The sequence below is a fragment of the Lonchura striata genome, chromosome 4 (assembly GCF_050655825.1).
Source record: "Lonchura striata isolate lonStrDom1 chromosome 4, ASM5065582v1, whole genome shotgun sequence".
Taxonomy (NCBI): domain Eukaryota; kingdom Metazoa; phylum Chordata; class Aves; order Passeriformes; family Estrildidae; genus Lonchura; species Lonchura striata.
In genome coordinates, this window is record NC_140706.1 from 7,487,469 (window position 1) to 7,624,783 (window position 137,315).

The window sequence follows — 137,315 nt, forward strand, 5'->3', positions numbered from 1 at the left end:
CTGTGGAGGGAATGAGTCACAGCTTGCTGTTTGCTCTGGTTTTGGGGCCAGTCCCTTTCTGATCGTGTAGGGGCAGAGAGGTTGATGGCTCTTGCTTTGACACGCGTGAGGCCATAGCATGCTCCTCGTCTCCCACAGGATGCAGAGATTTGTCAGGTCTCTGGACAGAGAATGTGTGCTCAGCCTCATCTGTCTCATGCCCTGTCACTCTGCAAATCAAATCACTCAGCTGTCCATGGAAATTCTTCATGGCAAATCCTCCATGCCAGGAGCATTGCTTCTTAAAGTCCTTGGTGGCCCAGGGACCAGGTCTGGGTAATACAGCTAGGAACACATTTGGTGGTTGTCTTGGTTTGAAAAGACAGGTCTTTGTTAATGAAGGCAGGAGCCTCCTCTGAAATCGAAAATGCAACCCCCCTCCCTCTGATGTATTGTAGTGTTGAAATTAAGGAGCTCTCAGGCAAAGATATGGGGATAGGAATAACACTTCTTTACCAGGAAAATTCAAAATACAAATGCGATAGTACAAAAAAAAGAAAACAAACCACTGACAGAGTCAGAATATAACCTGACATCCTGTGTGTCAGGGAGGTGGCTCAGCCCCATCCCAGGGTGGCTCAGCCCTCCTGCAGTGCCAGCTGTGCTTCTGCTGGAGCAGGATCCTGCACAAGGGGGGAGTTTTCCTCTGGAGCTCCAGGGCTGGGGGAGATGGGCCTGGGCTCCTCTGGGAATGCAGGGGGAAGGAAGCTGCTCCTCTGGGAATGCAGGGGGGAGAAAGCTGCTCCTCTGGGAATGCAGGGGGAAGAAAGCTGCTCCTCTGGGAATGCAGGGGGAAGAAAGCTGCTCCCCTGGGAATGCAGGGGGAAGAAAGCTGCTCCTCTGGGAATGAAACAGGGAAGAAAGCTGCTCCTCTGGGAATGCAGTGGGGAAAAAAGCTGCTCCTCTGGGAATGCAGTGGGGAAAAAAGCTGCTCCTCTGGGAATGCAGTGGGGAGAAAGCTGCTCCTCTGGGAATGCAGGGGGCAAAGGCTGCTGTGCTGTTCCCAGGTCAGATTGTATCCAGGTAAGAATGCTTGGCTCCTCCCCTGGGTGGATCATCTCCCCATGGGATGATGGAATTTTTTCAGCCATGCAGGGACACTCACTGGCCGTGAACAGAAGATAATTAATAATTAATGGCCCATGAACAGAAGAGATTTCCTGGAGGGAGGATTAGTTTTGGAAGAGATAAAGAAAACTGCCCAATGAACAGCAGATAACTGCCCCACCTTTAACAGATGGGGATGATTTACCTGGGATTTGCCCAGGTAAATATTTCAACCTAGGACAGTGGTTGCAGGGGCTTTCTTAAGGCAGAGGAGGGTGCCAAAGGTCTTCCTCACTTACACCCTCTCTGCCAGAGTAAGCACAGCGAGAGTCTTACAAATGTGAGCTATTTGCCAGTTTCTGAGTCAGCTTTCCTAATGTAGTTGGGTGAAATGCAAAATAGAGATACAAAGCCCTACTTTGCATCGTGGTTCATGTCCTGAGATGGTGCCCAGATGGTGAAAAGCAGTGAGGAGATTGCCTAACATTAAAACAGACCTTAATTCAGGGAGTGACAGCACCTGAGCCGAAGTGGAGAGTGAACAGGCATTGCCTGATTAGTGTTCAGGGTCATGAGAGTTTCATCAATATACTCTTCAAGCTGGCAAAAGGAATCCCATGCAACCTGTAAGAAACAGGATGTTATTGCTCAGTGTGACCATCCTAGCACAGAGATCTGGACTTACTTGAAGGCATCTGTTACAGAAAAAGGTAATTTTAGCCACAGAGAATATTGGGAGCAAAGAAAAGCTTCTTCCTCTTAATGAAAACACAGAGTCCGCCTCCTTCCTCACAGCACCCAGAGACAGTCATATGAAGCTGTGTTTCTCTAGGAATAAATGAAACAGGCTAGAGCCTGCTCTGGCCCTGAGGAGAGCAGGTAGCACACAGCTCATGTCTGCAAGCCTAGCCTCCAAAATACTTATCTGTACAACTCACTGGAAGCAGGGTGTTTGGGAGCAGCTTTACTCACATTCCCCAAACTGAGGTGTGCCTAGGAATGCATCATTTGGGTAAATAGCAATGAAACAGCATTGCTGGTTTTAAGGCACTCCTCAGACTTGTGGTTTGATCCTGTGTATTTCAGTGATGCATACAGCTGCTCTGGCCCAGCTAGGCTGAAAAGTATATAAAACTGATCTCAGTGTTTGACACGGTACCTGTATAATAAAAAACATGCCAATCTCTATTATTTCTCCTGAACAAGATTCAGCACTGATATGGATCCTTCACTGTTCCTCTTTGAAGTAACCTGCCAAGTGTCAAAAGCAACCCACAGACAGGCTCTAATTGTGAATAGAGTCCACATCCCCACCAATGCCATGGTGCCTGGCTGGCTGCCAAAACCAGGCTAATGTAATTAAAAGAAAATTGCATCTCTGTGGGTTTTCACTTCCTTGGTCATAGCAGGTGCCTGTACTGGGTGGTAAAATGCATCTGCAGCTGCTACAGCTGTTATTCTGGCACCAAAGCAAGAGTCCAGCTAAAACCCAGGAAGAGTATACTATGTTCAACTTTTAAACCCTAGACAGCAGCTTGCCATCATTTCATTCCAGTGTATTTATTGATATTAGCATGTGGTGGCTGGGGGGATTTGCTGGGTTTTATGCAAGCTCTTTTTTTTTTTTTTTTTAAGGGTAGAAGGGAATAGTTTTGAGATTTCTCGTTTAAACCTCTCTCTGAGAAAATTATCCATGCCGGAGATGCTGCCAACCATTCTCCCCATAGAGATGGCTCCTGGTGCAGGGTGAGGTAATGAATGACACATGTGAGGAGCACCCGCTTAGCAGATACTGGGCCCACTGACAAGAGTCAGGCATTTGGTGTAATTAGAAACCAGCTTGCTGAGCTAAACGGATCGTCTGAGTCACCTTTAGACAGCCGAGTGCCAAAGCACTGTCTGCTGTGTAATTTGCTGGTCAATATTTTCCACAAAAGGTTCCCCCAGAGCTGCCTCCAGTGCCTTTGTTCACTGATTATAAGTGCCTGCGAGGTGCAGTAGCCTGGCAGCTTCTTTGGCATCCAGTGATTTGCTTTGAGACATTTCTAAATCCATAGCAAAGCTCCTGGTTTTCTTTCAAGTTGTCATTCACTGGGGTGATGAGGGGCAGAAACAGGGCTCTAAGGAAAGAAGCTTCTAAAGACCTTTAATGTTGTAAGTGAGATTATATAGAAAGAGAGTGAAGAAGAGAGACCTGGTCTATTGATGGTGCTGGAAAAAAGCCAGTTTTAAAGCATAATTTCCCTTTGAATAAAGAAGCTTTTGCCCTCTCCACCCTGCACTTCTACAGCCATTGAATCAACAGTTGCCATTATAGGCAGCAGGTTTTCTTCCTCCATAATCAGTGCAGGGATAGATTTTTACACTTAACATCAGAATACTATCTCACCTGAGTCGTTGTGAGGCATTGGTTCGGCTTGCCTGTGAGCTACAGCCTGGGAGATGGAGTGGAATAAAAATATAGCAATGACAGCACGGATTCTGTGCAAAAACCAACCTGAAATGAAGGAAGATCAGTCAGGAGAATAGCAACAGTAAATGAGGGCTCTGCTGCCCTCCATTCTGCTCTTGCACAGACGGAGAGCTGAAATGTCCTTCCCATCCAAATAACAAAAGACAGAATTGCTGTGCACAAGTAAAGCCAGGGGATAGAGGAGCCTTCAGCAGCTTCAACAGCTGTGTCCATCAGGAGCTGACTTCACTGACAGGTCCTTGTTTGTAATTACATGGGATGGCTTTGAGTTGGGAAGAAGATAATAAAGCTGCTCCAATGGGAGCAAGCAGCTCAGATGCTGTCACTGTGGGCAAAACACCAATTGCACTGTGTGGGTGGCCTTCACTGGAGGGAGCAGACTGTATCCTCTGAAGAGCACAGTTTTACAGGGATTTTTGCCCCACCTGTGTTTGTCAGAACAGCTCTGTAGGGGCTGCCACTGAAACCTTACACATGTTCCATGGCTCTGTTCTTCCGTGTGCTTCTTGCAGGGGCAAAGGCTCAGGTCTTGCTTTGTTCCCTCCAGAGAGTTTCTGGAGAACCACCTTTGCATCTCCAGTGAGTGATTTAGAGTTGAGCCTTTGCCTCCTTCATTTTTTCTCTAGAGACTGGAAAATGAGCATAACTCCTCTCCTAATTTTCCAGCCCTTATGAAAACATCATCATGGGGAATACTCAAGCAAGTAACTGTCCCACAGTGTGGGATTTCATATAAACCTGGTCAAAAAGATACATGCAAAACTGGTCTCCAGTATCATTATTCAACAGTATTTCAGGGCAGGGAGACCATGTTGAAATGGTTTGATCCATGCCACAAACACTGTAGATTCAACCCAGTTGCTTAAACCAAGTTTATGTCTGTCTTGTGCCATCTGAAATCTCCAAGTGCATCCAACACCACAGTTTAAGGCTGACCCAGGACTTTTGGTAAAAGCATGTAGGGAGGCACCTGGAGGTCAGACAGGACCCTTAGGACATCTTAAATGGTTTTAAGTTCCTCATGTTCATGCAATCTTTTACTAACCCTAATATTTGGGCTTAAAGCACAGAAATTAGGAGAATGACAAAAAAAAAGAAACATGTTATCAATACCTGAGGTCTCAATTAGCATTACATGTTTGAGTACTTCTTGGGATGCTATTCTTCTGGATAGTTTGGGAAATACACTGTACCAGTTGCATTTGGAAAACATTTTCTAAATAATTTAGCAGCTGAGTGGCTGGTTTTACTGCCGAGACCCATATTCTCAAACCTAAATCTCTAGATGTGGTGTTGTTTGGAATCTCCATCTCAATAAGCTTTCATCTTTTCTTTAAAACCATTAGGGCACTGCAAGTGGATCTTACATAGTGCAGAATAGAGTGTTTGCTTAATTTTGGCTTTTAGTTTTCTCAGAAACACTGGTTTTCTGAAGTGGAAAATCCTGCAATTTTTGCTCACTTACTGACAAAGACTGACATTTACTCTTTATTTACACACTGCTTGCACCATGTGCTGAGGAAAACCTGCAAAAGGACTAATCCAACAGCACAGAGACCAGGTAAAAATCTGCAGGAAAGCAGCTGAGGAACTGAAACAATCTAGAAATTTATGCTGAACTTTCTCTACTTACAACACTATTAGGAAAACCTGAAAGCAGTCAAAAATTTCTCAAACATTTGTTTTTGACATGTTGCAAGTGAAAATTCAATGACTGCTTAAACAACCTTTCACATTGGAATCTACCTGTATTTATATTTTAAAGGTATAAAATGCTTCCCAGAAAGGACTGAATGCTTAATTTCAGATTGTCTTTTTCCTTGTCTGTCATTTTCTCAATGTTTAAGTTCAAGAGTAAACAAAGAAATTGCTTGTTCAGTCACCCATGTAATTGTTCTCCAGCTTTTAAAACTCTGAGTGTTTTCAGGCTTTTCATGGCAAAATCAGAGCTTTATGTATTTTGGTTTTCATGTCTTGAAACAAATGAGAGCTGAATATAAAAGTGATCTGATTCTTCCCACTTTTGAAAAAAAAAAAAGCCAACCCAAAGTTTCTATTTTCACATGAAGAAGGTATTCAAAGATTGCATAGAGAAGTTACCTGGACAATTAGAAGATTTTTTTCCTATAAACTTTGCTGACACATGGCCTGTATAACAAAACACTAGATACAGTGATCCAAAACTTCAGCTAGCACAGATCACAGTAGCATAGAGGATATTATTTGAACTAATTCACTTTGCCCCCTTTGGAAATTTTCTTGTTCATTTTTAGTTCTTGGTCCAAGTAAGTTTGTGAATATGTCCCTTAAATATTTCAGAAGTGGGCTATAAAATTTTGGTTTGTATATTCAGAACCAGCATTGCATAGCTAATTTGTAACTTCTGCAAATTAAACAAAGTTCCTCTTTTGGGTTTTCCCAACTCTTCTCAAAGGAAGCATTTTCCTTTTACTATATGTCAGTATCAAGGGGACTTAAGTGGTATCAACTAGATTTTTGTCCTTCCGGAGCTAGATTTTTGCTTTAGGGTGTAATCAAAAGTAATGTTAAGTGATGTTATATATCTTCTATGTGCTGTGATGATATTTTTCCAGTAAAACTCCCTGTATTGTTGATTTTTATCATCTTCACAAGTGACACAGGAATCTTTGATATGAATTTATCCCATATTTTACTGGGAAGTATAATAATAGTTTTCTTCATCAACTACACACAAAGATTTTACTTGGCGACTGAAGAAAAGCTCTCCAAAATATTTTTCTACATAATATGATTCTAAAATAGACAATTAACATTTCCTTTCTTGTAAATTTTTATTTTTGATTAGCCATAGAAGTTATTTTTCTGATATGTCCAGCCAATTGTTGTAATCACCACAACAATTGTAATCACAAGTCTTGTTAGGTTATTTCCTTGAGAAAACGACTGCTCCCTTTTTTTTCCCTGTAGAATTCTTAGAATGAAAACATCATTTTACTGTCAGCAATGTGATGTGTTTCAGGGGAAGAAACTAATGACAGGTCATGACTTTTTTCAAGAAGGAAAAACAAGCCTTCTCCAAAGTATAAAAAGGCAGGTTGATTGCCTGTTCAGTGTCTGGGGATATTTTCTAAAGTCAAAGGATACACAGTGTGCTTGTCATATTCCTGCAGTCATGGAAACATAGAGTGTCTCAAAAACAGCGACCTTTGGCTCTCCAGCTCCCTCTGAAACATCCTATAAAAGGGAACAAACTGAAGTAAATCAGTGCAGAATTCTCCCTGCCTGATCACTCTCTGTAGCACTTTAAAGCTGGCTGTTCTATATTTCAACAATCAAATCTTTCAGACACCACCTTGTATTTTCTTAGCCTACTGCTAATGTTACTTTCCAAGCAAAACTTTTGCAGCAGCTCCTCTCCTGCATACACACACAAACCAAGATCAGCTGGGTGCTTAGGTTGCATGTCCAATACCTGTTGCATGATTTGATGTTAGAATCCATGAATTGTTTCAAAAATGCTACAGCACCTGCAAGGGAAAATAACTGTGTGAGGAAATATTCTTACAAAAGGCAACCTCCAGACCCATCCTTGACAAACAGATTTTGATCCAGGAAGTGATTATGGCTCTTTCGAAAGAGCTGCTACATTTCATGAGTCTTTCTGTTGTTCTTGGTCCATTCTCAGAGGATATGAATGACATTTCTGTTTAATTGTTGAATGCTATTATTTGATGAGGACATTAACTGGTTCCTACTCACTGAAGGAAATAATGGATGTCCTGGACTGTTACCACAAAAAGAGGGGGGAAAACACATAGCCCAGATGACTCTATTCCACAGCCTCACTGGCAGGGAAAAGGGTAAAATCTGATCAAAACTAAGATGAGTGGAGGCAGCTCTCTGCCAGCATGAGGTGGTGTTGCCTTACATCATGTCCAGCCTGTGCCATCTACAAGGCTGCTGGCCAAGATCCCAGGAAGGCTGGAGAAAGCCCTTGCATTTCCAGTTCTCACCTGCCTTCCCCAGGGGAGTCACAGCCACCCAGGCTCGTCACCACAGCCCTGGTGCCAGGGTCTGCAGGGCTCTCGTGGTGAGCAGCCTGCAGCTTGCAGGAAACTGCATCCCTTCCTAAAGCATCTGCAGCGCTGAATCCAGAGCTCAGAGCACCACCCCTGCTGGCATTGTGCTGAGCGTAGCAATTCCTTTCTCACACAACAGCGCAGTGGGATGGGAACACCACTGACAGCTGTTCTCAAACTTGTTCATGCTGCTCAGTTTTCCCAGTTTTTCCACTGTGTGATACAAAGACATGTGGTGTTCCCTTCTGCCCAAGTTAACTTTTCTTTCTTTTTTTTTTTCTTCTTATTTCTAGAAGTCCTGATCCCTAAAACCTAATGTCACGTGGCAGGAAATTCTTCATGCCACTTATTCATTAACTGCCCTTGTTTAATATGTATTTGGGCTTGGCTATTCCATTTTCAGCTGTTGCTAATTTTTTTACTGGAGGAGCGATCTACGTTTTTTTGTGTGGAAAAAATGCGGTTTGTCAGTGTGGTAATAATAATTTTAAAACCCCTACATGAATAAAGCTTTGTGAGACCAAAGAAGAATTGCCATGTGTCACCATAAATTGGTAAACTCTAGCTCCTGATCTAATGTCTGATTGCTCCATTATCTTAATACCCAGCAGCAAATAAAATTCAAAGGAGCAGAAGATTCAGCTCAGATGTTTTTCTGAACCTCCCAGACTAGGCAATTTTCTTACACTCTCTATCTTTACACCTATATGAGGTTCAGACCTCAGTTGATCCTAATCTGTTAATTATGCCAGATTATGTGGTGGTTGAGTAATATGTAATAGAAAAGCAAAACATTTCAACTTACTACCTTTGATCTGAACTCAAGTTTCTGGAGGGCATGCATTAGACTGGAGCTGGTCACCTGTTTCCTGAGTTATTCTTTTCCTAATTTCACTACATGTAAGGCATAATTCCATATCCATGGCTTTTTTGGCAAAAGTAGCCTTGAGAGAAAGAAAACACCCTTCTCTCAAAAAAGATTTTTTTTGTTTTTTTACTGACTTAATTTCTTCTGAACAATTCGTTTGAAGTCCCCACTAGTGAGGAAAATGCTGTGCATATTATTATGACTTTTGCAAGATTAATTTCTTCAGACTGATCAGACTGATTGACAAGAAGCCTTGCCCAAAGCTGAGCATTCCCTGTCCCACAGTTAGGTGGGAGCAGGGAGATTTGCACTGGCAAACTTGCTTTGTTTCAGGTAATCCTGACTAATTCAATTAGTCTTTCTGAATCAAAAAATCATAGAATTGGTTGGGTTGGAAGGGACCTTAAAACTCGTCCAGTCCAACCTCCTGCAATGGGCAAGGACATCTTCCATTAGACCAGGTTGCTCCAGCCTGGCCTTGAACACTTCCAGGGATGGGTCAACCATGGGTCAGCCTTTCTGGGAAATCTGTGCCAGAACCTCACCACCTTCTCATAGAACAAAATTTCTTCCTAATATTCCATCCAAATCTACTCTCTTTCAGTTTAAAGCCATTCCCCCTTGTCCTATCACTACATGCCCCTGAATTACTGGCAAATTAAACAAGTTTGTTGGGGGTTTTCTTGAGATTATGATCAGTGAAATGGGAAATTTGAGGTTTTGTGTCATCCTGGACAACATGGAGCAGTTATTTCTGAGGTGGAACTCAAGGCTCAAAACCATCTTTAATTTAACTGCAAACTCTTACCCCACATTCAAACAATTTATTATTTAACTCCACCAAACACAAAGCACTCAGATGTATATAGGGAAAAATGTCAGGAGTGTCCCAGATGCCCTTTGGAAGTGCCCCATGCTCTAGCTGTCCATCAAGCTGAAAGGTTGGCCTGGGCAATTTACTCAGAACAGAAATAACAAAAGTATTTCAGCTCCATTTATTGCAATGTCGCTCAGCCCCAGTGCATATCCATAGCCTTGGTGCACCATGTTTGAACAAGTGGTGGTGCCCAAAGAATTTTTAATAAGGTGCATAATAAAGTTTAATAGGCTATAGCAAGCAGACATGTTTGAACACATGTTTGCAGTACGTCTAAATGAAGTGTTTATATTTCTGCGTGTCCAGTATTGCTATTCCAAGTTAAATTCTATAAAGAAAAAAAAAAGGGTAAAAAGATTACCAAAATACATTGCTTAGTATTATTCTTCTTTCTAGAGGAATTACTTTGAAACTATGTTTCTTGTTATGACATCAGGTTTATATTGTACATTACAGTTTTCTGTGCCTGTCCAAGAAATGTTTAATTCTCAGGCATTTCTACAGAAGTTATGTGGATTTTTTCCTTGGTTTTAGCAGGATTTCTGGTAATATGTCCTTCCTATATTCAACATAAGGAAAAAGATCAGTTTCAAAAGTATAGAAATGGTTCCAAATCCAGAGAGAATAATGATTTCTTTTTCTAAAATTTAAGTATTTTCTAGGTCAAAGCTATTTGTGAAATTTATATATAAGAGTAAAGATGTCTCAGACTTCTAGTGGTTTTGTTTCTGCTTTTATTTCCATTTCCTTAATTTTGTATGACTGTCTCTTTGGGGCATCCTTGGGGTTTTTTTTCAGTACCTTTTTATACAAATTCTTGGTAGCATGCAAAATAACAATAATCATTGTAAATGATTCTGTTTTATAAAGCATCACCAGTCTCCGTAGAAAAAATCTTGGCTTATACTTAGAAGTGAATCGTTTGGCTCGGAAAACAACATGGGTCTTCATCTTCCATTTATTCCAAACAGAGAATTTCTCTCCGCCATTTCTATAAGAGGGACCTTATCAATGTATACAAATATCTTGAGGAAAGATGTCAAGAGGTCAGGGCTAGACCCTTCTGAGTGAATCCCAGTGACAAGACAAAGAAGGGGCACAAATAAAACCCAGGAAGTTCTACCTGAATTTGAGGAAAAACTTCTTACTGTGAGAGCGACAGAGCACTTGCTGCTCAGACAGATTGAGGAGTCTTCATCTCTGGAAATATTCAAAACCCACATGGATACAATTCTGTGCAACCTGCTGTGAGTGAACCTGTTTCAGCAGGGAGTTGGACCAGATCATCTCCAGAGGTTCCTTCCAAACAAACGGTTCTGTGATTCTGTAATTAATATTGTTATAAGCCAAAGATTTAGTTTTGTTATCTGACATGAATTTCTGCCTCCAGCTCCTCCCAGCTCCTTCTGTGTCTGGTTCAGCTCATCTGGCAGGGTCCTGAAGCAGCAGCAGCATCCTGAAGGACTCATGTGGGCTTGCTTCACTGGTGGCCTTGCCTGGCCATCAAAGGAGACATCTCTGACACCCTGACCTTGTGATGGATGTTGTATGAATGATGTTCAATCCTAGAAAGTCCTAGAAAAAAATCAGTCCATGACTATCCTCATCCAGCTGAAAACTAGAAGGATTATCCAGCTTTGAGTACAGACTGGTGAATAACTCAAAAATATTTGGCCAATCTAAGGGAAAGCAAAGCTTATCTCATCTGTAGCATGGGCTGTCCAGCTCAGTGAAAGCTCATGCTTAATGCCAAGTAATAGGTAACAATCTATTCTGCTGAGGTTTTGATAGTATACTTGAAGACCTATTATCTAGAAGATTCTGATTTAAAGCCACTTCAAAGTTGGCAAAAACTTTCCATTATTGATATTAAACATATTTTTGTTTTCTGATTTACTGCATGTTTTATTCCTTATGAAGCTTAAAAGCCCAACTAAACAGACACACTGAAAAACAAATGTTGCTAAAATGATTAAGCAGCCCACAGATGGCTTATATGTTCCTGTGTCAATGAGACAGCTTTATAAATGAAGCATGTGTGATAACCATTTATGTTTAATTTAAAAATGCCGAGTATTTTTTAAAGCAAACATATTTTCAAAGAAAAATATTGACCAACTTGATGAAGAGATTTAACAGTCAAAAAAGCTGTCTAGGCCAGATGCTTGGTAGCAGCTGTAACCTTGTGAAAATTGACCTATAACATAGCCACAGGGTTCTTGATTCTGAGAAGAATCTTCTCTTTAAGAAAATTGATTTGCTTTACAGACCTTGACCCCTCACTATTTTTCATCCTCCATCAACCCCTGGGGCCCACTGACCTCACTGCAAGAAGTCATAGGCATGAGACACCCTCCTTCAAATGAGTGGAAAGATTTCCATGTAGGGTTTGTTGGGCCAAGGTTCATAGCAACAAATCTTTCCTTGTTCTGCTGCAAGATTAAGTCAAGATGACTGACATAATTGGCCAAACAGTTTTCTAACTGGCTTTTTACTTTTGAGATGACCTCTGTTTCTCCCATTCGTCTGCTGATTACAGGTCAATAATACTGTCAAGGGGAGATAAAATAATTTTGTCACTTAGAAATATTGTAATGGGATAAAACCCCTGGCTTGTCATATCACTAAATTTGAAAAGATAATTGAGCTGTCAATTTAAATATCAAGTGAATGCCTCCATGCAAGCAGTGTTAATAAAAGCCAGGAGGAAGGTGGAGATGAGCTCAGCTGGCAGGTGAGGGGGGGTGAGTTTTGTTGTCTGGGAGACAAGTAACCCTAAACTTACTCTGAATTAATCTGAGCTTCTTGTGTCTACAAGACTACACAGAGTGCATTTATTTTATGAATATTCTTTCGTGTAATCCTTGAACCAGCCACAGGTGGGAGATGATCTTTATTGGGAATGTAATTTCAAGCTGTCAGCTTCTCCACCTGTCATGGAGACATGAAAAATCAGTTTATTGCCAACCCCTTTTTGCCTCTTTCTAGCAAATATTCCTTTCAAAGGTCACTTGCTTGTCTGAATGTCACCAAGACAGTTACCAACTTTTATTCCTTGCTGCCTACCAAAACATTCATATAAGCCAAAGTTTTCTCCCATGCCTACAGCAGTAATTACTATTAATGGGCTAAAGTGATTGAATCATTGAAGGCCTGAGGGAAAATGTTTGCACAGTGTTTCAGTTACTATTTGCTTTATGGGCTCTGTTGACTGTACTTGCCAGACTTTGCATTTATTAACAGAGCTGTGTGATGTTCTGGCCCCTTCTTTCTGCTTTTGAATCACCCTCAGTTCTCCCTGGCAGATCCCGAGTGTCATGAGTGCTGCACAAGAAGAAACAAACTTGGCTGAGGACATCAAACTGCACTGAGATCACACAGGGAGTGCTCAGCTCTCTTTGGGTTCAAACGTCCAGCCTCAACTGGGGAGATGTGCTGTCAGCATCAACCACAATCAACACTATCCAAAAATAGAATCTGTGCAGTGAGAACCAGGCCAGTGTATTTAAAGGCTTTTGTGGCTGGTTCCAAACGTTTTGTAGACAATCAGAGTTCAGGTTGGCCACAGAAGTGGTTACATGGACTGGGAAAGAGAAGCCAATGGTTTTGCCTCTGTGCAGCACTGGGAGAAGAACAAATTTACATCATGGGACAGCCAAAATTCACAAAACCAGCAAACAAGCCATGGCTCCTATGGATGACTTAGAGCCCATTTAAAGACAACATCATTCTGCAGAGGAATGAATAGAAAGGTTTTTCTTTTTGGAAAGAGAAAAAGTGTATGTGGGGGTTTACAATCATGAAAGAGAAGATGAAGTCTGCAGCATTTGTTTGGGTCTGACACTACAGGTATGAGTAAAGCTTGTTCATTTCCATGGTACAAGAGAGCTGCAGCCAAGAAGTATACCTGATCAGTCCTGAATCAAAGGCAAGTTCCCAGGAGACTTGACATTTGTGAAAATAATCTCACTGGACATTTTAGATAAATGCATCTTCTTTACTTTCTTGTTCAGCTTTTGATTTGGGGGTAGATTTTGATCAGTGGTTTTACAGCTATTTTACAGACATAGAGGCCTTTGTATCAGCTCATGGATTTTGTTACACAAAGTTTTCTTTGTACATTGGAAGGCTGGAGAATTGGCTCCAACATGAGCCTGTAGAGTTTATAAAACCTGCAAGCGCTTACCTCTCTTGGCTTTTCCTGCAAAAATAAATGTGAACTTGGAAACTTCTGGCTTGAAACAGAACCCGCAGATACATAAAATTGGTCTGAAACAGGACTGCCTCATCATACAATTTACTGGTAAATACCAAGCATTCAGAAGTCATAAATCAGCTTCCAAAACCTTGAAATTATTGGTAGTCATGTTCTCCTAAACAAGAAAATAAATCAATTTTGGGTTTCTGTGATTACTTGCTGTTTCTGGGCCATTTATGACAACACTTTCAAATTTTTCCCTTCAATGAAGACATCTAAAAACATTTTCTTTTTAAAATAATAGCTGAGTATCTTACAATCAGGTGACTCAGAGAGCTGAAGTTTTTGAAAACCATGGCATGCCGAGCCTTGTCACTCATTCAGCTTCACTTACAAAAGGTACTCAGTGTACAGGACAGAGAAAAAGCAGATCCTGACCTGCTCACTGGTGCAAACAAGTGTCTCTTCCTCTCCAGAAGAGTTAGTTGAAATAGGAGAACAAGGAACCCTGGTGTACTGAGCAGCTTTTGACCCTGAAATGGTTATTGTTATAACATGTGAAACATGTTACACAACACGAGTGGAAGTTTGGCTCCAGCATAGATGGTTTCCAACTCTTGGGCATCATCTCATTGTTTCTATATTATCACAGTTGCCTTACCTTAGAAAAGAAGCATTTTACCAAACAAGCCTCAGAGAAAATTAATTAAATCTAAATGAGGTCACCTCCTTTTTCTTCCTTCAATCCCACTCACATCTTAAAGCTGTGCAGTGAAGGAATTAAAACTATAGGAGTTGCAGCTTTTTACATGAAGATTTATTTCAACAAATACAGCAGTAATAACCATTAATAAGGTATTATCTTTCTCTGAAAGAGCAATGGGTACCAGCAACCCCTAAAAAATTAGCTTGGTCTAATACTGATGCATTTTGCAGCTGCAGGCAAATTATTTACCTTCAACACCTTAATTTTCTACTCTGTATTACAAATATTGCATATTCAGTGCTGCAATGATGGAGTTGCATTTTCTTGCCAGCTGGAAGACAGCAGGTCATAGTGTCTTGGGAAAAGGGAAATAATGAAAAAAAAAATTCTTCTAGAGTCAGTTAACTTTCTTGTGTGGGAAGTGTTTCTGTCACCCTTTCTTCTCAATGCTGCTTGTTTTTATGTAGGATCATAAGCTGGTCACACTGAGGCTGGATTCTCTTCACTTATCTTTAGCAAGCTAAAAATGAACCCTATGTACAGTCTCTCTTTAATCAAAAGAGTGAGACCACTGCAGACTACTGCCAGTTTTAAACACCTCTGGGTGAACTGCATCTGCACATCTCCATTGGAACAGATTCATATTCTAGATGGCCAAACACGAGTTCCCACTCTGAGATCCTGTTTTGGAGTTTTCCTAAAGTCTCCAAGCACTGAGCAGAATATGATGCTTTCTTGAGAATGCTAGTCTATGATCAGGGATCTCTGAATTTTTTGTTTGGATGAAATAACATTAAATCCTTCTCCCAAAAAAATCATTCAGAACTCCCATTGATTTGCTTCAGAGCAGAAAGTGTGCTTAGATTTCAAGTCAAGAATTTTTCATGTGCCACACTCTCCCCCGCCGCCATACTAAAAATGGACACTGAATATAAAAATAGCCACATTTGCCATTCTAGTGGTCAAAGTAAAGGAGGACCCAGGGTACAGGGAGAGGCTGGAGAAGCTGGTAGGGACTCATGACTCTGTATCTCCAAGTCAGCACACACAGCAAGGCTGAGAGACAGTGAAAACTCCCACCACCTGACAGCTGCTTGGCAGCTTTTGAGAACTGAGTCATCACACCCTGACCCAATTCTAGCAGACAGGTGTCCCAACCACAGAAACCACCATCACAGGTGTCCCTGTTTTGTGTAAGTTCAGCAGAGAGACCACTAAGTTATTTGTTAGCAATCAAAAAGGTCATGGGGCTTAATTTTTCTACCAAGAAATCCTCTTGGCTAGTTTTACTACCATTTGCTGTGGTCTGAAGATTTATGGGTTTTTGTTGGCATTAAACCTGTCTAGCTACATCTTCATTTGATAAATGAATTTCACAGAATCTTTGGTGTGAATGTCCTAGAATGAAAACTCAGAACTAGAGACAGAGGCATCAGGTTTCAAAATATAATCCTCACTATGGACTGCTAGAAAGACAAAGTTACTAATGACCCCAGAACCTGATGTTAGCCAGTAGGGTGATACAGTCTGAGATTAACAGTTCCCCATGGTAACTTCTATGTATTTGCCTGGGTTTTGGGAGTTAAATGCCATTTACCCATAACTCAACTGAAAATTTTGGTTAATGGGAAAACATTTATTATCACATATTTATCTTTTTTTACATGATCCTGCTTCAATTGGTGTGCAGGTCAGCACAGTCCTGTTGAAGTCAGCATCCCTAGTGTGGCCACAGGTGTGACCCCAGAATTTTTTATATTCCTGGTAGGAATCCAGCAAGGGAGCCTGAAATGCCCAGGACTTTACACGCGATCTGCACATAAACCACCTTTTCAAAGACAGGCTTTCTAATAAAACAGCCACTGTTGACACAAATAGTCCCACATTTCTGATTTGCATAACCTCTAGAAAGCTGGATAGCATAGGAAATAAGCAATAATAGCAGTGTAAATGGCTGTAAGTGAAAGCATATCAGTTACAATGCACCAGTTCACTCCATGAAGCCCAGTTTATGCTGGCGGCAAAATTAAGAGGAGACATTACGTCTTCATAAAAGCTTGACCTCAGTGCATCAGAAGACATAAGAGACTACACTCAAAGCAAAGCAGACTTTCTGTGCACAGTTATTCTTTAAAGGGCTTTGCTATGGTTCACATACACACACTCTTTGCTCATGAAATAGGAGAGGAAAGGAGCACCTAACAAATGAAGGTTGTGTAGCTCAGCAGTCCCAGCTGGCCCAGTTCCCAATATATTTTGCTTGATAAACAGCTAATCCCTGAGTATAGTGTGGCTTGCATTCCTCCAAACTTATCATTAATCATGGAAAAACCCAAGTTGTCCTTGCACTGTGTGAGTGCCTATGAACAGCCCCTTTGATAAGAGTGTTTTTACATGCCTGGAGGGATTTAGCTTTTTGGACCTCTGTCCTGTAAGCTGTAGGCAGACCTTCCTCTGCATGGGAGTCTGCTTTCATTGCTGGTTTCAAGCCACAGAGAATTAGCAGGGATGTTTGAAATGAGAAGTTGTACCACACTTATACTTCTCCATTGTATTTGTGCTGTTCCACACATATATATTATATTCACACACATTATAATGTATAGCCTTAATTATGCACTGTCAGCAGACACAGAGAAGACAGGGGGACAGAAAAAGAAGGGAACTTCTAAGAGGAAAGAGTTAAGCTTTTAAAAGACTAAATAGTTAGACACACGTTTTTGTTTCTTTTAATATGGAAGATGAATAGAGCAAAGAAATAAAATATTTGACTCCTTACCTTATAGCAGACCCAGAAATAGGAAGAACAGACACAGGTAGATATTGGACATAGACACAAATTACATTGTGAGGTTTTTTTCATAATGACAGTAGTTAAGAGTACATATTTCCATTGTGTATTAGGCACTTTCCATAGCCTGAGTTGTGAGCCAGGCTCATTTCAGCTACCTGCTCTGGCCTTGCACATTGGAAAAAAAAAATGCTGACTATGTGATGGAAGCTCCATAGCTTTCAGGTGATATATCTCATGTCTTTTACAAAAGAGAGTCAGTCCTCATTGGAAATGGGCAAATCTTCACATCTTTAACTATGCTTTTAATTAAAAAAAAACACACCAAACCCATGAAACTCATTCCTGTTTTGGATTGTTCTAATCTCAACTTTAGCCTATGATACCTATCCACTACCAAGATAAAACAGTCCTACACCAAAAAAAAAGTTTTTACTTTCTGTATCCACATCCTTTAACTTCCTTAACATTAAGCCTTGTCATTCAGGGGAGAATTTAAACTATACAACTTCAAAAGGCAGGAAGAAAAGATACTGAGGTGATACTCAAAACTACAATGGTCTTAAATAGAGGCAGACTAAAGAGACACTGTCGATGTGAGAATTTAGGCTTGCTCATTGCCAAAGCTGTTACTTGCATTGATGAACTTTTATTCAGGGAAGTTTAGCGAGGTGGCCTCTCAGCAAAAGAGGCTCCTGGCTCATCTCTTTGTGACCTTGCACAGACACAAACTTGTGCCCTTGCATGGGCCACTCACGAGCCACAGAGATGAGGGAAAAGAGCTGCAGCTCTCCAGCTGCATTCCCACAACTCAGGTGCTGTGACTTTCCCTCTCCTTGGACACTGTGTGAAGCAAATGTGACACCAGAATTCCCTGAGGTCTGACAGCTGGAGCAGCTCCTGACCAGTGTGAATACGAGGTGGCCTCTTCACATAGTCATTCTTCAAAAGCACCAGAGATTTGGCTGCAAATAGTCAGTTTAAAGAAGAAATCAGGTCTGCCAATTTTCATCTTTTAGAATAAAAGCAGAGGTAAAAAAAAAGAAAGTAAGGGAGTAAACAGAGTAAACAGTAAGCAGGGAAAAGTTATAGAGTAAAGGCAACATTCTGTATTTTGCCATTTTTCATTTCCACATACAATTATTTCAGGATTTGTTTTTTGGTGAATTTTTACTAGGAAATGAACTCTACTGGCTTGATGTTTACTACATTTGTAGATACCATCTGGTTAACTTCACTTCCTTTTAAACTTTTTTAAATATATTTTGATTTAATTTAATTTGAGGGTAGGACATGTAGGATGTTTGGTCAGGTGGTATGTGGACAGGCCTGAATGAAACTATCTTTATAAAAAGGAACACTAAAAGCAAAGCATATTCTGTGTACCAACTCTGATGGGTTTAGTCATTATGAGTGCAAAAATCAGTTCTATAGAGATGAAATTCTCCCAGGGCTCTGGTGGCAGATTCAGGGTGGCAGCTCTGAGAGCAAGAATGGGGGTGCTGAGGCACTGGACCAGGTTTCCCAGAGAAGCTGTGGGTGCCCCTCCTTGGATGTATTCAATGTCCTGTCCATGGCAAGGCATTGGAATGAGACAATCTTTAAGGTCCCTTTCAACCCAAACCATTCTGAGATTCTGTGATCAGGGAATGCAGAACTGCACACTTCTTTGCTGCACCACAGAGTAACTTAATTACTCCTTGTAATATCAATTTAACTCACAGAGCCGTGCCTTTTGCCACAAGAGCCACATGACTGTCATAAGAGAAATAATTTGGAAAAGGATTCTCAACCAGGATGAAAGGACACTTTGTGCAGAACAAGTATATGTGGGCTAATCCTTGCTCTCAGTTTCTTCATTTTTGGGCAGTATTTTCCAGCCTGTTGGAATGGAGCTGACCAGAATATATATTAGTTTCTGGGTATCTTGGAAGAAAATAAAGGCAATCGCAGAAGTATCCATTTCCTCTGGATTAATTCCTGGAGCCGGGTAGACTCCTGTCAGCCAGTTCCAGGCTGGAATTGCCATTTAACTTTCTTTTTAAATTTAGAAAGTGTCAGAATTTGGGAGCTGGAGAAAACCACGTCTTTGATTTGATGTCCAATGGGACAGCCAAGCAAGTAGGTGAACTCGTTTGGCACCAGGTATTTCATAGCCTGCTGAGGATGATTCTGGGTTTGTTTGTTCTACTGACATGTCTAGGAAATGAAAACAAATCCCCACTGTTCACAACCCCCAGACTCTTGTGACAGACCAAGAATGACAAATCAGAGCATGGAAAAGGAACTGGCAAATACACCCTCAGAGTCAGCCTCAAATTTGCTGCCAGTGAGCAACTGTCAAAAAGTCATTATAAAATACCAAAGCCCTTTACCTCAGGGTTCCTCAGGAGAGAAAAATTTCCAGCAGCGAAGAAAGGTCCTTAGGGAGGATAAAGCCCCCAAGTTATTAGAGTCTGTTGATATGCCCCTCTTCCCAAAATAGCAAAAAAAGTTTGGATATAGATTTATTGGGGTGAGTAAGAGCAATTTTATTAGTAATTTTTTTAAGTGCTTCCTTTTCCCCCATTTATGCCCACAGGTACATATTCAATTTTACATGTTTATTTCATATGTGTGTACACCTACGTTTGCACATACATGTGCATTAGTTTATAGACATTATACCCATGTGCATGTGAACATCTTCAGTTTGGCTTTTTTCCTAAATAAAATCCATTACAAAGATGGCAACAGAGATGAGCCATATATAACAAAATTAAATGAATGCAAGTGAACGAATTAGAAGGATAAAATCAAACAAGACAATTCTGACCAGAGTGTAAATCCAGACTGTAGTTATATGGGTGTGAGTGCTAAATTAGTTCCCATATTTCTAAAGAGAAGCAGAAGGAAAACTAATCAAAGACAATAGCCAAGAAATTACTTCTTTAAAATTAATTTAATTTCAACATCAGTAAAAAAAAAAAAAGTTTAATATAGCAGAATATATAGACATTTGTCAGCATTTCACTTACAAAGGACATAGATAATAAATATATTAGAAGCAAAAATTAGATACAGTAGTGTATCACCTAATGGGTACTCATAGTCTGAGTGCTCTGGTAAATTTTGAAGCTTTCTTTCTGTGCTCAGTATTCAAACTACCTCTTGTGCACACAGTACATATGGAACTGTGGCACTCATAGCCACAGGGTATAGCAAGAAACAAAAAATCTCAAAAACAGGATTATAAGAGCCATGTAAACTCAATGGACTGCATAGTCCCCAGCAGAGGTGCCCTCAGCTGTAACTGAGAGAAAATTGCTGTCCTAGCAGGATGTTGGTGGACATTCAGAGTTCAGGTGCTTTTAGAAATATAGCCCTTTCTGAGTGTATTCCAGATAGCTTTTGCATTTGCATATTTTTTCATTCATTGCTAAATCAAATGGTTCTTTGTAGCCTGTTTTACCCCTGGCCCCTCACAGCTGTTGGGTGCTGTAATGTCCCATATTTACATCTCATGTCCTACATATGTCTAAACTCATGATCTGTTTCTCATACATAGGTAGTTGTGATTGAAAACTAAGAAAAAGGAAAGGTGTCTAAGTTCTAAATGTAGTCTTCTAAACCTGAATGTTGGCACCCAAATAACTGGCCAGCTTTCCAAAAAGCCAAGCCCCTGGAAATTTCCAGTAATCACAGTTGCCATACCAACGACTGTCAGCACTCTTGCAAAAGCAGGTCATGTATTTAGGTGCCAAAATGTAGAAAGAGGGATCTAATTTCAGGGCTTTTTTTTTTTTTTTTTTTTTTTTTTTTTAAGATCTGGTCAAGAGCACTGGTGATAATTGAGAGCAGTTTCACCTCTGCTGCCACTCTCCAGCTTCTCCAATTGATTGGAGTCACAAGACTTGCTATGGTCTTGCAAAAGAGAAGATGTCTGGGGAGGTGAAGCATGAGGTGTTAGCAGTTATTCCCAGTTCCACCCTGTGTTAGCCTTTGAGCTAACACTGAGATATCCCACAAACTGATTTTGGGGCAAACAGCCAAAGAAGTGCAGGGTTTGCTGTAGGCTCATTTCCCTGGGCTGGAAGCAGGCTATGGCTCAAACCCATGGACACGGGGGAAGTTTGGTTTGTTGTGTTGCTGCAGGAAGTTTCATGGACATGGCAGGCACATGGACACGGCAGGAACATGGACATGGCAGGGACATGGACACGGCAGGCACATGGGCATGGCAGGCACATGGACATGGCAGGTACATGGACACGGCAGGGACATGGAAGTGGCAGGCACATGGACATGGCAGGCACATGGGCATGGCAGGGACATGGACATGGCAGGCACATGGAAGTGGCAGGCACATGGACATGGCAGGGACATGGACGTGGCAGGCACATGGAAGTGGCAGGCACATGGACATGGCAGGCATGTGGCCAGGTGCTTACCCCCACCTCCAGCAAGTGCTGGCCACTCCCCACTTGGAGCCTTTCCCCTGCAATCCTGCACTGCCCTGCTGCCAGCTTGCAGCCCCCATTGCTGGGAATGAGCCAAGGCGTTTTTGAATGGAGGATAAGTGTGTCCCTCTTGGTCCCCATATCCTGGGAGTTTTGAGCACAGCTCTGTGCTGCCTCTGCCTCCAAATACCTGCCTGACCTCAGGCAAGCCACTTAACCTCTCTGTCTTGAGGCAAAATAAAGGTAACACCACTTCCTTCTCCTTGCATTTTGTGTGTCTCCTTCAGATCAGGTGTGAGCTCCTAAGGGCAAGGTTTGTCTTCTCAGTGCATTCAATGCCTATCAAACTAGAGCCTTGATCTCAGCTGGGGCCTTGGGGCACAGCTGCAGTGCTGTTATTATCATTAATAATAATAATAATAATAATAATAATAATAATAATAATAATAATAATGAATGCAATCAGATCAAAGACACTGCCTGTATGAGTAATTTTTGGGGTAAAGTTAGTCATTCTAAAGAGCAATAGGTATATGTAAATTTTAGACGCTGCCAAGGTTTCTCTTTTTTCCCACCATTTAAAAATTCACCCTTGGGAGTCTGGGTGAGCAACACGATCTGGAAGGGCCTGGCCCTGCCAGTGTTTCCCTGTGGATGGGCACTTGTGCTCACATGCCTGACACTGAAAACGTTAATGGGGTAACTTTGCTCTGTGTAGCTCAGCTACGTAAATACCCTCTGTGGGTTTTCTGGATCAGAGGTGAAACTCCCATATCGAGCCTTCTCTGAATGGAATTCAATCTCTGTCATTGCCCTCAGGTGCACCTTCATGAAAATCAGCACTGCATGCCGGAAACCTACTTTTTCTTGTTTAATGTTGCAGATTTTAGTTGTTTGGGTCTTTTCTTTAATTTTGTTTTTGATAATTTGAATGAATTGCAATAAAAGTGTCTTGGGAAAAAAGAAATTACAAAAATTAATTGATTAGTAAAAACTTCAAAATGAGGTTTTTCACCTGAAAGAAAAGGCCTGTGGCCAGCTGGATTACACAGGTGCTAAATAAGACACAAGAGGGAGCTCACATAATAAATAACAGTGATAAACAACATTTTGAAAGCAGTTCAACCCTATGGAGGAAAAGAAATTAATAAACATTACAATTCCTATTTGTGGTTGGGGTTCTCATGGCTACAATTATTGTTACAAGATATGGGAACATGCTTACAGACAAGGATCTCAGTACACCATGGAATACAAAGGCACATCCACTCACAAGAGCTTCTGGTGGCATGGAAGAAGGGGACTGAGCCAGGAGGTGACAGGGAGACACCCTTCTGTCAGTGGTCAGGCAGAAAGTGACCTGAGTTTAGAGCTCCTCCAGGAGTTATTGTCAAATGTTCAATGTGTGTTACCATTTAAAAATGTATTTAAGTATCTATGTGCATTTAGGTGTCTGGAGAATGATGGTTCATATTCAAGAGACATCTACATATATAGAAAACCAGAGGACTTGAAACTGAGTCTGCAACCCAACTGTTGAATTTTGTGCTTGGAATCAGATGGAATTTAATTTCTGTGCCTGCAAGTTTCATTCACTCCAGCAACCACATTTCTCAGAATTTAGAGAAACCATGCGCTTTTGACAAACACATTTGACAAAACTCTTTAAGTGTTACTGCAATCAGTCAAAACTTTTACATTTCTAAAGTTTTTGTGAAAATAGGGCAACATGTGTCAGTAACTACAATGGGCTTGATCTGTTAGCAGAGATCCACCCTCTGCAGTCAGACACAGGTTTCACAGGGCTGGACCCTGGGACTTTCATTTTTCTGAGGCTGCAACTGCATGTACTGGCACAGGCATCTCAGCTCGTCTACAAAAATGGAAAAACAGAACAGCTGGAGGACTGCTCTCTAAATCAAGGCCCCCACGTTATGACAACTCTGGGCATGCATCAGAATTACCACCTGAAGTGAGCCACTAGCTTGGGGAGGACTCACAAACAGATCTAGTAATGCATATTACCCTCTGATATCCATCACCTCCAACAAGAAAACATATCTTGGGGTTGTCACTGGGGTTGGAAGGGCCCTAGTCCATATGCTGGTTGGCAGCCATCACAGACCTCTTTTCAGACATGTCCCTGCAGAAGTGTCCCTCCAGGGACAGAGACAAGGCGTGTGGTTTTTTAGAATCTATTAGCAGAGATCCACAATTAATGTAACTGCAGGGACTGTGCACCTTCTTTTGTACCAGGAGCTCTCTGGTGTGCAGCAGCCTCAGAGAGCTGCTGGTGCCCTTCAGCCAAGGGCAGAGCCCTTCCTACGCTGGGACATCCGAGTCTGTGCTATGAACGTAACCACCCACATCAGCAGTGGCTCCACTTTGTTCCTCTGCTCCTGTAGTGCACATGGGCCTTGCCATCCAATAGTGTCACTCATGGGGAGTTGAGAAATGTGTTCAGTCCTGACAGATGCTTGTCAAATGGTCCATTGAGCAGCTCACGGCCAATTGGTGCCACTCATGAGGTTGCATCAGCTGTGTGACCGTGGGCCGTTGTTCACCTTGAGGTGTGGTGTCCCCCAAAGACCATCCACACACCAGCATCAGGGGCTTCATAGACTGGAGGGAGCATAAAGGGAATGTGCAAGATCTGACAAAGGAGTGTGCCCCTTTATTACAGGGACACCCCTTAATGTGTATCTTGCTGGAAGCTGGAAGGGACACGGTCACCATAAGCATCCTAACATTACATAGACTTTTCAAGCACACAGTGAAAGGCCATAAGAACTTCAGCAACTGAAATTATCAGAGACATTTCAACCCTGAGAGCCTTCTTCATTATAAGATTCCAGCTTAGAAAGTTTAGTCTGAATAAACTGACTTAATGCTGGATACCCTGGGCCTTAACACTGTGATTTACTCTTCCCACTCCTTTGAGAAAAGCTGATGAATTCTTAAGCAGAGAGGGCATTTTGTAGCCAGCTTCCACAGCTGTGGAATTGCAGAAAGCCAGGCAGTGGATCCTGGGCTGGCAGAGACCATCCTCACACTGCTTGCTGCATTTGATCTCTGGAGAGGAAGGAGCACATACCCAGCATGGCACTGTGGCCAGCTGGCTTGGAAGCAATGCTGGCTTTGACTGTGCAAGCAGGTGCCTGCTTCCCCTCCCCATCAGATGGGGAGAGTGGAAGAACAGCTGTAAATAGAACAAGGTTTTGAAAATTGGAGAAATAGAGATTTAAAAAAACCCCAAGCACAAACTTGCCTGTCTTCATCGGAAACCTGTTATGTTTTTAATCTAAATTAAAGTTGTGCTAGTATTATGCAGTAAAACAATTGCCTACTACCAGGGCCACACATTTTTGAGAAGTGAGAATGAGACATATGTCTTCCATAAAAACATACTAATACAGTTCAGCCTGTTCTTTATGCTTTCTGGTAAATCATATTCTTTTAGAGGCCGTAGTTAAAGGGAGCAATATTTTTGTTTGCCAGAAAGTATTTACAGTACTGTATTATCCTTCATCTCTACCAGTTTTCATTTGTTACTATTGACACATGGTAAAACAGTTTTAATTATCTCCAGGCTCAAGTACAAGGATTTTTTATAATTCAGTCAGGTCTATTTAATTTCCAATATCTAAGCTGCCATAATGAAAGTGTTACTCAAGGTTTCTTCTTCAATTCCCCCCTCTTTAGATCATAATAAAGACAGCTCACTTGAGCAAATAGTTCCTTTGAAATGTTAATCCTCCTCAGATGTGTTTTTTGTTAGATCAGCTGCACTGTTAAAATACTTTCTATTTTCCCATTAATTGGAATGCAGAATAACACTTATTAGCCATATGGACACAAAGTAGCTCGTTGATGAAGACAACTGAATTAAAGCCTCATGTTAAACAATGAATTAACTGTGATAGAGGGTGAAAAAACTACACTCACATAAAACTGAGTAGTCTGTCCCTCTCTTATCCAGCACAATCTCTCCTTAAAAGATGAAATACATTTCAGACATTGTCCCCAGTGCAACCTAAAATTCATACAAAAGCACAGAAAGGAGAGTGAATATAAAAACCTACAGCAAAGGGGTTTATTGAAATGCTGGGGTTTGTTTAATTTATTGGTTTATATTAGTTTTTATTTGGCACTCAAAGACTGAAATCCCAATGGGCTGAGCCTTTCCTTCAGCAATGCCTGTGGAGGTGCATGTTTGCTGCAGAGCTGGCTCTGGGGCTGCTCCCTGGCTGGAGACCTGGCTTGGCTCAGGTGTGATCAGGCACAGTGTGAGATCTCACACTGGTGCTGTTCCTCCCTCCGTCCCTGCCTCGCTCCAATAACGAGAACAGCTCTGTGATTGCTCCTTAATGAATTGTGGGGGGATGTGCACGGTTTCCCTGGGTTGCGAAAGGAATTTTAGGTGGGTCGTCAGCATTCAAATATTACATTACTTCGGCAGGTTGTGTAAGGTTAGCAGCCAAGGAAGTTACCTTTATGCAAATCAGAAGGCACAGAAGAGAAGTTCGGCTTGATTCAGGGGAGAAGAATGTGTCTGGGAGGACATTTAGGAAAACACCAGATGAGAACCTCAGCTTGTGTGCGGTGAAAGTGTGGTTAAGCTTCAGTAGACTTCAGTAAATATGGCTTTGTTTGGAAACTCTGCCTGTAATTTTGAAACAAGAGACATCTGAATCCATGAAGAATTTTGAGTCTTAGTCTATGCTTCAATGAAAGCTCAGTCTTTCTGGAAATATGTCCCTCTTTATTGTTCCTTGATTTACACATTTTGTGCAAGTCTGAACATGGACATACAATTATTAAGGAGTAGGAGCTGGGGTGAATGAAGCTGCTGTTTACAGGTATGGCTTCCAGAGGAAAAGTAATCTGGTGTTATTTACTTAACCAGGAACAATAGATCATTTGCTATCCAGCTGGCTTTTCCATTGCTGGCATGGATGGGTGCATCCTCTGCTCACACCCTCAGCTGCTGCACCCCTACCTGCTCCCTCCACTGCCTCTGGCACTGGTGATGCCTCCAACAGCAATCAGAGAGATTTCCAGATTCCAGCAATTGACAGAGAGTAAATTTGCAAATGTGCACTGTGCTAACATGATTAGGCCTGTGAACATGCAAATCTTTGGAAAGAATTTTTGGTTTTATGCAACTGACGTAAATAAAAAGGATCCTGTTTATGCACTGCCTAGACAGCCGCTGTACAAACTGGACTGCCAGAGATGATTTCATTCACCTCTTTAATGAGACACACAGAGAACCACAGTGCAGATAGCTCCAGGGTATAATTTTCATGATAATCAAAACACAGACACAATACACAATAGTTTACAACCAGAACTGAGAGCAGATATCTAATTCTGGGAAAGGAAGGAAATTTTTGTGTCCAGAACATGAACACATCTCCTGATGCTCACAGGTCCCCATGGCTACTCTGGCTGATGTCACAGGATTTTGGGGAGCAATAAATGATCTTTTTCAGGTAGACCAAATAGGCAGTATTTCTAACAGCACTGGGTTGTGACTGACTCACACAAGCAGGAGTGCATTGCTCTAGATCTTGAGTTTCAGCTGAGGCCAAAGACTGGAAATCATGTCTGCGTGTCCTTGCTGTTTGTTTGACTGATCAATTGTCCTTCCTTCAGCATGCCAGTGTGTCTCTAATTTGGGAGATGCAGTCCTGAGCAGAGTGGTCCGTACACTAACTTTTCCCTTAGAGCACCCCACACGTTACCTCGCTTTGCATCTTGTTGCAGTGGAAAACAACCAGAGCTTCATTAAGAAAACCTCACACAGAGATCAATCAGGTTACTCTGGTTAATCTTGACTCTCTCACTTGGCAGTGGATTATAACCTCCCTCATGAGGTAATTTCTGATTCCTCATGGAGAAAGTAAGGTGGATTCTTTTGGCATTTGCAACAGCAAGCAGGAAACAATTCATTTGAGTGTTCTGCTGAAAGGCCAAAGTGTTGTGCTGAGGGTCTGCTAAGTTATTATCAATAATGTGGAGTTGTGAGCATTGTACCTGGGGGGAAAAAAGTGGGGAAGAGGTGTTTGAGTGGGTGGAGATTATCAACACTTCCCTAGAGATGAAGTCCACATGGGCTCTGCTCATGAAGCCCTTGACTAGAAAACCTTTTCTGAGCTTAATGATTTTAAGACTGAGTATTCAAAGAAATCCTTGAGTCAGGGAACACAGTGTTCTCTCGTTGCTGATAATATAGCAAAATATCATCTGCTTCCCAGAGAAGGTTCTGATAATTTAAGCCATTTTTTCATTGGAGGAAAACCTCAAAATTTTATCTAAAACATGGATATTTAAAATTGTGAAAGATTTTAATCACCAAAGTTTCCTAAGAAAATCTGAAAACCTTGATATTCTTATGGCTTCCTCTTTCTCTCCTCCTCTTTATTTTTCCCCATTTTCTTTTCAATAGTAAATTGTAAGGAGAAGAGAAAAGGCTAGTATAAGACTGAAAAAAGGAATATTTATAGTTTTCAGGTAAAAAGATGAAAATGGGCTGGCTGATTTATTTTGAAAATATTTCTACTTCCCTGTGGTACTACTGTGAAATTGAGGTTAATGGTAGTTGGTTGCATTGATATATGCAGACCAGCATAGCTGAGTTTGGAAGGGACCTCTGGAGATTGTCTTGTCCAAGAGCCCTTTTCACGGTCCAATCAGTCCAAGCAACTTGTTCTGGACTATTTTAAAGTGGTCCTTCAGCTCCTCCTGCAAATCCAAGCTCTCTGGATGTTTATTTTTTCTTTACTGAATCCTGCAGATTTCTTGGCCACAAATAATTGCTGATTCCTACCAGTGAGGGATATATGCAGCAGTTTTCTCATCCTGTTTTACAGTCCATGTTCTTTCTCTTTCAGCATTTCTCAGAGAATACTCTCTAATAGTCTCCAGAAAGATTCTTGTTGACAAGAAATCTTTAAACCAGTGACAGAGGAAAAATTAAAAATACTCGCTGTCAGATGCATAGAAAGTTATCTATCACCAGCACTTTTCCTACAACAAAACCAGGAAATTCACAGGCAAAAGAGCCAGGATACACTCTCAGCTGTTTAAAACAAGCCATTGAGCAATGTTAAAAAGCAGTTTGCTTTGGGACAGGTATTTCAGTGGCCTAAACCCTGCATAGTTTAGAAAATGTTGCTCATTGTTGTTTGTCATTTGTGCTGTCCCAAAGCCACCGTTGGTGCCAGTGACACTGGGCACAGGAACCCAGTGAGGGAACCAAGGGTTTGCAGTTCCACTACTGCTCTGTGCCACAGGTTTTGGGTGAAATCTCAGCCAAGTTTGGCTTTTTCTAAGTGCCTGAAGTGGAAGATGACTGTCCATGTAGGTCTGTTCAGCACCTAGCTCAGCAAGTGCTACCTTTTCCCTGGAATTACAACAAAATACATAAAATCATGATACAGAGACATACTGTGGAGGAAACTGAACCATCACAACTTCAGCTGTCCTGTTTATATTCAAATCACTTTGTCATGTCCCACAAGGTACAATTGTTATACAATTAATGCAGTCTACTTTTAAACGTGTGTGGGGGGGTTTCTTTCTTTTTGAGTCCACAGAAAAAAAATGTAATTTTTATATATATCCAAATCATCATTAAAATCTGAAACATTTTCTCTCTGGGGAGGTTTCAGCCATTTCCAAAACCAAGTCTTCAGTTCTAAGCTGTTTTAACTGTACTGCCCTGTTGTTAGTTCCAATGGATTATTTTGAAATTTCTCTAATTTATATTTGAAATGTACTTTCTAGGCATACTGGCCATTCTTTCAAAGGAGAATAAAGTGGTTATTGTTAATACATACATACTGGGTAGCAGCAAATGTTTCTGGAGTACTGGGCTTTCTATAATGACATTAAATGAAGGGAAAAAAAGGAGATGAAGTAATACTGATCTCTATGACAGCCTCTGTTTGCAGGACAAGGATTTAATTCAGAATTAAGCCACATTAGTGTTAAAGAAGCCATTACTCACTTGCAAATTTTTCTCCCCAAAACCCCATTTCATTGCTCAGTGCAATAAGCTGGTACATTTATCCACAAACATTTGATGACTGATGCTTTATTTTGCCTTTGAATGTTTCTTTAATGAAATCTGGGTTCTTAAAAATATCCAGTAACATAGTTAACCACTTTGCTTTCATATTAACAGAGCAGTTATTCTGTTGCCATTTCTCATTTACCTAGCTTTGATATGTGACTCCCTGAAACAGAAAAACAAAAATCAGGTATCAATACAGATATAAATTGTTTATAGAATTTTACTGGGTATAAAAAATGTGCCTGCCTGTGTGGCTTTTTCATTCTTTGTTAACAGGCATACATTTACTTATGTTTTGCATTAGCTGTGGAAAACTTCCTTTGAGTTTTGTCAAATTGTCTTGTTCTGAGAATGCATAAAACAACCCTCTTCCAAGTTTAGGATATGCTTTGTTGTCTCTTGAAAGTTATGGTGAAAATTTGCTGAGGGACATTTAGTCCAGCAATGCTCAGAGTCCAGCAAAACTATTTCTAGGCTAAATGGTACTTCTGGTCTCTAAGGAGCTTCTACAGCCGCCAAAAATCCCTGGGACATGTGCACAACCCCTTTTCCCAGGCTGAGCTGTGTTGGAGACCAGAAATGTGGGCATGTGTTGATAAAAGAGAAGATTAATGTTATACTATCTGAAAATTTTCTGACACTAGCTGAATCTCTCCCATTCTTGGCTGTGCTGGGTGGTACTTTAAGGTGGAGCCACCAGAAAAAGAGCTTGGGTTTAGGTACTAAATTGACTCAGTGGGCTCCTTCTGAGTTAAAGCAGGGGAAATTTTGGGCGCTGAGCTCCTTCCTTTTGCTTGCCCCCAGAGTGGGGTCACACCTGTCTATCAGGGAAAAATCTGAAAAGAAGAAAGCTGGAAGAGAAGAAAGGTGCAAGAGAAGAAGGCTGCAGGGCTTTTCCCAGAGGAGCCAACCAGGCTCTTGGAGGGTGGCTGCTGCCCTCAGCTCACCTCCCATGGCTGAGAGCTGCTGCACGGGTGCATTTTGCTATCGTCATCCTTGTTCTGCTATTTCATTCAGTCATGGGCCCTGATTATTTAAACAACTGAAACCAGAAGACTTTGTTTCCTTGGCTCTGTATTCTCCCGAGTAAAAATAAGCCAACAAGATGTTTCTAAGAAAAAGGTTGATGCTATCTTTTAGCATGTACTTCCAGCTGATTGTTATCTCTCTTCAAGCTGGGCCTTCTGCCATCCCTGCTACCCCTCCTCCTGGCATCAACCACTAGCTCAAGTCTCACCAAAAAGATGGAAAGTTTCAGCCCTGCCCCAGCCTTGTAGGAGGTATCTGGCCTCTAAAGAATGTCAGAAAGTGAGGTCTTTTGAGATCTTTGCATGTTTTGCACTTGAAAGTTGTCTCCAAGCTCTTTTGAGAGTCTGGTTATCTATATGGGTGTGTGAGAAATGCCATAGGACGGGCAAGATGAGTCACACACAAGATCCTGTTTTTCACAGAACAAGCCCTGGTGGAACTGCCACATTAACCCTTATTTTTTCATTTCTCAGAGTTTGTTTCCTTCCTTAAACCCTGTCCCCTTCACTTGCCTTAAGAGGATCTTTTGTCACGTCCTTTCCATAGGTACCATTGACTTTTTTGATTCATGCTGCTCACTTCTGAGAGATCCTTTTTGAGGGTTATTTGCCCTTTTGCAGCAAGGCACTGTGCTCTCTGTGTTGACGTGAGCTCTGCAGAGAATTATGGCTTGGACATGCACATTGGTGCCAAGTGGAGATAATGCCCTCTTTTCAGACTGAAGCCTGCCCGTAGGAGTGTTCCCAGTACGATTTTCACAGTCATAACTGCAGTTAATCTTAAACTTGGCATACCCTTCCTTTTTCTGTAATGTTTTTAATGACTCTTTCAGGGTGGGAGAATCCTCAGGGTTTTGCAGTGCTGCATTCACCTACTGATTCATTCTTGCCAGGTTGGTGTTGCCAACCAAGGTCCAGCTTAATAAGCAACTCCACTTATATTTCAGTGCAGAAAGTTATCTGTCTTTTCCAGCTAAAAACACTGAGAGGAGGAGGAAGCATTTTTTTCTGAGCAAGCAGGAGGTGCCTTGCAGCACAATGGTCAGTAAATATGCAGCAGCAATTTACAGGGTTTATTTTTAATCCAAGGCCTACGTTGAGAGAATGGCATGAACTGGATAAATCAATCAGGCTGTTGCAAAGCAAGCTTGAAATGAAAGGGCAGTCAAGGAGGAAGTGGTAAATAACACACAGGACTGATTGCTTCTGGGCACAGCTAAGGCCTTGGGTTTAAGGAGTAATTACCTGGTCACACCTAAAGCCTTGCTGGTGTGCAATGTGCAAACTGCAGGCTACAGCTAAGAGGCTGTTTTTGCCTTTGACAGCAAGAATTTCCTTGGTAAAAGCCATTTAGTCCTGGTTTCTTGAAGGAGCTGTAAAGTGTGCAAGACCCCATGTTTAGTCACTTTAGTGATCTTTGGTCTTAGCACTAGCACAGAGCTCATCTGCTTCACATGAGCCGGGGAGAGCAAGGGGAAAGAAGCAGGAGAGTTGACATTCCTTCTCTATCACAAGATGGGATGCAGGCTGAGCCCCATAAATAATTTGTGCCAACCTGGCAGCTGGTTAGACCAAGGGTACAAAAATGCTCTTTACACTTAGGGATGGTGGGTATGCTGAGCAACCCAGCAGGGGTGAGCCAAATGCCACATTTGCAAACCTGTTGACTGCTAATGCCACTAAGAAAAAAAAATAAAAAGGCCAGAATTCAAATAGAGTCAAACAAACTATGTCTGCCCATTGTACTCATGGTGAGAAGTCTGCAGCTCATCTCCCTTGGATGTATCTGGGTAATGCAGGGTGAGTTTCACTCAGTTTGTCCTTTTTTGCCTGTTGCAGACAGATAGTCCAGAGCCTTTTCTGCAGCAGACAGACACAGATGGCCCTGCCCTGTTGGGATGATAGCAAATGGAGGTCTGAAATTGGATGCAGTAATTGCATGGCTGCTTGCTTCCTTGGCTCCCTGTTAAACCTGAACAGAGCTGGGAAATCAACACACCTGAAGAGGCATCAGAGATAGGAGATCAGCTGTGGTCATGCTGTGCTTTTCATCCCACAAGATGGTCCAACCAACGATCCAGTTAAGTCAGGAAAGGCAAAATCAGGCTGCCATTGCTCACTGGACTACTTCCAGGGGCAGCTTTCTGCCAGGAGACAAGCAATGGATGATTAAAGGCTTCCTCAGCTGTGTCTCAAAGGAAAAAAAAAAATCAAATCCAATTTATTTTTAGGAAGACAATGGCATTCAGGGAAGAAGGAGAGCTGTGAAACAACATGACTTGGTGGAAAAAGGAACAAGGTATTACGTGTATAGAGTGCTCTGGGGATCACACCCAGATCCTTGGGATTTACCACTGGCTCCCAAAAATGAAATGCAGATTGTCCTACCCATCAGTTTGGGCCATGTATCAACTAACATGCAGAATCAGTCATGGAGACACAGACAGTAAATGGAAATTTCCTTTCATTCACATGCATGAGTGTCACACGTCCCCTTTACCTGGACTCCAATCAAAACGGATACTGGAACTTGCATTTGTGCTAGGGCTCTCTGCTCTGGGATTTGAGTCAGTTTTCACCTGGTTGTAATGTCAGGTACCCAACTACCCTGCATCAGCAGGATCCTTTTTGTGCAGAGCCCAACTTACACCCACTGAGAGAAAGACAACGTATACATATTTTCCTAAGAAATACTCCAACTTTTCCTGAGCCTGAGCTAAACCTTCTTATCTAATATCAAGTAATTTAAGCATTTTTAACATTCTAAAGACAAGTTAATCCTCTTATAGGGAAAAGTCAGAAAATGGGCTTAGAATGACATTTTAACAGTGTCTATGGTATGTTTAGCCGATGAAAAATTCTAGCAGCAGTTTCAAGCAATTTTGGCTAAAATATTACTGTGATATTAAAGCATTGTAAAATGTGTCATGCCAAATTGCTAGGTGTTTGTCAATAATGCAAAATATTCTACCAATACAAACTGCTTTTTTCTCCTAGTAAATTCAATTCTCAGATGTGGTTTTAGTGACATGACACATGTAATAGGAGTCTTAATTTGACCTGGTTCTAGACTTATATTTATGTGTCTCATTTGAGCTCCCTATTTTTCCCAGGTAAGTTTTGTTACCAAGTAACACTTGATTTTCATCTGTTTTCCAAGGCTTAATTTCCATAATTTTTCTGGTTTTATCAGAGTTTGGCCATTTCAATGCATACTAAAGATGATGAAGAGACAATCTGAAACTCCTGTTTGCTCACAAGAAGAAAAAAATATTAGAAGGTGGGATATTGATTTGTCCAAGGCATTCTGCATTAGTTAGAAACCTATCTTTGAGTCTCACTTTCATTAGGGTTGTATCATCTCTTTTGGAGATAACAAAAGAACATCAGGAAAGTTTCCTCATTTTCTATTACTCTTCTTGCCCGGTGTCCAAAGGAGCTCAGAGGTTAATAAATAAAGCATGTACCTCTTCAAAGCCAGGAAAACTGGTCTGCAGAGCCACCATACGAGCCACCATATATCACATATTTTGAGACCAAAGCAGTCCAGACCATTACTAACCCCATTGAATGATCCAGCCTTTAAGCACATCTGCCATTTATACATCCACCAGAATGCATCTCTTGCCTGAGCCTGGGAACCAGGACAGTGTTATCAGAGAGCTGATCCCATTCCTGAAAGCCCTCAAGCACCCACTTGCTCATTACCCACACCCTGAGTGACTCTCCCAAGAACACACACCCCAGAGCTCCCTGTGCTCCGTCCTTGGTTTGTTTGTTTTTTCCAAGCCCAGTTTGCTCTCCAGCCTTTCAATGAAGGGAGTGCCTCCATGGAGGAATGCAGGTGTAGGCTTTGCTGCTTTCAGCCCAAAGACAATCCAAGATCCCTTGAGCTCCTCCTGCCTGGAACAGGGCTGGTAGTAGACTTGTGCCCTCTGGGGTCACCTCAGGATGTCTCACATGGCTCCAGGGGATTGCCTAGGGCAGGTCAATGAAGCTCTGCAGAGCTCATGCTCATCTTGGAACTGAAACCAGGGCGAGCTGGCTGTTTGTTACTGGAAAGAAATGGAAAATGGGGCTAATTCAGGTTTGGAAACAAGCAGCCAGTAGTCAAGACACCTCAAACATAGTCCATGATGCTGTTTGGGGTCTGACCTGATGTTTTCCTCAACAGCACCCTCACTGACTTCATGGCATGGCCACATGGTGAATGTGGCCTCACCAAAGCTAAAAATTTGCTTTGGCATATGGTGGAAGCCTAAGGAGCATGACTGAGGTCTTTGTACTCTATTAATACTCTGGCACATCATCCTCATGCCCCAGGACAGGACGGTCAAAAGAAGAGTTTAATTTTGAGCTACATGTTAGAGCTAATAAAGCAAAAGTCCCAACCTCTATTCCCAGTTTGGCCCAACTCTTCCTGCAAGATCTGCACCAAAACTGCATCTATTCCATTTTCCCTCTGTCAAAACTATGGTTCACACTTCTAAATCCTGCAAGAGGGTTATGGAGAAAATATCCTTTCCTAACGGGATCAGATACTGTGGGGAAGAGTGTAAATAAATTGAGGGAAAAAAGATAGGTTACTTATTCTGAGATCTGTCTCTTCCCCAGATACCACCTTGGACTCCCATCCCTGAGCTACACAACCAATACATGACTTCTGCTTTGTGGCATTATGTTTTCTTTATTTTAAATTAAGAAGATAGGATATTCCTGGTTCACAGCTGCAGAAGGGCCAAGTACATGTCTTTCAACACCTTCTACATCACCCACAGAAAAAAGGCAAGACAACAACATACACCAAGCCTTCTGCCCAGTGCTGAAACAGCCTTCAGCAATGTACAGAGCAGAGAAATATCTTCAGTTAGCTTTCTATTATAAACTGCCTTTGGTTTATTAGTGATCCCATCTTCACCATGAAACATACTGGGAAATGTAAAAACTGAAAAAAACTTTAAAAAAACTTAAATTCATATCTCAATGACTAAAATTTCAAAGGAAGCACAGGAAACTGCAGAGTTATCTACTGTGACCTTTGGTAATTGGCAATGAAAAGTGTTTGATCTTTACCTGACAGCAGCAGAACAGGAGTCATCTCTGGCCTGAGCCACTTAAAAAAGGAAGAACTGCAGAGCTTTCATTCCCCTATGGTTCTCTTCAAGATTAGCAGCAGTGAACAGCAATTTCTGTTTGTTTTTATAATAATATCCTGTTTTGTAATCCACAGGAAAAGGAGTATGAAAGTAGCAATCTTGGCAGGGACTGGGGGCCACAGGACAGTTTTCTGAAATCTCAAAACTCAGGAACACAAAGACTTGGAGGAATTTCCAAGTGCAATGAATGCCAAATGGTAAAGAAAATGACATGACAATGAGAGGGAGAAATTATTTATTCACCCACTTAATAAATTCTTCTTCTAGGGTCACTTTTTCCTTTTTCAGCGAACAATTGGCAGGCAGTTACTTCCAAATACTTTTAAATAGTACCTACTGCAAGTTTAAATATTGTTAATATTTTTTTCCAAAGATGAAACAACTGAAAAAAAAAACTTAAAAAAAAACCTTATAAAAACAGTGTAATTTAACACCAAACACATGAACAGCTGAAAAATCCACAGAATACAGATAGCCATGCAAAAAATGGTATTATTAAAGGGTCTTTATAACATTTCTGCTCAGCACTTCTATGGCAAATGGACTACGTCACATTTTTCTTCAAGAGATATAATACTTAGAGAACCCATCCTTGCAGTTCCCATTCAAAGACTGGAAAGAAAAGCATGTTAGGACTAGAGAAGTCATTAAAAAAGGCCTGTGTCTACTGGAGTGTGGTTTTAAAGGGCCATAAATGAGAATAAATATTGACACAAGTAAGGAAAAAATATGCAACAATAGCAATTGTTCGAAATGGGCACATTTTGGAAGCTAACAGACCCACACTGAGCTAAACCAACCTGGACAGGGACCAAGGCCCTGAATTTAAAGTTACTTCTAGAATTTAACTTTCACTGATTTCTCTAAGAATTAGACACAAAACTACCTTCATGGCTCTAGGTCTGATTCACTGACTGCCATTGTTTGCAACCATTCTCCAATCACAACCCATTCCAACAAGGAGAAGCAGAATATTATGAAAGAGCCTTGGGACAGAAAATGTCATAGTTTCTCTGCCACACGGCTGTTCTGGCTCTTCTTTCAAGTATTCACCCTACATTTGCTTTGCTTTAATTTCTCCTAAATGCGGTTTTTCATGTTATTATGGATAGTGTCTAACAGTTCTTTCTCTGACTGATAATCTTTGCTATTTCTCTTCTCTTCTCTTCTCTTCTCTTCTCTTCTCTTCTCTTCTCTTCTCTTCTCTTCTCTTCTCTTCTCTTCTCTTCTCTTCTCTTCTCTTCTCTTCTCTTCTCTTCTCTTCTCTTCTCTTCTCTTCTCTTCTCTCTCTTCTGCCATTAGTTCCCTGCCTTGGTTATGTGGCAGGGACCACACTCTGTCAGAGCACATCTCTGCTTCCAGACTCTGATAATGCACCATTTTTACCAGTTAAAAGTATGTTCTTACATACAGGCATAAATGTATGGCAGAGACTAATTTTTGTTGCAAATATTCCCAGTGTTTTCCCCCAGATTTTCTCTCTAGTTATTCTCATTTTAATTTTAATCAGTTCAATAACCTTTTTAATTATTCACTGGAAATTATTTCAGCCACATTTCTTGGGAGTTAAGGTTTCTGAAAGAAAATCCAAGGCAAAAAATAAAATTTTCAATTTCTTTATTCTTTCTTTATTCATACAAATTCCAGAGGAAATCAATAAGCTTGAATCTTTTTTTCACACCAATATTCCATTGATGTATGTTTAATGGGCTTCATTGGAGGTATTCCTGATTTACATAACCATCTTCAACAGAAAGATCTGGTGAATTTGCCTTGGAAGCAACCCAACAAAACCCACAAAATTTGACTAGTTGTTATTAATGCCAGGAGATAAGGATTTATTAAGTTTTTAAAAAATGCATATTTTAATCCACTACAGGATTAACAATATGAGACTAAAATTCAGGTAAAACAGTGGACTTCCAAAACAACATGGTTTTAAATTAAGGATACAATGGAAGAACATATTTAAACACTGTATTATTCTTCTAATATCTTTGCGCAGTTTACTAAGCTGAAACTACATAATCTTGTTAAAAAGTTCAAAACTAGGGCAGGTTTTGCATTCTGCAGATAATATGTGTCATCATGGTTTCTGATCAAAATCTATTGGCCTCAACAGTCCAGGTATTCATGAATGTCTTCCCTGAGCAATGACTATAATTTTAATTTTGCTGGTTTAGTTAGACACAGAAGGAGAAGAGTTTTTAAATACTTTGTTACTTTAATTGCAAAGATAAAACACAAATGTGGACTTGCTAATAGTTACTAACTAGATACTGGCTGGTAATGGGGACGGTTTAAGGGTGATTACATCAAAAAATTCCTCTTTTTCTGACATGTCAGTTTGGCAGCCCCAGGTGTATTGACATGTCAGCTTGTAAAAATCTACTTGTGGAAGTAAAGCTTCCAGTAGTAACAATTTTTTTTCTTCTATTTTCATTTTTGTGCAGATTAACATTTTAAAGTTAATTTATTGAAGTACCCCTGAAGTCTTGCTTTCAGAGATGATAGGGACACTAAAGTATCTGTTAAGGCCTTATCTACACATTAACATTGTGTAAATAGATAAACCTGTGTAAATCCAATCTTGCATGCAGTTACACTGCTGCCAGCTCAGTTTTACTTTAGGAAGGGGAGCTAGTTGCAATTGGTATTTTTGGATTAGTATAAATTTGCTTGTTCTGTAGCATGGACTCTGCTGACTAGAAAACAAAATTAATGTTTCCCAGAATTGATATCACTGCAACAAACCTTTGCATAGAGAAGACATCTGCCCCACTGGAAATGTTGCTCAGGGTCAGGTTTCAGGTGCTAATGATCCCATCTACACACAGGATACTCAGAGGTGCTTTACCATGGATCCACTGGTGACGCCCTAAATGAAAAGTGCTCATGAAGAAAAAGGAAGTTTGAACATCTCCCTCTGTCACCATTGATAAAGATGATGATTTTCCCCCTGAAATGTACCTATCATGCTCTCAGCTAGCCATGGGGCATGTGTGGGAGGCGAGGTGAGAAAAGCAGCCAGCTGCCTGCAGCAGCAATACCCGAACAAAGCTGCACGTTAATAGTTGAGGAAGGGTGGCTTATCTTTCACATACTGCATTCCTGCTTCAGACAAGGAGGTGCACACATTGAAATTGAGGTTCCTGCTAGTCTTCATCTCTGGCCTCCCTAACTGGTTCATCGCCTCACCTGTTCCATCTCCTTACAGAAAAGATCAGATCTGTGAAGGACACTGGAAACAAAACTGCAAGTAACCCTTGATCAAATAAACTTAAACTTTCATAGCACACAGCAACATGCAAAGGGGTGCAAAAAGGAGTCCAAATGGCAAGTGAAGAGAAAGAGAAAAACTTTATGCATTTATGCAACAACACATGGAGAAGCAGGGGTGAAAATAGAAGTTATGGTGTATGATGAAACCCTACAACTCTGCCTCTGATACAGGCATGAACACAAACATCTGGGGAAAATAATTTCTTTTTCTTATTTCTCTGTGACTGTGTGGCACCTGGACAGCATTCTCCAGGGCAGAGCTGGACCAGCAGGGATGTTTTCCCCAGCACACCACCCAGCCTTTGCATAGGCCAACACTGGCCCTACAACACAAATACTCACCTGGGAGTGTGGTAGACACCACCCTGACATGGTGGCTTAGAAGACAATGACAGCTGGATTCTTCTGAGATCTGAGCAAATGTCCAGATCCCATAGCATTTTGCAAGTTGTCCTCTGCTCTAGGAATAAAGGAATAAATTTGCTCACACTTCTACTTGAAGTGTGGACAAATTACACTACTTCAGGTGAGCAGTTACAAGGAATTAAAAGAGCTGCAGAAGTTCAGCTGAGACCAGTGTCAGTGCTGGACTTTGTACCAACTAACTAGTGATGATCAGTTCACTGAGCACTTGGGGTTGTGACAGTAATTTAATCAGGGAAACACTTCAACATTTCTTGAAAACTCATATTTATTTGAATATTAAAATATTAATTTATTAACTTCCTGTTAGGTCCTCCCACTTAAGGATGTGGGGCCAGCTAGTCACAGAATCCACAAGGAAATATCTATGTGGACAAGAAATAGGCCCAGAGATCACATATTTCATGGTGGGATGCAACCTAAAAAAAAACCCCAACCTTCCAACTTTAAATATTATTGTTTTCCTAAATTAGCTCTGAGAGATTTTAATCTAGATCTTGGGTCTCTTCCAGGGAACACACACCACTCCCCACATCCCTGAGAGCATTGTGGAGTCCTGTACAGTCAGCTGGCATTACAATGAAATAGTAGCCAGTTAACTCTATCACTTCATAAAGCCATCTTCTCTAATGCTGCTCTTCGTTTAACTCATTGGAGATTCCAAATTAGCACTCTGTGTGTGGGGACACAACTCCTTTCTTGTCTTTTGAGGGGTTTTTAGTGAAGTCACAGGACTATTTAGTGAAACAAAAAGGACTTAATACACCAGATTGCTTCCTGAAGTTCAAAGGGGTAACTCTTCAATAATACTGATTAACAGGACAGGCTGGGTCAGGGAAGGGTGGTTAGGATGCCTTGAGATGGTGCCTGAGAAGGAGGCAGGGATTTATGGTGAGCTCTGAGCTCATTGTCTGGGCCTGAAGTCAAGGGGCTGCAGAGAAAGCACAAACACAAAGCAAGAGCAGTGCAAACAGGACCCTCTTGAGGGTGTTCCCTTGCACTGCATCTCCCAGCAAGCTTTTTGTCCTGCCTAATTAAAGCAAATGGCGATGTTGCTCATTGCTTATAGATCACTGCTTTCAATCCTTGTCAGGGAAAATTCTCCTGATGAACCCCATGGGATATAACCTGAATAGAGGAGGGAAGGTGGAGCATGGAGTTTTGCCAATGCACTGACAAGCTGTGTCTGGGTTAGCTTCAAATGAATCAGTGCAGCCATCTGGGGGAAGGGGGAGGAATTCCCTCACTTCTTAATCAACCTATCTAGGTTTTAAAGGGGAAATATTTTTCAGAAAGATGTGTCGTGCATATCTGGCACTTGGCCTCTTGTTACTGCCAGCTGTCACTCTGATAACGTGTTAGGAGTGATGGCACACCAAGCAGACAGGACTGCAAGCCCTTGTGATTGTTTTGCATTATCAAAGTGACAACCATAAGGAACAAGAGCTCTGGCTGCTGAATTGGTCCATAAGTAGATTTTATGTTGTTGATATTACTATTTATATACAAATGGGTATTAAACATTTTTAATATTTTCCCAGCAGGAGCCAGGACATTGTTAGGACTTCAGTGTGCAGATAGCTGGGGTAAGGCACAAGATAGAATTTGTTTTAAATTCTGTTTTCATAGCCTACAGCAGGAAAAACAATGATTGTTGATGAAATCGGTTCAAGTATACACTTCTAATTTCACATCCATAAGCACAGGAATCTTAAGTGATTTAAACTGGCATCATTCCCTCCAGAAATCCATGCCTACATTATCAGATGCCATGGAGATACCTCCTGTGATCTACACATCTGACAAAGCCATGACTGTCAGGCATTGCATGGAAATCCAGCAGAAGCAGTGCAGGTATTTCCATAGGTATTCACGGGTGGAGCAAGCTGGTAAAACCTACTGCAGAATCTGAGCTGGGGCCCTCAGGTCAGTCCTGCTGTGGGGAAAGCCTTTCTGTCAACATCCAGGAGATGCTGCCACCTTCCAGCACCACAGTCAGGCTGTGGCTGCTCTTCCACAGTGACCTTGGTGGCCCTGGAGAAAGTTCTTTGTATGTCTGGATAGGGGGGAAGGTCCTCAGGCATAAAGTGACACAGCACGAGCAGAAGACTCAACTCAATCTTATTACTCAGTTCCTCAGTTCTGGAAACCTCTTCTGGGACTTCCTTCTCCCAGAAAGTCAAAGCAAAACTTTGCATAACTGCATGTTTTCTAGTTCTTGATTTCATCTGTGTTTGGAAAAGACCATAACAAAATGCTAAAGGGAAAGGCTCTTAGAATTTGTATGTTTGGTCTATGGTGATCTTCTATGGAATAAAAACTTTCTTGGCCTTCTGTAAAAAGTCTAAATGTTGTTACCCTGAATCTTGGCAACTTTTTCTCTTTCTGAGTGTTTCACAAGATAAAGCAGTTACAGTTTCTTCTGAAAGATATCTGCAAATACCAAAAATATGTGGCTTATACACAGGGCACAGGAACTTCCCCCACACCAAGCATTGCTGGGTAAAGTTCAAAATCTTCAGAGACAGAGGTCTTTGTTTTGTTGGTCCATAACTCCTGTGATATGTAGAGTTTGTCCTTTCTAGGGGTGGCAGAAGGCGACACGTAACAAACAAAAAATGTAGGTGAGAGTAGTTCTCTAATTCCATTAAGACATGGACCACTGAGTTAAAGTCTTATGGAAATGACCAAATTTACTACAGAAACCTTCTAACAGGTTTAATGGGAAAAAAAGAGAAAAATTAGCCACGTACTTGCAACAGATTTTTACCATGAATCTATTCAACACAACTTTTCCATGAAATTTCTACTGCCTGAAATGACAAATATTAATTAATACTGCTCATGTCAAGGTAATCACTCTAAAGACAGCTGGAAACAATGTTGCAAAACAAATTAATAATAAGCATATTAAAATTTGTAAATATGTCAAGTGATGTAGACATGTCATTTGGTGTAATTATACCAAAAGGGACATTTCTACTGAGCAAAAATTTAATTAAATGGTTACGTATCAATAAGAAAATATTACAGAGGTAAAGTTACTAAGTGAAGAAATACTCCCTGCTCTGTCTCTCTGCATGGCAGTGTTGCTGCCAGCAGTGCACTCATATTTTACTGCTACCCATTAGATTCATAATGGGTAAATTATTTTTCTCTTACAGGCTTGCATAGAAATGCAGTACAGTCATTGAATTCAAGTGGATTTAGAAATCTTTGGGGTCAGATAGGAAGGTGATGATTATCTTGTGTTATGAAGAAACCATAGGAATGTATCTAGCTATTTTCAAAGTGAGAGGACTGATGTTTTCCTACATAATGTGTGTGAGCTCTGCCTAGGCCAGAGCCAAGGTGGGGAGATTGGGTGGAGGGAGGGAGGGTTGGTGCTGATTCACAGTAACAGACATGAGAAAAAGTAATGATGGGTTGTGGTTAGCAGCGATAGAAGTGCAGCCAGAAGATTACAGCAAACTTCATGTCTATCACTCATGTTCTTTAGAAATACTGCATTTGTGTTAGAGCATCATGATGGGCCAACTCCACTGGGTGTGAAAAGCTCCATTTGTTCCAGAGGAATTTCTGATGGAGCAATGTGTAAATAATCTTGTAGGTTAGCAGAAATAAGGCAATATCTTTGGCATGGAGTCAACAGACATAATTCAATTTTTGGCTGGTATGGGTGGGTTAAACTAGGAGATGCAGGTCTGATTCAGGGCTTGAAGGAGACCTCTCAGTTCTGTATTCTCAGACTTTAGGTCCAAAAGATGTATTTGCTACAGGGTCTTGGTAGCTACTCCAGCCACTCCAGAAAAGTCTTAATGGCTCAGTATTTAAATCCTCTTCCTCTAAGCTGAACCTTCCCACTTGTTCACATAATGGCTATACCTGTATTGATAAAGACAAAACATTAAAATATGGACTATACATATATATACACCACATAAGAGAATTTTCTAACCTTCTCCTGATTCCTACACATCTACATTTCTGGTGAGCAAAACTCATGGCAAAGCTGATACTCTGAGTTTGTAATGAATTATCTGGCAGTTAATTTTCATAGAAACATTTAAATCAGATGCTTTTTGCCCTTTCTCCCTCTCCCTCTTTAAGGCCAGAAGACCCTGAAGCTATTTTCTCCATGTCTGGAGCTGTCCTTCCTTCACAGAGCCTCATGTCAGTGTCTAGGTCCATCTCTGGCAGTGATCTCATCATTCCCATTTCTAGCAATTCATTAAAACCCCGTGTTGCAGAGGTTAATTGGCTGCTACAGCTCTCCTGCAGGTTAGCAGTGCTTGTTAGGAACTCCTCCTCCTCCTCTGCCCTTGTCTTCCCCACCCCACCCTCCTCTCCTTTGGAGGAGCCATTTGTCTGCTCAAAAGCATTATGGTTTGTTTCTAACCTTAAAGCTAGAAATACTCTTATGGAAAGAGGAAAAACAGAAGAAAAAATGCTCAGGGGGAGCTGGCAGAGAATCCTGTCTTGTAGCAGGTTTTTACATGATCTTGACAAGTCTTTGATCATGACTGAGAGCTTTGGTTACTGCTGTAGAACAAGTGATAACAATGTGCATTAACTGGTTTATGCTGGGCCTGTGTGTTCGTGCTGGAAGCAGGGAAATCAGCTCTTCAGTGAGTATCCCTGGAAACTTTTGTCAAGAAATTTTTCTCTAGACAACCTATTCCTTAAAGCAAAGTGACAAATATGTACTTGTTTATAAATATAATTAAAACAAGCTTTCTTTTTTCACCCTTATAGTAGCCAAGATATGTATCTGGGCCCATGATTAAAATTATTAAGCTTTGTGCAGAGTGATTCTGCATCCTAAAATTCATGCTACAACTTGGCTTCAGTTCTGTAATACATTGATATTTCTGCTGTTCCCAGTTTGGGTTGAGAGATGGTTTGGGGATTTTGTAACTTAATTTTCAGAAAGTCCAGATTCAGCAGTTTACCTGAACTTAAAAATTCAAAGTGCAGTCAGCATGAACTTTGCATCCAACAAAGGCTTCTAGTACAGTATCAGTTGTAACTGTTTTTAATTTACCCGGCAAAGCAGTCCTTCATTCCATCAGGCATTTCCTTGCTGGATTAGTTCACTATAAAACATGAACATCCTTTCCTGTCTGGTCATCAGAGCTGACAAAGTAGCTCTGAGGGCAGTGATCAGGACACAGAAAGAGGTGCAAAGTGCTCCATTATGTTTTGATGACACATTTAGGTACAAAGTGTACATCATTTACAGGTCACCTTGTCCTGGCCATCACTACACTGTTCAATTACTGAGCAGCTGTGCATCAGCATTACACAGTGAGGTAAGCACCTGTAAATCCCACATGTTTATACAAAATGATAATTACTGCCTTTGGGAATGGATGGATTAAAAAATCCCCCATATAAAATTGTTTAAAATGGGAAACTGGATGAGGATACAAATTCCATTTGATATGTAATCATTGTCAACAACAACAAAGTCTGTGGGTTAGGAAATAAAGACAAATCAATAAAAATAAATGCTCCAGTTCTTCTCACAGTGCTGTGTCCCACAGCTACATGAAAGCACCATTCCTCACTCCTGCTCTAATGCATAGCCTGAACAGTGAGTTCTGTGCCTTTCTGCCATTGGATCAGCCCATCTAACTCAAACCCACCATTATTATGGAATTTACTCTGCCTTAGCCTGACTTAGATTTTGTATTTGGCTGTAAATTGGAGCAAGTTGAGGTGGACGCAATCCACCTCAAATGAGCTAGCTGCCAACAGCAGAAACCTTCTCTCTGCCTAATCCCTGAGCCAGGAACAGGCATGCCCACACCTTGGGTGGCTCAGCAGCACTGCCTGGTGCTGTGCAGACAAGCCAGCTCTGTGCAAGGAGCTCCAGGAGGGGCTGGGGACCAGCATGAGGAGTTAGTGCTCCTTCATGCACTTGCAATCTCCACCCCCCTTTCAGCTCCTGGGTGTACCTTTCTCATGGTGTAGCAGCTTTGGGTTCCCAGCTTTCTTCTGTTGCCCTTACAGCCATATTTATTATGAAATTATTGTCAGAGTAAATCCCTTCCCTGACTTCTGGGACAAGATATAAGTACCAAATAAAGTGGGAGGGAGTAAAGCTGTTACTCAAGAGATGTCTCTGTAATGCAAGAGGCACCACTCCTAATGGCTGGCATGGAATTAAAAGTATGGTTAAGCCAAAAACACTCAGACAATTCCCATATTTCTTGGGAATTGATGACCAGTTAGGAGGAGCTTGTATGGCCAAAGACAGTCATTAACCTCTGTCTGTCACTTAGGAAACATCCTCTCCCGAAGCTTTTATCAAAATGTTACAATCTAAAAGATGGAAATAAATATATAAATTTAGAGTGACCTTTATTTTTCATGAGGCATTGCCAATTAGTATATTCACAGCACTTTTAGAGGATTAATGCCCAGGATATAGCCAACCCAGGGGCAAGATGCTTCAAATTTAATTGTTCCATAATAATTTCTCACCGAGAAAACGTAACGGTGCCACAGACAAAGAATATATTGAGGTATAGTGTTCAGAAATACTAAAAATTTTTAGGTTCTTTGGACAGCAACATTTTTAAGTTTATGTTTATCAGTGTGCCTCTTTACCAGCTGCAAGCATGACAGGCTCTCCTCCTTCCCACCATTTATCCATGTGATTGTTCTTAGATGGAAGGTGGAGTGCACATTTTTACTAGAGAATCCTGATTTGCTGCTCTTGGTGGCTTTCTCTGACACCTTGGCTTATGCCTTCTCATCCACAGACTTAATGTACAAGCTCCTTTTAATAAACAAATACATATATTTCTGATAAATTGTTAGGCCCTTGATTTAAGTTCTTTTTAGTTTTTCCTTCTAGAAGTCTAGTTTTGGACAATCAGGTTTGAAAATATTATCCTTATCCAAAACCTGTATCTCCAATGGGTGGATTTTTGACACAAGGTTGATTTTTTAACTCCAAAAAGTACACAAGTGTCATGAGGAAATAATGTAATAATGTGGAACCCCACGAAAAAATCTTTCTATCTCTGAAAATAATTTGACTTGAAAATTTTCTCACATGATAGTAATTTCTAAGAGTTAGCAAAGAATGGAAGACAAGAGCCAAGCTATTTAAATTCCCTTAGTTTTCTATTTTATATCACAGTGTATAGTCTTTGATGCATAAAACACTTAACAACTCCTTTGATAAACAATGGAACGGTGCTTTCATTTTTTATTGGCTACATTGATTTTTTCGATGACCCCCAGATTACCAACCACAAACCTAATCCAATGCTTTTTTTCCTATTATCTGGTGAAAGTTAATTGTTGTAATTATTAATCAGCCAGTTTGCTGCCCATGGTGAGAAACTGCAAACAGAGAGTAAGAAGGGAAATGTTGGCTCCTGTTGGGTCCAACTGAACTTTGTATGTCTACAAGAGCCAGGGCTATGGCTGTGGGTCCTATGGGTCATGTGAGGTGTGATGCTGCATGAAACATGAGCTAAGGGCAGACGAGGGAAAGAGCCTTTCCTGGCCTCAAAGGCTGAGCCCACAAAGGCACAAAGCAGGGAATGGTGCCTGTGGCCGTGCTCTTGGCACAGCACTGGCAGGCGATGGGGGAGAAACGAGGAGCTCAGGGCACCTTTCACTCCCACACTCGTGGGGTTCCCCAGCCACTGTGAATGACTGATCAGCTGCAGCACCTTGGCTTTCTCTCCCACTGCCATGGCCCCTGTGCCAAGGGTGACGTGGGCTGGAGCTGCTGCAGCTGCTCCCTGCACTGCCTGACCCGTGCTGGGACACTCCAGCTCTCTCACAGAGGAACAGAGACTTAGCAAGAGGACTCCAGCCCCAGCCAGGGTCTGCTTGGGTTTTCCTGTGATTCAGGTGTGCACTAGGGCAGGACACAGCCCTCAGCGTCTGGGATGGCTTTGGGGAAACCCACATTGCCCTGCAGCCAGTGAGGGATGGATGCCAGGGAGCAGCATCCACTGCAGCAGAAGCAAGTTGTGGTCCCTGTGAAATATTACATGGGATGAGACCTTGGTGCCTCAGCAAAGGGCCCTTTGCTGTTCAGCTTGCTCGTGGTATAGTCAGCAGAATTTTGTGTTTGGCATTTGGTTTGAGGGGGCCACCAGACTGTGGCCCCAGTGGGAAAGGACAGATGCTGGCTCTGGTTGCTGAGGGATGAATGGATGCTTGGGCACTACCTCCTTGGCTGAAACCGGGTGTCTGCTGCTCCACTCTGATGTGGTTTGCACTTTACCAGAAACGCTGCAGCTGCTGGGCCTAAAGCAGTTGCTTGGGAAAGAAAGAAATTTAACCCAGACCATGCAGATTTGCAATAGCATCTCTCCATTCTTCCCTTTTCTTAGGCATTTTGAGCACCTCCAGTTCTTTCTGAAAATTCTAGGTGGTTCAGAGACATTCAGGAACCTCCTGCATTTTGGGTGAATAACCTGGGCTCCAGGGCAGAGGCATCTACATGCATATGCCAGTACACTGTACTGTTGGCAGCAGGCAAACCATCTACTGCCTATATATGAAAAATTGCCCAGGTTTGGATGGTGGTCACTGTGTAGGTGGTTTGCTGATAGTTGGCATCAGGCTTCACAGTTTGGATATGCCTGCAAAGGAGGTCTAAGTGTTGGAAAGCTAGAATGAAGAGACAATTTGAGATATGTTGCCTAAATAAAAACAGCTGGAATGGAAAACATCTTGAGTCACTAAATTCCAATATCACAGTAATATAATCTGCTTTGTGTTAAAATCTAATGGCCAGAATTATTAAAGTTCCCCTGGGGACCTAGATTACTGATAGTGAGACGATGAGCACTCAGTAAAAATGAAACGGAAGAGAAACAGTAGGTAAGCATAGCAGTGAGCTTTATGAATAGCAATAAGCCACATGTAGACCCACAATGCCTGATTCAGATGTTCACTGAATCCATATGCCTCATCTGGGAAATTTTACTCTTTTCTCTGGCTCAAGCATCCGACTGGAGCACTGCACACTTGCTTTGAAGAAAAACGTGGTTCTTGCATAAGGGGCAGAGTGTGGTGCTGTGAACTGTTGTGCAATGGGGAGAGACTCTGCTTGCCCACACTGCTTTTGCCAAGAGATTATAGGTTCATAGTAACAGCCAGTGCCTTTACAATGTTCCTGGAGCTTAGTGAGGCAAGGCTAGAGCCACATTAAAAATTAAATGGAAAGAGCAGTCATAACTTGTAGGCAAACACAATGAATGAGCAATAATGGGCTGGCCAAGTCTTTGAGGACATAAATCTTTCCATCTGAAGAAGCCGAAGGACTTTGTAACCATATGATTAGTGCTTGTGTTTTGGTTGGATTGGAATGTAGTTAAGGATGTTGCGGGTTCACGTCCGCTTGCTGCAGGTGGTGAAAACCAGAACAAGCAGGATCCTCCACATCTCAGGAGCTGTTCATAACTGTGGTCAAAACAACTACCAGGGCTCCTAAGCCAGGGAGGAGAAACAGAGAGAGAAAAAGCTTATGGTTGCCACTGGGGACTGGTACTTTTAAACATATTTTTGAGGCAAGATTTCCCAGCTCTCATGCTCTCTCACACACACACAATTGGTTTGTCACGGGCATTGCTGTGACTCCAGCAGCAGCTGAAAGTGTCCCACTGGAGCCAGCTCAGGTCCAGCCCAGCTGTGATCCACATGGCAGGACAGAGGCTGAGGAAAGCCTCTGAGAAAAATCAGACCTGGTATAAATCCAGTTTGCCTGCTGTGGCTCCAGTTCAATGGCCCCAGGACAGCTCTGAACAACGGTAGCAGTCACGCTAATAAGATCATTGCTAAGACCTGAAGTGGTGTATGAGGAAACAGTGAAAGTTTCTCTCCTGGGAGAGTGTTCTCCTTCCCTTTCTCCTTCAATGACAAATTGTCTGGCATATGACTTACTACAATGGCCAAAGATGAATGACAGAGAGTTTTCTTACCCTTCCAAGACACACACTCAGCTTGTTTAATTTTTATAGGCCTTAAAGATCTGGAAAACTCTTTATATAAACAAGGACAGATTGAGGCCATTTACTCACCAGTGTTCCTGGGACTATATATTCTTATGAAGTAAATTATTGTCTATTATGAAGACTGACTTTTAATTAGCTGAAAGAAGGTTGTAAATGTTCAGAAAGTACACAAACTTATAAAAATAATATTCTGGTCAGTAACACACTGTTGATATATGACAGGTCATAACTGTCCTCACAGACAAATGCACTAGCATGTATTTTTTCCTAGACTATTTATTGCTCTTTCCAGAAATTAGCATAACTAATCAGTGGAAAAATACTTTCTCTATTATATAAAATATGTCACTAATTAAAAGCACAGTCAAAAGTTCTAGTAGGAAAGCAGTAGGGAGCCTCCTAGGGCCAAGGTGGTGAGAAGAGTAGTGAGCTCATTTCAACTAGAAGTTTCTTTCTCACTTACTTTCCCTGATTGCTCATTGGCATTAGACAATTTGGGGTGCCAGAACTGTATATGTTCTGACTCATTTGAGATTTCAGATATTTGTCTGGAGTCAATGTGGTAAGATCTGCAGTGCTAGAGGCACATGGTCTCTATAGCCTGCAGCCCAGAAGAGCATGGCATCACCCTGGACTGCCTGTATCTTCCTATCTTTGAGGAGAAGATGTCTGTTTACACATGAATCAACTTCAACATGACTACAAAAAAGGGCTCTAATTAATCTGTGTCACACAATTTAGACACAGCTCTAGTGGGAATCTTTATTTCTTTGGGGGAAATAGAAATGGTTGAAGATAACTGCTTTACCCCAATTTAATGAAGGAAAATATTTTCCCATCACCTTCCAGAGAAATACTGCATGTTTTTTTGCTCTTTGCTGCAATAGGAAAGGCACAGGTGTGGAGAGATAGGAATTTTATTTCCTCAAAAGCAAGATGTCACAAGACAAAGAGGTCTTTATTTGATAATAACATCCTGACCTGTCTGCCCAGTCTGCTACCATAAAATTTCAACACCCCTCCCCACAAGTATCTCTGTCAAGATTTTGGCGTCCAATATTTCTGAAAAGAAAAAAAAAAAAGGAAAAGGGAAAAAAGTGACATCATAAATATCCTAGACTTTCCTAATGCTGAAAATCTGTCCCATTCTATTTTACAGCTGCATGAGTGACAAAAGGTGTATAATTATTGGAGTACTTTATTGACTGGCTAGCACTCAGATAACAGCAGAAACCAGCTACTTCATCTTCTGAGCATCAGCATCTTGACCTCTGTCACTGGCCTTTATAACTCAGTTATTTTTAGGGCTGGTATTTTCCTCTCTGGCTAGGAGCTAATACAGTTTCTCCTGTGATCCCCAAATCTCTTCCAGAAGAGTCCTGATCTTATGTTAAGAAGCAGCCACTTTCCCTGGAGCAGTGGGCTTGGCTCTCAGCACAGCTGACTCGTGTTTGCTGATGCTGTTTTGACCTCCACATGCTCTGAGAGGGCTCAGGGCTCAGCAGCAAGGGGCAGCTCAGACCCACCCCGTGGACTGCCCCTGAGCAAGGCATTCCCATGGCTCTTGCACAGCGTGGTCAGCACCTGTGGGGCTGTGCTCTTACCTTTCCCCATCTCACCTCTCCATCACCTTGCTGCTGGGGGTGATAAGGGAGCAGAGCGTGGGCACTTCCTGGGCGTGGGGAGATCTGTTGGTTTGGTTTTTTCATGCAGGTGCTAGAGGGGAGATTCTTGTCTTCTTTGGAGCACGGAGTAGCTGCAGGCACAAACCAACCACTTGTGTGGGGAAGAGTGGGGGATGATCTTTCACACAGGCCCTTCAGATGGGTGTCCTCTTGCTGTGAAAACACGTCACAAATCATTTGTAAGAAGGGGTTTCCCCTGCTAAGAGGAACAGGAACATTTCCCCCCTCCTTCCAGCTTTGCATGCCTCCTGATGTTCTGCCTTTTATCCTCCAGGTAGCTGGATCCCAGTGATGCAATCTGAGAGAGAGACTCTTTGAGATACAGAGACTGATATCAAAACTCACTGCTTCTGCAGTCAGCGTGGGTCCAGCTGCTGTGTGTGACAGCACGTGGTGCTGGAAAGGCAGTGTCCACTGAGCTCTTGCAGCCTCCTTGGGCAAAAGAATTTTGCAAAAAGAGAAATTTGAAGTTTTTATCCTCTCTGGCATCCTCTTTTTCTCTTTTTATAAGGTACCTTTCAAAAAATATTTCTGATGAGTTGCTGTAACATGCCAAATTTCTTCATATCTGATGCTTTAACTATATTTATCGTGTTTATGGAAGCTGACAAGTGATACAGCCATAATAGCGCCAGCAGAAATTGCACAGCAATTTTACTTGGGTTCTTTTCAAGTCAGTGGAACTGTTAAATGAGATTAGTGCAGTGGAAGGGCTTATTGCAGCCGTGAGAAAGCAGATAGACACATATCGCAGGGAACCAGCGATAGACTAAGAGGATCACATACAGAGACATCGTGCCAAGCAGGACTTGGCAGGATAACACAAGTGCATCTTTTAGCTCTGTGGAGCTGTGTCTCACTGTATTTCTGATATGGTTCTCCACTCATCCCAACAGGTTCTCTTCCTTCCCTTCTCCAGCCCCTCATAAGGCACTCTTTCAGTGCCTTATTCTGACACTGGTCATGCTTGTAGCTTGATGAGGCTTTTTAGGAGTAGTGGGGAACTGGAAACAATGATGCCTTAGCACAGCCTAAAAAAATCTGAGTGCCAGTGGCCACTGCTTTCTTTTACTAGCTCTGTTTTCTCTATTTAAAGAAGATGTCTTATTAGGAAATGTGAAGGGTTGTTATATGTGAACAGTTGTTATGTATGTTATGTTACAATATGAGGGTGTGTATGTATATATATATATATATGCATATATATGCACACACACGTATGCAGGTCCATGTTGACCACCATCAGGGACTGAATCCAGAAGTTTCAGGAGCAAAGAGTATGTCTTGTGTACTTGGAATCTTAGCACAGACTGCTGTATAAGTCCCCATTCTCTCTGGAGCAGACACAACTCGGAGCAGCTCACATAAGGACTCACTGACATGTTGATCAGAGGTTCCAGCTGGGATTCAGCCCTTTTCTCCCTGGCTGAGTAGAAGCCCTGCTCATGCTCAGCTCATTTCCTAAAACCCACTTCCTACATGCCATGAAAGGCTATTCATATTTCAGCTCCAGTGACAGGAGAAGGGCAGAGCTGGAAGAGTGTCCAGCTACCAGGTGGAGCAGCAGCTAATTTAGCTCCAGCAGTGCTAGAGACCAGCAGACACAATGAAGATGTAGGGAGGGGAGGAGCAGCTGGGCAGTGGACAAGGCCTGTGAGCCTTCCAGCTCCCTGGGACATGGTTTGAATTTGTTCCAGCCATTCAAAATGATCTTTCACTTCTTGGCAGAAGCTCACAAAGTTTCTTAGCTAAGCAAAGAGAGCACAAGTCTTCATTGTGCATGGATAGAGACAGACACTGGTCATTTGATTATTGTTGTTGAGAATATAAATGACTGCAATGTTGCAAATGCCACTGGAGGAAGTGAGAGCTCCCTCATGAAGAGGCCTTGGATGCTATTTGTATCCAGAAGCATCCTGAGATGAAATCATAATTCTCTGGCTGAGTGACCATCCCCACTCTGACATGTTGCTTTTTAACTGCACTCAGGAGGTTACTGCTGAAAGAAAGGCATTCCTTTATCTTCCTACTAATATATTTTCCTTCTGTACCATCAAGTTTTCTTTATGGATATCTGTGCTTTGCAATGATGCTTACAGACTTGCCTTTGCAGACCTTAGGCAAGGTCTGTACCCACACCTAATAAGTTGCTTTCCATACACCAAATAGCTAAAAAATGGAACAGGAGAAGGATTATTCTCCAGACTTTACAGATGGTGAACAGAGGCACAGATAAATTACACAACTTCCTTGTGATTATTCTGGAAATCTGTAACAGAGCCAGGCCTTGGACCAAAATTTCTGGTGTCCCTGTGCCAGACTGCAACCACAGTCTGGCCTTTCCCTCTGAAGGTACATATTTGTAGAGTTTTAAGGTCAGAAGAATGATCACCTTATCTAGGCTGACCTCCTCTGTGTCAAGTCCAAGAATTTCTTTTATCAAAGCGTATTTTCCAGAACAGAATAGAGTCCTGATTTGAAGACATAAGGACATAGGAAATAATTGTACAACTTCCCTCTGTACTATTTCAGTGGCTAATCATCTTTGTTACTGACTTATTTTTCATATTAATGAGTCTGGCTTCAATTTGGTTCCTGTGGTTCTCCTTTTTTCCTAGATTAAAGGGGCCTTCTCTATCTGTGTTTTCTTCTTCTCCTTTTCTCAGACAACTTTTTCATGTCTGGAAAGCAGTCAGGTTGACACGTTACTTGATGCTGAATCCTGAGGATGTGTTTCTTCCACCTCATACCTGTCTTTGGTATTTTCCCTTCTCTTTCATAGTACAATAACTAGAAAACTTTAAAAAAATTAGAGGGAAAGTATGAAAGAAGTCAGCAAGCAATTTTTTTTTACTTCCAGGTGCAGTGAGGAACATGTAACCAAAGGAAGAAGATTAGCAATGATGATGCCAAATTCCACTCTTATTTGTATTTTGAGTGATAATTTCAAACTTGGGTCTATTAGGTAAGGGTTACCTTTTATTAAGTGGAACAACCTGATGAGCACCTACCACCAGATACTGATTGTGTGGGACTCAGTCCTGGTTTGAGAAGCCACTGTTGTGTTGAAGCTTTTCTTCAGGCACACAGAAAATGCTGTGGACTATTTCTGATATGGAGAACATCTCAGACCTACAGGTCTTGTCCTTTTAGCATTTGCTGCAGACAATATACCACTGATATTGCATGATATTGCATGTGAGCATTGGAATGATATGAAACACTTAGTTGGAAAAAAACTTGGAAAGATCCATGGAGGTGAAAAGATGCAGGAATTGAATTGTAAGTCATATTGTTCTGTATAAAACACATGTGTAATTGTCTGGGGTATTAAAAGGACCCATTTTCCTACATGGATGTTGTCTAGGTTGAGCTGGTAGTCTGTGGTTTGTGTCTGTAGAGTCTAAGATCTCTTATTCTGTCCAAAAAATAGCTGAGATATAAAGATTTCAAGAAAATTCTCTGCATAATCAATGACTCAGAGCCCATTATTCTGAGTGTGAGCATATAGACCACAAACACAAAGTGTGAAAACAAAACACAACAGGAATAAATGAGTCAATGCCAATTAAGCAGAGTGAAGAACAAAGATGTCATCAAAGCTCCAGAGGAAAAGCCAGAAACAACAGAAGATGTAGAACCTTAAGACAAAGAGCAGAATGATGGAAGAGGCAGAAGCTGATCAAGATTAATGTTTAACTTGTCTCAAGAAGCAAAAGAACAAGTGACTGTCAGCTGCCCATGAGCTCTCAGGGGAATATTCACAGCAGTTTTGAGTCTGGGATGAAATTCAGACTGCAGGACAGGTTTTTCATAAGATTCCTGGTCTGTGTGACAGAAGACAGTGCAAAAAAGTGAACTCCAGAGTAATTAGTTAGGAAAGCAAAACTTCAACCCTTTGTTGCCTCAGGGGAGCAGTGTAACTATTGGCTGTAGCTGTGTAGCTTTTCATACCTTTGTGACTTCAAATTGGAAGTATTTTATAGAACATGATCTAATAGAATTCCCAAATCAGCTAGAAAGTGATAAGCTTCTACTCCTCTGCACAAGAAGACCTTCTCTGTTGTATATTACTACTACAATACTTGTCACCACCAACCAATGTTCTTAAATGCCAAATTCATATAGAAAGGACATTTAGAATTCAAGCATCCTAAAAGAAATCTTCCTAGAGGGAATCTTCCTAAAAGGAAACTGCATCTATTTAAAGTAACAAAACATAGAACATGTGTTGCTGGAAAAACATCCCATTCATTAAGAGACATTATTAATGTTTTTTTTTTTTTCCTTCATTTTTCAATAATCTAAACCAAACGGGTTAAAGGGCAGGTAAACTAAGGACCCTTGAAAAATTAATAGGAAACAATGAAAGCATCCACAGTTCCAGAATGATCCCAAAGCCCTTAGTATATTATATTCTCTTCTAATGTTATAATCAACCTGATTTTTATTGGCTGAAAACAGGGAAATAATGATAGTAAAGTTGCTATAGTGACTTCAGGAAACACAAAATAAAATTCAAATTATCTCCTGATAAGTGGTTTTCAGCCATCAGGTGGAAAACATGACATGTGCTCACTGTCCTGAATGGGAAAATCAGAGCTGGAGCTGAGGCAGTGTTTCCAGTGTGCAGCAGAGTGAACAGGAGGAAAGGCACTGGGTAGTTTAGCTTAGAATTGACAGAATGCCTTAAAAATGGACATAGATAGAAGTACCTCTCTGCAGGCACAGGAGCTGGGGCTGTACAAACTCAGAATTTCAGTTTGAAAGACTGAGGTAAAAAATACATGAGGAGTGGGCAAAGTCATTCAGTGAAAGTTAAGAGTAGGTTTTTCCTACTCAGTGCAATTGGCTTTGGGTAAATCTTCTTAAAATTACCCCTGGTTTTAGGTATCTCATTGCTATGGTTTATTTTCTTGGTTTGAAATTCAGCAGGCAAAACCAGAGGGGCTTCAAAGTATTTAGGGGTTAAGGGGAGATTGCTACATGCTCTGGAGCTGGAGATGTGGCCGCTGCTGGAGACAGGAATTTAAAGTCCAATAATCTACATTTCTGTAACAACCTGTGATCTTATTTGTATTTCACTGTGTCTTTCCAGAGACCAGAAGTCTTTTGTAAATTAGTTTCACTGCTTCCTTTGGGGAGAACTAAAAGAAAAACTTATGGCCATGACCTCATAAATTATAAATAGATTTAAATGGTAGCAGTGGGCCAAGCTCAGGAGCTGACATCTAAGAGACAATTGAGCCTTTTGCTGATACTGATAGAGAGTCCACATTCTGGAATTTCCTTTGTGTGACACCAATTCCTTCATCCATAAAAGAATAGCACAAAAGGAAGGAAATGCTTTGCTGTAATTTATACAGGAGAAAACAGAAAAAAGATGTTTGAGTACCATTCCAGTACAGTGGTGAATTAAATGAATATACACTCAAAATTTACCTCTTTGGGGAATTCATGTCAGCATCAGCTCCTTTGTATTCGGAGGAAATCAAAACTAACATAATGCCACCTTCTGTCATGGCTTCACTTTCCATTAAGACAGTGCTGCCTTACTGGGCAAAAGGAGAAAAAAAAATTCATCCTCTATTAATCAAAAACATTTTAGAATGTGACCCAATATCTGCACAGGTGAAACGCACAGTAATAGCCTGAGCAACATCAGATCCTAATCTAGGCATCTTCTATTATTTATTGTGGCAGGTTTGCTGGAGAGCACAGAATCATATCACAGAGTCCTCTGGGTAACAAAGCCTTGCAGCTCTGTCAGAAGCAGGGAAGATGAGGAGGTTACAGGAGGACACAGCAGAGCCAAAGCAGGTCACTGGATGAGTCATTCACACTCAGGTATTCGCAGCTACCATTTCCTGGTTCCCATCACCAGACAACACTTGTCTTAGCACATTATTCCCAGGTTTCTAAGATTTTATTTTAAAAGCCAGAGTGCAGGGTTTGGATGATCACAGCCCAGCAATCGTGTTCTCCAATACAGAGATTCACACAACCCAGCAAACTCCACTGGACATGCTCCACCTGCATGGCCTTTCCTTGATATCCATGTCTGACATGACATGATGTTAGATGAGATCAGGATAACAACAGCCATGGGAGGTCAAGACATTTGTTGGTGTATAATCAGATGTGTGCCTTGAACAGGTAGATTCTCGCTTTGTGAGATCGTGGGAGTTAACTTTCATTTAGGAGAAATAAGCATTCAGTCAACTGAGGCCCTTCTCTTTTACATACAGATAGGCTCCTCTGTTCATCTGCATTCTATAAAGGCTTGTTATTCTTCTGTGTTTATCAGATCTGTGATACGGAGGAGAACAGAAAACGTGTGTGATATCCGCCAGCTGGATTCCATCTGTCTTTTCTCTGTGGAGATGGAGTTTCAAAGGCTAAATCCTATCCACTGTCACACCCTCTCCCGACTTGAGAAGCTAAGTGTAAAATTTGGCCAAAGTGTTGGAAAAACAGTATCTCTTTTGTACATCACAACTATTTCCCTACCTACACAAAAGTAGCATTCTTCCTGTTCTGGCATGCAGGATGTATTGTTGCACTGTATCACAACTTTTTATTAAATAAAAGGAGTCTGGCCAGAATGATTTCAGAGAAGGTTGGTTGGGTTTTTTGTTAGGGTTTTATTTCCTTTTTCAATAGGACTCTGTGCTTCTATGTGTGTGTGTTGGTTTGTGTACAGAGCAGGGTCAGGGGGACTGTGACTGACAAGCACAAATGCTGTTTGATTACAGCACAGGATGTGGTCTCATCACATTTCTGGGAGGGGAAAGAAACACCTACCTGAATAAAATCCCAGTTTTTTTGCTCTTGAACTGATTGAGGCTTTGCCATTCACTTCACCACAAGCCCTAGGGGACTAAAGAATTTAAGTTTCTCAGGATAACACCCATGACGGAGCAGCATTATTGCAAATCAGCAAGACTCAGTGATGTTTTCTTGCTGTAACAACTAGAGCTCTCTGTTCTTTGGGTCCAGCAGCTGCAGCAGTACTGGTAAAGTGCAAACCACATCAGAGGGGAGCATGAGACACCTTGGGTTTAACCAAGGAGCTGGGAGGTGTTGGCCCATCCATTCATTTGCCAGCAGGCAGCCCAGAGCAGCCATCCTTTCCCACCAGAGCCACTCCACTCCTGAAGAGCACTGAGATGTGTGAAAGGCTGGGGCTGGTACCCAACAGCCCTTCAGGAGCCTCCTTTGTCCTGGTGTGAGGCAGATGTATGTGCCCCACGGAGCAGGGAGGGAGCAGCAAGGGCCAGCACAAACATTTGGCTCCAGACCTTCCCAGCAACTCCTCTTTCACCATCCAGAAGACTTTCTATATCTTTGCAAACTTTTTGTTAAATTACTTGCCCATTATTTTATGCATGTAAAATGTATATTCTTGTACATATTTCATGGTTGAAGGTTCTTGTCTCACATATCAGAGGCATAGGAAGAGTACTCTGACTCTGGCAGGAACATCCATCTCATTTTAGTGGAAGCATAATTTCTTTGGGTTATTTTCAGGGGGGACATGCTTTCTTTGATGATTAACCAGCTAATACCAAATACATGCCCAGACAGCTAGTGGACCACATACAAGCAAAAAAGGCCTTTGATATCTGTATATTAGCTGTGCATCTGTGGGTATTGCTTACTCTGCCCTGGTGCATGGTCACAGGAAGTAACATCTGCCCTGCAAGTGCAATGGATTAAGACTGTCAGTAACTTGCACTGGCCTTTCCATTGACCCCCCCCCATGACATTATGGGTTTCTTTTGAAAAACCAGATCTGGTTGCTAGTGCAAGTGCACACACAAAGATACACTGTTTATTTTGAAGCTGCAGATAACTGAAATGAGCTTTGGTTTGTACTAGCTGTGAATTCCTATGCATATATAATTATATTTTTTTACTCATGGGCACTCTTCTATGAATATATAAGCTCAGCTTTCACATACTGCCCTCCATCATTAGGGTGGGACTGAATTTGTTTCAGTTATGTACACATAAAGACTTGACAGAGGTGTTTGGCCTTCCCATAGGGACAGAAGAGACTTATAGCAGATCTGTTCCCCCATCCTGTACCTGTCTCTGAGTTGTCTATCTCAGTAAACTATTTGGTTAGGTCTTTTAGGTAATGAGTTTCAAGCTTGTTTAGAGGCTGGGGCCAAGGTAAAACCTGTGACTGACTGATTTACCTGGAGAATTGGTGAAGCTTTCTCAAAATGCTCCTCTGATTTCTTCCCTTGAACCTCACTCTAGCACAATGGCCTTAATCATAGAACCACAGAACCATAGAATCACAGAATCATAGAAAGGTTAGGGTTGGAAGGGACCTTAAAACCCACTTAGTTCCAACCTCCTGCCATGGGCAGGGATGCTACCCACTAGACCAATTTTTTTGGGTGCCATCAAACCCTGAACCCACCTTCAGAGGTGCTGTGAACCTGGAAAACTCAGGCAAAATCCCATAAAAGTATAAAGTGTTGATTCATGTATTTATGGTGGAGAATCAAATGACCTCTTCTGAGAAGGGGTTATGTGCTGGAAAAACAGGAGGTCAATGTAGTGAGTTTGGGAAGGATTCCCACGGGACCCAGTCTCAGAGGCATAAAAATGCAAACAATCCTTGAAATAAAGTATGAGTCAACCAAGGATGGAAATCAAGCTGAGGAGCCCAGATAGCTCATGAGTAGTTTAAGCACATGCCAGGCCCAGAGGAAACTCCTAAGCTGCCAGCACCATTGCCTGCAGATTTTGCAATGGATCTTACATTTCAGGGTAGCTAAGAAACCTACCTTGGATTGAGATCCTATGAGAATTGCTGCTGAAGGAGAATAGCTTACAGCAGCCTGAGGCGCAGAAATGGCACCCAGTCTCTGTCAGAATTTGTTCTGAAGCAGATAAGCCCTGGCTTGCCAGCCCTAGAGCAAGGTGTATAATCTTCTGTGAACAGGTAGAGTGTTCACTGGCAGGGCAAGCTCCTCTGCAACTCCCCCATCTGCCTTGGGGCAGCACTTCTCAGCATGATGAGTTTAATCTTCCTGCACATTTCAGCTCTAGAGCCTCTTCTGTCTGCTCAATAAAGGTTCTGTTTCTGGTTATTGTGGACGTGAGCTCTTCCAACACTCTTGCCCCCAGAAGTTCCTCACCTGACAGTGGCCTTGGGATACCAGCCAGGGCCCATCTCACACTGATGTTTCCTGCCTTTGAGACTTGAAAAGCTAAATAGCAAACACAAAGAGTAGGAAAAAGGAAGGATTATTATTGTTATTAAGTTGTGAACTGACTATTGAGAGATTAGCAGACTCCCTCCCAATCACCCAGCAAGTCTGCATGACAGCTGGGGGCATTGTCCATAATTTCTGCACCCTTTTCTTGTTCCTTAGGCACAAGCATCTCTCCTCTCTGCTTTTGCTAATCAGAATGATATTTCAGTAGCAATGGTTATCAAATAAGCCACTGAACATCAATGAAACAACCCTCAGCCATTTCTGGGCTAAATCTCTCATGGTGAGCGAAGTGAAGGCTGCAGGTCTCAGCAGGTGGGAACTGCTGGTTTACCCCATACCTGGCAGAAAATACCTTTAAATTTAATCTTGGCATTATGGCACTTAAATCTACCAGGGGATCTTGGTCTCCCTAAATGCCAATGCCTTAAATGTGGTATATTTTGGTTTGTTGTTTTGTTTTTTTTTCCATAAATACCCTAAAAAATAACCCTAAATGGCTGACTGTGGCCACACAAGGTGCTTGCAATAGGACCATGAGTGAAAGCCTGTTCTTATGGGAATATCTAATAATAGGATTAACCAGCCTGTCTTGATCCTTTTGTATTTCAGATCAAGACCATTCCCAAACCCTGACACAGCAGCTCTCACAATGCAGCCTGGAGCTCAGCTGAATCCTTAGCTTTATCATTAATATGAATAACAATGACTTAAATTTCTAGTCTAGCCACTTAAAATAATACAAACTTAATCGACTGAAGACCTGGGGAAAAACAACATGTTACATATTCCATTGTTTTCTTCAAACCACATTTGTAAACAGTCATAAAATACACTGTAAACAATTACCTTCAAATGCAGAGCCAAATGCTGCATCTCGTAACTCAAACCCACAGGTAATACAAGCAATCTCTTACGAATTCAGGGCTCTCATTTGGCATGCAGGACCCTTCGCTCTCTGCTCATGTGGCATTCACCAGTTCCTGAGGTAATTTTTGAGTTGTCCTCAACATCTTCAGTTTTGCATAAATTTTGTTCCAGATATATTGAGAAAAGCTCACTCTGTTTTACGTCTCTCTGTCACCTGCTTCTGGCTCTTGGGCCATGGTGAGCAGCAGTTACTGTAATAGGTGATGCTATTCATCACATCCTAGCAGAGGGTGTCCCAGAAATATACCATAAAATGGTGATAGAATAAGCCCCTCTGGTTAGAAACATAGAGAAACAACATTGTCTGTGATGTTTGGCCCTATTTGGAATAAATCCATACAAATAGCTGAGAGCAGCCTCATTTCTCTCTCTTTTTTTTTTTTTTTTTTTTTAACATTTCAGGAGTTACCATCTACAGAGAATCTTTTGTTTCCCATTTCTTGTTTCCTTACCACTTCCATTTAATAACACAGATCCAATGCAGATTAATCTGAAGTCACATCCATAAAGGCACTGGGTACAATGGCCCATTCACACTGGCCATTTTCTGGTATTCTGATGCAGTAAATTGCTAGGCTCTACCTAAGTGGCCTGTGGACAGAAAAGTCCCGGAGTTAGGTTCCACTCTACATCCAAAGACAATAAGGGCAAATACAGAGATTAGCTGTGAAGGAAAAATATAATAAATAAAAGGAAGTTGTGACCAGTACACACAAGAACCTGGCTGCTTGCTACCTCAGGAGACCAGGTCATCCTGCCTTTCCCTACAAGAGACAGAAACCCTTTTGCTAGGCTAGTCACAGAATTGTCAACCCTGCATGTCAGTAAAATGAACCTACTTTGATTTAGATCACTCTGGGAATACCAAGTCTCTACAATAGTACACATGGACAGTTTGAACAGTACAATTCACCTTTACCTCACAAAGAACAACCTTGAAAGAAGAACTAGGGCTACATATCTACATACACATTTTAACAGTAACTAGGTTGTTCAACCATTCCACTCAGTTCCAAAACTGTGCTTCCAAAACCACAAGACTCTGCCTTACTCAACACAATTTCCACTGCCTCCTGATCTAGAATCCCAAAGGTTAGTGGCTATCTTTAGAACATAAAGATACTGCATATATCTAAAAACATTCCTTAATCGCTAGTTTTCTTGACTAATTTTTATACAAGAGACGTTTTTGCTCCAACTTCTGGGCACTGTTCTCTCCAAGCTAAGAAAGTAGCTCAGTGATTAACTCCCCACATCCATGTACTACCCAGCTTGTTTAGCATAATTCACTTTTCCAGAATGACCTCTCAAGTCCAAGCTTCACACATCACAGACAAGACCATAAAACCTTTCGCTTGGTGGTACAGCTGCTCAATGCAAAAAATACTAGACCTCTCACCCAAAAAAAACTCTAATCAAGAACAGGATACACAAATTTGGAGGGATGCTGCATTGTAGTTAAATAATTAAATACTGGATTACAGATCCAGTTAAATCTATTTCTCTGGGAGCCTCCCAGAATCCTTGAACCCTTTTCCTATAAGAAGCATTTCCTCAGTTGTCTTTGTGAGTGACTCTTCTCTTCATGAAATAGAATTTTGCACCATGAAAGGGTTAGCCTGGATATCAGCACATGGATGGAACCAGAAATCAAATCTTCCAGAGCAGGGTTTAATACTGTGGTTGTTGTCATCAGTTAATGCCTCTGTAGTAGCATTTCCATTACTGGTCCTGACCTGCAGAAGCTACTCTGAACCAGCAACAAGTCCACCTGCCTCTTGCTGTGTGTGCTGGCACTTGCCTCAGAGTCTTCCCAGGATGTTAAACCACGAGAGCCTTCTCCTTCCAAACAGGCAAGGAGTATTAGCAGGGTTTGGAGTGGAGTTTAATTCAGGCTAAAGATGCAGTGCTGGAGCAGCAGGGCAGGCAGCCAAGGGCTCTTTCATAACTGGGTGGGTACAGCAGTGTATGTGGGAAGAATGGCATGCCTCAGATGCACTGCAGCACAGAGCACATCCAGCACAATGCTGGCTCAGCTCTGCTGGCACCATATCCGATTGCTGCTCTTGTTTGAGGTCAGACACAGCCTGGCCAAAGGCCTTTTGTACCCCAGCCCCAAATACTGGGTGAATTCTCCACGCAGCTCTGTTCAGCTCTGGGTTGATTGCATGTTTGGGTTGCCAGTTTGTTGTCCTTTGAAGTGAATATCCAAGCAGGTGGCCACAATGGCTCCTGGCCACAGTCCTTCCTTCCTTCCTGCCCAAGAATGTCCTCCATGACAAAAACTTTCCATGTGCTGCTAGCCAGGATAGGAGGGGAAGCAGGAGAAGGTGCTTGGAGAGACACAGGGATGTTTGTGAGTCCACTCTCCATGGCCTGGGTTGCAGCTTCACCTCCCATTCAACTGTGAATTGCACACTTCGAAAGTGATACATAAGGGTGGTGGAATTTGAACAGCAGCAAAAGCAAAATTAGGGGGAAAATCCTGCCTGCATAAGATTAGTGAAAAATCAGAGGGCTGTGGCACTTGCACGAGGAAGTGATTTTATTTACAGCACAGGGCATGATGATCCTTGATAGATTCAGGATTTCCATTCATTTCTCTGTTAATTACTTGCTCTTCTAAGGAAGAAGTCATACACATTGTACCTTGATTCTTTGAGTAAACCCTCATTGATAAAACTGACTTCTACTTTTTGCACATCCATTTCAGAGTGAGCTTTAAAAGCATTATTTCAGAAATTCCAATTCTCCTTTGAAATTACATGAAGTTAGAGGGATCAAACAGATATGAAGTTAATGTAAGGGCAGGGGGGGAAAATGTTCTGGAGATGCTAGAAGGGACAATTATGATGGTCTTGTATGGCTTTCTTCATGAGCTATAGAATTTTACCTGGCAATTTGTGAAGGAACACTTTGATAATAAAATCAGGCCATTGCCAGGCCTGACAGAACCGTGTGCCAAATGAGCAGCAGGCACACCTCTGCCATTAACCTTTGCCCAGTAACAGAGACAAGGAAACAGGAATAATGCCATCCTGTAACAAGAAGTAGAGCCTTTCTCCCCTGTACAGCACTGTTTCTGGCTCAGATGGAAGGCTGGGAAGCAGCTTTGAACATAAACCTTCAATCTGAAGTTTGCTCCTGCTCAAAGAAGCCCAAAGTGTGGCCCAAGGCTACTCAGAGAGCAGCTGTGAGTGCATGGTGAGTGCATGCATTAGAGAAAATGCTGTTTTCATCCACCCAAAGCATCTTGTCTATGGAAACTAAAGCTCTGTGGCTTATGGTCTGATTCAATTCATTCATCCTTAACCATGTAGCCTGAACCAGTCACACAGTCTGTCTGTAGCCCATGGGGAAAGGCAGGTAGAGGCTTAGATGTTTCCCTTGGGAGAGGATGATTTTCCATCTGGAGGTGTCCATCTCTACTGGTCATGGCAGGATCATACATGACTAGGTTGGGTTGAAAGGCAAATGTTAAGATGAATAAAGCCCATGAGAGAATTTTCAGCCTGCAGTTGTGCCAGTATAACTCCATGAAGTGCTGTACCAGAGCACTGCATGATTTTTGATGCGTTTTCAAGCAAACTAGAGGTTGATGCAAAATTTCACCACAAAATGGAGCCCTTAATGCCTTCATGCCACAGGTTTTCTTCAACACCTTGGGAAAGTCACTTTTTTGTGATTTTTAGGAAGACATCAGAGAGGCTCACAATCAGATCATCATTCATCCACCTTGCAGAGTAGAGTTGCTGTCAATGAGCTGAAGAGTCCCGCTGCTGGCACAGTACTGATCCTCCTATTTTTTCCAGGACCTGTCTCTGCCATTTCTAGGGAGTAATATTGTGTTTTCACTTGAGAAGCAGTGGGGAAAACAAATTGTGGGAGTCCTTGGTTCAATTCCCTGCTCAGCTTGAGGCAGTTCAGATATCCCACCACTGGAGAGCCGTAGGCACAGCTGCTTTTCAGACCCATAGTGGGTCTTTCACTGATCTTGTCCTTATATCTAGAAAGAGACCACAAAATCCACCTGGTAGGACATGTCCTGTAGCAGAGGGGTTAGGGTATTACTGGGGAAGACAAAGGACATGTGGTGAGGAGCCAGGTAGGTATTTTGCATTTAAATTCTGGGAGCAGGGGTGAGAAGGTTCATTGCAGTGTATCAGACTCTGTAAGATCCTCTGGGAGCTAAACCTCACTATCTTAATTAACAGAAGGGAATGAAAGCTGGATTTCTGGCATACCCATCTGGAACATCCATCACAAAAATCATAGTTTCATTCCCCAAGCTGATAGTGCTTGAGAAGGTCCTGCTGGCTGCTGCTGGGGAAGCCTCCAAAAGCTACATCAGAGGGGTCTGTGTTAGGAAAATCAATAAACTTGCAGCATGGCTCAGGACCTTTATGCATGATTTTACTGGCCTCTTTCCTACACAAACAGTATTCTGATGACTATTTGCCTTTTGTGATATTTATTTAGAAAGAAAGATTTCCTCTGTCTTAAAACTATTTAAATCTGTCTTCCCATTCAGACCACTAATCTGATATAGAACAGTACATGGACTTTCATCCAATGCCAAAGAACTGAGAACAAAACAAGGTATCTCTGAACTGCAGAGAGGGGCAGTGTGGGGACAGGCAAATCCTCTTGGGCCCTGGAGCTTACACAGGCTCAGGGAGTTTTACTTCCACAGTCTGCCTACAAACTGCACCACACAGCATCTGCATTTCATCTTTAATGAGGGAGTCCTGCCATTTCAGTTCTGATTTCTTAATGCTTGGTTCCTACAAGCAAAACAATGTCTCTTTGCTCCCACTGTTTGAAATACATGAAAAAAATGGTCAGTGGGAAATGGAACTAAAATTGCAGCATTAACCTCATATGTGCTGTAGCTCTGTAAGCTGTAGGAAGAACAGCCTGAACCAAACAGCAGCAATACTGCCTGGGTTAGGGTAGGAGAAAGATATTGAAGCTGACTCAGATGAAAGATGCTATTGGCTATTTCCCTTTTTTATTATTATTGAAAATAAAAAGAATACTGAAGTTTTGTGTATGCTTTATATATGGTAAAAGAAGTTATCCTCCTTTCTTGCAGTCTAAGTGGATTTGACACTTGAGGAGGGGTCATCTGACATTTTTTGGACTCATTTTTTTGATTCTCCCCACATCATGAATTAAATATGCTTCTTCTCTCTCTCTCCTCTTTTCCTTCAATGTTCCAAGAATTTATGTTTTACTATCTCTGATTTTTTTTGTCATTTGGTGGCTTGCTGTGTTGTCAGTAATGTACCAGTCCACATAAATTTCAACAGGTCCAGTAATAGTGGAGGGTGCCCATGGCTGCTTTTGAATGCTATTTTCCTCCCTCTAAAAGGCCCCATTCCTGTGATTACCTTCTGCCTGGTCACTGTGTACAAGCCAAGAGCTCAGCAGTGTGGGAGTGTGACAATCTTGAGACATTTCCACAGTACCCGGGGCAGTAAATTAAGGTTGACATGACCCACGAAGCACATGGCAGCTCCATTGTCAGAGCTCGTCTAACAGGAGAGATTGAATTTCACACTATGTTTGATATTAAATCTCTCCCAAGCACAAGCTGACTTGGCTGGGTAGAAAAGACATTGGAGGATCAACAGTGAGGTTCTTGGCATGGGAAGGTGCTAAATACTCTCTGCCTTCATTTGAAGCATCGCCTTGCAGCCTCACTGAGCTCAGAGGTGCACAGGGGTTATTGAGGCTGTCCCACGTGCCTGTGCCACCCCAAAACCAGCAGCTGCACCTTGCTCCTGACCTCACTCCCAGCCCCTCTCCCTGCAGACTGCGTGCTCACTGTCTCTCCCTTCAGGATTCCTCAGGCTCCACCACCCATCCCTGATCTCCTGTGTCCCCTCACCTTCTGCAGTGTCCCAGGATTGTCTTACTTGCTGCTGAGCCAGGAGGAGCACGTGCTGCTCTGCTGGCCACCCCAGCCCGGCCACTCGGCCAGAAGATGGATCCTGCTTGAAAGCAATGACAGGTCACCTTTGGCTCCAGCCAGGCATCTGAAATAAATAAGTTGTCCAAACTCTCCACTGATGGCACAGAAGAAGTTCTTTGCAATAGGGAAATTGTCTTCTTTTAAGCTGGCAAAACGCAGTGCTTAAAATTCCACATGCAAATTATTCTGAAACTGAAATGAAAAACTAGACTGAAAGAGTCCATTCAGGAAGCAAACACAGGAAATCAGAGAATCACAGAAAATCACAGAATGAGAGAATCATTTGAGTTGGAAAAGATCTTTAGGATTGTCAAGTCCAATCAAGTCCAACCATAGAATTGCAGAATCACTTAGCAAAGGGAACATATATACAGTAATTCTCCCATTGCATTCTCCTTGCAGCCCTCATGAAGGCCACTATCTCTGTGAAATCCACTTGATTAGTGGGCTACTCCAATTACATTTTATTTTAGCAGTGGCTTGTTTAGTTCACACTGGATATTGTGAGCAATTACTCTGGGGATTTAAGGTACTGGGATATCTACAACCCATCCAGTGGGTAAATGCAGTTTCCAGTTCCATCACAATTGGTGTGTGCTGGAAAGCCAGACACCAAATCAACATTTCACAGACATCTGTTTGTGCCTGAAGATGTAGATGTGTCCTTGGATACCTTCACAGCCTTTGTCGCATGTCTAGTTGATGCTGTTCAGGAAAACTTGTTAGCACAAAATATTCAGAGAGTTTAAATAGCTCAACCTGAAATAGTCCAATGTGCAATTTTGCTCACAGGGTTTTAAGGAATGAAAAGGGCTTTTGAATCAATTAACATAACTTTTCTCATAGGACACTGCATTTCTCCCAGTTATGTGATATTGGGATGAGGATTTTCATTTGTACAATAGTAGAGTACTTTTCTGTCTCTAGAAAGGCCACCAATCTTGATATGAAGTCACTATGGGATGGAGAAATGGCTGCTTCTCTTGCCACCTTTTTCTTCAAGGGTTAGTTACCTTCATTGTTAAAACTCAGACTTCATCATCAGCTTCAAATTGTCTGTCTTCAGCACTTCAGCACTTAGACATTCACTAAAATGGTCTCCATAAACTGAGATAACCCTTTAGAATCAGGTAGTTTCTTCATGAGTGGATGTGTAGATGTTGTAACCAATTCAACCACTTCATTTCCTTTGGGCTTGCTGAACAGAGTACTTTGTATGTCCCAGGTGTTTTGCCTGTGGAGGTATTTTCTTTAATCCTTAAATCATTGTAATGGTATTTCTGTCAATTATAGGCACCAAAGCTGTGTGTGTTTTTACACTGTTTGGGTAGAATTAACTCCATACTTAAAGTGTTTCTGGTCCCTACTAACCCCTTGGATAAACCATGACAGCAGAACTCAGTCTGATGAGTTTTACCACAAACCTCTTGCCTCTGGATAATTCTGAACAAATTTTTTCTCTTTTCCCCCATGTATGTACTGCATTACAATATATTTTATCACAGTTATCTGGCTGACCATGCAGTTCTTATCCCTGGCTGTACTACCAACTTCAGACTTTTCCCCAGATTCTCTCGGTGAATTTTTTTTCCCAATTTCATTCATAAAATTTCTGACAAATACTCAGATGGTTCCTATTGCTATGTCTTGCTTCCAGAAACATCCAGAGGCTTTTGGGGAGCTGTCAGCATGAGATGGTTCTTATGCTCTTTAAAGTGCACTGACTACTGTGTTCCCATAACTCTCAGAGATCCCAGTGGAAACTGGAATCCTCAGCCTGGTCCTCAAGGCAATGTCAAAGAAATATATTAACAATTCTGTTGGATATTAAAAACACATTTCCCCACTCTGTGGTGTGATTGTAAAGACTGATTGGCTAAGCATGAACAAAACTAAAGCTTTCAGGATTTTTAACATATTTTTCCTCGTAATTTTAGTTTTATTTATCAATACCCATTTCAAATATTTTTATACTCCTTGCAAAATGTCATAGTGCATGTCATAACAGGGGAACCAGTATGCCAACAAATATGCTCTGCATAGTTTTTGCTTTCTGTAAAGATTCCAGTCACTGGGCTACATTAAAATAGCTGTACCACTGTGCTCCTTTAGACAGGCCATGGTTGGTGTTTCTCTCCCTGGGTGAGGGCTCTCCTCTGGGTGAGCTGACAACATGAGCACCCACGCTGTCAGATCCCTACGAGGTCCCAAAAAAGTCTCACCAAGGAAGTGGTTCTGGAAATGTCCTGCTTCTACACAGCTTTTAGAGTGCCTGGGACTGACTTTTCCTCAGGTACCAAAAGCAGCTGGACTGTGTCTCTTTAACCCAGGCCACCTGGCAAAGCACTGAGGAAATGAGGTTGCAGATGTTCCACAGTCCTTCACAATCTGAGACTTTCTGTCTGCTCAGTGAGCAAAACAGACTCATAGGAGGATAAATTCAGCTGTACACATGGCTTATGTGACTAAAACAACTGCACATATGTATAATGAGATAGAAAGAGGTGCATATACATGTTCATACATAGGCTGCTTTCTTTCTTTGAGGCACTTTGCTAATTAATAACTAAATAAAGGCTGTGCTACTTAGTAATTCAGTATCTTCACATTTTCTAGTTGCAATCTACTCTGAGTCTCCCCAAAGGTCCTACACGAGCACTGGATTACTCACATTGGCTCAGGCAGCAGATACTCCTGGAGTGCACTGTGCACCAGGGAACAGAAACACCAGCTGAACTGAAGGGAGCAGTGAGGTTTGCAAGAGCATCCACGCTGGGAAGCCCGGGATGAGCATAAGATAATTTGCATTTTCTTCCAGTTGGCATAAGAAACTACTTGCCATATCTTCAGCTGGCAGAAATCTGTGCAGCTGCACTGGCTTCTGATCGATTGATTAGCTTCAAGCAAACTCTGCTGATGCAGGTGATGTGATCCCTCACAATGACAAATAAAAATGGTCACACATCTTTGTGCCACACCACCCAAACCCTTCCCAGCAACCAGGTGATGTGATCCCTCACAGTGACAAATAAAAACGGTCACACATCTGCGTGCCACACCACCTAAACCCTTCCCAGAAACTGTGCAGTGGCAAAGCACACCAAAACTCCCAGTGGCACTTGGAAGAGAGAAGAGGCAGGAGGCTCCCAGCAAACTCTTTACTAGAGAAACACAGGCTACTGAGACACATTTTTGTCTCTAGATTTTCATTGGATCATAGAGTAATTGGAGTTGCAAGGAACATTTAAAGGTTATCTAGTCCAACCTGCAATGAGCAGGGACATCTCCAGCTAGATCAGGTTTCTCAGAGCAACCATCGTCCTTGAATGTTCTCAGGCAGGGGTTATCTACCACCTCTCTGACAAAACTGTTCCCTGGGTTCCATTGCCCTGATTGCAAAAAACTTCTTCCTTAAATGTAATCTAAATTCACCTTCTTTTAGTTTAAAAGTCCCTTCTTGTTCTCAGTGCTCCTCAGTGGCTACTTGGTCACATCCTGCACTTTCAATCAGGGCTTCATCTGTAGTGCAAGATGCAGCTCTGACCAAAAATGGGCTGGCTATGATTACATAATTACTCACTTTCCAGCTCAGAGATAACCTAAACCACCCATCAGGGCTGAAGATCAGACAGGTTGCTTTGAATTTCAAAGACTACCAGGTTCACAGTAACCCTCTGTGAAATCAGTGCTGATTTCTAACAAGCAATAACAAACAGTGATATCACCATTCATAACTAAAACACCAGTCATAACTAAAACAACTGCACATATGTATAATGAGGATGAAAATGTTTGCTAGCAAATGTTTTTGGAAGTTTTTGGCTATCTGACTTGATTGATTTACTCTTCTGAATAGTATCATGGCACCTATGGCAAAGTTGGACTAAAAAGATTGAAAGCACATAATAAGGAGAGCATGTAACTTAGCAGCAGGGACTGCCTTTGGTTCTCATCTGTAACTTGATAAATGAGAAATAAACCCCATGTAACTCAGAAAGAAAAGAAAAAAAGAAGGCAAGAAAAGTGAAATAAAAATAAACCCTTGAACTGAGAAACCTGGGTCAAGAAATCCAACACTGCAAGAACAGAAAGTGCTTCAATCTGTATTATTGTTCAAGGCAAAGGTGACATGCCAGGTCTGGGGTGGGACTAAATTCAGATACAAGTTATAAGCAGTGCCAGTACTCAGGAATGCTGGAATTGTTCTGCTGAGATTTCATTCACAGCAGTGTGCATCAAAGTGAGTACCAGACAGTGCACTGATGGAAATTGGTGGGCCCAATGCAGTTTTTTCATTCACGGAAATGCATAGCAAAGCATGTACCCACACAGCATGTTGATGAAAATTAGTAGAGCTAATGCAATTCATATGATGAATCTGACTTAAAGAAATATTGCTGGCATCACAGGATGTCAGCTGGGGCTTTTAATTCCTAACTGGACTCGTTCAGACTGGCAGCTCTGTCTGGCTGGGCTCAATGCAGGTGTTTTTCCACTTCTGGCTGCTATTTTTCCCCAGGAGGACATGGGCCAGACCTCCACCGGCCTCCCTGGGCACAAGGTCAGTTTGGGGGGCACGTGGGGATGAAGGGGAAAACTTTTACACAGCCAAACAGCATTCTGGCCTCCAGCTCTTGAAAAAGATTCCACTGTCTGCCAAGCCCTTCAAACTGCCCAAACACTTTGGAAATTACAGTATCTCATTTTGCTGCCAGTTGGGAAACTTGTTTCACTGCATTAACTGTCAGAAAACAGAACACACTTTTTCTGGGGAAGGATATCATTATTATCAAAGTGCAGAGTTAGACTCTGAGCACAGCTTTGTGGTGTTTCACTTATGGCTCCCCACGAGGGCCCTATATCTAAAGGCAGCACAGGAACACTTCTGCATTTTTGTCTAGGCTGAACACCTACACTTGTACCAACTATAGAGCTCTGGCTTGTGTCTCCCACCCACAGCTCACATTTCTCTTGGATTAGTGTTCTCCCATCAGTGCTATTAATGCAGTCACATCAGGAGATCCAGTTGCTTTGTGGCCTGGAAGGCCCTTCCATCCCCATATTAAAGCCCTCTAGGCAATAAAATAGTTAGGCCCTAAGGATTTTCTTGGAAATGTGCTCTGAATGAGCAAACAGAAAAGAAATTAGTGCTTTGTTGATCCTCCTGGATCTAAGATCACCTTTTGCTTGGTTTACTAAGAATTAATATGCACTAATAGGGATAAATGGGAAGTTGAACCAGCTTTAAAAAGTCTTCGTCACATGATGTCTTTTAATATACCCAGTGAATATTTCCAAGGCACGTGTCTCTTTGCAAGCGGAGGCTCCAGTGAGTGTCTGAGCCATTTTGCACACATCTTAGATGCACTTTCCTCACCATCCATGCCAGAGAAATCTGGATTTGGGATTCCATTCAAAGGGAGAAAATTAACTTTGGACCATGAGTGCCACATGCTGGTCCCATGGGCAGAACAGGAGGGCAGAACTGGTATTTGGGCATAATCAAACCTCCCTTCCCTGGATAGGTGCTGGCTGCATGGAGAGGATTATAATATGTACAATTTAATAGGTGAGGGAAGAAGGCAAGAAGAACCAGCTCTCCAGCCTGGATTTATCTGACCTTGGTTTAGGTGTAGGAAATACATGGATGTCAGCGGGCCTGTGCCCATATAAAGCAGTAGTCTGAGCAAAGCAAAGCTTTCTTCTCCCTCCAGATATTTGTTCAGCTCACCAAGATCTGAGTCACAGATTTGTCTCTACCTCCATTTATTATGAAAAGAGCCCATGGCAAATTCATTCCTAACTTACACATGCTAGCAAGGTGTCTGTGTTTATATGGGCAAATCTATGGGATGAAGCTATATTTGGATATTAGCCAGGAAACAGTCAGGGACAGGCCCTCTTATGTGGTCAGTCATACTCATCTAGTATGTAACTGTTGTTCTTATTCTGAATAAACATCCAGCAACGATGAAAGTCCTCATCACACCAAAGTGCTGTTTTCAAAGGGAATTGCAAAATCTGTTTCCTAACAGGGTTTCTAAACACACAGCCTTAAACTTATGCTCTCTGAAATCAATTACAAAACTTATAGGTGACTTTTTTCAAGGCTACTTGAGGCCCATAAACTGGTATGCATGGCAGAAAGCTCCTTGAACACTGGCTTGGTTCAATGATTTCTCTTCCTTGGTTTCCCCTTCCCTCAAGGCTGCTAAGCTCTGAGTTTTTAACAAGCTGACACCTCTGAATGCACATTCCTGCTTACCTTCCCAAGGTGCTGCTCCCTATCATTTGGTCTTGTGAAGTTAATTTATGAAATTTAAAGAAAATATCAGACAGTGCCAAGGTCCCAAGGGCATAAATAGGTGTTAATGTCCCTGCCCAGCTTTCCCTGAAAGCCCCACACACACTCCTACCTGTGTTCCAGGACCCCATTCCAGCTCAACCCAGGGACATCAACACCATCCTCAGCTGGTGACAGTCTTGTCTGCAGCCTCATCTCCATTTGCTCCTGCCTGGACCTTTGAGTGGACCCTGGGCTTTGATCCCCAGGACCACCTCTCTCCATTTGGAGAAGGTGCCTATTTGATCCCAAGTGTTGGCAGGATTGGTCATTAAAGATGTTGGGTGTTTTCTGGGTTAACATGAGGTTACCTATAACCTTAAAAAAAAAAAAAATTACATTTTTCATTGATTTTGTCCTCTTGCCACAGTATTGGAAGCAACCAGAAGAAAAAGCAGAGCAGCAAATTCAGAATTCACCTTGAAGATGGATAATTCTGTGGAATAATTCTGTCTTCTTTGAAGGAAGACATACAGGAGCTGGGCTCCATCCTTCCCTAAAAGTTAGGAATGGGGATGACTTTATGACTGATCCCATTCATAGGATCTGAATCAACTGCATTGTTTTTATTTTGTTTGATTAATTACATGTGTCAAAAGCTTAATTTCAGGGTCATGCAGATGAATAAGTTAGAGATTGTAATATCCCCTGGGAATGGTGGGCACAGTATTATCCAGGTGCTCAGTCTAGACCTGAACTGCACTCCCAAAAGGCCACATTATTTGCAGGGACAGGAGACAACATCAAAGTCAAAGCAGGACTTGGATTCCAGAAGGTGGTGGAAAATAAAACACCCATCTCAAACCCCATGCCTCTGTTCTGTGAATAATATCAGGAATATGTCTATATCTCCTAACTGCACTGCTTAGCCTCTAGAGATACCAACACCTTCCATTATGCCATGACCACACTGAAATAATTCCTGCAATTTCTCATCCTGAAATAATTCCTAGCACTAAAATACTCATCACCCCTACACCACCTGTGGTCACTGAATGCACCTTACAAACATCAAAATACTTTCCAGCATAAATCTTCAAAAGTCTTCAAGAAACTGTTTAACAGCTCCTTTTACTTTTTACCTTCTGCACTAAGAAAGGGAAGTGGCAGTAGATGTTATGAACTTCAGGTATTTACCACCAGGCAGCAACTGGCAGAACAAGAGGACACAGTCTCAAGCTACGTCAGGGAAGGTTTAGGTTGGATATTAGGAAAAAAAAATCACTGAAAGAATAATAAAATACTGGAATTGTCTTCCTAGGGAGGTGGTGGAATCACCATCTCTGGATATGTTTAAAAAAAGACTGGGCTTGGCACTTGGTACTATAGTCTAGTTGTGGTGTTAGGGCATAGGTTGGACTTGATGATCTTAGAGGTCTCTTCCAACCTCATTACTCTGTGATTCTGTGATTCTGTACTTCCACTAATGGTAGGCCACAAAACTGACTATGAGGCCCTATCAAGACATACCACAGGCTGTTTTCTAGTCAGTCCATGCAGATCTCTCTATTACCAGTGAACAGTTAGACAAAAATGTCCTTTCAACTCTGTCTGCCTGGAAAATTCATCTTACTCTTAAAATCAGTTGGAAATTGTATCTGGAAATCATTGGATAAGTTAGTCTTAGGGTAGTGTTTTCTGGCACAAAAATAAGCTAGGCTAGGAAAATATTTTACTCTCCGTAGGGTCATTCACTTCTATGTACAAAATACAACTCATTCTTTAATGGGAACAATTGCCTCTAGAAATGTGAATCATTCATGGGTGGTGCCTACAGCTTCAGTCTTGAAAGCAGTGAGAAACGTGAGAAGGTCCTGGGCTGAAATGGGGCTTGTGCTGACTGAAATGAAGCACATCAAGTGATGGTCACTGTGCCAGGCACACATTCCTCAGGGGGCAGAAACACAGAGCCACCAGCATCACCCCAAGTGCCCTGGAGCAGTTTGCATCTTCACAGAAGGGCTGTGAGGAGTTCAGCCACTGAGCACCAAGTAACTTGTGGGGATCCTCATCTGGACTGATCTGCTCTGCTATTTGCAAAATCTGCTTCCTCCTCTTTCTCATTACTTCACGCCATACTGCCCATCCAGTTGAGAGAACCTGGCCTCAGTTAGTGGGACTTTTAAAAGATTTCAAAATGAGAATAATTTGGGATTATTTGAAGCCTTTTGCAGAGTAAATTGCAAGCAATTCCTCCCACTCTCACGATATTTTCCCAGGCCAAAGACAAACATTTGGGACTATTGGTTCATATATGCTGTGGATCTTCAACACTGAGATTGGAGAAATGCACACGGGCTGAGTGGCACCTGGGCTGACCTGCAAACCAGTTCACTTTCCATGGAATGTTGGCATAACACAGAATGAGGGGCAAAATCTGCAATCAACTTCCTTTGGCCACAGTCTTGAACAGTGTGTGCTGAAGGGAAATTATAAAAGCAGCTCTAAGAAGGTCAGAGAAATAAGTGGTTTTCAGCTGCATCCAAACACAGAGAGAATTAGTTTGTACTTTGCTGCTCTGTGCATGTGCAGAAATCGCCAAGGGAGCCAATACAATAGAGAAACAATACACCTGAGGAGCCCAAGCAGGGGTCATTGAGGTCAGGGAGACACTTCCACCATCTTTTCCAGGAATTCCCCTTGGATTAATCATAAAAGCTCAACCTCCAGCAGTCTCAGTATTTAAAATATGCCCAGCACCAAAGACAAGCACCCAAAGCCCACAGTTCCATGTTTCAGCAGGTTAATTTTGTTGATGTGCCTATACCAAGAACAAGTTCCTCCAGGAAGCTACCCCACTGCCTCACTCAAAGCATTTAGTAGGCCAAAAAAAAAAAAATTAAAAAAAAAAAAATAAAAAAAAAAATTTAAAATCAACCCCCAAACCCTGCTTTCTAGAATCAGAAACCATAAGGCAGAGAGTTCCACTTTGTCACTATCTGCCGAAATATATAAATAATCCAAAATCTGAAGTGTGTGTTGGACAGCACCCTCAGGCTATCATTTTACACCCAGCTGTTATTCTCAGAGGATTCTCAGTAAATCCAGAAATAGACCCAGCCGGGAGTCGGGAACATGCTCAGAAGAGAATGTCGCCATATGGCAGCTCCTGACTGTTGCATAAATGTATTGATCAGCTGAACCAGCTTCAGGATGTCTCTATTAAGGACAGTAGCATCAAGGGGATAAGTAAAATTAACAGAAAGACGAAAGAGCACCTGAACTGTCTGTTCTTTTCCATTTAAGCATCCTCTTGTCCAAAGTATGACACCAATTGTTTGAGAAAATCTGTTAGTTCAGTTTAAATCTCAAGCTTAAAGGAAATTCCTAAATAAAAATCAAACATAATAATAATATTTTATTGCTATGACAACCCAGAAAAGCATATTAGCAATCCAAATGACAATATTCTTCCTCCTCTTTCATTGACATTGGCAAAGAAAGAAATTATGTTGGAGTTTTTAATGTAAGTTTTCAAAAGTGAAAGATGATCACACATTAAAACCGACCATGAAAATAGAATCCTGAAAGAGAATTTTCTTTAGCTGTTTAAGCAGCTAGTGAGTGGGTTTTGAACTGTGTGCTTTAAGCCAGAAAGGAACCTGTTGCAAAACAAGGTCTCCCATTCACCTGTGTGACCAAGAGAAAAACCACTTTGTCACAGAGTCACAGAATGGTTTGGGTTGGAAGGGACCTTAAAGATCAGCCAGTTCCAACCCCCTGCCATCAACAGGGACACCTTCCACTAAACCAGGTCACTCAAAGCACCATTGCTGTCACCAATAGTCCAAGACCTGCTCAAGAGCTGCAGACTTTTAACTTGGTCTGGGACACAGAAGTCTTCATTGTGTCCCCTTTGGTGACAGGTGGCACACCTGGAGCAGCAGGTCACAGGAGGGGACAGCTGCAGTGGGCCAGCTGAATGAAACGGGATGGAGCCAAAATGTGGGGCTCCTAAAACTATGTCCTGCAGCTCAGAATCTTGTAGGGACCTCACCATGCTCTGACAGCAGAACCAAGCAGGAGCTGGTCAGGATGGCTCAAATGGATGTCAGCCACCAAATGCCACTTCCTCAGAGAGTGAGATTTAGCAGGACTGGGATGATAAAGAAGATAGAAGGAAAGATATTCTGATTTCAAAAACAGGTCAAACATCAGGTATTAGGCTGCATATTCCCCCACGCTTCACTAACAGAACAGCCTTTCTCAGAGCGACAAAATGCCCTTTTTCTTGCTCTCTTCCTGCTGGAATTGTCTGAACCCTGAGGAGCCTGTGCAAACGTATATTGTCTCCCCAGAAGTTTGGGGGTGTCTAAAGACAAAGGCAGGGCACCTGGCAGGTCCACATAACAAAATCATCCTTGGCACAAGACAAACTCTACAGGAAAACCTTAGCATGGTGCCCAGGAATTTCCTCACACAACTTCCCAACATCAGCAAATGGATACATTTTTCTCCATTTTAAGTGTGCCTGCATGGTTTATCGTGATATTTCAGACCCAGAGGCATGATAGGGCCTGGGGTTTAGTTTTGGGATTAGCTTGTGCTGAGCATTCCTCTCCATGAATAAAGAATGGCACCAAGGAGCTCTGTGTTGAGGTTGATCCCAGGCTCTAGATGAGAGGATAAACCCAGGTTTTCGATTGCTTGGGACTGTAGTTGCTGTCTTGAACTTCTGGAAAAGCTGAAGCTGCTCACCATGACACCAAGCCAATTTCATAACTGGGTGACCACTGAAGAAGTAAAGAACAGCAAACAAACTCGTCCTGAAAAGTTTTCTGTATTGCGTTTTGGGTTTAAAATGTTTGCAAAGAAAGTTCTGTTAGTTTAGAGAGCTGTTGGCCGAAATGGATACATTTTCCAGGGAAGTCAGCCAGCTTTTAAACGAGGCCAAATCTGTTTCCACATGGAAATTGGCTCATTTTTGGAGTATAGATGAGTTTTGCATAAAATATATTGAATTCCTTCCCCCACCCACAACCATATACACTTTCATGCATCTTGATGGGAGAACTGCTATTCCACCATCACAGGGAAATGCAATTTCAAAAAGTGCAATATTATGTAATTAAAATGCCAGTCATATCAGTATGGATGAAACAGAGAGGAAAAAATATCTGGAAAACAAAGATTATCCAATTCAGTCAGCTCTCAGAAATGCTTTTTCAATCTACCTAAGCTCTTCCAGAAGCTGCACATTGGTACAACATTGTTGTTCTTTCAAAAAATAATCAAAAGCCTCAGCAATAGAAAATAAAGTTTGGGAAAAAATCCACAACCCATGACATAACTATTAACAACTGTGTGGTATATTGCCATTAATTAGCAAAAGGCTAGTTATACAACTTGTTCAACCTTAATAGACTTCATCCTGAGACCATTTGGACTGCAAGTTTGTTCCAAGAAGCACACCCTCCTCGAATGAGGAGTATCATGGCAAAAAGAAAGATGTTTTTTAATACATATGTACCAAAGGACTGAGATGTGCTGAAAAACACACAGCATGTCCCAATGCCTCTCTCTGAAGTGTCTGCCATTTGGAATATTGTAATTTAAATACTTTGCCTGTTTAGTCTATTTTAAATGGCTTCATTCAAGTCATTATAGGACTGCAGGGAAATTCTCTGGAGAAACTGGAAAAAAATGGTTTGGAAAGTATTTCAGGTTCAGAATTCTCAGAATGCCCCATTTTAATTTTTTCAATGAAAGAAAAAAAAAGCACCACATGCTGACAATTCTACAATATGTATGTATAAAATAGATAGGAAATAAATAGTTGCTTGACTCAAAAGTATATGGCTTAAAAATTATCAAAAATATTTCAGGTGGTCTGTATTAAATGCTAAAAGAAAAATTCTGACAAAAATTGTCAACGTTTTGTCAATTTACATGGCCTGGAAACCCATTTCTTACCCTCCTGTAATCTTACATCCTGGATCAATTGTATCTTTAGTACAGGAGATCCTGATGCTTGACTGATGGATGTGAAACCTTATTCCAGATAAGCCTGGCACTACAGCAATGTGTAATTGTGGCACTCACAACCATGCTGGGTATGAGGAAGAAAGCTGTGCAAACATGTAGGAATCCCAGTTCATCCAACTCTTGTCTTATGGAGAAAGGTCATTGCTTCATTAAGGTGTTCACTAAATATACAAAATGTTCAGAAAGCTTAGAACTTTGATCTGGAAATAGTTGTAGGTGCTATGAAGGGATGAGGGAAATGTTTAAAAATGATCGAGGGAAACAGATGTTTCTCCATCCACCACCACTAAATCAGTCACTGGCCCAAACTAGTATTTAACACAGGTGATTTTCCACAAAACTAATCCTGCTTTCATTCAGAGCATTCCTCTTCCAATAAAAGTCCATCTGCTTGCCTTGCTTTAGACACCAGCATAAATTTTGGCTTGTCCAAATGGATCTTGCAAGGGGGGTCTCTGCACCAAGGCTGAGAGAACCACATGCTGCTTAGTGAGAAATCACAGAGCTGCTCACAGCTTGAGCTGTCTGAGTCACCAGCTGATGAGAAACTTGACTTTTTGCTTGATTTTTTTTCTTCCCTGTTCTTTTTAAAGCAAACTTTAAAAAATAAATAAACCCTACAGGCAAGCAAGTAAGCAAGCAAACTTTCTCATTTCATAGGCACCTCCTCTGAGCCATGGTTAAATACACCACAAAATCCATTTTCTCAGGGATTCTTTTCATTTATTTCCTGCTTGACTCCTTTTGTTTTTCCACAGGCATTAGTGTCATTTTCTCCTCCTGCACACAGGCTGTGAGCATTTAGTTCATTCTCTCTGACTTACACAGTAAAGGGCTACCAACTGTTACGTGCTCCAGCAGCTGCATCCAATTCCCCTTTGCAAACAAGGAGCAAAGGGACTGAGAGGGTTTTTGCTAAAGGAAGGTGATAGCAATAGTTTTGAGTTATTAGGTTGCAGACTAAGGGCAGAAGTCTTGGAAATCAAATCAACCAGGTCCTCCTTTTGCAACCCCAGCCATAATTTAAGGCCTAATATCACTGAAACACCCTGTGATGAGCCAGGGCTGAGACCCCAGCTCCCTGCTTTCCTTCTCTCACAGCTTTTCTCCACTCCCAGCTCATATTGGTCATGAAGCAGCAGACCCAGAATGCTGCTGATGGACCAGTCAATAAACACAGATAATAACTTAAAACTCTTAACTCCATGCAACTGTCCAGACAATTATCTACTTAATGTATTTACATCATTCTTATTATGTCTCATCAGCTCCCATGTATTAATGGACTTTATCCTCTGCAAGTGCCTACCACAATAGGACAAAAAAAATCATGACAACATTTGTTCCTATTTTTCTTATGCCAGTGTTCTTCTGATCATCAAAATAGTTTTTTATCTTTAAAATGCTGCAAAAAAAAAAAAAACCCATGCTATCAACAAAAGCAAGTTTGTACTGGAAAGTTTACAAGTTCAACAAAAGTAATGCTTCTGCTTAACAAAACTGTGATTGCAAAAGAACTCAAAACATTTATACTGCCATGAGTGTAATTTAAGGATATTTATCCTTTGCTCAACCTTTTACAGACAAAATGGTGTTTCACCCTGTCTATTATAACATTTAGATTGCAAAATCTAATAGAGTATTAGCAGTAAAACTACATTGTGAATACTAAAGTTGCATTACAATACTGCAGCTTTACAAATAGATCAATTATTTCATAGAAATGGCCTTTTCAACTTTTTTATCATCAAAAATTGATTGTAAGACATAACTTGTTTAATGCCAGTATGTAGGATAACTTTGTTTATGGCATGTATTTTAGTTCCCCATTACGTCTTAGGAAAAAACAGGTCAGCATCTTACAGGAAATAAACCAATGATAAAATCACTGGTCTTTTATTTCATAATTCTGGATTAACCCAGAGTTTTTGCATCAAGGTATGGCAATTCTTGTAGTCTGGGGACCACTATAGACTTATACACAGATTTCTGCAAGCTGAGTCTATCAAAGCTTAGTCAGGATGAAAAACATGGGAGGATGTTTTTCTTCTCTCTGATTCTGAGACAATTCTGGGCAAGTACTTGGTAGAGACTTAAGTATACCCAGACCCAAGAAAACACACTTGGTTCAGGGTACCACAATTTTCACGCCACCTAAGAAAGAAGATCACACAGATCAATAAAATATATATCTTCTGAAATAAATTGCTAAACAAAAATCAACATTGTCATACATAACTTGAATCTACATGTTTTTTCAGCTTTAGGCTTTCTTTGGAAAAATCTGTTATGTGTTCACCCACAAAATCAACTCTCTTTTTTTCCTCTACCCTTAACACACATTTTACCCACAAAGGGTGATACGTGCTGTTCAGTTCATGGTCTCATGGACTGGAATTGGAGGTGAAAGTTGTTTTGGGCTAAAGGAGTATACGGCTGATGTATTGCTTCCATTTATTATTTGATCTCATTCTATTGTGTGCTTCCTTATGGCACACTCAATAGGTCTGCAATCATGGGGAACAAGATAGAAAGGGTAGGGCAAGGATTGTATTTCCTGCCTTGGCTGGTGAATAATTTTTATTAGAGCTTATTTTGAAACACAACTTTGAGATAAGAATCCAGCATGAAGGATTAGAGATACAATGTTCTGGGCTGAAACCTACAGTTATTTATTTTAGCTTTATGTAAGCAACATGAAGAGTTAATACACTGTCCACTTTTTAGCGGCTGAAATGTTTGAGCTTTTGTTAAAAAAAAAATGGGAAATGATACAGTGCTGTTTAAAAAAATTGTTTTTCCAGCTCCTGTGGTACAACAATTGTTTGATATAAACTTCCATGACACTGTGAGCTTCCTCTCTGCTAATAGCCCAAATGTTCTTTTTGCAGCAGGAGGAAAGTGCTTGTGTCCAGGGATAGATCACACCAGCTGCCCCAGAACAAGAAGCCCCACAGTGGTGCCAAGGCAGGGCTCGGCAAGGACACCAAACCATGTGGGTTTGGCACTTACTGAGCATGGAGGAAGGGATATGTGCATGCAGGGGAGGGGAAGGGAGGGTCTTTTTTAAAGGAAAAGCCTTGTACAGTGTGGCTTGTGAGGGAAGACATGAAGTAGAAAATTAAATTTGCAGCTATTTGCTCACAAAGCGTTGTGCCTGCCCCAAAGCCCTGAGTGCTGCAGGAAAGGTGGAGGGGTTTGCACCAAAGCAGGTGAGATGTGAGTAGAGGTTTCGTCCATCTGAGGACATGGAGAAGAGGTGACCTGCAGCTGAGACCATGGCAGGCGGCCAGGGACAGAGTTGGCAAGAGGCTCAGGGAGCAGCATCCCTGCTCCACTCCAAGAAGCATCACTCCCCTTATGGGGAAGGGCGCCCTGAGATGTGGATATCCCACCTCCAGCCTTGGGGCTGGGCAAGGCAGAGGGCAACATCCTCTGGCAGCAGGTTCCCAGAGATCAGAGGGGCAGAGCCATGCTTTGATCAATGTGTCTCTGTCAGCTTTTGGGAATTAAGGCTGAGGAAGTGAAAGAAAATTTGCAGCGCAGCCACATGGCTCTTGGAATAATAAAAACCACTTTAGAAGTTGCAGGCTAGGACAGGCCTGGTCAGAAGTTTTCAAAGAAACCTTCAACTCCTTCTTGATGTAGCTTGTTGAAGTGGAGATCTTGCCAGGCTTTTACTCATAAAAAGAGTTTAAAGATCCCCCCAAAAAAGTCTTGCCTAGGAAGGCAGGTTGCATGAACTCAGGTCATCCAACATCTTCCTACCTTCAGCTGCCTGGTGGGGGTAGTCCATGCCTGACTTGCAGCTGTGCCCTTTACACACACAACTCGACTTGTGAGCAAGAAAACCTCATCATGGACCCTGACTGAAATAGACCCTGGGACTCTTCCAGCCCTTTGGTCCAGGAGTGCAAGTGTAGATGGAAAGGTGCATCCCTTCCCATGGGCCTCCAGGCAGGCTCCTCCTGCCTCTGCAGGCACGGGGAAACCAGCCAGGGCCACCAAGGTCCCTTTCCTCAGGTGTCTCCTACCAGCCCTGAAACAAGTCCAACATGCACAGCCCTGAGCTCTTTGAGGAGTCAGTCCCTCCAGCTGGGGTCTGCAGAGCCCCAGTCTGGCCTGCCACACTCCCTGTGTCCCCAGGGAGCAGGAACAGGCACAGGAGCACTTATCACGCTCACAAAGCCCTGCAACACCCTGACGTGCCATCGCTCAGCCACTCCCTGGACTTCTCTCTGCTGGATTATCCAAAGCCCCAGACATTTGATCTCTGCACACTTTGTCTCAGGCCTTTTTGGGCCCTCAGCTGGTCTGTGCAAGCAGATGGGATGGTGCAGATACTGCAACTCTAAAATGGAGGCAAGTGGTGAAACTCTTCTGCATCACATACGCAGCAGTTAATTTGGGATGGCAAAAAGCCCACAGTGGCCGGTTCCTGTGTCCTGTCCAAAAGGTGATGACATTCCTGATTGAAAACATGATCCTACGCACCTCACAGACAATTGCAGTCACAGGCTAAATTCTATAAATCTATTTTCACAAAAGATAAAATCTTCCCTTGTATTTTTTCCATTGCTCAATTAACTATTGTTTTGCTCAGCATGTTTTAATCATAAGTAAGTTCATTAATAGATGTACTCTTTGGAGTCATGGGGGACTCTGTGATATAATAGCATTAATCTTTCTGAATAACATCATTAATATCCTTTGGCCCTTAAAGGCACCCACTCTGTCTCCCAGACAATTATAAAACTTTGTTCCATGATACTGAATGAGCTCATCCAGATAAAATGACTACAATGCATGTCTGCATAATATTGCTGTTGGTTGAATTCTATTTATTTATCCTACTGGTCAGACACTATTAGAACTTATTTGTGAACATGTTGGTTCTTCTGCTGTAAAGCCACCAGCTCAGCTGGCTGCTCCCACCTGGATCTCAGGAGACCTGTCCTATAGAAGGGTCATGAAAGAAGAAGATCTAGAAATCCCTAGGATGGAAGCTTTTTGACGATTCTCTTCAAAATAATCTAGCACCTGTTTGACCACTTGAGATGTATCCTGGTAGAGGGACACCCATGAATTCAGCAGGTTTGGGAGTCTTGCTAAGTTTACTCAGCATTTCAACCAACCTTGCTAAAACACAATTCCCAGTTTCTGAATGAACTGGCACTTTTCTGCCCAGAGCAGCATCTCCACACAGTGAGAGGCTGGGCTGTGTCTATTAAGGATTACCAGCACCAGACATGTTTGAATATATCATTACATTTTCCATCCAGACACTTGCATCTCCCCATCTTGGAGTCAAGATTCAAACTTCTGAAGAATTTGGGTTTACATTTTATTCATCCTACTTCCTCATTAGAAAAACAGACACACTGCTCTTCCCTCCTTTATACAGCAAGCTGGGAACTATAGATAAAAATTCCTATACAGAGGTGAGATATCTGAATTTTTTCATGAGTGTACTGGGTAGCTGCTGTGTGCTCTGAGCAGAGCAGCAGAGTTTTGTGGGCTTGCTGTGTTTATTCTGTCCATATTTGGATGGGAAGAGGCATAGGCAGTAGATGAAAGTAGTTCATATAATAAAACTGGGTTTGGATGAAACTCAGCAGTATATTGCTGCTTCGTTTTAGCACTCCTGAAATAGTAAGACCTTGTCAAATTCACTCCCAGAGGAGAGGACCAGGCAGATTTCAGCTTCAACATGTGCCACATAGTTGCACTTTGCCATATTTGCTCACATTATGGCATGTATGTGTGGAGGAAGAAGGGAAGAATTTCCCCATTTCTAAGCTGTAAAATGTCTTTCAACACCTCTCCCCTTTCCTGCAATAGCAATTTGTCATTACTGGCCACAGGGAGAGGCGATTACACGACTGCAGCCACTCCATCTGCAAACACAGCCACCCAAAATGTGGGTCCAGCTGATGTTTAAGCAGGGGGATTAAAGGGTTTTTTTCTTAAATTCCAACTTGCATCTCAAAAACCCCCCAAAGCAACCCAACTCTTCTTGCTCCCTATTTAATTTCCAGCTATGCACAAATTCTTGAATATAGAAACACAGCCTTTTGAGCAAGGGCTTCATATGTGCTCCCACAGACATGATGCACTTTGAGGCTGCAGGTTACATAACAGGAAGGGGAAGAAAAGCATTTCATGGACAAGGAACTTTGCTGAACCTTGAGCACAAGAAGGAGTGGTCAGATGCCACCCACTTACTGAAGGACAGTGTCCAGGGCCAGGCTGGATGGGGCTTTGGGCAACCTGATCTAGTGGGAAGTGTCCCTGCCCAAGGCAGTGGAGGGGTGGAATTAGATGATCTTTAAGGTCCCTTTTAACTCAAACCACTTTGTGATTCTGTGATTCTGTTTGCAGCTTTGTAGTCAGATTTATCTAATGGGGAAGCTGCACTCCAATATGACAATGTTTAAAGTTACCTGGAGTCTGAGATCAGGGAGGAGGCATTGATCAGAAACATCCTTTTGCTCATTCCTGGCTTATTCCAGTAGGAGCAGGGGACACAACCACCCTAGCACCTCCAGGCCACTTCTCCTGGAGGCCAGAATCTTGATTTTAGCAGCAAGGAGACTCCTGGGAGCAGAATGTCCCCCCAGTCCCTGCAATATTAGAACCAGTAACATCTTTAGGTGTTTGTTCTGTCCAGTGTAACTATGTGGGGTGAAGGGATGCAGCCATCTCACTGGGCCCAGCCCAGCACATGACACAAGGGTGTCCTGCTAACCAAAACTGAACATGCAGTGACCTGGGTGCTCCTCCTTGCTGTGCTACAGCATTCTCCTGACATCAGGAAAACCTCAGTGCCAGAAATGCTCTCTCTATGAAGTGGCAATAATTCCTTTCTCCCACCCCTGTGGGCTAGTCAGCCCTTTGGGCAGGGCTCTCATCTGGCTGCAGCTGTGCAGGTGAGAGTGCACAGTGGGAGCCCTGGTCCCAGGCAGGGCTCCAGGCACAGCACTGGAGGCTGATGAGCAGGGCTGCTGCCTGTCCTGCCCCTTCTCCAGCCCAGCCCCTGCACATCAGGGCTCCAAGCTCCCTGTCAGTGATATCTGCAGGGTGCCACAGCCACCCGTGCTGCTGACCCCACAAAAGGTGGGTGAAACAAGTTTTCATCACACTCTTTTCATCCATAGGAGCATGCAAGTCTACAAATACTGGATAAATAATTCCTCAGCTGCATCTGAGGCACAAGCCAGAGCAAACTCTCTGCTGACTGCAGACCTGTTGCCTCGCAGCTCTCAAACAACATATCTGGTTTAAACCTACTTTCAGTGCCTTCATCCAAATGTTCCTGCCAAAGTTCATCTCTCTGAATATCCCACTCCTCTGCCCGCTCCTGCCTCCTGCTCCCTCTCCCTCCATCTCCCTTCCCACGGCCGTGGGAACAGACTTCATCGCTTGAGAAAAATGCCCTGCTCATACCCCCCACTGTTGCTTGAAGCAGACAAAAAAATTAAAGTCTTTTGAGCAGAGAATCCTTGTCAGGACAAGAAATAATACTGACCTCAGTGAGGATGGCACGTACAGCCAGAGAGGTGGCTCAGGCTGTGTGTGCTGCACCCAGCTGTCTGTGTGACTACAATACAGTGTGGAGGATATGGAATATAATTTCCCTCTCCATTTACATTTAATACAATGGCTTTGGACCACACATTATTTAAAAAAAAAACAACGTGAAGTCTCAGCACTTGGCTTTCACTAATGGCTTGTTACTCTTCTAACACTGTCACTTCAGTGAAGAGTGACAGTGTGATTTGTCTCTCTCCCAAAGACTGCCCTTGCCTACTTCCCTACCCTGTCTGAAATCTACTTTTTAAAAATAACACCTCTGTATAACAGTGGGAGGACAGGACCCACATGGGTGGTCTCTTATAATGAAGATAGAGTATCTGGGAACAATATTTTAATGTGTTTTTCTTCTAATTGAGTTTTTCCAGCCTTTGGGATAATTATTTCTACCAATTAGCCCAGTGGTATTGTTAGCTGGAGGCAACCAGACCTTCTTCAGGCCTCTGACAGAGGTTTACAGTATGCACAATGGTGCACAGTCCCGTTTATGAGAAAAAAATTGCCCCTCTGCTCCCAAAAGTATGGGAAACTACTCCATTATGAGACAAACATTTCCCATGGAAATTGTCCTGAGAAGTTTCAGAAGGGTCCGTGTTTCAGATAAAAGCAAGTGGGTCGAGACTGTGAACTACAGCTCAGGAAAGAGGGGATTGTCCCTGAAAGGGGGAGTGGCACAGGAGAGGGGAGACAAGGGACAGCTTTGGCTCTTGCACCCTGCAGTGTCCCAGAGGAGATGCTAAACCCACCACCCTGGGACCTACCTACCCCAGCAATGGAAGAACAGGACAGGATTTAACAATAGGAAATAAATTAAGAGTGAATTTCAAGCCTTTCTTTGCAAACATAAGAGCTAGACACTTGTTTTTCCTAATAAATGGGAGCTGAAAGGTGATGCAGGTGTCAGAGCAGTGGCCTTGGGGACTGCTGGAGTGGCTTTGTTTTACCTCAGTCCTGAGCAGGACACTTTTTAACAGTCTGCTGTTAATGCTGGGGAGAGAGGCCTGGCAAGAACTCAGTGCAAAGCCCATGCAGCAAAAATATATAATTGTTATAAAGGTAAAGACTAGCAAGGAGTAATGTATAATCTGGTAGAAAATAGGCACAACACTGGATAATTTCAAGCCACATCTTACAGGACCAAAAATATTTCTTTGAGCTAAATTCAGTGAGTGAAAGCAGCAGAATTTTTCAAGTCAAAGATGAATGAGGCCTTTACATAGCCTGAAATGCAAATGACCTGGTGATGATGGACATATAAATATGAATTCTTACCTAGACTTAAAAAAAATCTCCTTAAGTTTTTAAAGAAAGTAGGGGGGGGAAATGTTCCTTTGTAGAAATATCTTAGTGGAATCCTTTTAATTAGAAAATGGTCATTCCTGGCAAAGGAAGACATTTTTGGAAGCAGAAGAGCATCAAAAGAGATGTCTCCAAATTCAGGATTTTGAAGGGAAATCCTTTAAATATGGCTCATTTTATGAACTCTTAGATGTCTGTTTGCCTCTATCTTCCTCACCTTCCTTCCCTGCCCAGTAAATTCTCCCTATACTGGAAGAGTCTCTGAACTACTGATGACAATTTCAGTGCTTTAACAAAGAAGCAGAGAATTTATTACTAAGATAAAAGTCCCAAATGTCCATTTCAGCATGTGCTAGATGTCCTGGTAGTCAGTCCTCTACACAGCAAATATCTCCACACAGGACCACAAAGACTGAGACTCCAATGGAGTCACTCACATGATGACCAGGAGGTGTGGCACAGAGGTTTGGGCTGATTTCCCTGAGGATTACAGATCCAATTAATGAGAATATCAAAAATACAACTCATTCACATCCATTGTCCTTGCCATACTTCTTTGTTTATTAAATATTTTATAATATGTACAAATTTATCTATTTAAGGAGTGTGCCTCTATTTGTCATTGTTTTTCCTTGGAAGTAATGGCACCATTTTTTTCCAAGGACTAGTAGTCCTGTGAGTAGAAATCAGGTAATCCATTTGCCTAGACCATTCCCAGTGCTGTCTGTCTGAGTCTTGCTGCCAAATTTGCAGTCATAGAGACTCTACAATACTTTCTGTTAATCTTCGTTCCATCTGAAAAGTGAGAAAATAAGGGTGAGTGTCTTAAAAGCAGAACTGGATGGATACAAAGGAGGCTTTCTATCTTGAAAAAATATTGTTTGATCTTCCCAGGTATCCTTTACATTTCAGACCAACAGTGTCAAGTGTTTGGGTCCCAGTTTTAACTACCTCAGGCCAGTCTGTACTGGCTTTTACAAAAGATGAGCAAACTTTATTATAGTTCCAGGTAGGGAAGGGTTTTTTAACTGAGATCACACCATAATAAATTTCCTGGTGTCTGTTCTAGCAGAGTTTTAGTAAACTTAAAAGATGGGTGGAGGGAAGAAAAAATATAAAATCCCAACTACAAAATCTTGAAGCAATTTCTTTAAGAGATGCCTGTCTCAGATTATAAGAAAGTCCCACTGTGGCTTTCCACAAACTGCTACAGAAAGTCTTAAAATAGTGGATTGGGCAGTATTCAACAGGGACAACCTGGATCAGACCTAATGCACATCCATGCAGGACATTTTTAACATGTAAGCCAGCATCAGATGCTTCAGAGAAAATTCATGCAGCTGTGGGATAATCTGCCTGCCAGGACAATTTCATCCTAAGTCTTTATACTGAAACACTTAAACCCTGAAGAATGAGGTCTGATAAAATTTCCAAGCCTCTAGTTTTGTTAGCTTTGGAGTTATAGTTCACTCTGCACTTGCTCTCAATATAAAATGTCCAATTCCTAGTTGAACCTTGCTAAATCCTTAGCTTCAAAGAGGCTCAGTTTCAACAGTCTACCTAGACTTTGTCAAAAACGTAAGGAGAAAGAAAAAAATATTGCAAGTGCCTTAGGTATCAGAAACAGCTCCAAGAGAATATAACACTGAAGAAGATAAAGAAGCACAACTTCAAAAGGTCAGAGAGCAAACATCTGAAACAGCTGAAGAAAAACCATCTCTCACTCCAGGTTTAAGATAACTGGCAGAAGAAAACAATATTGAAGGATACCTGCTTCCCCCATGCAAAATTAGGTTTCACTGGTAAATATGCTAACCTGAAGCTGTTTAATATCATTTTTTCAACAGATGTTGGCTACGTTTGCAAATAGTAACTCCAGGAAATGGTTGAGGTGGATGCAAAGGTACTTGGAAATACTTTATAAAGCACTGCAGCTTTCCTGCAGGCAGTGGAACTCTGCCAGTTCACAAGATGAAGATCTGGCCTACTCATTAAAGGTTTCAGATCTTCAAGGAATGAGGTAGGCATATGTTCAGAGTTGAGCTCCCTGACCTAAAAACCCAAGGAGAAAGTAGCAGAATGGAGCAGCACATCTGAAAATCCCCTGGATAACTGTAGGTCATAGCTCAGAGGGGCACTGACGATCACACCTGGTTCTTTCAAAGAAGAAACTGTTCACATTTCTAGAGGGTGTACTGGAAAAGGGATCTTAATTTTGCATATCTTTTTGGGAGGCAGAGAAGGGCACTGCTAATGAGATATGGGAGCCCTGCTTCTGCTGAAGTTGTGAAATGGGCCCTGAATATCTGTGTAAAGAAGAAGCTGGTCTAAGGTAGTGAAAATCAGGGCATTAACTTTAGATTAAAATATATATAGTCATGCATTTCTCATTCTACACAGATATTTCTGGGCAGAATAACACTACAAGAGATCACCTCAAGTGAGGGCAATGCCCTACCTAGTCCTATCAGTGCCTGAGAGAAAGCAAACATAACATATGTAGGTCAAATATTTCCATGATATACCCCCAAAAAGTGCAGTCAGCCAGGGATTTACCAAGCTGGAAGAACACTTTATTTAATAACTGTTCTTGGACTCTTCCTCCTTGAAAATGCCTTTTTGAACTCATTTATAATTTTGGCCTCCACATCATCCCTAGCAATGATTTTCACAATTCCACCGGGTGAAAAATTAGAGCTTTCGTAGAACTTATTTTTAAACCTGATAATTTGATTGGGTGCCCTTGACTTTTTGGGTTGTATTCACCTTCTCCACACTGCTGAGGATTTTATGTGTCTTCATTGCCTTCAGCCACCTCACTTCCAAGCTGATGGCTCACAGCCTACACATGAAAGTTGTTCCCTTCTTCTCTGTCCTTTTTGCTTTTCTTTGTGCTAGTTCTCCTACATCTTTCTGAACATGAGGATGACTAGGATTACACTTTATATCCAAAATAGAAAAGGACCCATTTGTGTGTATTTATTTTCTCACAGAAAAGTGCATTTTAACAGAAGATAATACAAGATTTGCCAAGATCTCTGAAAAGCCTCATTGATTTTATTGTTTCTTCTCAAAGTAAACCAGTTTTGCAGGACTATTTCCTTAGATCCTATAGACTTGGCTCTTTTTCCAATAAACTTCAAAGCGAAGTTCTCGCTTACTTTAGCAGGCCCTTTGCTTCAGCACTTGAATTGCATAATTGTTAATCCAAAACATCCTGCCTCAGTGATGCCAAGCACTTTAAAATCAAAATACACCAAAACTTGGAAAGTTGTACGAGTCACCCCAAAAATAGCCATGCTGCCATTTTCCAGCAGATACGATTTAGTGTTGCAGTCAGTTCCTGGTGTGTCTCTGGATAATCTCTTGCTCTGGGAGGTGTGAACACTCTCATCTTGGGCTCTGCAGCAGGCAGCAGAGCTGACTGCAACACAAGCTCCCAGGAAACCAGATTTCTGGAGTCATTGCTGGGGCAGGGTTAGACAGAAAAGTTATTGCACAGAGGCACAGATTTCACAACATTTCTTCATTCACCACAGCTGATGATCACTTTTACTGATTCAGTTCATTCACAGCCCACCCTGTTTCTCCTTGTGCTATTTATTTTGGCTTCAGGGTGTCAGGTGTCACACTCTGCGTGTGACCCATGACCTTGCTACCCCTGTGCTGATCCACCTGCCCTTCCTCCCTGCCTGCATCCTGCTGGGTCGCATGGGTTGCTCTGGGCAAACTAATTTGTTGTTTTGGGAGGCACTGAGGAAGGACCAGCCTCCCCAGGAGATGTTCTGAAAGTGTGGACACAGCAATGTCCTTTGCCAAAGACCTTACAGCTGGTGTAGAGTGGTGAAAACAATTCACACAACAAAAGGTTTGAAGTACCAGCAGTTTTCACGTGGCAGAAAGGATGGACTACTTTGTTCTGCCCAGTCCTAGGGACCATGAAGCGAATCCTGGGAGATACTTAGAAGAACCTCACTAAAAAGAATAAGAATTAAGAATTAATGACTGGATCTTTACCACCAGCAAGTAGAGTTGCCATGTCCAACACACTTGGCAAAAGGCAACCTTCAATTCATGCAGGATCAGACCTGTTTAATCCATTAATCTTCACAACATGTTGAAGCAGCTGGGTTTTATCATCCTTATTTTACAGACAGAAGAGCTCAGGCAGGAAAGTGAGGTGACTAGTCTTTTGCCATGAGATTTTCTCCTTTCGTTCCTCTTAGTGATGCTAAAGATCCCACCTTTTCTAGAATAAAGGACTTAACTGGAAGTCAGCTGAAAGAAGGGTTGATTTTGGATCAATACAGGTTCAGAAAATAAGGATTTGAGCCACAGGTTGCCCTGGAATGACTCTCGCTGCACCTCTCACATGACCCTTGTGTTCTCACGCTCACACCCTTGTTTCATGTCTTTCAGGCATATTCAACTGTCTCCAAATAATTCCTGGATTAAAAATGCAGGCTCATGCTCATCCAGTGCCCAGCACCTCCTGTTTCTTCTGCAGGAGAAATGAAGCACAATAAACTGCATAACATACTGAGCTCAATAAGCTGAGTAACAACTCAGCATTACCCAAAAATAGGCCAGGTGTGAAGAGAACCAGAATTCCCTGAAGCTAAACTGCATGTTCATGCGATGGAACACCTTTCTTTATCACATCCACTGCTGCAGGGTTTTTTTTTCTTTCTTTTCTTAAGAGAACTTTTGTTTTCAGAAAATGATAGATCATGATCAATAACAGCATTAAGCATGGATCATGGTAACAAGGAACTGGTGGAAGTTTATGGCCATTCAATCCACTTAACTCTGCCAAAGCAATAAGCCACCACTGGGGTCATAAATTGTTGAGCTGAGTCTGCAGTTTTAAAATGTTATCCAAAATCAATTGCCTAGCTCCCCCTCATTAGACCACTTGTTGTCAACAACTTCGTTAAAGAATAAGCCAGTGGTTCACATCTGCTTGGGAGCAGAGTCAGGCTTGAGCTGTTTCCCTGGCTACTCGAGCAGAATCCACGTCTCTTATCATTAATGTGAATGTGGAAAGCAAAAAACCATGCTGGAAATGAAATCAAGCTCTCCTCCCACTGCCCGAAGCACATAAATCTTGTAAGTGAATGGTGCCACAGAATAGGTCTGGGTGACTGCAGCGGGACTCAGGGATGCACCAGGAATGTGGGGTCAAGCCCTGTGCAGCACTGACCTTTTGCAGGAGGTGCGTGTGTCACTGCAGCCCCCCCAGATCTGCTGCTCAGTGCCCATCCAAAGTCATTCGTTCTATCTCCACACAGCGCTGACGGCCCCTGCAGACCCTCTGCTTCGCTCCGTTGCTATGTCAGCAGCTGTGGGAGGAGCTGGGCTCTTCAGAAGGCCCAAAACTATGGGAAACTCAGCTGGGGTCAGTGGTCACAGGTCATCAGTGGGGAGATGGCTCCTATCTGAGGTCAGCTCCATCCTTTCTCTCCGTGGGTCAGAGACACTGCATGTAAGGGGGAAGATGAACCTGTGAAATATGGCCCAGGAGAAGAGGAAGAGAATAGCTGGGGTACACCAGCCCTGGGGCAGGGGGTCACTTCAAAGCGTGGCTCACACCAGACACTGCCTGGTGTCTTGGGCACGTCCCTGGGGTGCCAATGTGCTTCCTTGCCTAGGCACAGCTCCACACTGCACTTGGCAGTGTAGGGGTGGTGGGGTATTGGGTGCTGCAGTCAGGGTGGACACTGCAACAGCCTGATGTCAACCCAGGGACTTCCAGTGTTTCTTCCAGTGGCATCACCAAAAGTCAGGATCTTAGCACAGACCACACTTTAAACATTAAAACTGGCAAATAAATACAACCAGCAAGGCTGACAGAACTTGTTTTCTTCTCACACCAGTTGTATGCTGCTGACCCTCTAGGGACATCAGCAACGTATCTCCTGGATCTGCAACAGCAACTGCAACTGCATCACGCATTTTGCACTCACTGTTTCATCATTTGACAGCACTGTTGCTCCAGACAAGAGGCTGCTGATTTGCACTTTATATAGCTGAGCAAAAGGTGGTCGATGACCAGGCTGCTGTTTGCAGAAGCACCAAGAGCACAGCTATGTGATTCACACAGCAGTGGTACTCCTGGACAGCAAGAAATTAGGCTGGGCACAGAAATAAAACTTATTTAAAGCTGTTCTCGACTATACTCTTCCTAAATTTGTTAATTTTGACTCCTGGTAGTTTTTCCACTGGTGTCCAAGCAGATGAATCTGGCATTCGGGATTCACCTCTTCTGTGAAGGCAGCTAATCCACAAAGGAACTTAGGAAGAGCTGTTTTTGGAATGCAACACAATGTCACACAAGTATTTTTACCTGGTTCTTAGGACTATTCTCTACATTTTCAAGACAGGACAAAGTACATCAGTGCCACAGAAGAGCCACCTTACCCAGACCTCACACAGCAATGGGAGAGTATGGACCAGGAGATCTCCAAACAGCTTTTCTCCTTGCTCTCACCACCATGTTACACGTGTAAAATACAAGTGGGCATAAAACCTTCACATTAACGTCATTCAAAGCCCAGCTCTACCCTCACACTGCTCTTTCCTCTGGAGCACATCCCATCCTCCTGTGTGCAGTTATTTATATTTCTTCATCCTGTCCTTTCCAGCAGACTGTTCTACTTAACACCCCCCCAGCAGAGCATTCCCAGCAGGGCCTCCTGCAGCAACACTGCTTTTAACCTACCATCATAATGACTATAATTTACTGCCATTGTATTTCTATCCCCATCTCAATGTAAAACATTAACCTTGGGCCCACTATTGACTGCAGAAGGCATCTGCTGCAATCATATGGGAAAACTGGGCATTATTTGGCTCTTCAGGAGATGGAGGCATACAGAGGTCCATGTTGTGTTGTTTAGGGGAAGAGCAGAAAATGTCTGTGCATAGACAGTTTTAAAATTTAAATTGAGCTTTCATAACTTCTGCTTCCAAAGGCTGGCTCAGGAAAGCACTAAATCTTTTCCACAGCCATAGGAGTCAGAAAGCACAGAAGTTTCTTTGATGATCAACCTTGTTAGCTTGAAGGACCTATTCTTTCAGTGTCCTCATTGTGTGGCAAGAAGAAAGAAAAAATGAGTTCTTGGAAGTAAAAACCCTCCTTCTGTTCAGGTTTGAATAAAGAAAGGGTCACTGCCCCTGAAGGCATGCTTCTCTCTTTTCCCTTTCTTAGACCACATAAATAGAAGAGAAACATCAGTCCATGATGTGAATACATGAGGTTCTGATCATACACCAAAGCTTCTGCAACACATGAAACTCATATTTGCTGTCACATGCACAAGGTGTCATGTACACGTTAATGCTACACAGGATTGAATGGGCAGGTTCTTGTCTTTCTGTGGTGTGTATCTCCCATTGCATAATCCCCAAAAATCACTCTGCCCTTGGAAGTTATCTGAGAAGGTTTTGAACTTTTTTAACCTGCAAATTGAGGGCTTCTGGTAGGATTAGTAGGTACTAAGTAGGAAGAAGTACTAGAAATTTGGAATTCTGAAACTCATCTCCTTTTCCTTTGTCTTCAACAACCTTGATAAACCTGCTTTTATCTCACCCTCAACCTCTCCCTGCTTTTATCTCACCAAAACCCACTAGCAAAATCCTTCCCACTAAGTCATCAATGACTTCCAGCCTTCTTTTACTTTTTTGGTATTTTGAAACACCTACCACACATGAAAGCAAGGTAAATCTAATTGGTTTATCCTTCTCTCCTTCCCTGTACAGCTCACAGTGGAAGACTGGAGGCATCCCATAATATCCTCCACATGAGTGCATCCAGCAGCTCCTGTGTGGGGACTCCCATCCCTATTAATTGCACTTGGGGGCATTTAAATATCCACTGATGATCCTGTTTGCAAATCCAAACAGTTTATGGCCAGAGAAGACAAAAATCTCATTGTTTGCCCATATAATACGGGATGCAAATTACTCTACATTTTTGGGGATGGAAGGGACATTAAATATTATTCCAGCCTCCCTGACATGGGCAGGAGCACCTTTCACTGCACCAGGTTTTTAAAAGCCCCACCCAGCCTGGCCCTGAACATCTCCAGGGATGAAGCATCCACAACATCTCAGGGCAGCCTGTGCCTCACCATATTCACAGTAAAGAATTTCTTCCTAGCAGCTAAACTAGATCTGTGTCTACCATTTTTCAATTGAAAGCCATTCCCCCTTGTCATATCAACACAAACCCTCGTGAAGTCCCTCTTCAGTTCTCTGTAGCCCTTTAGGTACTGGCAGGCTGCTCTAAGGTCTCCCTGAAGCCTCCTCTTCTCTCTTCTTTCTCTCTTCTCTTCTCCAACTCCTTCAGCCTGTTTTCACTGGAGAGGTGCTACAGCCCCCTGAGCATTCTCATGGCTTCTTCTGGACTCCAGCAGGTCCATGTCCTTCTTATGCTGGGGATCCCAGAGCTGGGTGCAGCTCTCCAGCTGGGGTTTCAGAAGAGGAGCAGAATTCCCTCCCTGATCTGGTATTTTTCCTTTGTACCCTCTGGTGAATATATTCAGTTTAATCCCAATGTCCCTTGTCTGCTCTTTTTCTCTTCTGTCTTGTGTCTTGCCAGCTTTATATCACTGTGAAGCATTTGGGGTTTTTTTGCTGGAGAAAAGTGAGGCAAACAGCATTAAATATGTCTGCTTTCTCTAGGTCATCTGTACCACTCCTGTTCCTCATTAGGTAATGGGCTTATGCCTGCTGCTGTCTTTCTCTTACTTTACTGTATTTATAGCACCTTTCTCCTTGTATCCTAACACTCCACACTGGTTGTAATTCATTTAGCACGGAAACCTTTGTGCCCTACATGCTTATTTTATTCCTTGATCTCATCCTCAGTAATGTGACCTCATTCTTCTTTTTAAAATTATTCTTCTTGGACTGTCCTATCCTTACCCTACCCTCCGGCTATCCACAGTGGGTAGAGGTGGATTTGTGAGCAATGTCCCCTGGCTCAGATGCCTGCTGCCCATAAGGGCAGCTCCTCGCCCCTGGCCCTGCTGAGAAAACCTTGTCAAGATGTGGGATCTCACTCAAACAGCAAGGCTTCATCCAGCACACAGCACTTAAGTTGTTCCAAATCCTTCCAGCACCCACAGGAAGGGGATGTGCCCCATATAGAGGATGAGGGCAGTGATTGTCCCCTACACTCAGTGCTGGTGAATCACACCTTGAATCCTGGACTCAGTTTAAGCCCCTAACAACAAAGAGGTATTGAGGTGTTGGAGTAAGTCCAGAGAAGGGAAGTGGAGCTGGGGAATGGTCTGAAGCAAAATTTTACAAGGAGGGGCTGAGTGGACTGGAGGTGTTTAGCCTGGAGAAAAGGAGGCTCAGGAACTTATCACTCTCTACAACTCCCTGAAAGGAGGCTGTAGTGAGGTGGGGCTCAGGCTCTTCTCCCACATAACAAGTGACAGGACAAAAGCAAATATCCTCAGGTTACACCAGGGAAAAATTAGATTGAATATTAGGAAAAAATTCTTCACTGCAAGGGTGGTCAGGTCCTGGAATAGGCTGCCTTGGGCAGCTGTGAAATCACCATCCCTGGAAGTGTTCAAATGTGGGGATGTGGCAGCTGAGGACATGGTTTAGTGTGAACATGGTGGTGTTGGGTTAACAGCTGGACTTGATGAACTTATGGTCTTTTCCAACCTTCATATTTCTATGATTCCATATATCAGGGATATACCAAAGGAGATCTTCTGTATCCCATGTTGCTGACATGTTATGACAGCCAAGGGTGGGAAAGGGTGGACCTCAATCCCACCAGCAAAGGACAAGGGAGCATCCAGAGAGAGGTGATCAAGGTATTACAAAAAAGTCTCTGCCCCCATTCAGAGATGAAAAGCCACATTTGCCCTCCAGTTTTCATGTCTGATGGATGCCTTAATGTCAGCAAGATACTTGGCTCTCTTCTGCAGCAGAGATGAGCATTTGCTTGTGCAGATCCTCTGCAGCAAAGTTAAAAGGATGCAGATCTGCCTTGCTCCACTCCTCCTCCCCACTCACACAGGAACCAACACTTCCCAGAGCCACCTCTGTAAAGTCTGCAGGGAGTTAACACAGCACTGGCAGAAGTGAGGCTGTAAAAAATAATGTTTAAAACGTTAAAATAGATATCTCCTCTGGCAAAATAATCTGACATAGAAAGCCCCATGGTACAGATAAACAGTACTGGGAGCTTTGTATGTGTTCAGTCAGTGTGTGCTGGAGAAGGGGGATGTTGGAGCAAGAGAGTCTCACCCATATTTGACTTGCTGAAGACATGAGGGGGTTGTAGCCTTACCTGTTCCCTCCTCAGTGCTCAGCAGCTCCCACGCTGAAGTCCCTGCAGTGTTCTGTGTTACCCAGCAGCAGCTGAAATGCCTTAGGGCCCTTTCATGCAACCTCAGTGGGGGTGGCCCTTGGAAACACTGGAAAGGGAATAATTAAAAAAAATTAAAAACAAGCAGATACAGAACTTATAACAGCCCTAGTATGAGCAAGACACTAAAAAAACCTGATTACAGCCCTCTAGGAAGGACACCAAAGACTTCCTCTGTCCAGGCTGAATTTGGTGTAAACTACAGTGACTCTGCTAAGACTCTCTAGGTAGCTTTCCTCCCCAATACAAGGTGCCCAATAATTTAAAAAGTGCTTGTGATTGCATTGTTGCATGCTGGCTGTACTGGCCACGCATGTTCTTTGGGAAGTGCCTTCTCAAAACTTTTCCTCTCTGAGATTGCAAGGACTCAGGACTCAGAAGCTGAGGGAAGGGAAAGCTGTTGTAATTTCTGAAACAGGGTGTTCTATTTCAGGGCACCTGGAGGCAAATAGCTCCAGAGAGCCCTGTGTCTGTCATTAGAGACCACAGTTAATGCAGGGCTGAGAACAGAAATCAACAACACTCATGGACCCCTCTTCCAGCCTTCCTAGATAAAAATCTAATTCAAAAATATTTTAAAGGTGAGTTTTTATAACACTCACTCATCACATATATGGCTGAGTACCGTGGTGTGTTGAAGCACCAGTTTTAACATCACAACACCACACTACTGCTGATATGTCCCTAAATGATCTCAAACCTCTCTTTATCCAGAAAAGGTTGGGGTTTTATGCCTTAATTCCTTAAATTCAGATAAACTCCGAGGAGTTTCTCAAAGTCAGCCTTCAGCCTGGGGGGAGATCAGCAGGGCTGGTTATTTTTCAGCCCACAGCTGATCCAGGTCCTGGTTGCTGCCTGTCTCACCCAGTGAGACCTTGGCTGAACCAGCCTGGCCCCACCAGCTGCCCTATCAGGCTGTGTGAATGCAATCTAAATTCAGCAAGCAGCCCTAATTAATGTTCCTTATGTTTATTTGACTCACTAAAGATACATATCGACCTCAGTAGTAAATCTCATCGTTGCGTAGGAACTACAGGGATCAGTTCCTTTCCAAATGTATCCTGGATAGAGCCCAAGATATCTAATACTGTGGGGAAAACACATATTGAGTGTCAAATAAAAGCAACAGCGGCTCTGCAACAAATGGCAACTTCCTCTTGGAAGAGTCAAAGATGGCTGTGACTGCTGATGGCTTTAAATGTACTTTCAGATTATTAATAGAGACAATTTAAAATAGTTCCTCTCACTCCAATTCCTGCTTTAACTCATACCCAACTGCTAAACACACTGTGGCTGCTCCTGCTAATACACTCTCTAACAAATCACAGCCATGCATAGGTTTCCTTTCAGTATTTCCAATTTACTCTTTAATGGGAGACAAATGTGTCTTATTTGCTGACTGCTTAATGAGTCTGAAAGATTTTGCAGGCAGGCAGTGGGATGGTGCTTCTTAGAGCTACTTGCAAATTGTTTTACTTGCTTAAATCTGTGGCCATAGGCTATTCACTGGCACCTAGATGCTGGACTGGTTGGTGCAATACTAACATGTAACTCAGTATATTATGTAAACAAATAGAAAATTTGGTAGGACGGTTCCCATTTACACTTGACAACAATCAGAAACCAACATATTGAACCAACAAGATGTACATTTAAATGGTTGTTTTGCTTCTGTAGTTGTAGGATAGTCATTGCTGTCTGACTTCCTATTCTAGAAATTCACTGAGTAGCTGATCCTGGCAATTTTAGGTCTGTTGAATTTCATGCTCCTGAGGTTTATTAATGATTACTCAGAGGCACTCTTTATTTTGGTGGCCATGCAAAGGAAATATACCTCTCTGTGCATTTGTACAGGTATTTTGGGATTGGATTTATTTTTGTTATCATTTTTTTCTAAGTGCGACAACTCCACCAGGAAACATGTCCAAGCGCAGACTTCCTGACATAAATATTTGTATTATCACCTGCCTTTCCACCTGCTCCCAGCCACTGGGTCAGAGGTGGGAGGCATGGATTAAGGGCTGGGGACAAGGGGAAATGCAGCAGGGAGAGAAGCTGAGTGGGCTGAGCCTGAGGCAAGGGTACCTGGGGCGTGAGAACGGCTGGAGGAGTTGAGGGAGGGCAAGGCATGGAGTCATGGGCAGGGGATTTGTAAAAATATAACATTAAAAATTTATTTGGGGTGGGATGGAAGCAGGTTTTCACTGGCAAATCTCTTGGTGTCCATCTCTCTTCCTTCACAAAGGAAGGGTGTCTTGTGGGTGCTGGGTTTTGTGTGGGCTGTGGGTCTGTGGTTGCAATGTCTGCAAAGCAACAAAGAGCCAGATGCGGCGAGTTTGATCAGAGTCAGATGGGGTGTGGGGGAATAAAGCACCCCGAAAGAGGTGGTCATTGGAATAGAAACAAAATGAGAAATTGTACATTGACCCTGAATTCATGTGACCGGAAAAAAAAGGAATAAATCCCTCATTTTTCCAGCATGAAAACCTACATAGTTTTTAGAGACTAAAAGGCCTTAGATCTTATTGCTTTGTCTTTCTTACTGCTAGTAGGGCATTCAGGCTTAAGAAAACCATTAAGGATATGCTTTTTCAGGGTAACCGAGGATTTTTGCTGTTCAATAACAGGGGGGAAATGAATTAATATTATTCTGTTAGTTTAACAACTGAGAGAGGGGACTTTGAGGTTTTCCTCTCTTAGAAAAGTTTTACTTTTCAGCTCTCAACTACACCAAAATTACCCACATTTACTGCAGAAAAGTGCTGTCAGTGTGTAGCATGTATTTGAAATACAGAGGCACGCCAGATGAAAACCAGCAGTGTGAAATCAGTGCACCCAGAGAAAAAGGGCAGGATCACATCAGACCCTCTGGGCTGGCTGCTGGCAAGCCTGCAGCGTGTGTGTGCTCTCCCTTCTACTCCCAGTGCCCTTGATTTCTCAGGCTGCTTTGAAAGACAAAAAGAAAGTTGGTAATCATACACCGACAGATGGTTCCTTGGTTAGTTACTCTTTATTTAGATGGAAACAACTGCGATTCATCAGCTTTTTCTTTTTCTTTTTTTTTTTTTTTATTATAGCTACATCATGGTGAACTTTCAACTCCTAATCTATTTCTAAGAAGTATTGTGTGGCAAGAGTCTATTAATAACAAACCTTGGGCTGACTGGAAATTTCCTTTTCTGTATTCATATTCCAGCTTTTGAGATGCTTTCACCCAATCTTGTTTCACTTTTCAATGAAAGAACTCTCCAGAAAATTTTCCAGTGAATGTAATATTGAAGATATTGCTTACATGCCTATAAATAGAACATAGATATTTCTTTCTTATTCTTGGACTTGCTTTCTTTATCTTAATTGTGAATTGATAGCTAATGAACTGCTTGTTTCTTATTTTGATCATGAACAATTTTCATTGATTATTTGGGGAAAATATGCTTGTATCACCTTCCTAGGCATATCAGAGTTAAGCTGTATCTGTGAATTGCCCTTTTGAATAATATTTTAGAGAACTCTGTATGCATTTAAAGTTAAGAATGTTAAAAAAAATGTGTCTAGATGACAGTCTGAAACAAAGATTTAGAATGATTGACTTAAATTTGAAGAGTGGCTGTCTGTAATAAATGGGAAAAAACTTGTATTACATGCCTGCTCATGTTTAGAGGTTCATTTTCCTTTTGGCCCTTTTGGGTTGATTTTACTGCATGTTTTAGACCCAAGTGAATATGGATTTCTCCAAGATTCACTAAGTAAAGGAAAATCCTGTTTAAAAAAATCCAAACAACAAGAGATTCAGATTCTTTTGGGGCTTTTGTTTCACATTTCCTACCATCCATCATTACAAGCCTGCACAAGAATTACTGCAAAGCTGCACATGAAGTAATGTCCAAATTTTCTTTTACAGATGTAGGGGAGACTTTCACTGATATATTTTTTCCAGCAGCACAAACTCAAAATATCAAAATTACTCACTTTTTCAGGTGTTAAAATGGGTTGAATTTTAAAAAGAGATTGCTATGTTGATCTTTCAAAAATACATTAAAATATTTTAGATTTGAAAAACAGAAGGGTACCACCTCTATGCTTGGTTACCATAAAGCACTGAATGTATCTGTGGCTACTCCTTTTTTAAGGAATTCATTCTGAATTTTTTGAGGAGAAAATCTCAGTGAACTCAAATGGTAAATGTAATGTCTTTAATAGAATGAGATTCAAATCTGCTCTAAATTATTTTCTATTTGGACCTGATCTACCTCAAAACCAGTCCATAGCTGACCATTTTCAGGTCACTCAGTGCTATGCAAGTTCAACTTGGAAATTTTTCCCTTTTTCACATGCTATTAACACTATCAAATTTTTACCTCAAGGTTTGCTCTTTAACAGGGAAAGTGAAGGGAAGAGCCCCTTTTTCACAGGATATACCCCACTGCTGGCCTTCTAGACAAAAGCTGAGTACACTGACAACCCATGAGGAATGGCACGCTGTTAGGAGATGGGAGCATTGGCATGAACAACCCCCTTCCTTGCAAATTGCTCTCTTCTTCATCTCTCATTGATAAACCTCAGCAGGCAAGTGGGCATTCCCTCTGTTGTTCTATCCTCAGTTCACCTGTCTCAGCTTGAGCTGGCCCAAGTACTGCTGAAAGGCACTGGGATGATGCCGTGGTTTTGCATGGATAAAGAAGATGCCATGAGAAGATTCAGTGGGAGGTCTAAGGGACCTATCCAAAAGCCAGGACCACTATTTCAAGGATTCATTTTGTGCACATCCTCCTTGCAGGAGAGCTCAAGGTAGCCAGGTCTGTTGACTTTCTCCAGCTCCTCATGGTGAGAAATGGTCAGAGACCTGCCCTGCAGGCACCTCCCTTCCCCTGACTCCGTGGATCCTCCAGCTGCCCTCCTTCTCCTCCTCTTCCCATCTTTGGCACTGATCTGAAACCCCATGGGTCACACAGTGGGCAATGAGATTAAGACTGGGATTTGTAAAGATGATGCCTTTTTAGAGAGCTTAATAGGCCAGATGCTCAGCTGAGGATCAGGCCATCTGTCCATTCAAGCCCTACCTGTACAGCAGGTTATTGCTAAGAAAGGGTGACAATTTGGGACTGCAGCTCCAAAACCCAGGGACACAGCAGACTCCTGACACAAAAAAATTGGAAGAGGAAATGGCAGATGATGTTCCTGGCTGATATAGGCACCTAGTAAGAGGGAGACAAGCCCAATTGCATGCATGGCAAAGGACTTCTTTGCTTTTCCAGCAGATATTAAGGAGCCTGAGAGTCAGCAAAACCCATAATTATGCTCACTTTAAAATCTTTTGCTCTTCCAGAGTAAAGTGAGCCCCCCCCAGAAATGAGTCAGGCCCAGTCTCCAAAGCCAGCTGCTGCTTTAGTGCAGTGATCTGTCTCCACACTCCCTGATAAGCAGTCTATGCCCTGTGACTTATAATAAAAGGGAATGATGGTCCCTGCACAAACCCAGAGAAGAGGTATTGATTTGCAAATAGTTTAAAAGAATATTCAAGGGTCACGAGCTGACCCTTTTTCAGCTCTGACATTTTATATCAGGGGGGATCCCATTGAGATGGGAATTCATATCCTAGACATTGTTTTGTCCTGTTTCATAAATAAGTTGAATAGCTTAATTGATTGACACCCACTGCACTTTCCCAGCTTCCTCAGGCTCAAAAGTACACTGCTGTTTTCTGCCATAAATAATATGAACTTTCAATCAGCCTCCAGGCACAAAAAGGAACTGAAAATTCTTCATACAATAGCTGCAATCTGGCATACGAGGCTCTGCAGGTCTGAAGGGAGAGGGGTATCTGATGTCACCAGGTACTCATTTTTTTCCTGTGGCACCAATAGCATTTTCCTACCCAAATGACCTAAATCCTAAAGTAGAAGCACCCAGGGGCCCCTGCAAGGAGGAAGACTGTTTTGTCCTGGAGTTTATGTGTGGGTTAAGAACCTGGTTTGCAATACTGTGAGCACAACATGGGAACACATGCTGAACTATCAAGTCCAGTCCCTTTGAAATGCTAGTGCAGAATCCCTTCTTCTCTCTTAGATTCTGATTCAACTTCATCTCAACCCGAGTGACATTATCCTCCCCATTTGTCTTCACTCCTCTGATTATTACAAATCTTCTCATTTTCAATCCATGCTTAAACACATGTTTTGTGTTTAACCAAGATCAATCTGTTCTCATGGCAAGTTTATTTCTTTACTTAAAAAGTTCTTTTCCTCCCTGGATATTTAGTCCTTGATGCATTTTGTTTACATTGCTCCTCCTCAGTCTTGATTGCACTAAGGGAAATGAGCTACACACTTTACATTTCTTATTTTTAATACAGTTTAATGGCCTTTTCAGCAATTCTGGTGACATTTGGAGAGCTCTTGGCTAAGATATAGCCAACACTTTCAAAAAACAGATGCAGAAAGAGTGTAAAAGTGTTGAGGACTTCCTCTTGAGGAAGGAAGGTGTGGATGTAAGCACTTACCTTCAGTTGCCCAAGTTGGAAAATGTTAGCTTCTGACCTCCCTGTGCTTTAATTTCCTCATCTGCAAAACAGAAAGAACAACACAGACCTCAAAGGGGAGTAATTAAGTTTTCCAAACTGCAGAAGCTCTTTAGTCTGCTGTTCTTTACTTGTTACTTCTTAAGCAGTGCAAACCCCGGAGTGAGGGCACTGAGCCAGACTAAAGCCAAGGCAAGTTCCTCCTTTGGTTGCAGTAGGAGCCCTTTATGCAAAAGCTTTCATAAGGGGTGACAGACATCTGTTGCTAAGACAGAGATATAAACCCTGGGAGAGAAATAATACTGACTGAAACCATTGCAAGGCCAAGTGAGAAGATCAGTAGTTTTTCTTTAGATATATCAGCAAAAAGTTAAATCTGTTTTTCTTGCTTTGCTTCAGCAGAAATTTCTCCAAGGATGCTCACCATACACATCCTCATCTGTAATTAATAAATGCTTGGAAGGACACTTTCCCACTCAACATATGAAATTATAGATGATCCCTTAATTCCCCAGACATTTGCAAGCCTTGTCTTGTCAGAATTGAATTTACTACAGCTGATTACCCTGAGAATGCACTGACCTTCTTAGCTCCTGCTGTGGTCTTTATTTTTTCCATGGCAGATAATATGGAGACCAGAATCTGAGGACTTGGTAGTAGGGATTATGTGATACTAATGAGACAAAGCTTATTGTTGATGTTAACTGTTATTACCACTAAAATAAGTGCACAACTCCAGACAGATGGACTTCACTTTGTTACACCAGGAGGGAGCGAATGCATTTTGACAGTAGCAGCATCTATTTAAAATCTGGACCACATCTGGTGCCTCTCTGAAGCAGACCATATCTGATCAATCAGAATTATGGCTCTTCAGTCTCCAGACGAGTTAGAAGAAATTCATTATCTGTTTTGAAGCTTGCTTCTCTTTCATCTATTTAAAAAAAATAAATTGTCATCGGGTCCATTTAACTACTGAAAGAAAAAAAAAAAAAGGACAGTAATTAAACTAACTAGCAAGCTCCATATCTGAAGATATGATTAATTCTTTGAAACACAGTTCGTGTAGATACTTGGCTCACACTAGACTTCAGTCAACAGTTTCTTAGCTGATGAAATAGATAGCATAGGACTTATCTCCATTTCTGGTTAATTCATAAACTCTTGGAAATACCCACATGAATTTCTCCAAACTCTGTCAGTAGTCAATATTTATTTTTCAGTAACATTTAGCCCCTGAGCATGGGGCTTGAAAGTTACCACCTCGAGGACAGCAGTGTCTCCATGGGGCCTCCTGCTCCCAGAGATGTCACCCCTCTCCTGTGTCCCCCTTCTGGACCAGCATTTCAGATGTGAAAAATGACATTAATGTGAATTCTTCCATGTGTGGTCTGCTGAACCCAAAGAGGTGGTGAGAGCCTGGGCTTACCAATAAGCAAAAGCAGAATGCAAAAGGATCCTATTCTGGATCACTTTAATTTCTTCCGTTTTTTCTGATTTCAGAGTTTCTTCTTGCCTTTGCTGATGAGAACAATCATGACAGCACCTAGAACTCACCTCTGAAGTTATCACTGCTTCCGTCCTATCCATGTTTTAAGAACCCGGTTCAGAAAGAAGCCTTGTGAAAGCAGTTGACTTATACCTCCTTCATTCACAACTTTTCAAACAAAACTTTCATTAAAAGATAAAGCATTTTATAGGTGTTATAACTAAAGTTAGTGAGAAGGTGGGGAAACACAGGTTTCATATGCAAAAGTATAACCTTGGAAGAACAATTTAAAATGCTCATCAACATTTGTGAATTATTTCTCAAAATTCTTTGTCAAACTGTTATTTTTAATTCCTGCTAATGACACCCAGTGAAATTATCTACTTTTTTGAGTGAGGTAGAGGCAGTGACTGTAACCTTCCAGAGCAGCATGAGGTGTGCAAAAGAGACCAAGGCTGGCATTAATTTCTTCTGTAGCAGTGATAGCTCAGGAGCAAATGATTTTGACTGCTTGTTGATCACGTCCAGATGGGTAAAGCACAAAATGAGGTTATAATGGCTGCCTGCCTCAGTGCTAAACCACCCTCAAAATTAGGTGGGGCAGCTCCAAAGTCATTTATCTACCATGGGTGCAGGACTGTCATGGGAAAATTGACTCAGGATGGTATATATCAAAATCTCCTGCTGGCAGTAGTAACTCCTCTGGAATTTCTACAAATCATGGATGACAATTTTCTAACCAAGAAATAAAAGCTAACAGTAACTAAGGTGGAAATGATTACGTTGGATCCCTGTCTGAGTCAGTTAAAAACACATGGTATTCAACACAACCAGGTTCACAAAGCTCAAATAAGTACAAGCCAGTTGTAAGGAAGAACTGGAGACTAAATGTGATGCATGCAATGAATAGTTTAAAATTATTTAGCTAGATGTAAAAATAACAAAATAACAACAACAAAATGAGACTAAAACTGCAGGTAAGGAAGCAAGCATATTTCCAAAAATCTAGAATAGAAAAGTATGCAAAATAAGCAATAATAATGGATGGATGTTTATAAGAGAGATGTTGTAAACACTGAAAATACATCCTGGAGCTATACAAAATTAATAAGGAAGAAAAGTGATGCAAGGAAATATATGGACAAAAAAAAAAAAAAGACAGTAAGGAGCAGATGTTTGAATCCATTGGGTCCAAGAGTAACCCTACTAATACTGAAAGCCCATGAGTAGTAAGAGCACCAGAGTAGTCAGTAATAATGCAGAAAATCAGAAGTGTTTAAGAAATGTATTGTTTCTCTTCCCAGGAATAAATTAGGACATGTTCATATCATAAGAAAAGAATAAATATTTCCTACTCAGGCCATAATCAAAATGGAAGGAAAAGAGTCACTACTAAAGTAACTTCTTAATAACCAGATACATGGCACCAGGACTACTAAAAGTGCAGGTTAGCAAGTTCCTCTGGATGCTGCTTTTAGTAACTCAGGCCCAGCAGTGGCAGAAACATGAGAGAAAGCAAATACTATTGCAATGTTTGGACAGGGTGAAGGAAATGATCAAATAAGTATAAATCTGTCATCCTGGCACTCACCAGGGGTTGCAATAACAGAACATTTTTACAAGACTTAACTACTAAAGATTTCAAGGAGGTATTCTAAATATTTTGCAATTTATGGAAAACAGAGCTTCTAAAAGTTGCTGTTATAATCACTGCCAAAGACACAGACAGATAAGACCTGTTGATTTCACTTGTTCTCATCTCCAGAAAAGATGGGAAATATTCCACGTATTCACCACATCAGAAATATTTGGGGTTTAAAAAAATGTGACACAAAATACAGACTTACTTTCTTTGAAAAATATTTGTTATCAATCTCAGAAGGATGAAGGAGGTCCTAATTAGTGCTTGTACAATTTGACCTAATTTTAAATTTAAAATTACCAGCTGTAATCTGTAAAATTTTTATTTAGTTGTAGTGATGAAGTAATAGTTTTTTGTCAGTATCCTGTTTTAAGAATAGTTTAAGGCAGTGCAATCCAAAACACCTGTAGACATCCATAGCTGATACAAATACTCTTCTCTCTATTGTTACATAGGCTTCAGTAATTAACTTCTGATATAAAGAAATAAAAAAATTGTGAAAGAAGTGGAAGAGAAACAGTCAATTCCATTTAATTTCCACCCAAGTCAGAAACAAGCATGAAGAATGGTCTCCAAAAATAACTAAAATGCTTCCTCTGTTTTGTTTTTTTTTTTTTCTTCTTTCAAATCTGTCATTTCTTTGCTGAAATAAGGCATATCAATTCCTGGAGGTGAAGAGATAAACTCCCTTTTTGTCCTGAACTTTCTGAAATAATGCCCAGTCGCAGACGGAGCGGGCAATGGCAGCTCACGGAGTTCAGGGAGTTCCGATCGCTTCGTGCCGCGGTCTCTGCCTCTCCCAACAGCCCCTTTGCCATGTGGAGATGAAATTCACTTTCAAGCTCTGAAACATCACACCTGCTTTAAAACTGTCTGTGACTTGAGGGGTGGGATTGAGATCCAAGATTAGGACACGGGACCGCAGCAAAGTGCCCAAATTTCCATTGTGGTCAGTGGAAATGGAATCAACGCAGTCTGGGAGCTATTTTCCTGTAGAAAGTGCTCACTCTCATCAGCAGGTTAAATTCCACACTAGTCCCTTTAACATCTAATTTTTTTTCAGAGAAATTGATCCAATGTTTTGCAGCAGGACAACAGAGCTCTCTTTTCCAAGGCAACACTTCAATCTATGTTTCTCTTTAATAAAATTTCTCCCTAGGGTCATAGAGAAGGCATTGATCTCCACTTTCTTTTAAGGACCCCATAGTTCCTCAGCTTTTATAAACTCCTCTGCTTCACAGCTCTGTCCTCTCAAATCTTGATGTCTCAGAGGTGCAGCTACACCAAGATTTTCGCAAGCACAAGAATTAGTAAAAACAAAATTTTGCATTGATACTAGTCTGCTTTTGGCTCTCTATGAGAATTCATTCCTCCTTAATTCTAGATGTGCCTGTTGACTCTCTTGAAGGAAGGAAAAGTACATCCTTCTCCCAAATGCTGCGTGTGCCATTCCACCTCCAGCTGGGAAATAACAGCATGGGAGCCAGGCTTGCAGGGGTTGCAAATCCCTTGCACCAAGACTGTGCTCCTGGGAGAAATTAAGCACAGCCACCCCTGTCCTGCAGCAGAGAGCTTGGAAATGACAGCAGCTTTTGCTCAGGCCATAACCTGAGCTCTCATAACCTTCACTGTGAATTCTCCCACTTTCAGGAGTAGGGTGGGAGGTGCATGAGAACACCTGAGGGAAGGAGGCACATTTGCACCACATCTCTGATCATCAAGATAAGCTGCCAGTAGACTGTTTATGGGTACTCGGTTATTGCATTATGATTTGCAATATTCCAAAATACAGAATAAAAGAAAACCCCAAACTGAGACAATGCCCCACAGCACCAGCTCTGATGGTAAAAACAGATTTTCCACACCTGCTGACTTCACACCCAAACCGACAGCTGTTTAATAAACAGCAGCAGGAATAAAAAATACCAGCTCTGGAGTTTCATCAACAATTAGAGTAAACTTGTTGTTATATCAACAATCACCTATTTCTGCTTGATGAATGTCACACACATTCACATGAGAATATTTCTGAGTTGTTCTTATTTGGGACAAGGGCATGATACAGGTGTAATTTTTAAAGCACTCAGATAACCTGACATGGATTGCTTTGAAAAGACTCTCATGGTGGAACTGAGACACAAAGTTATCTTGCTCATACATGTTGTATCAGCATATTTTCATCTGATTGAGTTTGAATTTTAGAGTTAATTACATTAAGTTAGACAAGATTAGGTGATTTTTAAGTGTGCTGACAGTCTTCTTGCTTTGCAAGCCATGCCAAATGCCAGTGACTAGCACCTTACAATCCCCTGATCTTCATTCCCAACATTTTTCTTCAAAGTCTTGTATTTCAAATTCTTTAGGTATTCTACAGAGCCCTACCTAATCTTCCCATATAATGTTGTTCACTCACCTTCCACACATGCCAAGCATTACAATGCTTGTTGACTTACTTAGCAATGCAGCTTTGCAAGACCCCAACACACTTGTCATAACGAGGTTTATAATGAAAATATTCCCTGGAAGAAAAAGAAACCCGCTTATCTTTCTTTTTTTTTTCTTTTGTTTCATTGAAACATTTTAATTTGTTTACTAAAAATATTAAGCACAAAATATTAACAGTTTTTATGGCTTTTACAAGAATAAACATTAAAGTGAGACACTGAGCAGGACCAAGAGTGCAACAAAGCATTATAGTTCTAATTCCTAAAACCATGTAAAAATTCAAAACTGTGGCAGGAGTCAAGGTTCCTCCAGCTGACTATTACAGATTTCAGTAATCTGGGAACTTTAATGACCCTAGCCCAAGCCCTTCAGCTACTAAATCAAAATGGAAAAGAGAAGCCCTTTGCCAGGGTCCCCACTAAAGCACGTCTGCCATCGGCTATGGACACGTCCTGCTGGGTCCCAGCACTGCTGGGATGTGCTCCCCTTTCAAAGCCAGCCAAATCCATTTGTGTCACACCCTCTGCCTGCCCAGGACCATCCCCTTTCTGCCCCTGTGCCCATCTGGCAGGGCCCCCAGCCCTTCCTCCAGCCCATGCTCCTGTCACACACACAGATTGCAGCCTGAGCACCGACTTGGCACCTCAGATGCACAGCACCTGTTTTGAAGGTTAACAGATAGTGACAAGTATAATAACAGCTTCTGCTGAAGTTTGAGCCTGCCAGACAGCCAATTATGCTATTATTTTCAATGTTTTTTTTCTCCCCACACATATAACCTATCACTTTTTCAAGGCAGTGCCACAGGCAGCTGCAACATGCTCTGTTTTGGAAAGGTGCTCACCTTTCCTTAGACTCCTTCCTGATGGCCAGCAGCTCTCAGTGCCATTCCCCACCATGCCATGGCATTTCTCTGTGATGCTGCTCCTCAAAAGTCACTGTACGAGGATGCTCCAGCAGCTTTTCCCACCTTATGTCCATCAGGTGTGGTCATGTCTAGAGCTCTGTCCTCACTTTTCACCTTTTGGGGCCCTGGGGTCCGTGGCCAAGAGCAGTCACGAGCTGCCCCAGTTGTGGTCACGCTGCAGGACTGGGATTGGAGCCGGGGTCACTGCCAGGGCAGGAGGGGGAGGCTCATATATCCTTGTCTAAAGGTTCCCACGACCAGAGAGCTCCTCATAATCTCAGCACAGGGGGCTTTCATTTGTCAGGGAACGTGCTTTGACAGAGGTCTTCTCCCCAGGCAGGCAGCTGGGCTTGTCTCTTGTGCAGGGAGGAAGAGAGGAAAAGGGACTTAAAAACTGGGAGTGCAGTAACAGCCCCAGCTCCCCCAGCTCCTACAGTGCACAGTTCATTGGCATTCAGTTCTGCAGCCTCAGTGAGGACACAATTCCTGGCCATTACAGTGTGAACAAAAACACTATCCTAAATCTTCATATTTTCAGCATTAGACTTCCAAAAACTTCAGACCAGAATCAATTATTCATTTTCTCCCCCCCACACACGTTTTGACTTCATCTTGGCACAGAAAGGCGAGACCAAGTGTTCTCCTTCCTTTCCTGGAAGAAGGTCTAAAGATACCAGCAACACATCCAAGGTCCATTTCAAGGTCCATCTCTATTGCAAGCCCTGCTGACCTGAACTGAGCAGCACAGACACAAGTGAGAATTCTTTCTTCAGGGTGCTTAACACACTCTGCAATTGAACACTGGGGGCAGAAAACAAACACTGGGCATGGTGGATGTAGCCTGGAAGGACAAAGGATGAAAACCAGGTTGTTACTTCAGAAAACAGGGGCACACATCTTTCTGAAAATACCTTTATTTTTCCAATTAAACTGAAAAAGAAAGGAAGCTTTAAATACTCATTTGAGGGGCATTAATTCTGTCACCAAAAATAAAACAAATATAGCAGCATGGAAAACAGCCATGATGAGATGACAGTCTGTCACTCTCCTCTCCAGTGAAATCCATTGCTCGTTTCCACTGGAGCTGATGTGCTTTCTGTAGGACTACACAAAATGGATATCCCTGTCCCCATCCCATGAGTGGGGACAACAGCCATGTTTAGAAGGTTTGCAGATGGTGACAGGGACAGCACTGGCATTTTTGTTGTGGAAAGTCAGAGACTCAGGATGTAGCTAGAAAAAAAAAATTACCTTACTGGTGCTTAGGATGTGTCAGCACAGGAAAAGTCAGAGGACTATTTCCTTTGGGATGGGAAGGATGGATAGGGAATAAGGTTTTTCTCTTTGCTTGCTTCCCTTCTACCTGGGATGCAGATGAACATGGCATTCTCCTAGTTTTTGGGAAGGTAATGTTTCCCCTGTAACTTTCTGACAAAATACCAGTTTGGGGGAATCCACAATTTCCCTGCAGACAGGAAGCTGATGGCAGCATAGTTTCAAATTCCCCCCCTTACTTGCTCTGAGCTAAGAAAGTTCACAGACCTGCACAGAGGGGGTGGTCATGGGGGACCTGGAGTCATCAGATGCCAAAATCTCATGCCAGCTTTTCCTGACCTAAGGTTGCACTGGGGATGCTTGGAGGCATCATTTCCCAGAGGACAAACAGAAGGGCTTGGCATGGGAAGTGGAGCTGAGGAGATAAACAGCTGTCAACAACGAGCCCAGATCCCACCTGCCCTGTGCAGTGAGAGGGCTGGGAAAGAGCAAGGAGAACAGGAAGCTGGGATCAGCTCCCATGCATTCCAGAGTGGCCTCATGATGCAGTTGGCTTCAAGAGATGGGAGATGAGTCTGTCTTACCTGGTGGATCTCCTACCTGGACCACAGGGTGGGAGGGGAATCATGGAACATACCCAAAATTGCGGATGGTGGTTGCGTGACAGGGAGGTTCACAGCAGTTCATCATCCACCTGCTTCTGGTGCGGGACTTGCACCCCTCCACATGCTAAATGTTGGCCACTATTGTGGATGCTAAGAAACAGAACAGCTCAGCAAAACAGTCTGTAGGAGGGAAGAGGTTATTTAAAGGGTGTTTGCCCAGGCTCTGCACCAGCAATGCTGTGTTTGGAGGCTGACAACCCTACTGGGGGGAGCAGTATGAGGTGAGGAGTTAAGTGCCAAGTTCTCATCAGCCTTTTCCAACCACAACACTGCAGCTAAATTTAAACAAAATCTGTTCCCGTCCATTCTGCCTGCCGTGCTCTTCCCTGTCACACACACAGTGACCTGAATTTGATACACCCCCCAGGCACTTATTTATTTATTTTCAACCTGTTCACCTGGTGACCACCCATCCCTCCAGAACACCCCCATGACCTTTGGAGCAGACAGTATTCCAGGAGCACCCAACCACCACTGCATGGGAAAGGACAGAAAAATGCAAACAATTTGCTGATGAGGCACACTCACAGTCTCCAGAAATTGTTAAGGACCTGCAGGTTGTCCAGCTCTCAGGTACCTTGGCCAACCATGGGGTACCTTCTCCACTAAAAGTAAGGCTTGCAAAATCCAAACAACTTAAACCTAAGCTGTTCCCAAAGAGAGGATAACTTCACAAATGTTATTTTTTTCCTGAGTCCAGATGTCCTTGGCAAATGCTTTTCCTTTTTCTGAGAGAGACAGAGGAAATGTCTGCTCAGACCTCCTGTGTCCTCAGCTGCAGGACAGGTCAGTGAAGAGCAATGAAACAGCCCATCAGCTGAGCTCATGCTATTAAATTCAAACCAGCAATGCCACACAAGTTTTCCCTGTATCATATAATCAAATAAAACTGAAATTTCCATTCCTTTTCCATCTTGCACTAATGCCACTGGAATGCCGTGTAGGATAACAGCAAGAAAGTTGCTGCTGCAAAGTAAATAAGTGTTTAGTTTGCACACTGTATAGGTTTGGGGTTATGACCCATTTAATAAATTTCTTTTGTCATGTAGTAGAGGCAGAAGTTATGAGAAAAAATCTGTTTACATACTGCCTATAACTAACACTGTTAAGTAATATATTGTGTGGTATATTGTTAATAGGATACTAGAAAAGCCCAAAACAGGAAGAACACCATTAACAAAAACACTGGACATGTCCTCAGCAGAAGGAAGAGACAAAACACACCCATATTCCACAATGGTATCCAAAATTTTCCCATTTGGCAAAGACAAAATATTATCCTGAACAGAGCACTTTTGAATTAAATCCAAGATGGGTGGGTGGGAAAATGCCAGACACTTCTATTTTTGGAAAGGAAAGGAAAGGAAAGGAAAGGAAAGGAAAGGAAAGGAAAGGAAAGGAAAGGAAAGGAAAGGAAAGGAAAGGAAAGGAAAGGAAAGGAAAGGAAAGGAAAGGAAAGGAAAGGAAAGGAAAGGAAAGGAAAGGAAAGGAAAGGAAAGGAAAGGAAAGGAAAGGAAAGGAAAGGAAAGGAAAGGAAAGGAAAGGAAAGGAAAGGAAAGGAAAGGAAAGGAAAGGAAAGGAAAGGAAAGGAAACAACAAAAAATCCTTGCTACTTATGATCCTGCCAAAGCAGTTTTTGTAATTACTAACCCAGGAGAGACCTAGGTTATGAGTTGGGTTTCTCAGTGTGTAATTAATTAAAGTAATACAGAAGAACACCAAAGAACTTGTTTGTTTTGCCACGGTCAATTATGACCTTACTTGGGACCTGTGGCCAAACTGCCAGGACTTTCTTGTGTCTGGTTCCATGGTGCTGGGATTTGTTTTTTTATTAAGTAACTATGCACAGCCTGCACATGTTCTCCAAACAAAACCAAGGCTGTGAGCACTCAGTGCTGCTGAGCACAATCCCCTGGACGTGCCCAACAGCTCCCAAACACAGACTTGGCCCAATCCCTTCCCCAAAGACAACATAAGGACTCATCTGTTTTAGCTGGTTACATTTAAAAATAAAGAGGATATTTGCTTTTCCATAACTTTCCTTTGGAGTCTACGTAGTGTCATAAACAACAATGGTGGGCTCTGGAAGGATTTTAAGAAATCTCTTCCTGCTTTGAAAGTCAGAAGTGAGACTCTTTGGCACTACACAGGCAAATGTGGACCAAACTTCTTCTGCATTTCTGCTTAGCTGAAACTAATCAGCTAAATAATTACTGATTAATGCTGGTTAATGCTGAACAAGTCTGTGTCAACCTACAAATGATCTACAGAAGCTACACAAGACACATGACCAAAGCCTTCACCCTTGAAATAATCTGGAAGAAGGCTCATATTTCTGATTCAATATCTGGTATTGCCACAGAGGATAAATTATTTCTGCAATACAGACTTGGAGACAGCTCTGCTGATGATAACTTGTCAACAGGGTAGCAGAAAGGCAAAGGCATTAGCCTTTCAGTCCCTGTGTATGGAAATGTGGATGGATTTCTGGGCTGCTGCTCAAGCCCAAATACCAGCTCTGCACTGTGTTTGGAGCCACCTACATCACTTATGAATAACCAAAAATGGTGGACAACAGGGAGCACCTCCTCAGGCCTTCAGGAAATGGCCATAGCTGAGCCGAGAGCAGAGGCTGCTCCCTGACACGTGGCTGAGAGCACTCCCACACCACTGAGTCATTCCCCATCATCAGGAAAGCAGAATCCATCCCTGGTGACTTGTCAGGAGGAGGTGACTCCAGCATGGGAGGCAGCAGAGGGAGAGCATCCACTTCCTTGACTCATCCGTGCGTAGCACTTTGCATCACAGAGCAACATCGTGGGAGACACCAGCCCTGTTCTGAAGTGGAGCATCTCCCCCAGTGCCCAGCCATGGCCCTGCAGTGCCAGGCCTGCCCACAAGGACACCTCATGTACATTTATTTTAAATATAGAGGTGATCCACGCCCTTGCCACCATGCAACTCAGTGATGCTTAGCCAATTAGATTGATCTGAGAGTCCTAAGTGGGATATAGTCAGCATTTAAGTAGATCATGGACAAAAATAGAAAATCAGAAGGACCTAGGAGCTATTTTTGGTCTAGCCTTTGACTGTAAATGGTGTGGCTGATAGCTGAGATGACTGGCTCCATTACACGTAAAAGACCCATCTAGAGTAAACAGATGAACTGACTCAAGTTTACCAACTTCTGTTTTTACATTTTTAAAAGCCTTTTCCTATGAGAAGTACTCTTAACAAGGTCTGCAATGCCTTATCTCAAGGTCCCTTACAAGTGAAACAATTAACCCCTACTCCCCCCAAATACCTTCTCTTTTTCAAGTGTATCCAGTTATTGATTCACACAACCATTTTTAGATTATACCTTTTCATTCAGAACAACAATATCCATATATGCAAATACAACTCAGATCTTCTAGTGCTATCAGAAAATTTAGTTTCTAGTAGATAAGATTGCTGCACTAAACCATGTTTGGGAATGAAATATCCAGCCTCTGATCTTTGACTGCTTTAATATTGGCTTTCCACTGTAGCATTTGAGAAATGTTAATGGCCTCTTCTTTTGAACAGCCAACACCTGTGAGAGGGAGGGAAGTGATATTATCTCTGTTTTACAGAGGATCACTATTAGCAGAAACAAGCAAAGGTCAAGGTTATCTGCAATGTCTACAGCTCAGCCACAATCAGTTCTTCTGGGTTCTATGGAGGGTATTAAAAAGGTAAGAAAGTTGGTCAAAATATTTCTTGGAAACCAAACTTACCCTGGCAGTAGAAGAATGCTTAATCCAGAAAAAAATAAAACAAAACAAAAATCAGCAAACAAAAAGAAACCACCAACACAAATCCCAGAAGGTGGATGCCAAATTAAAGCACTGAAATAGAGAGTATCTTTCCCAGCTGTGAGGATACCTTACCATGATCTCCCAAAAATTGGGTCCTTCAAGTCCTTCATTTAAGAGTTTTAACAAAAGCTCATTTGGGAACTCTGAGCTTGATAAAAAATGATGTTGTATGGTTGTACCATGGGGAAGGCCAGACTGAAAGGACATCACAGTCCCTTCCAGCCTGAAAGTCTATTACAGATCAGTGTCTTTCATGTGGATATTTTTGCTCCAAGCAGATGTTGAATTATTTTAGCATTTAAGTGTTTTGCTGCTGGCTCTGATAGGGTTCTGTGCTCCTACATGATGCTTTCCAGCTCTTTATCTTCAGGAGAATGCCCTGCTGGTAAGGGCTGACATGAGCTTCATCTTCCAGACACCATGTTAGTATAAAAAGTACCAGATCCAGAAATGGACTGACAATCCAAGATAAGGGAGTGGCAATATATCAATTTACAGCCTCTTGCTCAAGACAGGCACATCCCAGAAACACTAACAGAACACATGGACGAACTACTTGTTCACATTGCTCCAACATGCCAAGGATTCTCAAGTCTACATGCCAGGAAAATTTCCAACAGTACCTGGGATGCCAGAATTGTGCTTTAGTAGATGACATCTCCTACTGTGTCACCTTGGACTGATGTCTCTTGTGGAGGAACCTATTAGAGTTCAGTCTAATTGCAAAATCATGAAATAATTTAGGATGCAAAGCACCTCTGGAGACCCCTACACCAACCCTTGCTTGAAATAGGGTCACCTTCAGAGCTGTGTGCTCCACTTTTCTCCATCTTCAAGGATGGAGAATCCCAAAACTGAAACAACTGAAAGAAGAGCCAGAAGTAACGGGAACAAACTGTTGCTGCCAGTGGTAGAGGGTAGAGCAGGAGGCAGTAATAGAGGGGAGCAGAGGAGGTTCCCAGCTGCAGCTCAGAAGGCTCAGACTGGCAACTTTGGGACCTGTAACTGGAGATGGGGTGTAAACTCCACCCTGGGAGGTTTTCCAGAGCAGGTGACACAAAGGCCTCACCTCTTATGGCCTGCTTTGACTAGAGGTTGGGTTAGAGATCACCAGAGATCCCTCCCAACCAGTGTCTCTGTGATTCTGTCAACAGATTGTTCAATGGATCAATCAATCAATGGAAGTAAACATGGTTTTTGCAAAGTTGTACCTCAAAATTCTGTCCGACATTTTGGAAGGATTGCCAGCCATGAGGGACAGAGCAGCTGAGTTGATTCACTGCACTTGGGTTTTGAAAAACACTGATAAATTGTAAAGTCGCCAAATAATTTATAAACTCATACCAGATAAAAACATAGGAAGTTAAAAGAAAAATAGAGGATGGTATGAATGCACACATAAACATATGGGTCCATATTTTTGCATATATTTGTCCATTCTGACATATGTAACAGAAGAAGTTTCTGGAAAGTCATCCACACCTTGTAACTTGTGCTGGAATTTCAGGTGATTATTGAAATCATAGTCATCTGGAAAGAGAATGAGTGGTGAAATGACCAATGATCAAGCATTAAAAGTTCTTCAAGATTTTCTGAACTAAGCCTGAGTGTGAGTTATGGTGGAAAGATGACAATGAGTAGCCAAGAAATGAAGCCACAGTTAAAATTCAGTATCAATAAATACAGATTAATTTATGTGGGAGAAATCATCCTAGCCATGCACAGAAAAAGAGCTGATATAAATGAGAATAATTGTCTGAAAATTCCAGGCCAGAGGTTTTGAAAAAGATAGTGGTAACGTTTATCAGAAGAGGGCAGAGTACAAAATTAAAAGTCCATTGCACACCCTCAAATTTTGGGGAGGGAAATGCTGATCAGAGACCTGGAGTGGCATTTGTTTGCCAAGTGCCTGTGTGAGCTCTGCAGCTTGCAAAGAGCTGATGGTGGGGTGTGTCCCCACATGCAGTGACACCAGAAACTGGCTGCTCCATCTGCAGACTGGCTTTCCTCTGACCCTGGCATAGGCTCCTTGCAAAAAGCATAAATATGCACAATTCACACCCAGGTGCCACCCATAACGTGTGCAGAAGACAGGACAATTAGCAGCCTGACACCACTTAAATATTTCATTCTGCGTGGCCAAATTTCATATGTGACAAGGTCTACCAGAAACCCCCCATTACAGCCTGCAGAGGGAGAGTGAGAGAAGGGAAGAAAGCAAGAGAGAGATCTCTGACTCACAAGTGCTCAAGTGTGATAAGAAAAAAAGAGAAATGGTTCAACATAAGATGCATCTTTCACACCCACAGGCTCCATGATGGGATTGTAGCAACCGTGTAGTCTTCAAGTGGCATCAGGAACAGCAGGGATTCCAGTTCAAGGCCACTGCTGTTCACTTATTTACTTATTAGTGGGTGGAAACTCCTATTTCCAGTTTTGTAAGAGAAGTAATTGCTCTAGAAATCTCTGCTCTCTGCACAAAAATTAGTGTCAGGGGCTGTGGCAGGTTCAACAGCCTGGAGCACAAGGCCTGGGCACACTACATACCATGGGCCAAATCAGGCCTGGTGCACAAAATTTGACTTGCCTGTAACTGTTCCCAAGTAATGAGTCCAGTGAAAAAAAAGCTGTCTGCCTCTTGGATCATGAAGAACTTTCTCCACCTCTGGGCCACATGTTGCCATAAGAGGCAGAGACCTGAACTGCCAAGTGTTTTTCTGACAGCTGAACAAATTTGTGTCTGATGGACAATCCTTTCTAGAAAGATTTTCATACAAAGTGCTAAAATACACTGGAATATTTACACTGTGTGTTATCAAGAGCTAGGATGTTAAAATGGTCAGGAATAGAGCTCCCACCCATTCTCAGACCCAGATTTCCAGACACTTATGTACAGACCCTTGAGCTCTTGGTATGATAACCATCATCCAGTTGGATTAGGGCTTCTGCTCCTAGTATAACCAATGTGTAAGTCATGGATGCAATAGTATTTTTGGCAGTTATATTTTGACTTCTACTTCTTACAGAATGTTGTTCTGCTTCTTACAGAATGTTGTTATGGAGCCCTGCAAAACCAAGCAATGCCACTTCTGCGTTTTAGTTGTGCCTGACAGGTTTCAGAAAACAAAACTCAACCCCACAAAGTTTTGCAAGCAGAGAGTGTGACAGGAAAGCTGGCTGGCACCCAAGCCCATCCTGACAGGGGAAACTGGCTCAGCTGTTTCTGAAAACACCTACTCAGGTTCACCCATGAAGCGAGCAGATCTACATGTTAGTCATTAACCACCTCAGCCCCACTGAGCCACACAAGTATAACAGCCTTGTGTTTTGCAGATGTGTAATGGATCCAAATCCTCACACACTCTTTTGGAGTCTTGGGCAGGAGGAAAAGAAGGGGTCTTGGAAGGAAGCTCCCTTCATGGTTTCACTGGGGCTCCAGCTGCCAAAGAGGAGTCAGGAGTCTCTGTGGGTGCAGAGCCAAGTGCTGGAGGTGAGAGCTTCTGAAGCATTGCAGAACCTGAGAACAGCTGCTGGAAGCTGCATTGTGTGACACTGCTTGCTGGCAGGAGCTTACCTAGGGCATGAGAAAACAGCTCTTCTTCCACCTGGAAAAGACTCAAAGCCCAGTGGTTCTTGGAAGATGTCTCAGACACAGGATCAGTCATGAGGATAGAGAGGGGCCAGGTGAAGAGAAATGGGACCTGGTAACTCAGGCATGCAGCAGAGCCCTCACTCCCACTTCTTGTTCACAACCTAAGGATACACAACTTGAGCTGTGTATCCTTATCACTACACCAGGCTTCCAGTCTCCAGGACAAATTCTGTATCACAGAATTTTCTCATCCATTCATATTTTCAGAGGCCAGTTAAATCTGAAAGCGATGGAATAGATAACACAGAAGAGGACCAGACCTTTTTGCTCAATTTTGAAGAGATCTTCTTTGAGAGAGCTGCTTCTTGCCATGGCTTTTTGTCCCCTCAGAGCAGGACAAGCCTCATTAACAAAGGGAAGATTTCCTGACCACCTTCTGGTGCTCTGGGAGATTGCAGTGAAAGGCTGGAGAGAACATTTCATAAACAAAAGGCTTCCCTCCCCATTCACATCACCAACATTATGGAAGTAAACAAACAAAAAGTGACAGCGGGCTGAGATAATGCCCTGGACCCTTGTACCCCAAAATCCCACTGCAGACAGTGGCTGTGGGGGTACTGATGTCCTCTTCTAAGTGTGCATTGCAGGTGGCGTGTCCCCAGCTGGAAATGGGGTCCAGCCACAGCCATGCAGGGAGCTGAGCCCCTCAAGCCTCCCTGCTCCTCTCAGGCCTTGCTGAGCCCCACCACGAGCTCCAAAGGAAGGAGTTCCACTTCCATCTGGCAGCTCTTGGAGCAACAAATCAAGCGACACCTTGTTAGTTTTGAGACAAAAGAGGAGGGGAAGAACAAAAGGTCAGAGCGGGACTGATTTCCATCTTGTCAGCCTCCCCGTGGGTCTTTGCTGTTTATTGGAAAGTTTTCTGAGGGCTATGGGTGAGCCTCCAGGGCAACCTCTGCTCCAGAGAGCCCCGAGCACTTGGGAGAAGAAAACCACTCCAAACTTGGCAGTGCGAGGCCCAACTTTGCTGGAGTGTCCTGCCACTCTCTGGGGCACAGAAAGCCACACGCCTCAGAGGTTGCTTTCAGAGCACAGCTTTTTGCCTCCAAACAAAGGCAAACACCCACTGAAACTGTGGCTCTTAAAAGCATGCAGGCAACTCCTGTGTCCAGCAGTATTATAAATGTAGGTGAACTTGGTGGGAAGAAATAATGATGTTTGACTCTGGTTTAGAAGGTTGAATGATTTATTTATTATAATTATACTACATTACATTAATATACTATTTAAAGGAGATACTAAAACTACATACTTGCTTTTTCTACTTACCATATCTAACTCACAACTTGTGACTTTCTCGCAAGAGACTAGACACAGGTGGATTGGATTGGCCATCAGGCTCAAACAATTCTCACTAGAATTCAATCAAGTAATTACCCCAGGTAAACAATTCTTTAAACGCATTCCACATAGGAAAAACAAGGAGCAGAAATAGAAATTGTTTTCTCTTTCTTACTCTCTGTGTACCTCTATGAAAAATCCTGAAAAAGAGAGCAATGTGCTTACCACACGGCAGAGTTGCGGCTGACAAGGAGCCAACAGCACATCTAGAAATGAGGCCCTTCTGCCACGGGATCACACAGGGTTTCTCATGAAAGTGGCTCAAAGGGAATGAAGATCTCACCCCTCGAGGCTGCTGAGTTTGCTTGTCATGCTCATCTGTGAGCACTTTTAGCCTACAAACCTCAGGCATGTGGCCAAAGAGTTATGGAAAGACATTGTCCTGTCCAGATTGCATTGGCAAGGAGGCAGCATTTGCTGTGGCACTTGCAGAGCCCTTGTTCCTGCAGTGATGCTTGTAGGGCTCTGGTTTAAGATGATTTTTTAAAAATAGGAGCCAAACCTCAGTTTGGAAACACAAGAGCCACTTTTCCCTTGAAACAGGAAAATGCAGTTGTGGGGCCTAGCTTATCCTAGTGCAGATCCTACAAAGATAAGAGAAGGAATCAGAGGAGACCCTGCAGGATGCCCATGCTCTGTGCCCAAAGCATCCTGCCAAGGTAGGAGCTCATCCTTGCTGGTCTCTCTGGTACACAGAGATGCCTCTCAAAATGGGACAGAGTTACAGCTGCACTGCATGAAAGATGTCCTCACCCTAAGCTGCTTTTCAGGCTGACTAAATCCTCCTTTCATTGAACCTCTTCCCCTGGGCATTCAGGGGCTGTTTCCTTGTGGGGCTCTTCCCTCCCACAGCCTCTCTGTGGCTGAGCAGCCTCCAGAGCATCTGTGAGCTGGGACCTCGTGGGCAGTGAGGCCCAACTCGTGCCACCCATCCTCAGGAGGTGACACTCAGCCACAGAAGGACAGTTGTTCCCCACAAAGGTGTCCCCTGAGGGCAGGTCAGTGCCCAGGGACTCTCTTGAGTGGGGTGATACGTCCCACATGGGCAGTGGCCTCTGGCCCTGCCAATGTGCTACAGGTGGCCACAGCAACTGCAAGCTGTCCTGAAACTGGAGCCTTTACAACTAGTTAAATAACAGATATGGTCCATTAGTTTGGCAGGCCGACAGACCCCCATGCCAAAAAGCCCATCTCTACTCAAAAGGGACACTGTTAACAGTAACTCAAGAGGATGCAACAGAAGAAAATAAACAACAGTTGAGGCAGTTGGTGTAATTGGCCAGCAGACGAAAATAAATTTATGCCAGCTTGTGAATACAGCTGCTGAGCATGATTCAGTGAGTAAATCGTGTGGCACAGAGCGCAGGGCGGGCAGGAATAAAATTAAGTAAGAGACAAAAGCCAGGCTGCCTCTTGGAGAATATCACCCCTCCAACCACCCAGCTTTTCCCATTTCTGCCCATTTCACTCTCATGTGTCCCCTCATGTTATTAATGTATGGGTTTCCCAGCCAGCCATAATGTTTTTCAGGAGGGACATATGCTTGAGCCACTGCTAAAACAAATACCCAAACCCCACAAAACCCAAGCAGAATTTTAAAAAAGAAAATGTTCAACAGAAAATCCCAACCATTTCAAGTGCTCTTTGAGCACCATACATGAATAACAAAGAGTGAGCCTGCCATTTATTCCTTTGCGGATCACTTTTAAGATCAGCTTTTGTTCTGTGCTTTTTAGAGCAGCTCAAGTCCAATGGACAAAAATTCCATTCCCAGGAGCACACAAGAAAGAACTGGGAGCCCTGGGCTGCACATTTCACCTTTACTTTTTCATTCTATACTATAAATGTTCGGCATGGTCTTAACAAACTGAGCCAGCGTCTTCCTTTATCCAGTGGGGCTGACAGCTTGGAAACTGGAATTCTGCAAGGAGGAGAGGATGGAGACTGTGGATGATGTGAATCACCTAGAAAACAGGAGACCTCAGCCAGAGTGGATGGGACCCTACCAAACATTAACACAACTTCTACTTTGCAGATGTTGCTTCCTGATTTTACAGTCAGCAGAGAAAAGAGCTGCCCTTTTCTCATCCTGGCCTGGATACATAGAAGGCGTTTTAAGACACCTGTTTATCTCCTGGTTTAGCTGCAAACCACTTGCTCTTATCAGCTCTCTCTGTGAAACACCAGCTTGCTTTTTTCTTTTTTTTTTCTTTTTTTTTTTTTTTTTTTTCAGAGAAGCTCTAGTCCTTGCTGGCACAAAGATGGCTTCAAAGGCAGCAGAACCCCAACGCTCATGCTGTCTTCCACCTTCAAAGCTTGTTGCCAACTCAAGCCCATCTTTTGCAGATAGCTAAAGAGTTCTCTTTCCTGTAGAAACAAGCTCCTAGCCAGAGTTTGTTTTCTTGTCTTTTTCCTCAAAATTATGGGCTGCTTGTTTCCCCCTGGTTTATTCACTTTCTTTTCCAAAACAGACAACCAAATCACAGTGCAAAGCAATGAGGTCACTGTAATCTCCACAGAAGATGTTATCACTGCTATCCTATGATTCCCTCAGTCTTTGCTTTGACTGCCTTGTTTTCCAGAGCCATATGGGAGGATAGTGCCTCCCAGCAAAATATAGACGTGAGAAGTCTCAAGGCTCTGCCTCAAATAACAAAGACACCAGCATTTTCTTGACAATTATAGCTCTAAGAAATACAATTTTCCTCTTTTTAGTTCTAGAAGAAATACTTGGGCCGGATTTTCACAATGTATTTCAAATCCCAGGTAGGCACGGCAAATAAACAGTCTGGATTTTTCCCTAGATCCAAGAGGCTCTTTGAAAAATCAGGTCATAAAAATGAGAGTGGGAGCAGCTGAAGGCAGAGACCTTCTACCAAACCTTGCCCTAAACAGCTTCCTGTGCTGGCAGTCACTTCACTTTTGTGCCTCCCATGGACCTTGGGAAGTAATGTCACGCTGGCAGCATCAGACAGCTGTAGGGGGTAGGGACTGCTGAAGTTAATGCTGTTAGGTACAGGTGGCACATTTAAGCAGATATATTTCCATGCTCTGATAGGATGAAATCAAGGGCAGGAAGACCCACAGCAGGTGTCTGGCCTGGATTTGTATTCCCAGTACAAAAACCATTTCCTTTTTTGATTATGACAACACATCTGTAGGGTGGCCACAGAGTCTCCAGGCACTAGGCATTGGAGGGTGAAGTTAATTAATTAACAGTGGACTATGTCTTGTGCATGCTGGAAACCACAACATTCCTTTGGGAAAGCTGTTATGGGCATGTGTGGTTGTGCACAGATACGTGAAGGCACTGGCTGCTGCTCCTCAGCAAGGAGGCTCCAAAGGTGTCTCTGTAGTGCAGAATCACTCATCCAAAGTCCTCCAACTGCCTTGCAAACATTAATTGTCGACTCATGTGGTGGGGGTGCAGGTAAATTTCAGCTGCCTTGTTTTACAGTCAGGTTGACCATTGCATAATCTCAGCTGATGTAATTCAGAAACTAAAACCAAAAGGTCATTTTCTGGTTTAAGGACTATATCCCTTTCCCTGCATTGTGCAATATTTCTTCATGTTATATAACCCCTTTTTCCTGGTATTTTACATCTGTGTCTAAGTTCTGCTGCCTTCCATGATTGTCTGTTCTGTAACCATAGATAAATGTCCTGCCTATTTATTGAAGATATCCCTTATCTGCAGGCTTTCATCACATGTTGGAGTCCCCAGCAGCTCCCAGCCCCACTGAGCATCACCAAGCCCCATGTGCAGGTACTCAGGGGGACTGTTTGGACCCAAAGCTTGACACATATCATTGAGGCAGCCTGTGAAACAGATGCTCATCTATCTAATGACTGTCTAGACACATCTGGAAATCTGAAATCCTGCATCAAGCCTGGGTGGGAGGCACATATGCCCAAGTAACAATGGCAAATTTAAGCTGCCTCTGGGGGCTAATTTTCAGGTTTTGACACACAAATTCCCCCTTTATTTGGAGAAATGCCAGTGTGATCAGAGGATTTTCAACTCCCCAGACCTCCCTAGGGTGGTGGGTGTGTTAAACCACACCTCATAAAGGTAAAAGTTGTGATCTTAGGACAGACAGCTACTGCAGAGTGACACAAGCATAGGGATGCACATCTCAGTTGTGGGGCAATTTCTGCTCGTATTAGTGGGACCTTCTGCTGCTGCTTAATTATTGAAGTATGAAATGACAGACAGCTTCAGAATAGCCTTGTTTGCAACAGGTGCAGCTCCAGATTTCATATCTCCAAGTTCATCTTTTTGTTTGCTTTTCTCTTGTTGGCCAAACTTCTGGTAGAGCTCTGCTCAGGGTGACAGCACCTAGTTACAAAATCTGGACAGATAAGGAGCAGGAAATGAGTTTCTCTAATGGATGCAAAATTGAGCATTCAGATATCAAGGTCAAGCAGAAAATGAGATTTTCCCCCTCCATTTTTTTTTAAACAGAGTGAAACAAGAGTGATATTCTTGTCACAACTGCAATGTAGCTGGTGACAAGAGACATTAGAGGCTGTACATGACTCTCCAGTGTCCCATGGAGGATGTCCACAGGAAAAGAACTACCTTGGAGAAGACTATGACAAAATATGCAGCCCAGGATGATCACTATGGGAGCAGGAAGAAGACTGATTTATCAAGGAAAGCCATGGTCTGACATAATTCACCCATCCACCTCTTGCTCCCCTTGGACAAGCAGACCTCACATTTCCTCTGCCCCTGCACTGCACAAAGTGTAATCCTTCAAAATAACCAGGCAAGACACCATGCAGCTCCATTTTCATCCCACCATAGTGGTTGATCGCACATTTGGACTCATATCTACCAACCCAATTGCTGTGACAGTGCTTGGGGCTAAACCATCATCTTCTGGGCAAGTTAACTTCAGCTTTAATTGATTTTTCTCCCATAAGGGCAACACGATGTTTCTGTTCCTGATGACAATGACCTAGAAATGACCAGAGTTCAGAACAAGTTAGAAATATGAAGAGTTAGTACCACTTAGGAAAGCTGCCTTCCCTGCCCAGCAGCAGTTAAAGTTATACAACACCAAAGGACCATTTTACTCTTAGACAAGCCCTTAAACTTTTTTCTTGTTCTTTTATGCTGCACAGAAAGGAAAACACTAGCCTTGCTGATTGAAAACTGTGTTTCAAGCAGCTCAAAGCTGGCAATACTGAGAAGAAACATAAGCTCAAGAAGGAACTGTGCTCCAACTAGTGCCCTGTTGTGAGATAAGTTTTTCTTTTTTGTGGTGAATCAACATAATAATCCATCTGTAACACTAGATGCGTCTGCCTCTACTACAGCAAAAGGCCATCTGCCCATCTGCATATATGCTCAAAATGCTGCTGGGACAACCACGATGGTCTCTTAATGAAAAGCACTTGGCAATTAGTACTTCAGTGAAATCGTGCCTGGGTGGCTCCGAACCCTCATTTGTCCTTCCCACTCCAATGCAACAAGTGTCTGTAACTTTTTCCTCTTTGTTTTTATTCCAGCAATTCCTCTTTAAACTCGGTGGGGAGGGGTGGACACGTTCTGATGCCTGCAACAGCAGGAGCTGAGGCAAGTTGTAATCAACATATGTCCTGTGTGAGCCACGCGGCCGCGAATTAGCGGGACAAACCGCTCCTCGTTTCCAAAATACCCACCTGCTCGGGGGCCAGGCTGCAGCACAGCCATCCGCTACGTGGCTCCATCTGTCTGACAAACAGGCTGCACATTTGCTGAAAACTGAATCATTTTGCCTCTATTTACTTCCTTTCTTTCCCCCCTCTTCTCTCCCCCACTCTTCTAATTGGGGCTGGTTTGAAAGGTGCAGACACCCACAAAAACAAGGCAGCACAATGAGGCCACGGCTGACGTTCGTTAAACTGCTCCAACTGAAACCTGCTGAGGCTCAGCAGGCAGAAAGGAGACAGACCTTGTCAGCCTCCAGCCAGAGCGGGAAAATTAAAAAATAAAACAGTCAGGCTACAAAACTATGCATAAAATCCACTAGGGAAGCCTTGTGTTAGAGAAAGTAGCTGCAGCCAGGATGCCAAGGGTGCTGTGGCACATGGGTCCTGCTGGGAGAACCAGGGGAGAGAAAATGTTAAATGTGAAAAGTCCTGAGGACCAGTTCTCCAGCACCATTCAGCAGCACAGGGGAGACCGAAGCACCCTTGAGTCTGCCCCCAGCTCTGCTGCAGGCTCTGTCAGCAGTGTGCAGTCCCCAAAGTGCACAAGAAAATATTGGAAAAGTGTGCACTGGCATTGCAGTGTCTAAGCAGGTGCAACCAGGAAAGCACAGCCTCTTGGAGGAGATCTTCCCTTGGTGTCCACAGCCAAGAATCATCCTGACAGTCCTGTGGTCAGTAAAACAAGCATATTTCTATCCCTGATGCAAAAAAACCAAATGATGGCCAGGAGGCTGAATTGCTCCCTGTCTGGAAAGCACAAACTGCTGCATGGAGCTTGTAGGCCAGTACATACTGTGGTCATGAATTTCCTTCATCTAATCACTTAACCTCATTAGGGAAATGACAGATTTCTCCACTAATCAGACCTTACATTTCGCTTACAAAGGAAAGACTAAAAAAGGGAACTAATTGTGATTCTGAAAGACCTTTTACTGAAAACTTTCAACAATCTACCAGGCAGTAAAGAGACATAATTTTCCCAGTAGTCTGGACTATCTCCATAGTAATGTGTTGTGTTTTCAGATGGACTACTCATAAAATGCATTAAAATTAGACTGTAAAAGCTATTTTCAATGATTATCATTGGTAGAAGTACCAACGTTCAGGTGAGAGAGTGAGACATGGAGAATGAGTCAGGTTTCAGACAAGGTCTTGATAAGTCAAAAAGGGTGTTTCTGGGTAAAGCACCTACTCTTTACAGATGATGGTAAGATTTTTCTTCATTCTTTACCACCACCTCATTGGATTTCTCCCTAGCAGGGCATAGCAGGATCTGAAAGTTGCATCCAGTTAATATTTAGGATAGGAAGACTGTGGGAGAACAAGGTTCACTACACATCTGGAAGTGTTGATACATGCAGCTGATATTTCTGCCAAGTCCAGTAAATTTCTCTGTGGCTTGCAGTGCTCAAACTTGGCTCAATGTCTTTCTGTCTATGATTCAGTCTTTTCCTTTGGCTTTGGAAACCCATATACTGACCTGCCCATCCAAGACAACCTTCTTTCCCCACAGACATCTCACCACGATGAGCAGCTTTGCCCCAGACCCCCATGAGCCCCCCCTGCCTGTCTGTCCCTCCTGATTCCCCCTCTCCAAGCAATGCAATTTCTCATTCAAGAGCCCAACAATTTACATGCCAAATTGCAGTTCAAAGTTTGCAGGAGTGGATTTCAATACCTGAAACTGTGCTTGGCCTTCAGCCAGATGAATTGTTGATGCTATTTTCCCAGCCTTTCTCCCACCTCTGCCCAAAAGGAGGGTGCTGGATTCCCTGCATCCATGAGCTCAGTGCCCTGGCTGCACTGAGGGCAGAGCATCCCTGCCCTTGTCATCCATTGAATCGTGATGGGGTTTTGGTGTCAGTGTTGGACACATGAAAGGCTTTCCAGGAACAATTCTACAGGAGTGTGTGTTGTGCAACCACTCACGTGCAATGACAAAGGGAGAGGTGCTGCTGCAGCTCATCCACTCCCAGTGGGCAGCTCTGGAGAGATTTTGTGCTATGGCTTCAGTGGGGAGAGATCCCAGGCACTGCTGTGTGTTTGCCAAGGGATGAGAAACACAATGACTGACAGGGATCCACAAGGTAGGGAGGAGGGAAGGGGTTCAGCCCTTTGTAAAAGGCCTATGAGGCATTCTGACCCTGTTTCAGCCCAGCCCAAGGCCACCAGTCCCTGTCCCAATGATGCTGTAGGGTGCCAGACCACAGCTCCTCACCAGGGACACTGGAGCCAGGACAGTCATGCAGGCTGATGTCCTGTCCCGTGCCTGGACTGCCTTCCTCCCTGGCTGGGGTCAGCCAGCCCTTGCTCCCCAGCATTGATATCCAAGCCTGAGACCCCATTTCACAGCCTGGCAGGGGGATGCAGCTGCCCCCATGCTGGAACCCCACACACCCCGTGGGAGCTGAGCTCAGGTGGCATGACCCACCCAGATGTCTCCCAGACCTGGAGCTTTCCACCTCACTGCAGAGCAAATCTGACACCAGGGCAATGAGGAGAGGTGGGAACTCCACCCCAGGAGCCTCAGCACATGGTCAGAGGGATTAAAACAGGGATAAGAACAACACGGGACAAGCCAACTCACTGTAGCAGAGCCTGGATGTTTGCTGAAACATCACAATTTCTCACACCCCTGTGCCTAGCTTCAAACAAAACTTTTCTCCTGAAAAAACTTTTTTCATGGAAGAGATGAGGGTGGGAGGGAGGAGCAGGGCCACAGGCAGGGCAGTCACCCAGCCTGCTTTACCAAAGCAGGGAATCCAGCATTCCTCCCCTAACAAATGGATTTTTGGGGCATGCTGAAGGCAAACTCTCAGCAGGCAAATAGCAAAGCTCATCTCAAGGCACTGGGGGCACACAGAAGGCCTGGCTGAGGAGCAGGCTCAGCTCTCATCTCCCAGCCCCAGCCGTGGTCCAGCTGCCTCCCTGTGCCCCCTCAATTTGCATGACTATCCACGGGAAGAGTGGGGCAGCTGAACAGCTGGCCATTGGCAAAATGGATTATATCACCCTTTTGTCCCCATGTCTGGCTCACCCCGTTTGCATATTCAAGCTTTTTCCCCCACCCAAGCATCTCCTGTGCCGGGAGCTGGAAGTGCCCCTCGCCAGCCGTTGGGTTTGTTTGGGTGTACAAATATCCCAGTGAAACACATCCACTGGGACACAGCCCTCGCTGCCAGGGGAATGAGGCTGGGTGCTGCCCTTTGTAGGTAGATTTAGGAACAGGTGTAACTCTGAACATTGGAATCTGTGAAAACGCAGCACTACACAAATTAGCATAAAAAGGCACATCTTGAAGTTGCTCTTTTCCTGTCTGAGAGTCACCGCTACCGTTCTGAGCAGCTCTTGCTGTGCAAGATACAGGTGTCTTCAGGGGTTCAAGGTCTCAACAGCTTTGTGTATGCACAAATAAAATGAACAGTCCCAGTGCTTTCCTGCCTGTGAGCTAAATTCACATTCTTTTTTTCAAGGGCAATAGGTTTAGGAAATTTCTCTTGGCAAGAACTCAAAGAAATTGGTGCCTAAAGACTATCCCAGCCATTCCCACTAGCCCTGAGTAAGGCTGACTTAAAGAAATTCCTTCCTTTAGAATGAATGTGTGTTTTAGACCAAAAATATGCTGGGTAGAACAACTTGCATTTGCTACAGTTCAAACATTGTGCCACAACCCTTTTGGTTTAAATTATGATTGCATATATTGGACTTTTTTTCCTATTCAAATTTTGCTATTTCTGTTGAATTTTGTGTGTTTTTCCTCTTTGTTTCTGTCACCATTTTCCCATCTGCCTATACAGATTCCAATAGTATGACATTTGAAGCAGAACATCCACATCAGACAGGCAAGTCAGACACTCATCCTGCCCTACATGATGGAGAGGAGGTCCCAGACCAACAACATTTTTTTACAAGATCCTGATTTAGAGTTGTTTCCAATGACCTAAAGGTGTTCAGGCTGAAGTTCTTCCTTGGTAGATATTTGCTTTGGAATAATTCCTTACATTTGTTGAAAAAAAAGCTAAACTGGTTCAACACCAAAACCAAAACAAACCACCAACCATCTAGGTAAGAAGCCTTAGAATCTATAGGAACTCACAATACTCATGTCAAAAATCAGCATTTTTGATTCCTATAAAGTTTCATCCAATTTTGACCTTTCCTTCAAGGTGTAGAAACACAGCAATTTGTAAACTCTTATTTGAGATTGGAAATTTCAGCATCTCAGCTCTCTAAACCTTTCACATGGGATGGGCACACACCTGCTGTCCCAGCTCTCTCTCACTGCCCAGGTAGCCCACACACCACCCACATCCATCCAACAAACCAGCTCTGGACATAATTTTCCAAATGGAGAGAGGATAATGGATGTAACTGAGCAGTACAGAGGACAGAACAGAATGATGGGGATGGGGAGACATTAGGGACTCTTATGAGTCAGAGGGGAAAACCAGAACTAGATCATCTTGTAATAGCCAGACTAAATTCCAGAGTAAATCCTTTGCTCCCTAGGCATGGACATTGCCTTCTTGGCAAGTAAAAAGCTATGAAGACATCTGCAAAACATGTATCTTATTTCCTCTCTGGTGGATCCATTCTATCAGACAATAAATGCAGTAATCTTAGGCTGTATGCTTGCATAGAGACCGACTCTGATGTGGCCACACAGAATGACACAGAGACATTTGGGTTGGAGAAAACCTCCAAGGTCACTGAGTCCAACCTTCTGACCAACCTCCCCCTTGTCAAATGGACCACAGCACTGACTGCTGTGGTCAGTCACTTCTTGGACACCTCCAGGGACAGTGACTCCACCACCTCCCTGGGCAGTCTGTTCCAAGGCTTAACAACTCTTTTTATGAAGAAATTTTTCCTGATGTCTAAACTGAACCTCCCCTGGAGCAGCTTGAGGCTCTGTCCTCCCATCCTCTCACTGGCTGTCTGGGAGAAAGTGTGGTCCCCACCTGGCTCTGACCTCCTTACATGAGTTGTGGAGTGACAAGGTCTGTCTTCAGCCTCTTTTTCTCCAGGCTTTTTCTCTCCAGCTCCCTCAGCTGCTCCTCACAGGACTTATAAAGGTCATGACAATACTGATGGCCAAATCTGCACAATTAGCATGTTTTCGTATCTTGTTTCAGTGGAAGATTTGTATCACATAATGTTTTCAAAACTGTGCTAGAGACAGGTAAACACTGAATGGTCCCTCAGAATTAGAAAACAGCAGAGTCAAGGCTGCCTATAGACTCACAGTTTGCTCTTGTGCACCTTTCTGCATTATGCAAGATTGTCCATTCATGTAACAACACGGTCCATTTTCCATGGGAACACATCTCAGTGCATGGAAAGAGCTTTGGGAGAATGAAGCAGAGTCATGCAGCAAAATCACAAGCAAGGGCTACAGCAGTGACCTTTCCCTTGCTGTAGCCACCTCATCATGAGCTCTGACACTTCCAGAAACCTGTTCAGACAGTGTCCCAAACCCTCACCTGATGCAGAGTAGCTGTGAGATGGAGTTAAAAAAAAAAAAAAAAAAAAAAGTGGACACCATCCCAGCCCATACCTGAGTGCTCTGGGAGTACATCCTCACTCCACACTGAGTTCAGCCAAGTCTATTTGGGAAAGTGGGACACAAGTTTTGAGTACTCTACAGAATAGTCCTCACTTCCAATTCACATCACCGCTCACATCACACAAGATCACCTGAATGAGAAGATCACAGCTTGTCATCCAAGCTGAACCATCATGAAACATTTAAACTTGTGGTTTGGGTTTTAAAGAGTTTAAGAAATGAAATGCTACTCTAAGGAAGTTTTAGATTTGTTTCCATGGTGTTTATGCCATGCTTCCCTGGCTCAAAGCACTCCAAGTGTAGATCTCAAAGGCATTTTACAACAGCAAAAATCTGTAGAAGCAGTACTGCTGATGGGTCCAAGAAGCTGCAGATAGTGAAAGCAGCCTCATTTTCTCCTAGTAAATACCCAGCATTTCAGGATGCCAGTGACTATTGTGATGACCAGATGGTGGTAGGAGCCGTAAGTTGGATGACGTTAACTACGCACAAACTCCAAAACAACTGATGTCCAAACTCATTTTGAAAACACACCTGATTTGGCTCCTCAGCATATGGCAGCAATGCTTCACTGAAACTGCATTTTGTGTCCTTTAAACCACTAACAAGCTCCACCAAGGGGCCCAAGGATGAGCAGCCACAGCAAGCAGGGCCCCAGATCCCAACTATTTGATGCTTGTTCCTTTATAATGGTGATGAAAAGGTCCAGAGATGTTTTGGAAGTGTCAGCCTGCAGCTCCTGGACCAGGTCCAGGTAGGGTGAGCATGTGTACACATGCCACCAGTGCAGCTGTGTCACCTCTTCTAATGACAAGACCTTGAAGGAAACATCCCAGGTGATCTGCTGAGCAGCACTGGGTGACTCCCAATGAAAGGGTGAGCCCTGCTGTGAGAGCCCAACTGCAAGCACACAGATCTAGACTCAGGTACTTTTGAAAACAAACAATGCATCGTTTGCAAAATAAACACAAGTGAACAGATTGAGAAAAAATATTCTGGCATGTGGCAACCTCCATTGAGGGCTTTCCAACAAACCTGTGGGTTTCCAGAGGAATGGCAGAGGCCATCTTTACACCAACAGGTAAGCAGCAACTTCACCCGTGATTTGAAAGCAAAGGTAAGTTCACTAGGCACCACCCCTCAGAATGGACCTGCATACACAAAAATAAATATTTATGGTTTTCTGAGAGATGATTTAGCCCAACATTACACCACAGGGGCCTATATTCTAACAATGCCATCACTGAGCAGGATCCGCATGGGAGCTCCTTCCTTTCTGCTCCAGAGTGCTCTCCTTGCCACCTTAGTTTCAGCTGCTCTTCCTCCAGCACTTATTTACCTTGAAATATCAAGGCTTGCTTGGAGATGCATGCTGCACAGATCCAGAGGAAAACAGGACAGGATCCAGAGGAAAAGCACTGTGGAAAGTCAGCCAGCCATGTCCCCTGCCCCAAAGCAAGCTGTAACACAGCTATTGCTGCTGACAGATGCTTGCTCTTAACAGATCTCCATTTATGGAACAGCTTCTACTGGCTCCCCACACATCTGTTCAGTGACTCCCTACCCTTTTTTTTTTTTTTATTTAGCCTTAGAAAAAACTATCACTCATCCTAGCTACAATTTAAGCCCCATCTACCATATGATTCCAAGTTCAATCCTCCCACTGCATCCTCACAAGTGCCTTTTCCCACATTTCCAAGGTATCAGTCACACCACTCTCCACTGCCATTTCCTGCCCTACGTGCAGTGTCTCAAGTTGCACCTCTAAAGTACAGGATTATCTTGAATTTCACCAAATGCACTACCATTTGTGAACTCCACCCTGAAGCTTTTCTACCACCAGTAGGACCAGCTTTATCTGAAACAGTGCATACAAGCTGTCACAACTCTGAATTTGTGCAGTTGTTTTACCCTACCTAAATTTAGTGCCTTGCTAAAAAGGATCTTGTCTTTCCCCACCATCTCCTCCCTGCTGCAACCATTTCTACAAGATTATTTTGAATTCTAATGCTATCTTATCTTTCACATCTGTCCAGTTTCCTGTTGACTGCAGATTTAACGTGCATATTACTTTGTTATCCAGGTTGTAATAAAAATGTAAGATAAGTGACCTAGAGCAACTCCCTCAGCCCCACGCAACACGGCCTTCCGTTCTGACACTGGGTGCAAGATGGAAGGAAACCACTCCCAGAGCAGAGCTGCTTACAGCCCACTCAGCTGCTTCCAAGCACAATTCAGTCTCTGAAACCACTTTTCCTTCTTGCAAACCATCCTCTGTTTGCCCAACAGCCCCTACACCATCCTATAAACAAGTGCAAAGGTGCCATGTTCATCACCTGTGATTTTGTTTTAGAGCAGGACTTCTGATCTCATGGGGTGGGTGAAAGTCCAAGCCTGCCCCATCTGAAGGAAGTTTCAACCAACAATTCCTTTTGCTGTTGGTTCTCATGGGGGATTACACTGGAATGTGCATACAAAGTGCACAGATTCCTTCCAACAGATTTCTTCATTTGCCAGTGTCACTGCACAGCTGTTCAACTGCTTATTTTCCTGTCACCGACTAACACAAGCCTAAACTAGATAATTACTACTTCCTACTGTCATGAAATTCATTCTTCAGTATCCAAATCCACTCCTTTCTGCTTGCTTCCATGAAAGGGCTATTTAGAGTTTTAACAGCTGGCTTAGCAGGAGACTGAGTCCTGTGTTACCATGAGCAAATGTATCTGTAACTTCCCTTGGGAAACCCCTTCCTACTCTAAGGATGGGGTAGGAATGTGGCTTTGTGTTGACTGAAAACAGAACACCTACAAAAGAAATTCATCAACACCACAGGCAGGCTGTATTGCAAAGCTAGAACAAATATTATGTGGCTGCCTACCCTTGCCTTTGCTTTATCACCATCTTATTGATAGCTTCAGCTCTTGTTATTTTTTCATTGACAGTGCACATCTTAACCTCCTTCTGTCTGTGTCCTCCAAGGCATTTTCTTCTTTTACTTCTTCCAGAAGCTTGTCTTCCTTGGGGGAGGAAAAGCTAAATGGATTGCCACATTAGCTTGCTCATTCCATGCCATTACACTTTTAACTAGAGCTTTCAAATAGGTAAATTAGCTTTTAAGTGATCCCAGTTGTACGATTGGCCTTTGCTACAATCCTGCATTAAAGCTGATTCACTTTTACTTACTTCTATTGCTCAATTAAGAGCACTCAGAGAGGAAAAGCAGCTCTGCAGCCAGCAACTGCAGTCCAGGAGTGAGCTGGGCTGTTCCATTACCCACATCAGTGTCTCATCGCCACACTGCAGCACTTTTCCCATCCTCAGTGAGGGGAACTGGCTGTACCTCACCTGCTGTTTCGGGAGGAAGCACCAG

At 42.5% G+C, this 137,315-nt stretch overlaps 1 long non-coding RNA gene across 12 annotated transcripts; it reads right to left on the reverse strand.

The window, feature by feature from the left end:
• Positions 1 to 23,766: 23,766 nt before the first annotated feature.
• Positions 23,767 to 116,374, reverse strand: LOC110473294 (uncharacterized). 12 transcript variants are annotated; one of them, XR_014954643.1, is made up of 8 exons: positions 111,842 to 116,374; positions 106,004 to 111,071; positions 105,404 to 105,464; positions 98,827 to 98,953; positions 67,205 to 67,480; positions 61,764 to 65,317; positions 60,304 to 60,375; positions 23,767 to 43,353 (listed from the first exon to the last, which is right to left on the reverse strand). It is a non-coding gene; the product is annotated as an uncharacterized LOC110473294 (long non-coding RNA). The 12 variants fall into 12 exon arrangements; XR_014954641.1 differs by having other exon boundaries at positions 60,304 to 65,317; XR_014954644.1 differs by lacking the exon at positions 23,767 to 43,353 and having other exon boundaries at positions 57,770 to 65,317; positions 111,842 to 112,745; positions 113,817 to 116,374.
• Positions 116,375 to 137,315: the final 20,941 nt, after the last annotated feature.